At 31.7% G+C, this 123,750-nt stretch overlaps 5 protein-coding genes and 3 long non-coding RNA genes across 9 annotated transcripts; 7 read left to right on the top strand and 1 right to left on the bottom strand.

The window, feature by feature from the left end:
* Positions 1–3,676: 3,676 nt before the first annotated feature.
* Positions 3,677–122,188, top strand: LOC136974134 (ATP-binding cassette sub-family C member 4-like). Its single transcript, XM_067268935.1, has 17 exons — positions 3,677–3,767; positions 57,430–57,543; positions 80,821–80,901; positions 82,915–83,106; positions 85,423–85,517; positions 86,634–86,720; positions 86,783–86,879; positions 87,536–87,727; positions 98,601–98,751; positions 99,767–100,000; positions 100,071–100,171; positions 105,183–105,380; positions 105,458–105,613; positions 117,947–118,036; positions 118,145–118,317; positions 121,841–121,946; positions 122,012–122,188. Exons 2-17 carry the CDS (start codon positions 57,514–57,516, stop codon positions 122,186–122,188), a joined length of 2,160 nt encoding a protein of 719 aa, XP_067125036.1. The 5' UTR covers positions 3,677–3,767; positions 57,430–57,513.
* On the top strand, positions 9,023–9,516 carry LOC136974133 (uncharacterized). Its single transcript, XR_010880607.1, has 3 exons — positions 9,023–9,141; positions 9,285–9,359; positions 9,444–9,516. It is a non-coding gene; the product is annotated as an uncharacterized lncRNA (long non-coding RNA).
* LOC136974132 (uncharacterized) lies at positions 9,511–10,304 on the top strand. Its single transcript, XR_010880606.1, has 3 exons — positions 9,511–9,572; positions 9,716–9,789; positions 9,865–10,304. It is a non-coding gene; the product is annotated as an uncharacterized lncRNA (long non-coding RNA).
* Positions 15,440–17,101, top strand: LOC136974130 (piggyBac transposable element-derived protein 4-like). Its single transcript, XM_067268933.1, has one exon. It carries the CDS (start codon positions 15,440–15,442, stop codon positions 17,099–17,101), a length of 1,662 nt encoding a protein of 553 aa, XP_067125034.1.
* LOC136974131 (uncharacterized) lies at positions 24,587–25,583 on the top strand. 2 transcript variants are annotated; one of them, XR_010880605.1, is made up of 3 exons: positions 24,587–24,826; positions 24,907–25,419; positions 25,493–25,583. It is a non-coding gene; the product is annotated as an uncharacterized lncRNA (long non-coding RNA). The 2 variants fall into 2 exon arrangements; XR_010880604.1 differs by lacking the exon at positions 24,587–24,826 and having other exon boundaries at positions 24,838–25,419.
* Positions 26,082–27,386, bottom strand: LOC136974129 (uncharacterized protein F54H12.2-like). Its single transcript, XM_067268932.1, has one exon. The coding sequence runs from the start codon at positions 27,384–27,386 to the stop codon at positions 26,082–26,084; it is 1,305 nt and encodes a 434-aa protein (XP_067125033.1).
* Positions 40,180–40,566, top strand: LOC136974128 (ribonuclease H-like). Its single transcript, XM_067268931.1, has one exon. It carries the CDS (start codon positions 40,180–40,182, stop codon positions 40,564–40,566), a length of 387 nt encoding a protein of 128 aa, XP_067125032.1.
* On the top strand, positions 45,207–55,472 carry LOC136974127 (ATP-binding cassette sub-family C member 4-like). Its single transcript, XM_067268930.1, has 7 exons — positions 45,207–45,222; positions 47,828–47,940; positions 49,369–49,458; positions 52,329–52,492; positions 54,727–54,852; positions 55,120–55,369; positions 55,467–55,472. Exons 1-7 carry the CDS (start codon positions 45,207–45,209, stop codon positions 55,470–55,472), a joined length of 765 nt encoding a protein of 254 aa, XP_067125031.1.
* Positions 122,189–123,750: the final 1,562 nt, after the last annotated feature.

Genomic DNA, 123,750 nt, shown 5'->3' with positions numbered 1-123,750 from the left:
ATAAATAAATGTAATTATATTATATCAAAATTTTTAAAATATATTTTAAACTAATTTAATTGTATGTACTATAATATATAACTAATACAGATAGTGTTACACTTTTATTATGTTTTTAGTTAGCTTAATTAAATTAGTTGTTTTTAAAATAAATGACCTTATTGTTGTAAAATTTATTCTTAAAATTCGTTGACATATATTAATTTACGTTGAGGTGAGATAAGTTTATAAAAAAAACAAAAAAAATGTATATAATCAGAGTTTCATTTTATAAATTTAATATTTTTAATTAGAGGTTATCACTTAAATAAATATTATTTCAAAGAAATTATGGTTTAGTATGAACCGTATAGTAATTCAATGTTTAATGAGTTGGTTTGATCACACAGTATAAATTTGATTTGAAGAAAGACCATTTTGTAATACAGTCAAACCTGTTTTTATGCGGGGGATAGGGACCGCATTAAAAAAAACGCATTAAAAAAAATCTCACGAAACTTCACGAATGGCTGTAAATAATAGTTTTCGCAACACAATTAAAAAAATAATTTTTTTATGCGGTCAACAGGGACCGCATAAAAAAAGTCTCACATAGAAAATAACTCAAAACCGTACGAAATAGAATTTATTGACAACAGATGTCAGCACTTGACTGCATCGTCTGGTCTATCGTCTGTTTTACATATTTTTGTCCAGGTGGTGTTTTGTTGACTTAAAAAGTAAATTATTTCATTTTTCGCATATTCATGCAATAATATTACTATAATAAGTGCATATATGCTATAATAAGTTTATTTAGCTATAATAAGTCAACGTAAGACATGACGAATCGCAGGAGACTAGTCGCCAACTATACCGCACAAATTAAAAATTCGCATTAAAAAAATCGCACAAATAAAAATCGCACATAAAAAGAGCGCATAAAAACAGGTTTGACTGTATTATTATTATCATTATTGCTACTGTACAATTTGAGTAAAATTTTTGTAATATCTTTTACTTTCATTTCATTATAGTAACTTATATTGTAAATTTTAAAGACAAGTTTCATTTCAATTTAATTACAATATAAATTTTAAAAGTTATATTTTTATAGATTTCACATTAACAATTTGATAAAATGGATGAAATAATTGAACATAATCGTGATATTATATCAAAAATAGGAAAACGAGACAACATTTGGTACATCAATGAACATTCTATATGGTGAGTAAAAAATATTTATGTATGAAATCTTTTCGTTATTTTTTTATTAAATATAAAATAATACTAATTTTAATTTAAATTTATATAAAATTACAGAATGCGATGCTAATAGATTTTGAAGCATTTCAACTTATCGACTGTTGGCCATAAAAACATTACACTCTCCTATAGAAGTTGTAATAGATATATATATATGGATTCCGTTGAAAAGTATCAATTATCAGCATAAGATCAATGGCAAGTTAATTTTACGACTCCCCAAAAAAATTCCTGCAGTAACAGTTCCTGATATAGGAGTTATCCTTGACTTCGAAGCCATCACGATTCGAGACGAAAATCTTCCATACAACACCTTATGTAGGGAAATTGGGTTTGAAGCAAAACATACAATTTTGGGAAGATAGATTTTTATAATCAATTCATTACTTTTGACAATTTATCACCACGAGATAAAAAAAAAAATCTGTTGAATTTGGAAATTTCTTACATGAGCTGTATTTATCATATAAAAAACATAATGTCGGATGTTAGGAATTCATAGTAAGGTATATGAAATTTTATTTAATTTATATAAAAAGTACGATATAATTTACAAGGGAGGGTAAATTGAATTTAATTTTTTAAACTTAACCGAAGCAATATATAACATAAAAATTCCATCATTTGACATATAAAAGTTGGGAGTACCTAATCCTCAAAAATTGGCAAAAAGTGGACAGATAGAAACTTTTATTTTTAAATGGAACTACAATTATTTATATATCAAATTTCTTGGGTGTCTAAGATTGGATAATATTAAAAAGAAATGTTCTTTTTGCGGTATGGTATGTTACCAACATTTCTTAAACAAAAACCAGATATTTTCAAAATGAATACATTGTATAGGTATTTAATAAGTAAGAAATATAATTTAAATAATAATTATATTGAAATATTTCCATATTTTACTTTGTCTTATTGTTAAAATATTATTTTCAGTTGTGTTTTAATTTACTTGGATACTAGAACAAATTATAAAAATTATTATTGCAGAGTAATTTAATAATTTAATAATTAAAAAAAAATTATTAAACTTTGCCTGATTGTTAAAATATTATTTTAAGCTGTCATGGTTTAATTTACCGTTTATATTAGAACAAATTGTATGGATTGAGAAGTTTTCTAAATATTAAAATTATTTATAATTGTAATTTACTCAATAAAATTTCTGATCTGAAAATAATTTATAACCTAAAAAATTAATTTGAAAATTAAACACAAATTATTTGTAATCTTAATTTTGTGAACAAGATTTCCTTTGAAAAATTAATTGATTGGAATAAAGTCGCCGAATTTCAAATTCTTTCCGATAATTTTATTAGGCGATACATACATACGTTTGATATTAAAAAATTTTAAAATACCAACGATTAAAAACTATAACTTTACGCATATTAAAAGATTATCTAAACTGGAATTATGTTTCTCATTACCAAATACTTGACCAGCAATTTATTGACGACTTCCGAAATAAACTTTTTTGGTGTCACATTTTAAAATATTAAAAATTAAATCGAGAATTGTCGTCAGCAATCGCGAAAATTTATTTTTGCACTTACTTGCAGAAATATGTCATACTTTAGATAAACTGAAGAAAACAGTGGAAACACTTAAATGAACTGTAACGTAAAAACCTTTTCAAAATAATTTCACTGTTATATTATTTTGTGCCCCGAATATCAATCAAGAAAATTAATTTCAGTATTGATAATAAAACTATTACTCGACAAATTTTTGACCTGAAAATAATTTTATTAAAAAATTATTTGTGATCTGAAATAATTCTATTTGACAAATTTTTATAATAAATATCAATCCAGAAAATAGTTAATTTAAAAAACATAATTTCAAAAAATTAATTTCGGTATTGATAATAAAACTATTACTTGACAAGTTTTTATTTGTAATCTTAGTTTATTCGACAAATTTTTATCTTAAAAGTTATCAGTGCAACTTAATTTTATAATAATAAAATATTATTTCAAATTGTCATATTTTAAATTTACTCAAATATTAGTATAGCAAATATTCTCAACCGCAATATTTTTAAATTTAAGTGTAAATAAAAAGTAATTTTTCATTAGAAGTTTCAACACGATGAATTGTAAGTATGTATGCAATTGATATAGTAAAAAAGAAATTTAGCTACAACCTTCCAAAAATTAAAGCATTTTAATTTACTCAAGAAATTTTTATTAATTTAATTCAAATTTATAAAAACATTTAATAATTAATAGAGAAACTTTGCCTTATTCTTAAAATAAAAATTAATTTAATTCAACATTTTAATTGGAAAATTAATTTGTGATCAGTATGTGTCAAACCACTACTACTGATTACAACGATGAAACTAATGGTACAAGAAAATAATTGTAATCAACAATAATATATGATGTATTTATTTTTAGGTGGATTTTTCCATTAATATCAAAAGGAAGAAAGCGATTTTTAAAAGAGGAGGATTTATTAGAAACTTCAAAATATCATACTTCAGAGTATCTTGGGGATAAACTTCAAAAGTAAGTTATTAGGTTTAATAAAAATTAAAAAGAAAGAAATACTGGCTAAAATGAAATCTCGACTGCAATAACATTACATTTTACAAGATCTACACTGTAGCAGCAGAATTATGTAAGAATTTATGAATTATTGAACGAAAAATACAGAGAATGCAATTAATGTTTTACCTAAGTAATGCAAAGGCAGATTGAATTCATTCAGTTTGTTAAACAAAACGGTAGATATGATTATTTGCTTTTTATGTACTGTATATCAAAACACATTGGCCGCATTTCCTTATGCAGCGCTCGAGAAGCGCTTTACAATGAACGCACTGAAACTGGTTTCTAATTGGCCAACACTGTTCGTGACGTCATTTCGCTACACTCTCGCTGCATAAAGAAACGCGGCCATTTTTTTGTATAATAGGTTCGGATCTAGTTCATAATATACAACGAAATATTTTGAAAATCAGTTGTACAAGTACATATCTAGTTTGTCAGTTATATTATTATTATTATTATTATTATTATTATTATTTTATTATTATTTTTTGAATAAAGTTGGCCTAATTTTAAAATAATTTATTACACTGTTTTATTGGAAAAACAATAAAATATAAATTTGTGCAGAATTCCGAGTAGGCCAACATGCATTATATTGCATTACATTAACACCATGTTCACTAAAAGCAGAACTGTCAACTCTGAGCAATTTACAGGTCGGTAGTAGTTTTTATTGCCATAAATTAATGATACTTTTATAACAAAAATACAATTGTGTAAAAAAGTTTTTATTAGTAAACAGACACTCTGTTATATTTTTTTTAAAAACAGCCTTTATTGCAAGTTCATTATGAAGTTGTTCTAGCGTTTACATTATTGGAGCAACTGGATAGTGCAGGATTTAAACTGATATATTTTGACAGACATTTTCTGAAAAATTTGCAGGAATTTTGAACATGTCCAGATATGATCCTGGGTCCATATCCTATGTAAGCTGTTACCTTAAACATTCCTATATCAGGCTGTCTTTACAATTTTACAAATAGAAAATGGTAAAGTTTGAACATATTTCAGATCTTGTAAATGTTATATCTTTTAAAACATAGAAAACAAGTAAAATAAAGTATTTTAGAAATTTATATATTTTGATTTTTCAAAACTTTCAAGCAATGAATATGTGATAAGTAAAGTGAAAAATGCTGTAATATGTTTTCATTACATGGTTTATGTAATGAAAACATATTATACATGATACAACTTACAAAAACTTACACCCAAATTTTTCAAACCTGAAGTATTAATAATTAGATATTGAGTAATTTGGTATTAGAGTTAAGAGATAGCGCCTAACGCAGGAGTGGCCAAGATATGGACCGCGTAATGGGTTTATGCGGCACTCGATTAATTTTTCAATATTAACTACTTAACTTCCAATAATTAGTCGAATGGATGATTCGCGATACTTCTTTATTTTTAAAAAAAAAATGCATTGTAGAGATTTACAACTTTTGTATTCGTCTGTTATAAATTTACAGTATTTCAAGAACGAAAGACCCCACACTCACTGAAACTCATCTGCCATTCCACCATGTCACCCTGTTCATGCTGACATGTGATGCACAGCGCCGCCTGCCTGTCGACCTTTTATTTATTTTTTATTTTTTTGCTTGTACGTTTCTTGTATTGTAAAATGACATTGCGCATGCGTCAGGAGCTTCTGTTCGAACGAACTTGACATGCCGCCTGGGTCAGCATATTTGAATTTAACATGATTTCGTTGGGAACGTGAATAAATTTTTTTTTCCAATTCGGGTCAGGGGCAAAAACTGTTGTCTACCCCTGGCGTAACGTCTATCTAAATTAATAATTATAATAATTTAATAAGAAAAAAGTAAATAATTTAGAACAGGCTGGAAGAAAAGAACTAGTCCAAAGCGGAATTTAACCGGCAACCTTTTTTTTTTCTTCCAGACTGTTCTAAATTATTTACATTTTTATTATTAAATTATTAAAATTATTAATTTAGGTAAGAAATGGCGCCTAACGTCTATCTTTAATATCAAATTACTTAACGTTTGATTATTAATAATAGCAGAATAATAGCTTGATTAATTACGGCGATCATTTGGTTTAGTATCAACTCGTCGGGCTTCAGAATGTTTATTATATTCATGTAGAGTTTTACGTTTAGGAAAGACAAGCTTAGGCTAAACACCCTTTCACTATTTACTACTGGTATAAACGAAATTAGGAAAAGTGTTTCTATTTCCGCAGTGTAAATAGTATTACTGTGATCAATATATCAAATATAATTGAGCAGAGCTTTTCATAAAAAAGAAAGTGTTTTGTGTATTTGAAAATTCAGTCAACTGCCCAACCATTAAACATGATTTTATGCAAATACGTAAAACTCTACAAGACAGATATTGTGACTAAACCGGAATTTTGAAATTCTATATATGGACTGAGATGGTCGACATTCAAAATTTGCCATGTAAAGTCTATGGGCCGATTGAGGTTTTAAGTTAAATGCAATTGCTAGAACATTAAACACGAATTTCTGCAAACACAGTCTGTTCTGAAATGACAAAACTACTGTGAAATAATGACATGAAAAATAAGAATAAGCCACTGTAGACCAAATTTCCGTGCAGATACCACGTGTTTTAATATCACTACTAGACGAATATAGATATTCGTAATTAAGAAGAGTCAAGGAGAGAATCATTTGGCTTGGCTAACAAGCACATGATCTGGACAGATAAATGGTGTAAGCTTGACGATCCGGGACTTGAAAACCCAGTCCTCGGCACCCGTGTAAGGTTGTTGTCTTTTAGGGGGAATCAGTTAATCCTGCGTCAGGATGAACCTAAAGAAAATTCGCATGTGGGCTGTGGTGAAGGAGGCAAATGATGACATGATGACAACTGTCTTACAAAGGAAAAAGCCGTCTATTTGGTAATATTTATACTTACGTCGATTTTTGACAGTTCCCGATCTCTGTATTCCTTTGGAGTGACAAGAAGTTCGGCTTCGGTCGTAGCCTCAGGGCGGACGAGGTGAGATCGTTGGAGAGATGCGGATGATCGCGGAGATGCTGTGGTATTGTAAGTTGTCGGCGGCGACACAACACAATATAGAGGGCACGATATTGAGCTTAATCCAGAGGAAGACTGTCTTTTGACCTTGATATTCTGATTTTTATAGTTTTTCTCCCGCTATCTTATTTCAGATTGGTCCTTTGCTCGATTCCTTACTTCCCGATTGGTCTCACCTTTGTTTCTAGGTGAAAACTGAGACGAACTCGGGTTACGAGAAAGGTCCGATTTGAGGAATCTATTCGACACTTTTTCGTTGACTATACCTGGAGATTGTTGATAGAACTACAAGACTTGGGCTCATAATTTAGCCCGTTGTTTTTGATTTCTGACATTTTGGAACTTCAACGGTCACACGCGATATTTTTCTGTCTATCAATTCTTTCCCCTTTCCCGAAATCTTCAAACTAGGTCGACTGTTTATGAGTGTTTGAGTCACAGCTCTATCTGTTTATGAGCTTGCGACAGCAGGGCTTGTAAAATTTGCTCATGATATTAACAAACATAACTAACTCTGCCCGTTCTGACCTGATCGCCTTCCTATCCCTGGTCTTCTGGTTCCTGCTTGTGTTCTCACTGCAACAATTGAATCTTCAAATTCTGGATTCTTATCAACATCCCAGACATTTTGTTGATTTGTTCTCTGATCTTCATTCTGCACATATTTTTATTGTTTTAATCTACTTATATGTATGGTACTTATATGTACTTATTGTGTTGGACTAATGCAAATGATTCAGTCAAATCAGAGTTAACATTTAACAAAAAAAGTTTATTTCTACGTCTAATCCATTCGAAAACAGGAAAGAAAGTGAGAGCGGGAAAGTGGACAAGTGTTTACATAAAGGTCATAAGTTATATCACCCGCCTGACACCTGACAGAGGTTCACATACTTAGGGAAAGGAAGTGCAGGGTGACAACAAATTCCACGAAACTTGCTACAAATAATTGCTACATATTGTAACAGACTTATACCTGTTAAGCATTTTTTTTACTTTCAATTTGTATATTGTTACTACTATTATATGTGTATTCTATGTACTGCATCCTGAAATTGTACTGCCAACATTGTTCATTATGTATTATCAAATCCAACATGTAACTCCTGTATTTTACTGTATCTCAACTAGTATTATTGCTTACAATATCGTCGGGTTACTTTGTTGATCTCTCGTTATTGTACTCGGTGTCTTCACAAAAATTTTCTGTCACGAGATTATATTGCTCTGTAGTATGTAAATATCCCACGGTAACGTCATTATACATATTTTATAATAACGTTCTACTATTTTATTTTTGTAACTTGATACTTTGACTACATTTTTAATGAATATGTTGCTGATGCCCCATAGCCCTCACGGATCCTATGGTTACTTTCTTTCCCTTTCTTCTATCTCATTTTATTTCCCCTTCCCCTAGCTTCTCCATTCTTTATATCTTCTTTCAATTTCTCCTAAACTGGCTATACTACTGTGCGGCCCTAATCACTTTCCCAACACAAAATATCTGTTTATGAGGCTAGTGTCAGAGTTCTATCTTTCTCCACCGACATTCCATTTGATCCGTTACATCATTTGTTTTCACGTTGCGTTTGTTTGACAATCTAGTTTTTCTTTTCTTTTCTCTCCTCTCTTTAACATAGCTAACATGATCTTTAGTCCCTCTCGACAATAGCGTGTGAGTAGTATAGATTCGATGCAAACTGGGGTATAAAATTAAATTAATATAGATTTTAATGTAAATGAATGATACAAACTGGGTTATAAAAATAAAGAGGATTACACTCTGAAGTCAAATTGCAGTTCATTTTAACGTTATTATATTGTAAAAATTATCAAATACGTAATTATGAATTTAATCTGTCAATTTCTCTGAAAAAAGTTCTTTATATTAAACAAAAAAGGACTTGTAAGTCCTAATGCGGTGTAAAGCCTGACGGGACTTCTAAGTCCCATAATTTAAAAATTATTATACATTTTTCTATATACACACTAGCACTCTCTATTGTACACTTCATGTTGTGAAATAACTATTGTAGAGATTAAAAATCGTCTCCCTCCATTAATAAAATTTAATTTGTTAGAATTTAATGTAAAGTAATGATAAAATCGAATTATTTAAAAAAAAAAATAAATAAATAAATAAAATATACTAGCACCCTCTGTCATAGAGTTTGTACCCTGAACTAAGTTGTGTAAACCTGTTGCTTTTCTTTGTCTGTGTGTGTTAGTAGACAGGTGCTGGATTTGAATACTGAGAATTATTTTTTGTCACAAAGTTGGGAAATAATGTAAGTTATTGTGATATATATTTAATCTGTAGATAATATACGATCTAGTATTAGTATTTGTAATAATTTAAAAACATATGATTAGTATTTTTAACAAAACGTGAGGGGTGAACTTTGTTTCTTTGTTCTATTCAAACTTGAAGCGATTTCTTTACCGATGTGCTCAGATGCCCTTGTAAGAAGAACAGAAGTAAAATCCTCCGCTCTTTTTTTAAGACGTAAGTTTTTACTAATGATGTTAGAAATATCAGAATATATTTCTAGATAATACAATTGACTCTTTTTTTAAAAAATTATACTAGCCTTTTCAGTCATAGAGTTTGTACCCTGAACTAAGTTGTGTAAACCTGTTGCTTTTCTTTGTGTAATAGTAGACAGGTGCTGGATTTGAATACTGAGAATTATTTTTTGTCACAAAGTTGGGAAATATTGTAAGTTATTGTGATATATATTTAATCTGTAGATAATATACAATCTAGTATTAGTATTTGTAATAATTTAAAAACATATGATTAGTATTTTTAACAAAACGTGAGGGGTGAACTCTGTTTCTTTGTTCTATTCAAACTTGAAGCGATTTCTTTACCGATGTGGTCAGATGCCCTTGTAAGAAGAACAGAAGTAAAATTCTCTGCTCTTTTTTAAGATGTAAGTTTTTACAATTGACTCTTTTTAAGATTTAATAATTTTTTTATTTTTAAAAAATCTAATATAATATTACAGATTTTCTTCTTCTTCATCGAATTTATTTAACCGATCCATTATGTCATCAACGATGTTGCTAATATCTTGAAGTATATAGACTAACAAACTATGAGAATTTTCGGCAATATATTTATGATCTAGTTTCTGATATTTTATAATGTAACACCAGAAAAGATGATATTTGAAATCGTGAATGAAATCTTCGTTCAGTATTTGATAGCGAGAAACTAAATCCCAGTGGAGATAATCTTTTAATTCCCTCAGTGTATCTGTTTTTAATCGTTGATATTTTAAAACTATTCTCATATTTAATTTATCAATATATTTCTTAACAAAATTATCAGAAAGAAGCTGAAATTTTGCTATTTTATCCCAATTAAGATATTTTGAAAAATTATCCATGAATTCTTCATCTAATACTTGATGTTCAGAAATTAAATTCCAGTTTGCATGTTTAATATGTTTTTTGATGAATGTAGTAGTGAATATATAATTTTTCCATATTAATTCCCAGTTTAAACTATCTGCAAATTCAGAAATGAAGTCTCGACTTAAATCAGTTTTTTGGCTTATAATTTCCCAGTTAACAAAGTTTTTAAAACGTCTGATGTTATTTTCATCCATGGGTAAACTCGAGAATTTTTTCCATTCCAGTGAAGTGATGTATGTGTACTCTATAAAAAAAACTCGGTATTAGGATAAAGTTTTTATTTTTTTTTACATAAACATATTATTGGTTACAACATTTTTAAAAAAGTACAGTAATGATTATTACAGTTGATTATTACTACAATTAACACAACCACATTTTATAAAATTCTTATTACATAACAGTATTGTTATCTGGTTAGTTAGTATAAAAAATTTACAATAGTATTTCTTATTCTCCGGTAATTTAAATAATCCGGCTTTATTCACAGCTTGTTTTAAACAAAGATATGTTTTACTCGAAACACCTTGTATTAAAGAAGTTTTTGAATTTCGTTTCCTCTTGTATAATAATATATAACCGTATTGAGGGTATGATGATATCAGAAAATCTGGAAGAATTTAAATATAAAAATTATAATGCCCAAACGATGTCACATCTGTACCATTATCAGAAATAAATTTTTTATCATAAAATGGTGAGAGTGATATTTTATTCTGAAGATATGTTGTCACGACATGATTTTTACTTTTAATTCCAAACTGCTGATTTCTCAATAGTTGACTATTAAATAAAACTTCTTTATATTTTTCATGGTTAAAGGTTTTAACAACGGATTTTTTAACCCCTTAAGCCCATAACCCGAGATATCTCGGGCTGCGCGTGCAACTGCGCGGTCCATAACTCGAGATATCTCGGGCAAGTATTAAATAATCGTTTGTAAACGTCCTATGCCTGATATATTACGGAAAAAGCTTATTTTGTATTCTATTGGATGTTTTCTATGACATCAGCAAAGTTTGAAATTATACATCGAATAGAAGATTTTGTTATTGACCAATTTTTTGGTCCCCTCCTATAGAAACATCACAAATCACCGATATTCTCGTGATGTATTTATGTGCATACGGTAACTGATGCACATCTGTGTAGAAACCTATCTTCCCCTGAAGCTTACTTGGGAAAATCCCGCTAGCTTTCACAAACAGCTGTTCTCAAGGACATTTAGCTATGTACACAAAATAGCGGCGCGCGTCACGTGATCCGTTTCAATTTTTTTTTCTGTGAAAGATAATTCGTCTCTGAATAATATGTAATAAAGGAAATAAAGTTTTTTGCTAAACTTTTTTAGAAATGTATTTCATAAATTGGTGTATTATTAATTTTTTTAATATTTTTGGGTGTTTTTCCTGTAAAACACAAAAAAACATAATGTGAGGTTATACTTAGCATATAATATAAGTAATAAGAAGAAACTAGTCTAAAAACTATTAAAAAATCACGAAATACATTCGAGTAGTTACAGTAACTCGTTCAGACTCGTGTAGAAAAACCTACTCCCCTTCAGGCAATCTTGGGAACATCCCGCGAAAGTTTACAATCAGCTGTTCTCAAGGTCATCCAGCTGTGTATCTATATGTGAAGCTAGCAAGAAGCCTGTGTCAAGTGTCTTCTTGCCAGTTTTGTTTTATAAGAAAAATAACAAGTTTCTAAATAATACATAATAAAATAAATAAAGTTTTAAACTAAAATTTTTTAGAAAATCATTTCGTAAAATCGTGTATTATAAATTATTCTGATTTTTTGTGAGATTTTTCTGTAAAGCTTGTATGTCAGCATATAAAGCTAGAAACGAATATTTATAGAATAAATATTATTGTGATATAAGAAATTGTTTGTATTTGTGTAAAAATACACATAATAAAGCTTTTATAATAAAAGTTCTTTGGAACACCTGCCAGCAATTATGGAGGAAATCAAAATAACACGCTTGTCTAGCCTAATTTTTTCTTATCTTCCTATATCGATTGTTCTGTACAGATTGTTGAATATTTTCTTGCAGTTAGTATTTTTATACTTTATTTTCATCTAAACACATTTGATGTAATTTTATCCATATATACAAATTTACAATAATATTTACATGTTTCATTTTCGAAAAAATCATAAAATAAAAATAAATCAATAGATTTTATTTATTTATTTTATTATTTAGATATTACTTTACATTTATAATGTAAAGTAATATGTTCTCTTTTGTAATAAACGAACTGCGCCCTTGTATAGCCTCATGGTGTAAAATATCATTGTTTACAATATACTATTTCTCTCTTCATGACAAACTCCAGGGGGTAGTGCGGCTCAAGCAATGTAGGACAGAAAAAAACCTTTCTCTGGTAATAAGCTAGTGAAAAATATTCATATACAGAGTTTTTATAAAAACTCTGTGTTCTTTTATCAAAAATACAATGTTTTGCAGGAAAAGCACTTTTACGGGTGCAAGTATTGTTTCAAATGTGCTATCTCGTTTCAAATTCGCGCTACATTCAGTCTTTTTTTCTTTTCTAGCAAAATCATATTACAGTTTACTGTAGTTTTGTATTTTGTTTATCACGAATTTAAAATTATAATAATAAAATTTTAAAGTTTCAAAAAAAAAAAAACTGTATTTATTTATAGAAAATCGCTATAATATCGTAAATTCATTACTCACGCACGTGTTCTTTGAAAACCACAGCTTTCTAGCTTCAGCAAGTGAGAAGTTATTGTCATTTTTCACACTACTTCTATAATTACTCTCCTAGGAGGGGAGTGGATGAGTCATCAGAGCGTCGAAGTCAACACAAGTTTTCTTAGCGATAATGTATAAGAAGCATTATTTTTATAATATTTCGACGATTTTTAAATAATCGACTATACTATGCAAATTTGCATGCGATTGTTTACATATTTTCTCATATTATGTAATAGCAAGAAAAAATGTTCACTTTCCCAAATAATTTATAACTTCACAGTTCTAAAATAATGTTTACTCACCTAAATACTCTCTAAGAACAATAAATTAGCTAATTAGAGCTAAAAACGATAGAAACAAGCAATTTTATAGCGATTGTTTAGATATTTCAAAGACTAGCCTGAGAGGGATGGCACTTAGTGGAAATTTGAGCTCCACTGTTTTCACTGGTGGCTGATTCGTTGATCTAATTTCCACATAGACAGAAAGTAACCAACTACAGTGTAAAAGAAGTTGACTATCGATTTTATCAGCCAATAATCTGCCTCCTCATCTCTAATTGCTTTACAATGGGAGAGGACGGTATTTCGCGAAATATTTATGGTCCGGAGGTGGTGACAAAACATTTATTGGTTGAGACAGTCAAAAGACACATACAAGAAAGCAAATGAGAAACTTAGATTGCTACAGACTTGATTACAGTTTGTACAAAACTCCTCCTTCCTATGTTATATCTATAGAACAACCTTCTTTTGTTTATTGGATAAAACAAACCGTCGTTCACATGCTTGTTGAGCTGTATTAGGTAGATTATAGCTAATTGACTATCCTTCGACAAATAAGCTTCGATTCGGGTTTGTGGGGTGGGAATTTTCAAGCAAAAAGCCATGCCTTCTCAGAGAGACTTTGTCAGCTATAAACATATGCAAACAATCATAAATCATTACTCTCATTTATTTTTACCCGAGTTTATTAAATTTATATGTATATTCATACTATTTTACGTTTATAAACGTTTTTTCAGAATCATCCAGCCACAAGTTTTTCTAAAAAACAAAGTGATTCCGGTTTATTGTGGTACTTCCGTAATACATAAAAAAATAATACATGTATAGTCGTTCATATAATAAGGTAATAATCGCTTATTATAGTGCTCTGTTATTATAATAGTATAAATAACATAAACAAAATCATATATACACCATCCATGCACAAATGTGTGTTGACCTACTTTTACAACTTCAACCGCCCCCCCAAACTAGTTGCGTTGTAAACTATAAGCTATATTGTATCGCTACGTCAGTTTAGAAAGCTGCATGATTTTTTTGAGAAAATATACCTGTCTACGTAACATAACAGATTGATCGAATGTTTATACAAAAAAGTTTTTTGATTTTTTCAAGTCTTGAATTTTATAAATTTTTGTAAACATATATATATTGTAGTCAGCAATCATAAACGGTGATATGTTATTCGTATTTCTGTAAAATTATTTACGTATAAAAGCATTTAGAAAGAACTTCCAAACACCTGCAAGTAATTATCAATTCTCAGATGAAGAAGTTGTAATAAGCATTTGCTAAATGGAAATGTGTAATGTACTGTAAGTACAAAAGTTTCCGATAACGGGTGTAGCGCTGCCTGTGGCGATATCTTTGGTCTTAGTTCTAAAGATGCAGTTAGGCCCCATCAGGGTTCTCAAATGAATTTATGACTTTTTTGATTTTTTCAAATCTTGAATTTTATAAATTTTTGTAAATATATATATGTTTTAGTCAACAATCATAAATGGTGATAAGTTATTCATATTTCTGTAAAATATTTTACACATATAAGTATTTAGAAAGAACTTCTAAACACCTTCATGTAATTATCAATTCTCAGAACTTGTAATAAAAATTTGCCAAATGGAAATGTGTATTGTACTGTAAGTACAAAAGCTTCCGATACTGGTGTTCTCAAATGTTACAGTTTATGACTGCAATAAATGTCAGGTGTTTATTCCTAGAATTTCGGTGTCTCTGTTCTTCTTTCGAATGCTTCGAGAAATTCTCACTAGTGTTCTTGCTCTTCAGTAGACACGACACGTTATCATTTTGTTCTAGTGCGATCTTACTTGTTAGAATAACTAGCTCTATAAAATTCATCCTGTTATTTTCAAGTAAGTTTATAAGAAATATAATATTCCTGGAAAATAATAATAATTACTATTTTATTTCGCGTTCGATATATATAACGGGTTTTAGATCATTTTTTTTCCTTTTGCTACAGTTGGAAATTCACTACTTTCTGTTTTGAATACACATATTTCGCTATTGTATCAAGTAAGTTTATAAGAAATATAATATTCCTGGAAAATAATAATAATTACTATTTTATTTCGCGTTCGATATATATAACGGGTTTTAGATCATTTTTTTATTGTCAGCATGTCAGATTCGGAATTTGACATCGAAGAACTGTCAATGTCTGAGAGTGAATCAGACAGCTGCATCAGCATTGATGAAGATGGATTATCAGATCACAGTGAAGATGGATCAGATCACAGCGACGATGGAGTCGACACCTCTATAAGAAAATGGGTGGAAATAAACAAGGATGATCCTCCACCACCTCCTCCGCGATTTCCTTTTCGGGGAAGTTCAGGATGCAATTTCACCCTTGCGGATTATTTTGACCCTTTAGCGTACTTTCTATTATTTTTTAATTTGGAATTAATAAACATGATTGTAACCGAAACGAACAACTTCGCATTGCAACAGGCACGGTCATCAAGGGATCAGTGGGAGCCAGTGACAGTCGAAGAAATATATATATTTCTAACGATTAGTATATTGCAAGGACTGTTGTACAAACCCAGTGAGAAAATGTACTGGTCCAGGAATAAACTTATAGAAACCCCAATTTTCGGTAAACTAATGAAAAGAACAAGATACGAGGAAATAAAAAAAAATTTACATTTTGAAAACAATACCAATTTTAATCCCGAAACACACGATAATCCAAAACTTTGGAAGATTTGGCCGATAATAAATAATTTAAATTCAAAATTTTCCCAATATTATACCCCGCAACAAAATATCAGCATCGACGAGAGCCTCCTATTATTCAAAGGCCGTCTTTCCTGGAAGCAGTACATTCCTCAGAAACGGTCTCGTTACGGTGTCAAATTTTTTATGTTATGTGAATCGGAAACTGGATATTTGCACAACTTTCTAATTTATACAGGAAAAGGCACTTGCCTAAATAAAAAATACGGGCATTTTTTATTTACGTCACAAGTTGTGCTATCATTACTGGACCCGTTGTTAGACAAGGGATATTGTCTAACTACGGATAATTATTATACTTCCCCACAATTAGCAGATTATCTAATAACGCGCAAAACAGATTGTTGTGGAACACTACGAACAACAAGAAAAGATGTACCGAAAATATTACACAAAAAAAAATTAAAAAAAGGAGAGACTGTGGCAATGCAGAGAGGTAAAGTGCTGATACAAAAATGGCATGACAGGAGAACAGTCACTTTCCTCTCTACTTTCCACAGTGCTACAATGGTAAGTACAGAAACGCGTACCGGTAATGTACTAATGAAGCCACAAGTTGTTGTTCACTACAACAAAACTATGGGAGGTGTTGACCTTTTAGATCAGCATCTCCATGATTATACTGTGGCAAGAAAAAGAGGGAAGAAGTATTACAAAAAAATATTTTTCCAGTTACTAGACATTTCACTTTATAATGCCTATGTGTTATATAAAAAAAATGGTGGACAGAAACCAAACATGCTATTTCGACTGACTCTAATAGAACGACTGATAACCACATACCACACCGTAACGATGGCCAGTAAACATGGTCGGACGAGAACTGCAGGTCCGTTAAGACTTACGGAAAAACATTTCCCGGACTTTATTCCGCCGACCGACAAAAAAGTAGCTCCCACTAGATGTTGTGTTGTCTGTTGTAAAAAGAACAAGGACGGAAAAAAAATTAGACGAGAAACAAGATATCAATGTGAACAATGTCAGGTGGCCATGTGTCCGGCCCCTTGTTTTAAGATTTATCACACAAAAGAAAATTTTTAATATTATTTCCAACTTAAGTGTAATTTGTATTGGTGTAAATTGCTTATTTATATTATTTTTATATTCTGATTTGTATGCTTTTTTTATCATTATACTTTTTTATATTTTTATCTCTTTATTTTGATATTTTTCATTTTTATTTTTTTGTGATTATAGCTATGTACTATACAATATGTAAAGTATAGTATATTATGTATATTTGTAAATATTTTTTTTTCATTGTAAATATATTTTTTTTTCATTGTAAATATTTTATTTTTTCATTTATGTTACTTATAACTTTACTTTTATTTCATTAAATTTATTTTCATTTTATGTTGTATTATGTTTCATTTCTTAAATTATTTTTAAACGCTAAGCGACGCTAACTACAAATGGCAGCTTTCCAGCACGACACGGGAGTCATGCAGACAAGCCAACATTGCAGGCTCCTGTACCCCTGTAAAGTTGGCTATCCAAAGGGAAAGATGCCATTTAGGAACCAACTTTGGTGCATTCACAAAAATTAAAAAAATATTTGTTTTTCAATTAAAATGAAGTGTTTTTTTAAATATTTAACAACAAAATGATTTTCCGAATGACATGCCAGTTGGAAGACACGTAGGTAACGGGTTAATTCCTTTAGCTGTTTTTTTATTTTGATTATCAAAAATATATGAATACATTTTTGGTTTTAATGAACAAAATTCTATTATAGGTTTAGATGATGTCTCATCTTTAAAATATCCTAGTTTATTTTTCTTCCTTACATTAAATAGTTTGTATGTAGTTGGATAGTTGCTAAAATCGAAAATATCCGGAAATAATTTAAAGTCCCCATATATGTTATCTGTATAGATTTGAAGTGTTAGCGAATCGGTATCAGTATATAATAAATTCACATTTTCACCATATTTATTTTTAAATATTTTATAAAATGTTTGATACATATGCAATTTACTCAATTCTAATACACAAAACCCTATATAAATTGGTTTATCCAAACATAAGTTAATTTTTTATATCTTAAAAATTGTGAGATTATCATTAATAATTTTGAAATTTTCGAGAGATATCTGGAATAAATATTTCCGACATTGATTTTCAGTCGTAGCTGTTTTTAAATTTAAGCGTTTCCTCACATTTTGACAGGTCTTCCCAAAAAACCTGTTATTCATTAATTTAAAAAAAGATTTATCGAAATCATTTGTCGATTCCTGACGTTTTTGTTATTAAAAAGTACATATTTTTTAAGCCATAGCTCTTGGTTAAATCCGAGCACTCGATGAATTTTAGTTAATATTAACCCCTCTTCTAAATAAAATTTTAAATTTCTATAATGAATTACATAATTTTGTTTATCAAAAAGAGTCGAAATTAATTTCTTATTATTATTATTATATTTTAAATTTAATTTAGTTAATATTGATTTTTGATAATTTGATAATAAATCATAAGGAATAATGAGGTGTTCTGGAGCTAGCGGTAAGTCATTATGACACTGGTGAATATTTGGGAGGATATTTTAAATCAACTTCTAAAATATAGCCTATATCATTTATATCAGGGATATTACGAACGTCTAAAGCATTTATCTCATCCTCAGATAACTATCTGAAATTATTTACAGGTAAATAAGAACTCATTACAAATCCATAGAGATTATTAGCATCTATCGAAATGATATAGTTATGTGGTTGATTTTTATCATAGGTTTTTGGAATTAGAGGGTTATTAGCTTTAGCAAACCGTTTTCCGCAGAGACATAGCCCCCCTCTCATCCCCCCTTCGATAAAAAGATACATATTAATATCCCTAAATAATTCCAGCTTGATTTTTGTCATTTTTAACCCACAATTCCAAGTTAGGTCTGGAGCTGTTATGAAATATACTGGATCTAAATTATAATACTTTAAACTTAATTTTCTAAAATTTTGGAATATATCAGCTAATAATAAAGTGTCAACATATTGATATAATTTTAAATAATCTTTAAAATTTTTACAATGAAATTTTTCCCAAACTAATTTTGCATGCTGGTAATCATCATCACTAATATTTTCTCCAGATAATTCATTATAAAAATATTTTTTGGGTGGTAAACATCTCTCGTATAAAATATCTTCGTTTTTAAAATAAGAATAGGGAAAAATTCCTTTTCTTTTTAACAAATTTTTATTTTTGTTGTTATAGAAAAATTGATTAAAAATAGGAAAATTATAATTTGCATTTTTTAAATTTTCTGTTAATCTATCTAGTGAGGATTATTTAAAAATTGATAACTATCAATAAATTTAAAATGATCTAGAGTAAATGTCGTGAATTTTTCTGAATTTACAGGAATAATCTGAATTCTCGAAAATTGTTTGGAGGGGATATTTTTGAAAATCAGATGAGAGTCATAACCTGTAAAATTATGTAGTATAATGGGAATAAATTTTTTGAATCTATAATTCAAATTGCAGTGATTGTGGGACATTCCCCGGAAAATTCCTGTTAGGTGATCGTGGTCTCTTACTCTGATATCATCATTATTAAACCCCTTCTCACATATATGACACCGATGTTCATAATTATCGGGAATAGTATCTATATTCATTTCTACATAAGTATTTATTTTATCTAATAAAATATTTAATTGATTCTGAATATCAAATAAAAAATGCTTAATAGGATCTTTACCACAATAAAAATTACAATATAATAAAGTATCATCATTTTCAATAATAACAATAGAATAACATATAGGTTTATGAATCTGAATAGTTTTAGTAAAACTAGAATTTAGATTTACAGCATCTACGTGAACTTCCTCTAGAATTGATTCAAAATCTGCAAAAATCACCACAGGATGATATAATTGCTTTTCATAATTACTAAATTTAGCAATCGCCTTTTCTCCAGTCGGAGTAGAAACTTTTTGATATTTATAATTAGAGCATAATTTTATGTGCTCGTTTAAGGTATGGCTTCTCTGGAAGCCTATTAGACAGCGGGGACAGAATTTTCTAATCCCTGATTTTTCAGACAATAGTCTGTTAAAGTTTCTAATTAGAAAATAATGGGATTTATATAATAACAAATTAATTTCTTTTTCAAATTGATATTTACTTATATAAATAGGGTAAATTATTTCTTTTTCGTATCCAAATACTTGAATTTTCAAACAATTATTTTTTTCGAATGAGGGGATATTTTTAATATTTACTGGAAATTTTAGAGTATTTGTATTTAAATATTTCAAAAATTTCCTATACGAATAAATTGAATTTTTGTTATTAGTATTTGGATACAAACTAGCAATTATACAGTATAAAAAACAGTAATTATCACTACATTTAATATTCAACAAACAATGCTTATTTGATAGACGTTTGGGTAGGATGATCTTTCCGCAACCTCCATTCTCAGCCTTATAAATTCCTAAATGAATATCCACAAATATAATTTCTTTAATAATCCACCCAGACCCATTTTTAATAAACTGATCAATGAAGTTTAAAATTGTGTCGAAAGCATTTGTTAACCTTTCATTGATCATATATTGAGATAAAATATGTTCTACCCGACTGGAGAAAAATATGTCTTGAGTAATAATCTCATTCTCCAAATATTTTATAAATCTTATCTTTAAATTTAATAAAAATTTCATTCTCGAAATTAAATCATTATTAGTTAAAATACTATAAATAGTACCTCTAATATTTTCAAGTAAAATACTCGGATCGCTATAATTAGAGATAAATGCTCTATAACTTCTCACATAACCTTTGAACGCTGTTTTTCTTAATGCAAATGTGAAAGCCATATTACCATAGAATAAATTTTATACACTTAAAATATAATATTATATACTTAACATAGTATTAATTGAACACTGTTGTTCTTAATGCAAATGTGAAAGCCATATTACTATAGAATAAATTTTATACACTTAAAATATAATATTATATACTTAACATAGTATTAATTGAACACTGTTGTTCTTAATGCAAATGTGAAAGCCATATTACTATAGAATAAATTTTATACACTTAAAATATAATATTATATACTTAACATAGTATTAATTGAACACTGTTGTTCTTAATGCAAATGTGAAAGCCATATTACTATAGAATAAATTTTATACACTTAAAATATAATATTATATACTTAACATAGTATTAATTGAACACTGTTGTTCTTAACCCTCCGTGAGTCGCACGGGTCTTACAGACCCGGCGCGAACTTTAGTTAAAATTTTTTAATATTGAATATTTTCCAAAAAATCTGAAAAATTAATATTCTTCTAACTTTCTAACCCGATTACCATGCTGTTAAATTTTTTTGAATAGCAACGCTCATTTTTGAGAAAAAAAATACTTTGGGTCTGTCAGACCCATGCGACTCATGATGGGGGTAAAAAAAGACCGTTTAATTTGTCGCCGTTGCCGATAGCGAGTGTCGCAATAACTTTATCGCGTTTAAGTTGTCGCGCAGTGTTTATTAAATCCTATCATATCGTTATTTATTTGTATATTTATATTTTTGTTTTTTTTGTTATAATATTGTTTTTAAAAGTAATGTCTAATTAATTTTTTATTATTTTAATTATTCTTTATTCTTATCATATAATTTTTATTTATCACTTTTATAATTAATTTATGATTATTCCTCGTTTATTAGGCGATGCAAGTTGGCTTTTTTTCACTTTTACTAACTAATCAGAAACTTGTGAAAACAGTCTAGCTATAAAATTCCGGGAAATATCCTGCCTTCTCGGAAATGATCTTGAAAATCGAATTTACACAATCGCTATAAATTCTTTTGTTTTAATCGCGTTATAAGTTATAAATTGCTAATTAAATGTTCGACAGTGTTCAGATAAATAAACATTAAAAAATAAGATATATGGAAAATAATTACAAATACGCGACAATCATATCGCATAGCTATAATTATTCTATAATCTAATAATCCGGATTAATCTGATAAAAATATTTTTAATTATAATCTGCTTTTATTATTTATTCATTCTTTATCGCGGCACAACAAAACAAACCTAAAAAGTTAGCCCGATCTACATAACAAGTAATTATGAATGAAATCGCTGCGTTTGATCGCGTAGCGACTGCTTTGTCGCGCGATACACAAAGCGCGACAAAAAAACTCAAAACTAAATTATGATAATAGAAATTGTGAAAATTATAAAATTTTTGATAATTGCATTTTGATAACATTCGGATATTGATATGGATGCCTTTTTAAAGTTTTATTACGTGAATATTTTATATTATAAAAAAAACAAATTACAGAATCGAGAACATGTCATAAATTGCCGAATTTTTGATGGTCCTCTCATTATTATTTCGATTGATTCATTTCGTGCAGAGAAAACATTTATATCTAAACTATCAACAAAGAATTTTGATAGATTGAATAATATTTTGGCCGATGTCAATTTTTGAATTAGGTGATCGAGTTAAGCCTAACACACGACTATATCACATTAAAAATTAAAAATAAAATTCATGTGTAAAAATCTAACAAGACTATCTGTTAAATCTTGAAGAAGACATTCTAATGAGTAAAACAAAATAAAACAGTTGTCAATTAGTCGATTTGAAACCCAGAAAAAAGCATTTTTTAATAGAGCCATAAAACAATTAATATTTATTGACTCTCGCGATAGGGGGTAACGCGAGGTCTATTATAAAAATTTTTAGCAGTAGTACTGAATTTCTACTTACTTCACACGAATGAGTGATCTTTCTTCCCCATTTGCAAACAAACCCGATAATTATCGGTGAAACATCAGATAACTTACAGCGATTTGAAATTTGATATGTTTATTATTTTGTGTTTTTTTCATCAAATTACGTAAAAATAAATATTGAAAAGACAATTTTGTCAATACAAAAGTAATTTATACTACTAAATAGAAAACAAAGCGTAGAATTTAATGGAAAAATTGTAGTTTTACTACGCGAAAAAAAAAATTTATTAATTTCAAAATAAAAATGGTGGGTCTGACAGACCCATGCGACCTAAGTAAGAGAACGATTCCTAGCGACTCACTCAGGGTTAATAAATTTTATATACTAAAAATCGTTATACACTTAAAACATAGTATTAAAACTAGAACTTTAAATTTTACTGTACTCATCTAAATGTTCTTGTATGGCGTTAAATGCTTGTTTATACTTCTTGAAGTCAGTCACCTTGATATTATATTTGTTGGGAGGGTATGACCCTCTGGATTTGCTTAGACACACATAAAAATTTGCCTTAAACTCCTGTATCTCGATTCTCTCCGAATCACTAATTTTAACTTTAAAGTCAGGAATTTTTAGTTGCTTACTTTTCTCCTTGGTTAAATCCAAGTCAAATCTCTGTTTTTTTTCAGTAGTCTCCCCAGTTTTTGTTTTTGACGCTCTCTTCTTAGTACTCTTCTTTTCGAAATCAAAGTCAAATTCTAGAATTAGTTTATAAAAATATATAATTTAAATTAAGATGGGTAATATTATTACTAAAATAGAATTACATACCTCCGTCTGATGACATTTTTTCTTTAGCACTAGAAGAATTAGCGAGTAGAAGAATCAGTGGGTGAAGAATTGATGAGTAAAGTTTTTAGGAAAAATTGCTCCCTTTTTATCCTCCGTTAGTGACCTACAATCGTGTTTGAGGTGACGCTTGCAAGTAAATTAGGGCAAATCCGTCTTTGAAGGTAACGGTTGAAACTAAATTAGGACATATCTGTCTTCGAAGGTAACGCTTCGGTATGAGGAAGTGTCATCGACCCTAGGTCACAGGGAGTGTTTGTGTGTTTTCCTGGTTAGGTTATTAACCTTCAAGAGTTGCAGTCATCAAGTTTAAAACAAACTATCTATCCTAAACTTACAAACTTTTTTAATAATCTCCCTATTGTTATACTAACCACTAACACGATGACAACAAAAACCTTCTGAGAGTATAATATAATATTTTTAAATATGACATGGAAAATAATGAGGAAAGTTGCTTTGAGGTGAGTGAGAAGAGTGCAGTTGCAGCATATAGAACCATGATTAGATGACAAAAAGACGGAGGAACTAGAACCCCTCATAAAAACACATCAAGGAATTAAATCATTTCAGCATAGTATCTTCATGAGAACAAAAGTGTCGACGGCACCATTCATCATCTCATTTAAACTCTATTATTTAATATAGCTTTGCCTAGTGATACCAGTATTCATTTTACTTACTGAGTGTAGTCCAACAATCTATTCGTGTGTTTTAGTTTTATGTTTATTACACATGATTTTACAAATTATTTTTTAATGGTATGAATTGTAACTTGTGGTATTCTATATTTAAATTACTACTTTTAAAAAAGATGTAATCACACGCCGTAATACGATACTGCTTAATCAGAATTTTACTCCGCCACAGACAGATACTTTATTTTTAAATACATTTTAAAATTTTTGTATTGATGATATCATATAAACTAAAGCTAAAATCATAAATCACCAGTATATTAAGCTGGATGAGAAAATCCTCTAGCTATTCTCACAGGTCAACCTGAATGCGGAAGTTTTTATCAGGGTCGTCAAGTTGATGGGTGAGGGAGAAATCCCCTACCCCTAGGTAAGAAACATGGAAGTAATCTTTTTCTATAAATACTCGACCGACATTCACTAGCTTTTAGAGAAAAATCAGGGTAGCAACCAGCGGAGAAACATGAGTATCAACGAGTGGAGTCAGGCAAAAATGGATAGTAAGTTTTTTTTAAAAAATATGTTTAGTAGTAGTCCTAGCTATAATAATCTATATATAAAATTAATTTTACTATTTTAGATAAGCCCGGGGTTATACTAGATTGCCAGGGATTCAGATTTAAAAATGAAGCATGTTTACACCCATACAACGGATATTTAATACGACAGATGGGGTATACAGGTTTTAATTCGGAGGATTTTGGAGTTATTAATTTTTTCCACCCCGAAATACGGTGGGATAAATTAACTTTATCCGATAAAAAAACTGTTAGATTCTGTAATAGATTACATAAATTATATTTATCGTATAAGCCTGAAAATGATGAATGGATTCATCATGATGATATTGTTTTTACTTTTAAAAATTTATTTCAAAAATATGGATTTATTTTTTTTAAAGGGGGGGAAATAGAAAAACTTTTAATTCGTAGAGCAAATGATATCTGTAATACCGCCATTAAATCGCTAGATGTGGAAAAATTCGGAGTTCCAAAATCTTCCGAAATTAAAATACTGTGTCCCTATCATTGGGATTTCCAACACCATTGCGGCTTGTGTAATGTCTTTTCATATAAGCATTATATGAAAACAGGTAAAAATATATTATTTTGTTTTAAATATTACCTCATTTTGAAAATATTAAATATATTTTTACTTTTACATAGAATTATCGGATGTATTCTGAAAACCCTTCCTGCATTGAAGAAAAACATGAATGTAAATTTTGTAAATAAAAACACAATTTTATATTTTAAATAGATTTTTTTATTGAATTACAACATTGATTATTAGTTGTTACAATCGGTTTTGACAAATGAAAATTATTTTTAACAAACTTTTTAACAAATTCATCGTTATAAAATTTATCCGTTACATGTAATTCTGATAAACATAGATTTCTATTAATTTTATATAAAAAATATAAGCAAAAATAACCGCAGTTTAAGGAAAACAAACTTTGGTGAATAATATTATTCCAACAATATTTTTTTGAATTTCGTTTTATAAATCTGATGATATTTGCTTTCCTCGGTTTTAATCCATAACTGTCGTAATAAATGCAAGAATTTTTATCTTTCGTAAAAAATACTGATACCCAATGGCTTCCTCGCTTATTTCTTTCATCTAAATTAATTATAAATGATTGCTTATTACCAACTCGAAACGGGAGATCGTCTGATGCAAACACTCCCCCAAAATTTCTTTTTATTTTCGGATCGCTCGCTGCTAATCTCCATAAAGTAACGGTATTCATTAATAATCGGTGAATACAGTTCGTGAATGATCAATTTCTAAAGTATTATTATATTCCAACAAACAAATAACATTTACCGTTTCTTGTATCGCCTTTGAGAACTTTAGTTCAATAGCAATGTTTCCCAGCTGGTTCACGCTTATATGACCCTCAGATCCTGATTTATCAGGGGTGAGGTCAAAACAATATAGAGCATAGCCATCTTTATATTCATCATAAGATATATTTGTAGATCTGTGATGGTGAATACATCCAGTATCTTCAAATAAGGAGATAAAATTTCTTGCATAAATTTTATTGCTATAGTCCGGACAGTATGGTTTAGCGGGAACCATCTGATTGTCTTTTGATAAACATATATAATTTAAATTATAATTTTTAAAATTAAAAGGATTACGCTTTACATTTCCGTTAAATGCTGAGTTGGAAACTAATCCCAGAGTTATTCTGTAGGGTAGCTGACCTATAACTACATTCGAAATACTTGTAGACTGAATTCCACTCGTTAAAGTAAAAACTTTAACATCAGTTCTACGAAATGGCATTTTTATTATACCGGTTTGTAAGGCTTTTTCTATCCCAATTTGAACTGATGAACTGACATCTACTTTATTAATTTTCAACGATGCATTTTTAATAATGATTTTATACTCATCGTTATTTGCCATTAGTGCAAAATTTTCTTTAGATCTCTCCAATTTCACCCTCAGGTCCACATTGTTTATTAAAAGCTTTGGCTGATTTGCTAAATCGATATGAAGCCGCCCCATTAAATCTATTATTCTACTTTCTTTGCTAATGTTAAATCTTTTAACTAATCCATGGTTAGTGTTATTTTCATCTAAGGGATTTATCGAATCCATTTGTCCTGCAGTATCTTTAAAAAATAATGCGGTTGTTAAAAAAGTTTCTTGCATTTCTTTCGAATTAAATAGTAAGGCCTCTAATATACTTTTATATGGGTAATTAACATGAGCGCTAATCTGTTTATCATTTAAAAACATCGTACACTGTGAAAACATACTATTTAAAAAATAATTAACAGGTGTGACTTTGTCTTCAGAACTTAGATTCGATCCATCCTTCTTTAGAATTTTTGCTTGAATGCATAAATAAATTGAATGTAGATCCATATAATGCTCACCCGATCCTGATATCAGAAACTCAATAGGTGCTCTGCTATCCGATATGGTGGCTACTGGATGAGCAATAACTTCGTAAGTATTCTCAATTGCTAGTTGAGTCGAAACAGTATTAAATAGGTCCAATTCTGATTTGAGACAACCACACGAATGAGGATCCATTTCTAATCAGCAAAAATATCGTTAAGTTTTCGCTTCTTCTTCTTCTTTTGTGACTGAATTAATCTTTTTCCTCGTTTTCTTTTTATACCTGATCCTGTCTGGACTTTTTTAAGTATATCTTGCTTAATTTCAGATCCCACATCTTTAAAACGAGACTTTGTAGATTCTTTAAACGACTTCCCTCCAATTACATCCGATCCTACATTTGATGCAAATTTTAAAGCCTTGCTACCCAGATACTTCCCCACTTTAGAAATTAGGGGAATAGATTTTCGAAACAGATTCGTGAAAAATCCATATCCCCTCTGTATTTGCGGTCCAGCGAAATAATTCCCTCTTCCAAATTGTTGTGTAAAAGGAAAATCGTGTTTCCATATCGTTCCTCCTGCCTGATTGCAGTAATAATTTATACAATCCTTAGGATCGAGCTTCATTTTCTACTTCTCAAAGACGAACTAACGTTAATAAATAAAATATAACGATATTTATATCTGTTTAAAAGATAAAACTAATAATGTTTTTCCCCCAAAAAAGATGATTTCTTTCCCGTTAGCAGTTCGCAGCTCAATTTCAATTGTATCAATATAATTACGGGTTAATGGAAAGTATAGAGGGGACTGGTAAACTCTAACTATTTGATCGGTCTTCTCCCCCATCACAGGTATAACCCTTAAAAGAGGAGCAGATATATCTCCAACACGATGAGAAGCAACAATATTTGAATAAATAAAAATTTCTGAAATTCCTGCAGACAATTCGATTGGATAGTCGCTCACATATTCACCCTCAGAAAATTTGTGTGTTTTAAACCCTAACAAATCTTTTAATTCGTTTCCAAATTCAATCGTTATATTTTTAGGAACTTTTAAAATGATTTTGTTATTAGGTAGTAATGCTAATTTAGTATATTTAAAAATCCCTAAAAATTTTTCTGCAGATGAATAAAGTCCAATAGGAATAAAAATTTTTTCCTCTACATCAATTTCCTCGACAACTTTTTTATTTCTTTCTATTAAAAGTATAAATTGATCTTTATAAAATTTAGAATTTGATATATATTCCCCTGACTCCGCTCGCAATATTAAATTTGAAGTGCCTTGTTTAAATATAATTTCTTTCAGCGGAAAATTTAATAAATAAAGTAATTTGTGAGCATTTTTTTTCGTAATATGCAGCTCAAATCCTTCTTTCAAATTTATTTTTATGTCTTTATAATTCTTGTCTAAAACGAATTCTGCCGTGTTAGACCCTGTTAATGAAACTATATTCTTGTTTATCCAATCGAAAAGAGTCTCTCCTTCATTTTCTTTAGCTGTAGTTAATGGAATCACATATGTTTTATCTTCTATTTTTTCTCTCCTAATCTTATGTCTAGTAATAGTATAATCATTATTATGATTAGATATATTAAACCAATTTCTAGGAATAATAACTTCTGTCAAACCAACCACCCATTTTCCATGTAAATCAATAGGCGGACTCATTTTCACGGTGAAATGAGATTGGTTATTTTCAGGGAATAACTTCATGCTGGCATTGCTTGTCAGAGTCACAAAAAAGTCTGATTGCATCATTTTGTTACCTTCTGTAATTCTTCTGTATAAAATCGTCCTTCCAAAATCTCGTTATTTAAATCCTTTAATATATATGTTGGAGGATGAGATGGAAAACGATCATGAATAATAAATATTTCCTTAGTCCAACCGGGTAGGTATCCTCGACTAAATGTTTTACGTATTTTCGAAATTCGAACAAACTCACCAATATTAAATTTAAACGTATTTCCTCCTTTTATACCATACAACTTTTCGAAAATCATGCTATGATGTAGGGGGGTAACTTCCGATGGAGACATGCCAATACTTCTATGAAAACTATTATTATAACTTTTCACAATATCTGATAATTTATCGATATATTTATAAGAATTACGATAAGTAAATAATCTATATATTTTATTCCGCAAAGTTTTATTTAATCTTTCCACAACTGCTGCTTTTGTATCTGAATGAGTTGAATAATGATTAATTTTAAATTTTTTAAAAAGATTTTTTACTAATCTATTATAAAATTCTTTTCCTTTATCAGTTTGTAAATTTTTCGGAACGTTTCTTTTTTTAAAAATGGTTTGAAAAGCATTAAAAACTGACTGAGGTTTTTTATCTTTTATAGCTACGACATAGCAATACTTAGTAAATACATCGATTACAGTTAGTAAATATTTTATTCCATTATTAAATCTAGAAAATTGTTTTAATACAATTAAATCAGCTTGCCATAAGTCGTTAGGATAAAAACTTTTAGTTTTTCTTCGCGAATATTTAATTCGTACAGGTTTATGAAGTGTATAAGTTAATTGAGAAGACAACCATTTTTTAACATCAGATCGCGGTAAATTCGATTCTTTAACTAATTTACTCACACCACCAAAAGATGCTGGAGATTTCGGATTATAGTATATCGATTTCAAAAGTTTTTCCATTCAAAATTTTTCTTCCTCTTCCTCTTAGATTTTTTCGGTTGATGAAATAGCGATGGAGAGAAAATTTCTTCTGGAGTTTCCAGTGATTTCGGTTGATATTGTATTTTTTCAGGTAATGTTGTCAAACCTTTGTTTCCAATCCACTCTTGTGGAAGGTTTATTTTCTTTAAAATAGTCCAAAATTCGTTAAAACCAACAGGAGGTGATACCGTTTTCCTATTTCGCATAACATACGAAACGAGGTCTACCATATGACTTCCGATAATGGGTTTCCCTTCAATTGTTAATTCACCTTTAGAATTCCATCCATAATGATTTCGATCAAGCTTAGCAATTAAATGTGGTATATATTTTTGATATAATTGAGGTACTGATAAAGTTATTTGTTTAATAAATCCATCGTCGTGATCAGCTTTTTCTTTTAGTCGAGATTCTGTTTCTTCTGTTTGGTTAGACACAACAGATACTCTAACAGGTTCTTTAGGAGTGTGAACGGTTTTCTGATATCTCGAAATCAATTGACTTAATAGCTTGACTTTACTGTCATCAGGTAAATTTGTACTCTCAAGTAATTCCTCGATATTAGAACCAATTCTTATTTCAGGCTTTTGATAACTCATCAGTAATTCGGGAGGAACTAGGGCCATCTGCTTCGCCATTAAATTCTTTTTCCTATTACTTTACCAATTAATCCTCCTGCCATAGACAATAATGGAGCCAGTAGAAGAGGAAGGAATCCACCGGATTGATTAACCAAAATTTTTTTCTTGGTATTTAAAGGAATGTGTTTTTCACTTAATTTCCTGATAATTTTTTTATATTTTCCTAATTTACGAACATCAGCAGGTATATTTCCTCTCCGCAAATTATCACATATTTCGCACAAAACTTTAATCTGATTTGGAGTAGCTTCTTTCAATATTGCTTTTCGTTGAGAAGGAGTAGTCTTCGCTAAAAAAGCCAGCATATGATAATTTTTCTTTACGTTCTTCATTTTATAGGCAAGTATATCCAGAAAATACCTTGTTTGTCAGGAAAACAGGAATCTCTCACAGAAAATTTCTTATCCGTTGTAGGATGAAAATCCAATAACAAATAACCAAATTCCTTTTCTGTTGCTTTTTTATATGCATCCATGAAAAAATTAAATTTTCCTGCAAAAGCCTGACGACCCAAGCAATTCACCTGACTTTCATCACGATTATTTTTAAATAAAATCAAGTAATGAGTATTTAAACTTATATCTCTCATAATCTTATTTTTCGGAAACAAATTTTGCATTATTAAAATCACACTTACATTACAATGATGAGATTCTGTTGTAAACAAAAATGCTGTTTTTGGAGACAACTCATGCATCAAATCATCGATTATTATCAAATCCCATCCTTCAACAGATTCTGGTAACCCATACATAAATGTGATATCGCTTTCTTCTTGAAAAAACGGTAGATATACAGAGTAACACCACAAAATCTTCTTCAGAGAATTTTCATAAATTTTGTTGTGAATAATTTTTCTTACTAATGTGGTTTTTCCCGATTGGGAAGGACCCACAATTACACAAGTACTAGGATGTTTGAAATACATATTAATCAACCTTGTCAACCTTGGGGAATTTAGAAAATTTATAATATTTCATTCCTGGACTTATCTCTTTAAACATCAGTAAAGTTTTCTTATCATTTTCTAAACATATTTCTCTCATGTCTTCTGCACACCGTTCAAACGAACCATATAATCCATTACATACCTCATTAATTTCCCCATCCTCATCGACAATTATAAAACCATATTTTCCTTGTCCTTTCCAAATATCTTTGACTTTAAAATAACGAAGGATAAATGGAAAATTATCAGGAACATCGAACGAGAAATTTTTAGCTGCAGAAACACATGCGTCCAAGCTCTTATATAAGCACTTAGAGGCTGAATAATTTTTAGAGTCGCCGTAAGTAAGTACGAAACCATACATCCCCATGATCCTGGTTTAAATATAAAACTAGTTCCCTCTTTTTAAAAAAGTAATTTATATAAAAATACTGACCAATCATATTTACTTTTAAAAAACCTAACAACCAATCGCATGTTTTTAATTAACTGCAATTTGACTTCAGAGTGTAATCCTCTTTATTTTTATAACCCAGTTTGTATCATTCATTTACATTAAAATCTATATTAATTTAATTTTATACCCCAGTTTGCATCGAATCTATACTACTCGTGTGCTCTTTTATTTAATTCGAAATTAAATTTTAGTTTGAACCGTTTTGGAATTTCACAATGGCAACAAGTTATATGGAGTGATGAAAAGAAATTTAACATAAACGGGCTAGATAACTATAATTATTGAGATAATATTTTAAAAAATGAATTAATCCACTAAAGGCGACAGTAAGACTGTGGGTGTATTATGCTGTGGTAGGCATTTCGGTGGAGTGCTATGTCAAACCTAGCTTTTAACTCTGATCGAATTAATGCTGTGCGTTATCAGCAAGTTTAAGATGTGCACCTAATACCATTTGTAAAAAGGATTGCAGGACGTTTTTACTAATTTTAGCAACATAATGCACCCACTTGTAATAAAAACTAACTTTAGAGTAGTTTACGGCAAATCGTGTGTATTTTATGGACTGGCTTCCATTTTCTCCTGACCTTAATCCTATAGAAAACGTTTCGTATCTTGTTAAAGAGAGTTCAACGCACGTAACTATAACAGTAATATCCCGAAAAATAATATATTTTCTAAATAATAAAGACAAACTTTTAATATGATTTTGAAATCATAATCTTTAGGCAGTGGCGTAGCGTGAATGTCAGCGCCCGGGGCGGAGGGAAAATTTCGCCGCCCCTTATTTAGGTATTAATTATTATTTATTGTGAAATTTTACCGCCCCCTTAAAGTGCCGCCGGGGCGGGCCGACACTGCCGCCCCGATATGCTACGCCACTGTCTTCAGGTTCAACACAGTCAAACATTTACATGGAAATTTGAACATTGCTTTAAAAACGTACGGAACAATTATTTCATTGGAGGAAAAATGCTGACGTTAGTAATGACTAAAGCATATACTTTTTAAGCATAAGATATTACCTTATAGGTGTACTTCAAAAATAGATTTCCATTGTCTGATAAATATTTCGTCATTCCCTGCGATTTATGGTGGTGTTCCGAAAATTAGCTTGGTATATTTTGAGTTTTCTACATGTTTCAGGTTGTTCCAGTTTCTACTTGGCTATATTAGACTTGTTTTATTAAATTGTACAATTATACTAACTCCGCCATGCAATCTCTAGAGATAACATGCCAGGCCCAAGCCTGGAAACAGGAGAAGAGTTGGTGAGATGAGTGTCGATGCGCTAACTATAAAACAACAACACGAATGAAATCTGATGTCAATACAAGCAAAAGATATAAGATGCCGACTCGGACGTCTCCCGTGTAAACAAGGTCTGCGACACCAACTGAGCAATCGGAGTTGGGTCGAAAAATTGGCTACCGAAAGAAAGGAAAGAAAGCTTCACCTAGCAACACGTGTCCTTAAAGTAAAAACTTGAAATGTTAGAACGTTATGGTCACTTGGAAAACTAGAGCTTCTTCGGAAGGAAATGGAGAGATATCAATGCCACATATTAGACTTAGCAGAGATGAGTTGGATAGCATCAGGAGAACTGAATGGTGGTGAAATAATCTGGTCGGGAAATGATACAAGGCGTGAAACCGGTGTTGTATTTCTGCTTAGTAAAAGAGCACGAGCAGCATTATATTATATCAATATTATATTATATTATACAATCCAGTTAATTCAAGATGATTAGTATAATAAGCTATATGTACTGTATATCGAATGCACAGAGGCTTAATGATACTTCTACTTCTCTATCTCTTCTAGGTGTATTACATGCTATTGTCCCACAGACTACCGAACAGGTAGCTTCCCTATGCTTTGGTGAATCATTCTTGAAACCAAATATACACTCTTGTAACTCTCTTTGTGCTCTTCGAGCGAAAAGAGAGTGTCTCATTAACTGCCAACTTTTACAAAAAAAAGCCGTAATGTTAGTATCTGCTGCCTTGTAGTTCTGTCTTTCCTGAAACCTGCCTGTTCATCTGCTAAGTTTTCTTCCATCAAAATATCATTATTATTTTATTTATTATTATTATTTTTTTAAAAATATAAATTTATAACAAATATAAAATATAATAAATTATAAATACAGTAGACGAAAACAGTAGTTAGTAGAGGGTAGGTGCAGATCAACAGGACAGAGTACTGTAAAGTATACAAAGTACAGTAAGGATAGGAGAAAGGTTACTTGTCCTGTTTGGTCTATATTTGTTGAAGCTTTCTATGATGCAACGTTTGAAAAATTTTAAGATCGTCTTCGTTCTGTGTGAGTTCACTTAGTGCCACGGGCCAGGTAATCAATTTGTTTGTGAAGTGTGTAATGAGTTGGGTCAAGGGTAAAAAAGAGCACAATTATATATTATGTGTTCTACAGTGTCGGGTACATTATCTCCACAGTTACAGTTCGGTTTACTTATAATTTTGAATCTAGTTAGATAATTATTATTAAATTTTCTATGTTCTGTAAGTATTTGTGTTAGCCGAAAATCGTAGGTAATGATTTTACAGTTGTCTCTTCTTTCTAATTTCGGGAAGAACTTGTGTGTAATCTGTCTTTTATTATCTTCATGCCAACGAGTTTGCCAAGCCCTGATTGACCAATGCTGGAGATGTAAACGAGCGAATGCCACAGGTATGTACTGTACGTCACTGTATTTAATTGTGTCATTTATATAAGCGGTTGTGGCAAGCAAGTCTGCAAATATACAATTTAAGATTGATGATTCACTGTCAGGTGTTTCGTGGGCTCCTGCTTCAATTGACTCTGCAGATAAACTTTGGACTTAATGGTGTTAACTTACATTACGTTGGAATACTGATCAATTGAGGATCACAAAATCGTTTTCATCATTGAAATCAGAGCAACGGTTCAGGAGAATTAGCGATTTTGGCCGTGGCGGTCTTTACTGCCTTCACGGAGGTCTCGTGAGTCTTTTGCTTTGACTTAAACCTGTTGCTTATTTATTTATTTTTCTAGTTTTCCTAGTTTTATAGTTCTATTTATTTACTCTAGAATTGCTTTTCTCATGTCTACTTCCATTTTGTTAAAATTGGAGAAGTTTTAGCGCTTTTAATCGATAAATTATCTTTCTCTCTTGACCGTTATAACAGTTTTGTAACGGTCGTTTTGATTTTCAATTCGCTTGGTAAAGAGAATTATGTTGTTTACTAGGCATAATTAGAAGGTTTTCAATTTTCTTTTCTTTTAGTTTTATTTTATGACTTTTTCTCGTAATAATGCAATTCGCATAGGTTCAATTCATTTTAACATGTTTAACTTCTTAAGCGATCACGATCGAGAAGACTCAATGACCCTAGTCGCTAGTTTGTAAGTTGTTACTCAGTTTGTTTCTGTCTCCGCCGCCTTGATTTTATTCTGAGCACTCAAGTGAGGATTTTCGTTTTCTCGGCCACTCAAACTCGTTTTCTTCGATCATCCGACTCATTTCCGGTTCCAGGTCGCTGAGCCGGGGTTTATTTATTATTTATAATGGGACACTCAGGCCTCTTGGGCAGGCAGCGATCGGGTGTTCCTTTGCCAAGATCGTTGGTTTACTGCTCCCAAATTATCTTGGGGCTGTGTGGCTTCTATTAACCACAAAATACGACTGCGGTTCTGTCGTAAAGCGAGTCGATCGACTACTACGGCGTGGAGTCCAACTCTTTATTCAAGCGGTCTTAGTTGGAGATCGATCACACTAGTCCTCTTTAGGCTTCGGCTTTCGACTTTTTACTTTTATATTCAGGCGTTTTATTGTTTTATTCTTGGACAAATCGTGTTGTTTCCGGGCACCCGAGGATCTCTAGGGTGCTTCTCGTGTCACTGGTTGGCCATTCGCGGGTCTGACAAGAACATTTTAGTTAGGGAAGGGTACTTGATTCCTGAACCATTTGGGCATACTACAGACAGGAAGAAGCCACTGTGACTTTGAACTGTGTTTTATGGAATCAACGATACAGAAAATAAACATGGCACATGCAACCGTCCCGATAGAAAATCTAGAAGAGACTATTTTAAAGGAAGCAGGACAGAGAATGGGTCGAATTCTCGATTTATGTCCTGAACTCACCATCTCTTCCATCAAAAAAAGAGAAGAAAGAAGAGAAATTCGAGAAAACGTTACAAAGCTATTCGGAGCACTGAACCAGATGATCGGAATCATCAAAGAGCTCAGAAATAGCAAAAGCACACAACAGGACAAAACGGAGATGATCACGACGTACGCCGAGATTTTAAAACAAGGAGCAAAACCAAGTAATAATACTAGAACAATTAGTAAAACAATAAACAAGAAAATAAACAGCGAGGGAATGGGAGGCAATCACGCACTCCTTCTGTATCCAACACAAAAAGAAGACGGAACACAGCCTGACATGGGAAAGATAACAGAAGAAGTGATGAACAAAGTACAACCACACAAGCTGAGGATAAGCGTTAAGTCAATTAAGAAGATAGGAGGAAACGGGGTGTGCGTGAGAGTGGGCAGTGAAGATGATGGAGTAAAATTGAAAGAAGCAATAGATGGAATTCGAGAAGTAAACGAACACATAAAGTGCAAACTCTCAACAGGGAGAAGACCTAGATTAATATTGTTAAACATCCCGAACACTGTAGAAGATGAAGAAATAGTGGAAATGCTGTATGAACAAAACGACAGCTGCAACTCGATCTCAAAAGAAGAATTCCTAGCAAACACTAAAATCAATACTACATTTAATAAAGGACGAATCAAACCAAACTGCAGACATGTAGTGATTTCCGTTTTACCAAAAATAAGAGGCACCCTGATAGCACAAAAATATGTCGCAATATCCTGGGCAAACGTTAGAATTGATGACTTCATTCCGATAACACGTTGCTACAGGTGTTGTGGCTATAATCATCTTGCCAAAGATTGTGAGGATGGCCAAAAATGCTCGCACTGCTCAAAAGGACATAAATACAGAGATTGTAAGAAAATGGATAAACCCCCAACATGTGCGAACTGTAGAAAAGCGAATAAAGAACTTCACGAAGGTAAAAGATGTTCAACCGAGCATAATGCGCTAAGTGGAGAATGTCCAGTGACACAGAAAGTAAAAACACAAGTAATCAACAGAATCGACTATGGACTGTAAACTGATAAACGAGCACACTCAGTATTATCTGCGAAACACAGATGACATTAGCATTGACACACAGGAAATCAAGAAAAATAATAACCACTCAGTGGACACTAACAGGCAAACCGAACAGAGACAAGGAGCCAACGATCTATACCGCACAACCATAAAAATTTTACAGATAAATGCACAGAAAAGTAAATCTGCTTGTTCTCTAATAACACAAACTGCAAATGAGCTGAACGTAGATCTAATAGCCATACAAGAACCATATACAATTAATAACAACATAGTGCGATTTGGAAACTGGAGAATTTTACAGACCCACAATAAAACAAGACCCAAAAGTGGTATAATAATTAGAAATGAGAACATCGAACTTGCAATGATTCCGCAATTATCTAACGAAATCTTGCATACTACTGCAGTAATATATCAAAAACCACAGATTTACATAATAAACGCTTATCTCTCCCCGGATAAGGACGATGACACCTGTGTCAATGAACTAGAGGAAATTATAAGGAAAATTGACTACAATAATATAATAATAATGGGGGATATAAATGCTAAATCGCATATTTGGTTCAACCCCCGAGAGGACAGAAGAGGAAGAATGATCTCTGATATCATGGACGAACACAAGCTGATTTCTGTCAATATGACCACTATACCTACCTTTTACACTGCCTACGCTAAAGGCTGTAACGATATAGTTTTCACCACGGATGAACTGGAGCATAAAATACTAAACTGCGAAACTCTCATGCGGCCCTCGGGAAGTGACCATCGCTATCTCCTAACTGAAATAAACAACTTTCATATTGGCACAAAGACCATTGGGAAAAAACCACGAAGAACAACAAACTGGGATCTTTTTAAAGAAATATTTGCCAGCAAGTGGAGACAATTTCAATTCCAACAGATAAACACAAGTATAGACATGGACAATTATGTGACACATATCACCGAAGCACTACAAACAGCTGAGATACAATCAACCAGAATCAAAATTATCAACACCAAGAAAACACCATGGTGGACCAACGACTTAGAGACACAGAAGAAACAAGTCCGAAGACTAAGGAGAAAAATGGTAAGAAACAGTAACGAGGACAGGCAGCAACAACTAAAGAACGAATATAGACAGGCATTAAAGAGATTTAAAAGACTAATAAACAAGACACGATCTAAGAGTTGGCAGGAGTTTTGTGAAAAGAGTCATACAGAAGACCCCTGGGACGTTCCCTTCCAAGTGGCTTTCCGGGGAAGGAAGAAAACGCATGTACCGGACATTACCAACGAGAATTTTGATCAAAACAACTTTGATATCACTCAGAATATAAAGACAATATTAGACTACCACTTCCCCAGCGACAACCTGGATACTGATACAGACATTCACAGGAAATCAGAATCGATCACAATAGCTGTCAAACCAATACAAATGACATTCCCTTTTCTTTTAGGGAAGTCCAGAAGGCTATATACACACTAAAGAATAATAATTCACCAGGATTGGATGGAATTTCAGCAGAAATGATGAAGGCTGCATGCACAGAAGTCCCAATTGCCTTCGTCCTCCTTTATAACAATTGTCTCAAAATAGGCTACTTCCCTAACAATTGGAAGATAGCAAACGTTAAATTTATTCCAAAAACAAAAAACGCAAACAGCCCTGAGCAATTCAGACCCATCAGTTTATTACCAGTACTTGGGAAAATTTTGGATGGGCTAATAATAAACAGAATTTATTACCACCTCCAGAAAAATGACAAACTTAACGAACAGCAGTTTGGCTTTAGACAAGGACGGTCAACAATCCAAGCCGCCGTCCGGGTAAAAGATTTTATAACAAATGCGTGGGAGAAGGAAGAACACGCCATGATAATTTCCATTAATTTTAAAAAAGCATTCGACTACTTGTGGTGGCCGAGCGTATTTAGACGGCTTAACAAGACAGAATGCCCTGCAAACATGAAAGAAATACTTAGGAATTATTTACGTAACAGAAAAGCAGGCTACTTTTCTAATAACATTAACATTATAAAGCAGGTTACCAGAGGATGCCCACAGGGCTCGAGAAGTGGACCAGGCCTCTGGAACCTGGCATTCGACAGTCTGTTAGAAGAATACGACCGAACAGCAAGAGCAAAAATACAGGCTTTTGCGGATGATGTCGTTCTAATGATAGCGAACAAGAATTGCAACAGGCTAGCAGAGGAAGGAAACAGAGCCCTGGAGAAGATAAACAAGTGGAGTCAAACACATAAACTGGAAATAAATTATAAAAATGTGAGCTCATGGTGTGTTCAAAAAAATTAGGAAGAGGACAACTTAAAAAAACAAATTGGCATATATATCAACGGAAACAGAATCAAAAATGTGAACGAGATGAGATACCTGGGCATCATTTTCGACAGGGCGCTCAGCTGGAAAGAACACATAAATAAAATCCACCAAAGAATGCTTGAGAAAAGCAACACACTCATGCAAATTTCTAGAAATGTCTGGGGCTTGAACCACCGGTCAGGAAGATTGATATACAGAGCGGCGATCGAGCCTGCAATCCTCTATGGAGTACAGGTGTGGGGCGAATCGGCAAACAAAGTTGAAACGAAAAGAAAACTACGATCAATACAAAGGAAATTCATGATAAACCTTTGTAAGGCCTACAGAACGGCCCAAACGGATGCATTGTTGGTTCTAGCAAATATCTTACCAATAGATCTCAGGATCAAACAACTCGTATGAGAATGGTCCCTAATAAAGGAAGACGTTAACAGCTGAAACAGCAAAGAAATAGAAGACAAAATCAAGAAGGGAAAATTGCCATCGGACATTGGTGAACTCATTCAAAAAATAAAGGAAAATCAACTGGAAAAAGCAACGAAAAACATGGACACAATTAGACATCCAGAGGAGAGATCAGTTATAAAGCAGACATAGAACAAACACATAACAACCAGGAAGAACAAGGGAAAATTTTTACGGATGGATCAAAGAACGTAGAAGGCTCCAGAGCCGGAGTAGTTATATATGACCCAAAAATTTTTAAAACATATCAGGCGAGTTTAAAAATGGCTAAACATTGCACAATAACTCAAGCGGAGCTCTGGGCAGTCTTCAAGGCTTTGCAACACGTAGACAATAAACTCCAGAGTTTTAAGGGACGAATAAAGGTTTACACAGATAGCAGAGTCGTAATCCACACACTGAGGAATCAAAACGGAAGGACACAACTGGCCAACGAACTTATTGAACTGGCCCAGAAATTAGGCAAAATTAAAATAATAAAATTCCAGTGGATTCCTGGACACAAGGGAAACGAGGGGAATGAGATGGCGGATAAGTTGGCAAAGAGAGCTGCATTAAAAAATCTTCCAACCACATATAAAAGAATACCGCTCAATATTATCAAAAACAAAATCAAAGAAATATTCGAACAACAATGGCAGGAAGAGTAAGAACACTCCACAACTGGAAGAACCCTAGACAGATTCATACCAACAACCAACAATAAACAAACATACAGACATCTGAGACCCAACTATGAGGTCATACAGAGTCTGCTAGGACATGGAAATTTCAACGCATATCTTTTCCGCTTCGGCAAAAGAAAAAAAAAAAAACGATAAGTGCGACACCGATACCGACAAAATAGATGATGTCTCCTACTATCTCTACGAATGTAGCAAATATGAACACCAACGAGAGAAATTCCAAGGACAGTGTGTTATAGCTGGATGTAATTGGCCACCAAAAGAGAGTGAATTGACTCAAAACAGAACCCTATATAGGCATCTTTGCAATTTCATTAAAACAACCAGAAAGCTATCGTCACCAAAGGAAAGAAGAAGCGAAAACCATCGAAAATGAACAGTAGACTGACACTGACATCTCAAGAAGAGACTGGCAGACATTCGGAATAGCATCTGGATCAATACAACAAAATTGATATTGTGTAAATAATGTAAATACTATCAAATGTTAAGCTTAAATTGTTTAAATGTTTACCTTGATAATCGCGTTGTTGGCAAAGTAGCCACAATTGTAAATTTTATGATTTTTGTATTCTAATTTTGCTATTTTGTTTTTTTAAATATCGCCGGGTTTAGGCGACTCTGTGATCCCCTCTGACTTCACCTTCTATCCTTCCCTTTACTCTCCGACTTTTATTCTTCGCTCCTTTCATTTCTTTAGGGCTAAGTCTGTCAGCAAGACAGACAGCTCTCTTAAACTTTACTCTAAATAAATAAAAAAAAGCAAGTCGGCAAGCTCATTGCCGCCACAACCTGAATGGCTTTTTATCCAAGAGATTTGTGTGTTGTGTTTGGTGTAACTTGCTTTGAAGAGTAGGTGAGTGTTGTAGTATAGTTTACTGCTAATTTTAGGTGTACTCAAAATTTCAATTGATACGTTTGAGTCTATACATATGAGTGTATTGTTATATTTATATTTTAGAATGTATCTTAGTGCGTGATTGACGGCTAGTATTTCTGCCTGTGCAGTGATGTTCTAGCTTAAATGTTGAAGTACTTTATTATCCTTGATGTGAAAGAAACCAGCTCCCACAACATTTTTTGATTTGGAGCAATCCGATGGAGCGTTTGTTAGAAGTGTATTTGACTACTGTACTGCTTGAGCATGTGTGTATGACAGGTGAGGGAGGACGCGGAAATTGGCTGGATAATTTATTTCATAATGTTTTGTATTTATGACTAATCTGCTTGTTTTTATTGTGTTGTTTAATTCTATTTTACTTTTTATGAGTATGTCTATAGGAATTTTATTGGCTATTACCAACGTTGACTCTCTTGAAATTGTTCTGTATCCTTTTATCATTTTAATGCAGATTTTTCTTTGGAATTTTAATAATTTTCACAAAGATAGTTGCTATTTAGCGCATGACCCAACACCTGGCATGCGTATGTTAGTTATGGGAGGAGGACACCTTCATAGATAGTGTGTAATGTGTTTAGATCCAAACCCCGACGTAAGGTAGCGATTCTGTGTAGCATTAACAGCATTCGCTCAGCTTTTTGTATTTTTGTATCTATATGTTCTTTCCAAGTGAGTTTTGAGTCAAGAGTCCAACCCAACTATTTAATACTTTCATGAAATTTTAAATATTTACCTTGTAGTCTTAACGTAGGTTTTTTGTGCTTACCTGTTTGTGTATTAGCATTAACTTAGTTTTATCCGTATTAAATGTAATTTTGCACTCTTCCCCCTGTTTCAATTTTATGAAGGATTGATATTTCTTTGTTTTCTCTTAATGTTATCAGCAACAACTGTTACGAGGGAGTCGTCAGCAAAGCAAAACAGTAGGCAATGTGCTAGTAGTTTGATATCAAATATTGTGTTCATTAGGATGTTTCAAAAGCCTGGCCCACAGACAGAGCCCTGGGGGCAGCCCAGGGAGACATTCCTGGTATAAATGTTCTTGTTGTGTATTAGGGTTATGCATCTGTTTTTAAAGTAACTAACTAACTGTTAGATCATATAAATTTTCTGGGCAGTTATATCTGCGTGATGTGTGAAGTATCTTAGGAATCCAGGCACGATCAAACGCAGCAGAGAAATCAAGATATCAAGAGATATTATTAAACAGTAATCTTTGTTATCTTGACTATTTTTTATTACAGTATTTTGGTAACTGCAGATAGAGCGTCTACAGTACTACTTTGTGGGGTAAAACCAAATTGTTTTCTATTAAGTATGTTATTTTTGTGAAAATGATAATTAATTCCGTTTATTAGTAATTTTTCCAAAATTTTTCCTATAAGTGGTAGGAGACTGATCGGCCTGAAGTTTTTGGGATCACTGAGAGTTTGGGTGCCAGGTTTTGGAATTAATTTGCATATTGCCATCTTCCAGGTATTTGGAAAGCTAGCTTGATTTAGACAGCTATAGTAGATATATTGTGCAAGATATCGGGAGTTATTTGAAATATATGCCTTACTATCTCTGGAAGAAGCCTGTCGTGCCTGGGTGCCTTTTTGTTTTGAAGTGTTTTTATTACATTTTGAACCTCATGTATCTGAAACAGGGAGTCATTTTCCTTGAGATATGACTGATTAATGCAGAGACGAATTGTGCTATGATTGCTATTGTCTGCGTTTTGCTCGTCCTTGGGATAAACGTAGTCAAGTATTGTTTTTACTTCATCCTCACTAGTCATACATTTATTTCCAATTTTATCCTTTAATAATACAGTCTGTTGGTTGATATTGCTTTGGTGTTTTAGAAATGTATATACTCTGCCTTATGAGTTTTGATTTTCTACATCAGTACAGAATTCTTTCCAAGAGTGTGCTTTGGATCGTTTGATTAATTTTTGGTATTTATTTCTTAACTGGGTATATGCTTGTCTTAGTATCTCTCGTTGGGATTGTTGTTTGTAGCGTTGGTATTTTCGCCTCGCGTTATTTAAGTCTTCTCTGTAGGTTCGCTAGTCTACCAGGGAACTGACTGTTTATGTCTGGAGTACATAGAGATATTTTTATCAAGCAATGTATGATTTTCTTCGTGTATTCTTCGACTATTTCGTTAATGGGTAGGTCTAATTGTAAATTATATCGAATGCTTTGTGCTTCATTATTATAAGTTATCTCAATTTGCCTTATGTATATTATATTTTTTTGTTATTGCTGTATTCCTTTGATGTTGTTTTCCTGTGAGAGGATTAAAATGTAATATATCTATATCTTGATAGTGTTTCTGTTAGCAGTGTTGGTCAATCTGTAATATGCTGTCCGATGTTCCCAGTGGTTAGTGTGAGATCGATATGGCTAGAACCCTGGTGGTTATAAAAAGTAGGTGGGCCTTTAGTGTTTTATAGTGTAATGTTGTTCAGTATGACATTGAGAAGTGCAACGACACGGCTGTTCCCAACCCCGTTCCACCAGGCTGTAGACCTGCAGGTTGAGTCTATTTCTATTAGTGATGGGTAGTTTGTTTTTGTTAAAAGGTATTTTATGTTTGGAATCTGCTCGTTAACATTGCCACTTGATAGGAAATAGGTGGAGTTTATTAGTAATTTCGAATTATTAATTTCCAAATAAACTGAGGTCATTATCTCATTGGTGAGCTCTTCAATTAAAGTAGCCCGTAGTTCAGGGTTGGTCTTATCCATATTGTATGCTTTTTGAATTATTGCTATATTTATACTGTTTTCTGTGATATATTTTACCAGGTGGTCCCTAGCACTAGACCCTCTATCCAAGTTAATTTGTATAAAGTTAATGGAGTTTTTTTTAAATATTCGCATACTCTTGCTATAGCTACCTCACACTGGTATTTAAAGACAAGACACTTGCGATTTCTGGCTCCGTGATTAGTATTAACTTTATCTTGCTCTCTTTGGCATTAACATTTTAAGTTGCAAAAGCAAGAAGAAAGCAGAAAAACAACTATTCCTGCTTTATGAACTTTCAGAAGGCATTCGACAGCATAGACCAAAAAGCCACCTTGGTAGTGCTAAAATCTTATAGAGTAGAACATAAACTAATAAACCTGCTAGGTGATGTTTATGATAATGAAGAAGCAGCTATGAGATTGCGCGGAAAGCTAGAAAACTGGTTCAAACCAAAAATTGGTACCAGACAGGGAGATGCTATATCCCGAACTATCTTTATAAGTTTCTTAGATAGAGTCATGGTTCAGATGACGCAAGAAATGCAAAGAACATCAGTTCACGGTGTAAAATTCAATAACCTGGGATTTGCAGATGACATAGTTATCATTAAAGAAAGTGAAGAACATTAGAGAAAACATTACATCTGCTTAATGAAGAAGGAACAAGATATGGACTGACTATCAATAGCGAAAAAACTAAGAAAATGATATTTGCTAATAACAACATGACAAGAAATATCCGTGTAGATGGGAAAGAAATTGAAAATGTAGAGAGGTTTACATATTTAGAAAGCATATTAACGTGTAATCTGGTTTGCAAAAAAGAAGAAAAAATTAGAATAGCCGAGACAAAAACAAATTTGAAAGTATTGGAAAAAATCCGGAAAAGTAAAGCAATTAGTTTTCAGACAAAATTAAAGGTATTGAACACCTGCATTTTTTCCTGCGCCCTGTATGCCTGTGAGACATGGTAATAGCTAAAGGTATGGAAAGGAAAATATTAGCATTTGAAAGACACTCTTACAAAAAGATCTTACAAATAGGATGGATGCAGAAATTCACAAACGAAGAACTTTATACTATGATATATATGAAAAATAAATCTCTTACAAAAAATTATACAACGAAAATATCAACTGTTTGGACACATCACAAGAATGAATGAAAACAGAAAAATTAAGACTTTAGTTTATGGTATTATGGATGGATCTAACAAAAGAGGCAGACCATATAGAGAATGAATTGATGACTTGAAGAAGTGGTGTGAAGCAAATGTACAGGAATTAAGAAAATCGACAATGGATAGAGAGAATTGGAAGAAAATAGTGGAAAAAGTGTCAAACACCAATGGTCAATGAGCGCAGCGTTAATGATGATGATGATGATGACGACAATTATATTGTTTTCCAATGCAACTGTCACTAACGCTGTTTGAAAGGCTCTTTTACATAGAATAACGAATTTCTTGAATACGCTTGTAAAGAGATGGAGCCGTTGCGCTCATGTAAACCCAACTCATGTTAATTCTGTTGTATATCCACAGTGTAGTGATATTGAACCTGCTCCCCTCCAAACTGCGGACTTTTAGTCTCATATTCAATCCCTTCACAAGCTGTTATAAAAATAATAAACAGAGGTAGACAAAGGGTTTTAAAAAGAAGAAGGTAGCTAAACAAGAGTAGACAAAGAGCCAAAAAGACGGAGAGAAAAAAAACGGGTAAAACGAGACATAGAGACAGGGAAAAATGTGGTAAAAGGAGAGTGTAATTAGAGGAGGGAGGACGGTAGAGTTAATGAACAGAGGTGAAGTCGTGGAGTTCGAAAGTGGACAAGAAAGGATAAAAAGAGTCTCGTTACTGCATAGGATTGAGTTTCTACCGTTTATGATCAAGTGTGATTAAAGTGTTTTTTTTTTCCTTTTTGTTAAGATATTTGACTATTTTAATTCGGTACGACGAACCGGCAGGAGGGAATCCGTGAATTCAGGCTACATTCTCTACACACAGAATTGTATTCTATCATGTAGTCATGTATTCTATCCACAGATTTTCATCCATGATGTATTCTATACACCATAGATGAATTCTGTATGTTGATGTGGTCCTTGGCATTTCGTAATAAAGAAAATACAGTTGAGTTTTTCGTGTAAGAGATGCTAAGTTCGCTTGCTCTTTTCTTTGTAAATTTTAGAATTATATTGGTTTTGCCTGTTGACTTTGTGGATTCGTCCTTTTTTAGACTTGTATCTAGATTGATATTTAAGGATGACAATGTGGATGAGGTCTGAAGGATACCTATGTTTTTATGATATGCGTGCAATGTAGTTTAGTTCGATCTCTCTGTCGTGGTTGTTGGTAAAGTGAGTCAAAAAGCTATCATTCGCCCCGAAAGCCCTTTATATCATAGCGTTAGCGACATCTGCATCCAAGAACGATATAATGGGACTTTTCAATGAAACTAGTCTAATATATCTAAGTAGGAACTGGACCAACCTGAAACATCTAGAGCAACTTGAAATATAGAAAGATAATTTCGGAACACCACCATAAATCACAGGAACGTCAAAACATTCTTTAAAGATTCACGCTCTATTTTGAAGTAAACCTATAAATTAATTTCTTATCCTTAAAAATAATATCTGGTTTCGTCATTATAGGCGTCGGCTATTTTTCTCTAATAATTCGATAGTATTAAAAGAACTGTATGCAACTTATATATCTACAAAAATTGGAAAATAGTCATTGAAATAGTGTTTTATTTGTGAAGTTTTATTGCAATTTATTTTCAGAGAATGGAACAAAGAATTACAAAAGAAAAATTCAAACATACTGAAAGCTGTATTACGATTTCTTGGATGGAAATTTTCAATTGTATTTATATATGCACTTATTCAGGTAATATGACAAATGATTTTATATAATTTGTACTAATTTGAAACCGTGCCGTTGTAAGTTTTTGTTTTGTAAGCACGATATAGTTTAGTTAGACGAACACTAGGCATTATTTCATCAATTTATTTGTTCTTCTTAGTTGATACGCGTTTTTATACGTTTCGAGCCTTACAACGCCCCTCTTCAGTCAGCTAATTTTGAAATGTACATAAATTCTATATAACATCGAACCGTTTAAATAATACATATAATTTACAAACATACCTTCAATTCCGTAATTTATGTTAGCGGAATTTAATTTCTCTTCTGTTGTTTGCCTTTCTGAGACAACTTTAATTAATGTATTTACAAATGAGTTAACGTAGCATCTTAAAATGGGAGTATGCATCAGTATAACTCCTTCGTATTTCAGGTAACGTGTAAAAACGTGTATCAACTAAGAAAAACAAATAAACGCATAAAATAATGCATACTGTTCGTGTAACTGCACTATATTGTGGTTATGAAACAAAAATGATTTCAAATAGGTTAAGCGTGTGTTAGAATAGTCGAAATAACTGATATTTATGTATATTTTGTATATTTATGCAGGACATAGTTGTAGTTGCTGGCCAATCATACTTGCTGGGATTAATAATACACTGTTTTGACAACAGATTGGAATGGAATAAATACAATATATATGTATCCCTTGTAGGATTTTTTGCTGTAACTGCGGTTTATATGTTTACATATAATGCTGGTGTATTTATGACAGAAATATATGGAATGAAATTAAAGGTAGCTTTTTGCACTGTTATATATAGAAAGGTGAGTAAGAATTATTATGTGTTATTAAAATAGTGTTACATTTATATTCTTTATTTGGTCTTGATTACTAGCATTTATTTTTCGGCTATTCTTTGTGCATGCTATTGATTGGATTTGGCCATGTGCATTATCTGTCATTATGCAACACTACTTCCATAGTTAACGGAGACGTACGTACAAACAATTACAGTAGTAAAAACGAGACAATGGACTTTTCACACCTCATTGCTGAAATACATTTTTTTTATTTCTTTACAACAGTCAACGGTAGTGAAAAAACTTCTAAATATCACTTTAATGTATTTATGTTATAGCATTTTAGTTAAAATAAAAAATTTATTTTCAATATAATAAACACACCAACAATCCTGAAAAGCTTTGGTTCTGAATAATTCCAAATATATATACAGTAAAATCTCGGTAATTCAACGATTCACCTGTACACACTGGTTTATTCTGAGGTATTACCGCTACTGTTGCCAAATCGTACAAGCTTCCTATTAGTACGAACCGCAGTTGTACTAAATTTGAATACCTTGAACGCTCAAGTTCGGTCAGATAGATTGTTAGGTTAATTATGTTAGGCTGCTCAAAAATGGTTTACTCTCTTATAATAAAATACGGTTTCTATATAAAAATAGATTCATTTGAAACTTTCTGTTAAAAATAGTGTCTTTTTACCTAAAATTTTACCGTCTGTTCAATTTCCCACTAAACTCAGTCAGAATACTTGATCTTTGTAGCAGTGATCAGCAGGTACAAAAATGCGCTGTAGTTTTGAACTGTAGACGAACTTGCGTTTGCTGCATCATAATCATGTATTTCTACGATATTAAATTAGGATGTTATCTCGGAAATCTAATCGTCCGGTAAACTCTAATCTAACAATATTCTGGTTTTAAATGCGACGAATTATAAAAATTGTTCTGTGCTGCACTTCGATAAAAAATGAGAAATCATCAATGTTTAAACACACGTATTTTTCTTGTATAAGTATGTTTACAAGGCAGCTTTTATTTCATTTATAAATTGTTTCAAATGCATCACTTTCACAAGTGAATGCTCTGATTGAATACAACTTTGTATTTTTCGTGCTACATCGATGATAAACTCGTCTCCAACTGTAAGTGTCCAATAGTACTAGTTATCTAAATGACAAAAAAATTAATATTTGTTATTTATATTATATAAATAAGATTTTTTATATTTTGCTATAATTTGTATAAATTTACATTAATATAAATTTAATATATATTTAAGGTGTAAATAATTACACTTTATAAAAAAATTTTAAAAGTTGAATTTATTTCTTTCTTGAGAAACCTTAAACATTAAAATAAAAAGACCTATTTAAATTAATTTTTTATTAAAACTTATATAAAAACTGTTTAAAAGTTATACTATTTTATATAAAACTTTTCTATGCAGGCAATTAGGCTAAGTCCTTCGTCTCTTGAAAAATCGAATGTAGGACAAATGGTAAATCTTCTAGCAAATGATGTCAGCAAATTTTTAGGTGTAAGTTGAAGAAAATCTTCTATAAAATTATAATATACAATTAATATTTTTATGTGTCGTTAATACGACGATAAAAATGTGTTCTAAACGTTGTTCAATTAGAGGTTAATATACAATTTTCAATGTTTCGGTATTAAAATTAAAGTTTTTATTTTAAATTTGTTCTGGTAGATAACAGAAATTAAAATAACAATTGTAACAAAGTCGATATAGAAAAGTATTGTAGAAGTTCGTTACTCCGGCACTTATAACACCAGTATGGTTTGGAACTATCCATACATATACTGTACATTCATACATAACCTCAGTCTGATAATCCGTAAACGGTGAGAAGCAGGCAAAAGGAGACTGCAGTCTTACATACCATGTATCCCCTAACTTTCTCTTCACTCTTTTTGCTTCAGACACACTCCTGCCTCTTCTAGCACACTTTCTTACATTCACTTTCTTACGTTGTCTCAAATACTCAGCTACTTGTTTTCAAAAAACTTTCTTCGTCTTTCTTTACTGCTGTTTCCAACTACTTTTCCTATGTTTATTCTTATCAACAGTTCTTCTCCTTTCATTTTGTCAACATAGCCGATCCATCGTAGGGCCAATTTCTCCACTTTTTCAACCGCACTCTGTTTAGCAGTACACTTCTCCTGTACTTAATTATTTCTCACACAGTATCTACATGTTTGTCACACACTCCTCTCTAATACATCATCTCAGATGCAGTCATGCATCCTTTTTGACATTTCTTACGGTTAATTAGTAAGATTATATATATTTTGCTATAATTTGTATAAATTTACATTAATATAAATTTAATATATATTTAAGGTGTAAATAATTACACTTTATAAAAAAATTTTAAAAGTTGAATTTATTTCTTTCTTGAGAAACCTTAAACATTAAAATAAAAAAACCTGTTTAAATTAATTTTTTATTAAAACTTATATAAAAACTGTTTAAAAGTTATACTATTTTATATAAAACTTTTCTATGCAGGGAATTAGGCTAAGCAATTAGGGATGGTAGCAAAACTTGGTTATGCTACCATCCCTAAGCACAGGAACCATACCATTCCTATATAGAGCTTTACTTGCCTTTTCGAACATCCTCTTATCCCTCGCAAATCTACTTATTGCCTCCACCACGTGAGCTCCAACATTCAGTTTTCTGGTGATTTTACTATCTATCCTTTGAATGTATATTTGAGAAGCATGGTAGATAGTATATAGGGGGTGATGACCAGGCACCTCAAAGGTATTACCTAGTTTAGAAAAGAAGTGGGGAATTGAGGAATGAGAGTAAGGATGGAGAGGAGTATGAGAAAGAAAGGGAAAAAGAAAGGGAAGAGGACGAAGTGGGAAGTCGTGGGTTCCCGCATCGCATTTTTTACTAATTATAAATAGTTACAAGTGCAGATACAGTTACAGACAAGTACATGATACATATACAAAGCCGATAAAATGATTACAATTTTTCGGGTAAAATTAAAACAGTAACCAATGATTTGAACAGTAATAAATGCATATTCCATATGAGAACATGAAAAACACAGCGTATAGTAATGCGAGGAGCATCCGAAGCCCGAGTATTACATATTAGACATAGCGCAATATAATAGTGATACAATCAGTGACAAATTTGCATAAAATTAAACGTTAAAAAATCCTGATGACAAAGAAATTGATGCGCGTGTACAGTTACAAATCGCGCTAGTAGATAAAACAGAATCTTAAATATAACTAGCGAATACAGTTGATTGCAACAAAAGTCCTGATGGATGATATAGAACTTTTGGTCGGATTTATTGCTCCCCTTTGAGTAAATGATGACAGCGTGGCTACCGCTCGTTCCCTCTCTGTTAAGCTTCTTATCAAGGGTCTGCTTGATAACTATAGTGGTGACGCTCGGTCATATGTTGCTTTTATTCATCACGGTAGCGTAGGACATTTTTTTTCAAATTCTCAATCACTAGGCTTAGAATCGGACCACAGTTACGTGCGGATTTCCCGCACGAACCCGAAGATCTGGCCAACACACCTGTAACTGAGACAATGTCTCTGATTTCTATCCTTTCCCAGCGTTTTCGGGTTTGAACGGTAGGACTCCGGTAAGAGGTACAAAATCCTGCCTAAATGAGTGCTGGCGTCTATGAGAATACTTTCCTCGAGTCATACGACGACAACGATCGGATCGGGACATAGGTTACCCTCCACGAGATCCGGATCGGTATATATCTTAAGTGTTTTGTTGTTTATGGCATTGTAAAGGAAACGCTGTTAATTTAATTCCACATTTTCTTCACCACAGCTGCAAAAATCTCATACATTAATCTTTGAAAAATTAAGATTATTATCAGTTCTTTGAATATTGTTTGATAAAACAATAACTATTTCAGGGTAGAATAAGAAGTCGGTGAACAGTTGAGTGTGTAGTAAATGATAATATCTGTAATTTTCAAAATATTTACACATAAAATCGCGAGCTTCTCAACCAATAGCATCGAATAGGTAGGCACTGTGTAATCTTCACAAGGATAAACCAGTGTATGTAACAATTCGAAAGAATGCGGTAGCATGCCCAGATATAACATGTACTGTACAGCAATTTCTATTACATTGAGAACACACAATGTTCTGCAATTTGCAAAAATACAAAACACTGGTAAACCATCACTTTCATAATCTGGCATCCAGTGCTTCTATAGCGGCCATATTAACGAAATTTTCTATAGTATAAAGAGAATAGATCATGAAAACTTAATATGTCCATCTTATATTTTATAATTTCCAAAATAAATCAATTAAATTTTATATTAGTTATAATCAAATTGATAGATATTTGATACATATGTAGCATTTATATTTTTATTACAGACTCTCTACGGTATGCCCCATTTAGTTACAAATCCTTTCCTCATCATTACAACCATAGCGATATTGTGGCAATATTACGGATGGACTATTCTAGTAGGATACTCGGCGATATTTTTCTTCATACCTATACAATTGGCTTTGGGTAAACTATATTCGAAACTGAGGTAATTATTTATTTAAATTATTCAATTGAAATATATCTATAAATAAAATAAAACATAATTTATTATTTAGTAACAGTTAATCGCTCGCGTACATGTGACGCATGCAATTTTCCTATGGATTTTACTTAGAAAATTAGTCGTAGGGAGACTTAAAAATTGCAGCGTTTATTTATTTTTTTAAAAATGAGATTATACAAAAGTAAATATAATAAACGCATTTTCTTTCATCTATGAATAAACCATGCAATAAAATTTTAAGACTACAGTAGAGACTCGTTAATCGGAACCCCGGTAATCGGAACGATTTTCAGTCGGACTGTGTCGTGCTGAATCGAACGTTTTTGATACGAAATTTACTTTTAAAGTATAAGTTTCATATTTTTATATTCTTCAATATATTTATTTTGTTTGTACAAAATAAAACAATAATTTTTAACAATACGATAGCCTCGATTATTATTATAAAAATTTTCGTTAGGCTTAAAATCGACGAAAATTCAACACGAAGCGACACGCAACGGAGAAAAATTTGAACATCGGACAGGTTAATGTATTTTTTCGTACATAATCGGTAATCGGAACAAATCACTAATCTGAACAACCCCAGTCTCCAATTGATTCCGATTTTCGGTTCTCTACTGTACTTGCTATTTGTATTCTTTTGTGTTATAAATACGTGTTATTATCGTTCTAATTGTAGTATTTAAATTTCATTTAATGAAAAATCTTTACTGACAGTTTTATGACTTGATGACAATTACATATAAAAAATTACAGAAGAAAAGTAAAACCGAACGTAAAAAATTTTAAAAGCACTTCTTTAATGTTGCGTGTTTTTCATTGAAATTATCTACATACGTGACGGCTACGTTATGAAAACTTTTGGACCACGCAATTATGAAAGGTATTGTGTTTGAAACTTTCGCAATTACAGTCGATTAAGTATTGATCATGGGAACTGGTCCCGACTTGAGTGACTACGAGAGGGGTCAAATTAATGTTCTGCTTATTGCTAGCTGACCGCATCATGCTATAGCGAATGGAATTCAGAAGACAAAGACTGCCATTACTCACGTTTGCTATTTAATGGAATATGTTTAAGGGAACACTAATCCCATGTCTCCTAAAGTGTTTGGTTTCTCTCACAAAGCGAATAATCGGCAGTGATCGGATCCATGAGCTTTCGACAGATTAAAGCTGAATTAGGGCTCAAATGACATTCAACAACTGTCCTTCGATGTTCTTAAGAAACAGAGCACCTATAATATGCTAAAAGAAAACGCACACTATATTTGTCATCAAGGTAGATGGAGCAACATTTGGAGTTTAACGGATGGCAAATGGCCTGAGCTGAAAAATGATCGTCGATGATCTTTAGTGATGAAAAGAAATCCAAGCTTGATGGACCCGATAGATATCAACGATACTGGAGCGACACACTAGGAAAGAAATGGAAACGTACTTGATCCGGCAACTTAGTGATAGATCCATGATCGTTTGAGTTGCAATTTTATGGTGCGGAAAATCTATCATGATGGCTGATGGTTGCATGAAGTCTACGGAGTACCAGCAAATGCTTCGAGAGTGATTTCTTCCAGTCGCAGTATATAGAAACGTAAAAAAAGGTATTTCAACAAGATTATACGTCTGTTTACTTGGCTAGGAGCTTCCTAAAATGGTTTGTAGTTCACAATTTTGACGTTATTCCGTTGCCACTAAAAAGTCCTTATCTTTGTTCTCCGGTCACAGCTCTCCAGGATAGTATATGATGTTTGCTGGGAATTTCAAGAGCGCAGTTCACTCGGGATCGCCATCAGTTTGCTCGGTTCAAAAGCTCATTTTTTCAATGCGAAATATTTCAATCCATTTTATATAAAGAAATAAAACTATGCATTAAAATGCAATTTTTTAATGAAAATAATTAGAAAAAATGACTAAAAAGATCATCGAAAAGTTATTTACTTGTCATTTCATATTTAAAAATGTTTTCAGCGAACATTAGTAACCACTTATTAATTTGATTGTAATATTATTGCATTATAACAAGTAGATCAGAATCATTCACTTCACCACTGTTGATAATAATTATTCTGTATCACTAGATATATTTTTGCAACACGTAATTTTAAAATTTTACTTTATATTTACTGATAAAATATAATTATCAACTAAATGTTTATTAAATAATTTTATATATTTTTCATTTATATTTATAACATAATTTATTATGGTAGATTACAAGCAGCAATATTGAGAGATGAAAGATTGAACCTGTTGAACGAAATGATTGCTGATATGAGATTGATTAAAATGTACACCTGGGAATTGCCATATTCTGCATTACTTAAAAAAATCAGAATGTAAGTGGAATCAACTACAGTAAAACCTGTCTAAAGGCGAACAGGAGTGAAAAAAATTTAGCTAAAGAAAAAACTTGCAGAGTGAAGTGTTTTTCTATACTAAAATAAATTGTAAAAAATGGAAACCTGTTTAGTCAATAGGAAGAGAATTCGACGTGGTTCCAATTTAAACAGATTTTACTGCAGTTCTGTCATGCTAATTTGAATTTTTTAATAAATACTTTTAAATTTGTTAAGTTTATTTTAATTAAATGTTTGTATTTGCAGGAAGGAAATGAAAAAAGTTCGAATGTTTTTATATGCAAATAATATGACGACAACGTTAGCTTATCCTATATCAAAATTATTTACTTCCCTTGCATATCTCGCATTTTTTTTTAATGGAGGACAGTTAAATGCCGAAATTGTATTTGTCACTATGACTGTTTCTGTGTACATCTTTCTCAGCACTCTTACCATGTTTTCACTAGCAATAAATTTTTTTGCAGAAATTTTAGTTTCACTGAAGCGTCTTCAGGTAATGTGTTCTTTTTAGATATTCTTATTACAATATAAATGTAGAAACTCTTATAGAATGTTAATACTTAATCTAAAAAATTATTATTGTAAATTAGAATTAGAAGTACTGGAACCTGCCTATTACAAAACCCGAATATAAAGAAAATTACCCTGTTAATTAGACTTTAGCTGCGATTTAAATAAGTTGTAGACCTATAAATTCCCACTGTCTATCTGTTGTCTGTCCTTCTGCAATTTTGAGAAACGAGTTAGACAGATTAACGACGAGAATAGATACGGAAAGCGTATGGGAAGCCGGCCCTGAATAACTATACATTAACCTCTATTGCAAACCAATTTCCAATGCAATTTAATTCAAATATTTTCCCCTAAAAGATTGATGAGTTGAATGTCTCTATTGTTAAAGAAATAGTATGATGTACAGAATTGAGTCCACTACTAATTTGAGTGGAGAGCACGTATTTTAAATTAAATGAATTAAAATTATGATTGACAATTACAATTCGGCATTGTGACGATGTTACAATAAATTATTGCTGCTTATTATCTATTTATTATCTTATTTATTGCTGCTTTATTATGTATTTTTCCATCCATGTACAACAAAACGCCAAAGAGACAGCTCGAGTCCAATACTAATTAATTATGAATGAAATTTCTGCATTTATTACCAGAGTTGTTTTGTCACATACAATGTTTCCATTCGAAAGGTATACTGATAAAACTATGAAAATTACTTTTGACATTAAAACATATGAAAATTGTAAAATTTTTGTTTTTTATCATGCAGTATCCTACGGTTATCGTAACCATGGCCTATATTTAATAATAATATTAGTATTGTTTTTTAAATTATACGTGATGCTTTTACCTTGCACATTCGTCATGTAAATAGTCAAATGTTTGATCGTCCACTCATTATTTATTCTATTTTTCCAATTTCTATCTAGAAGACAATCTTGTTTAAACATTCAGCTAAACATTTTTCTAAATGTTTCGAGCAATGTGTATTGTTAAATTTTAAATATTTAAGTTTGAAACAGTGCGGCTAAATCGCAAAATTTGTATAATGTAATTATAGCAATCACTCTGACAAAACAACCTGTTAGATTTTAAGGAAAACATAGTTTTGAGTATAAAAAAATACAACGAAAATAAAATTGAACCGAATTCTAACCAAAAAGATAGCTTATATAAACAAGGTTATAAAACAATTAGTAATTTATTGACTTTAACAACCATGGCCGAGGAGTAAAATATTCGATGTTTTAATGTTTTGAACTGGTTTGTTCATTGTTCTATGAGTTCGTTTGGATTATATCCGATAACACAATATTCGAATATCTTGTACAAATTGTATCACCTTAAAAAAGTATTTATCTTTAAAAAGTTAATAACAAATTTCACCTTTCAACATCATACCGATTTAGCTTCATTTATTCAAGAAAAATAATGTTAAGTGCATCACTTAAATTACAATTTTTTGGAAGAGAACCTTCTGGTTTAGATTGTAGACTTCTGGAAAACAACAATAATATTTTCGGATCATGAACTTTTAGACTTTTGATTGGAATTTTTCTGAATTTATTTACAATTAGTTTGTATTAATTTTGATTAAACTTAAGAAAAACACAATTCTCATATATGTCATTAAAGGGATTTTACAAAATGCGAATGCAACTGTATGGCATTTATTTAAAAAATTTTGTGTTCAAAATGGGGAACATATTTGACACCATATTATTTCAGTTAGCATGACTTATAACAAATTAACGTTTTTTCTCGAGTCCTAAACGATAATGTTATTCGAGTCTTATATAAAACTGATAACTATCAGATTTATATAGGACTCTGTATATAGGAAGCACCTGTTTTTAAAATAACTTGACTCATATCCATCGTAAGTTTTATCATATCCATGATGAGGTGAGCAGATGATTACATAAAGGGATAGACAATTCCTGGACAGATCGCCTTTTGTATAATTTTTATTCTGTTAGACTGGAGTCAATTTTTTGTTTTCCAATGTCATTAAATGTTTTTCAAATTTGAATTTAGGCTTTCCTGCTTCTTCAAGAAAAAGACAACAATGCCTCAAAAATTGAAGAAGAAAGAGGAAGACTAACCGAATGTGGAATATGGATGGATAATGTCACAGCTGTATGGAAAAAAGTAAGACATAGCTTCATTTTAATTAACTGTACATCAGTGGCGTGCCGTGACATTTGATGATAGGGAAGCTGTGTTTCTGTAAGAAGCCGACTTCCAGGGGCAGCCAGTTAATTGCGCGTCAGTGATGGTCTAGGGCAGCGGTTTTTAACCTTTTTATACTCGCAGCCCACCAAATATTTCATAATTTTTTGTGATCCTCATTTTTTAAATAATTATTTATATTTGATAATTTATGTATAATAAATTGATTTTTTTATTATTGATTTACATTTATTTGTTTATAAAATAAATGTAAATCATAACTTTATTATTTTATTCTCTATTTAAATAACATTCAAACTTCACAATTAAACATAAAAACTCATTTATTTTTAACAAAAAATAAAATAAACAATTAAAAATTCATAGAAAAAACAAAAAATATTCGAAAATAATTTAACGAGATTTCTTGTGATTTTGTAATTCCTTGAACTTCTATTCTTACGAACCCATATTTGATATAATCACGATCGTATTTTCTAATTTTAATGTTACTTAATTTTATACCTTTAGTTTAGGACTTGTGTTTTTTTTCTGTTGCGTTTTTCACTGTATCATCGTCGGGAACATTCACTAGTATTTTTTTCAGTATATTTTCTTTTTGAAGGTCTCGGTCCGTGATTACTTACACGAAAAAAAATTTCTAATGTTCCTTTCTGTTTTTTGCTCATTTTTGTGGGTTAATTATAAATAATTAAAACTAAACACACAATATAAGAAAGAAATGCACTATTATTAGATCCATAGCCGATGCTAAAACTAAACTAAAACACCCACAACTTGTCGTAAAGATTTTGCATAACTTTTGCAAAAAATATTTAAATTTTCTAACCCTACTACTAAGCCTACTATTTTTGCATAATTATTTTTAAAATTCCAATCATTAATAGTTTCTTAGAATTACTTTGGAATAAAAGAAGTAAATACTGCGGTGTAAGTAAATATTTTCATTTATTTCTTCTGTACTAACAAAGTGGTATGTAGGAAAAAATAAAAAACAAAAAAAAAAAACTAAATAGGAAAACTTTATTTTTTTTATTTCACTTTTCAATACGATATTCGGTTATACATCAATTTTCTTTTTATTATATTCCGAAGGAAATTTTGCATAATTTGGCGGCTCCCCGGCAATCTTCTTATGGACCCCCAGGGGCCGCGGCCCCCCTGTTAAGAATCACTGGGGTCCATTCGTATTCATTTGTTCGATAAGCCAGTAAAAACTGTAGACTTCTCTAAATGTATTTTAATATCACAATTACATTCTGAATCGCTAGCCACGATATAAGGGCTAAAAATTAAAAATAAATTATAAAAACTTACTCGGTGAAATAAAATTGCGATGGATATACATACCTGGTACAATATATTGTTCAATTGTATTAATATACTTTTAAAAAAATTATAATTAAAATATAGCTTTGTAAAGAAACGTACATAAAAATAACAAAAAATATTCTTTACTTTTTAAATTTTAAAACAATCCATTTAGTCAAATAGCTCGATACGAGTAGCTGATGGATGGTCCAGGTAGGTGTGTCAGTGTGTGCGTGTGCCAAATTCCGAGGGTGTCAATACCGGTCAGTAGTAGGAAAATGAGAGTTCTGCCCTCAAAATTTAAATTTTTAAAATTAAATGAATTTAATCAAAATCAATACTAAAATTCATTGAATTTAAACAAAAATTTAATCAAATTCATTGAATTTAAATTCTTTTAAATTTAATGAATTTTAACAAAATCAATAAAGGTAAACAAAATTAAATCTCATTAATTTATTTTATAAAAAGAAAATATAAAAAAAGTCAAACAAACTCAATAATATGAGCTTTATATTTATTCCCACAATCTCTCATACCCCATATACAAATTTAAAATTATACATCTCTTTTAAATCTTCATTCTGTAATTTTTTATTAAAACGATCAGAAAGAAAAACTTGAAATTCATCCAATTCTCTATCCCTAAGAACTACTAAATTTTTCTCACCAAAGCGAGTGGATATTGTTTTAATATATTCAATTGGATATTCGTAATCAATTTCCAATTCATATAATTTCTTTGTTGGAATATTTTGAAGTTTTCCAATATTGTTTAGTTTCTTCAATGACTCCATTTATATAGGAAAAAATTAATCAGTATAATTTATAAATATTGAGATAGTATATTTTAAAATGTTTTGTAAGAAATTCTCAACATCATCTACTTCCTCATGGGATGGATTTTTTTCTATAGTTTTAACTGTAATTATATCTGTTATATTGAATGGAATAGTTTCATTTATGACTAAATAAGTTTCTTTTTTCTCTTTTTTAAAAGAAAATGCTAATTTTCCATTGATAAATATACCCACAGATAAACAAGATATTGTTAAATTACATGTGAAATAAATCTTACTAATGAAACCATTAGATTCTAACACATATTTTCTATCATAATTATTTATATCACTATCATCAATATGAAGATCACCTAAGGTTAAATAAAATTCTTTATTATCAGCTGGTTTAGGTAAATACAGAAAACCTCTTAAAATGAAAGAATGGTTAATTTTGAAATAATCTTCGAGATATGATTTTGTAACTGCATCCGTGTCATTAATTGGATTTTTTAAATTAGTTATTTTTTTATTTTTTGCATCAAACGCATCCTCATTATTTTTTGTTAAAGTATTATTCTCCAAATATCTTTTATTCACAACATTTTTGTCTTCCACTGGATCATCAACATTTCCAATTCTTTTATTTTTTGCATTGAATGCACCGTTATACATTTTCAGACATCTACTATCCAATGTCTGAAGTTTTTTACTCGTTTCTGTTATGAAATTATTAATGTTTAAATTTAATTCATCAATATTTTTTTCTGAATTAGTTTTATCCGTTATGTGATCTTCCTCTAATATTTTTAATTTATTAGCATTTTCTTTAGCAAAAAATTGAAAATCATTATTTAGTTCATTGATTATTTTTAATTTATTATCAATATATTCCTTAGTTGCAGCATCGTTTTTTTCTGTTGAATGTTCGCAATATTTTAAGATCTTATTTTGCATATCATAATTTCCAAGATACGTTAATTTGAAACCATTACCTGAAGGACCAGGAGGACCTTCTTTTACTTAATCATAATAATGACCAAAAGGAAACCACGCCATTTAATTACTTTAAAGTTTTAATAGTTTTAAAAGTCCTGTTGTACATATTCATAATTCCTTCTCTTTGCTCAACTAAAACGAAATAAAATTTATATGGTTTAGCAGGTGTTTCTCTCAATTGCCAAAAGAATTCAACTTTCAAATTATCTACATTATTATAAGAGGGGTGATTAGAAACATCGAAATGAATTATTGGATACAGTCTTCCATAGTTTGTATAACTTACTAAACAACCAGACTCTGTGTTAGTAGTATTTAATCCTCCCACTAAGAAATCAAAATAATATCTTGAATAATCTAATTCCCCCGGTTTAAAGCTAACATTATAATCTTCTGTTGGATATTTATCATTATTAATTCTTAACCAACATCTCATCATATCTAAGTTATCAAATATCATATTATTTTGATTCTGATCGTTTTCTTTTTCTTGATATTGTGGGATTACAAAAATATTTCTGATTTCATCTGTGGTTGTATTTACAATTATTGTTCCACTAGAACCATTTTGAACATTACTTTTAATTAATCTAACAGAACACCAATTAATTTCTATATCAGATGAGGGATTTAGAGATACACTATTAAAATTAACTTGAGGTTCTGGGTATAGTTTAATATGTGGTAACTAAAGTGAAATATCAGATATTATAACTTTATAATTCGGATTGATAACATCGGTATAGATCATATCATTATTTGAATTTCTCCAGAACACAAATCTAACATCAATGTTTGATATTATTTTCCTAAAGTCATTGAAAAATCCAAACATCTGTTTAATTGGTATCCACAGTTTGATCTTCTTACTGTTTTTAGTTAATATCCATCTTTCTGTAAATCCTTCGTTATAATTTGCATTTTTCTTTAATCCTTTTAGAAAGGTATCCATTTTTTCTTTAGTTCCGAGAGATTGATCATCAGGTCCATCAAATATCAAACTTGCTTATCTGGTGATTCTGAGGTGTCAATGAAAACAGCATATTGGTTGCTTCGGAAGTAGAATAATCTTTTGTAAAGTTTATAAGACGGTTAATGTGATGAACTAAAGAGGGTAATTCAATTTCTTCAATTAGTGTTTTACCAATGTGTAATTCAGATCTCGAGAATAAATTTCCAGTATTTACCAAAGTTACGTTATCACTACTAATCGAAGAACCATCCTGTTTTTTAATTTTTGTTCTGGGCAGATATATCCACTGGAATATAAAATCATATCATTTACATCTTTAATATTAAATTCATATTTCGCTGATTCCTTTTCATCAACAGTGACTTTATCTTCTCTATACTGTTTGTACTCAAAACTTTCGATTTCATTGTTAAAATAATTAGGAAGAGTTAAATCCCAAATTTTTTCCATTTATTAGTTTAAAAATTTCTTAAATCCTGTTCCATATGAACTTTGTTTAGTTAAAATTTTCCTTACTCTATCTCCCACAGTTGGAGATTTTTTAGATAAAATACTCTCAAGTTTATTTTTTACAAACTGCTTTGTCTTATCCTCAACCACAGATTTTGCTTGGCTGTCTATTATTTTTAATAACTTCTTACCAGCTGTTTAAATTGCATCGATAAATATATTTCCACCATAATATTATTTACTTCGAACTAACAGTCTGTGTTTATTATAATTCATTTATTTAGTCTAAAATTAAATGAAAAACAACTCTCTGTTTATTAAGGTCAATTAAATTATCATCCTGATCGGTTATCCACATTCGAATTCTATAAATATAATGATTTCTATTAATGTCAGCAAATATGGGATTAATCTCTTCAATTTTTATCAAACTTCCAGGTGGATGAGAGGGTGTGAAAGAATAAAGAATATCACTCGTGAAATCGTTGTACTCTACTCCACTGATTACATCGCAATGAATGTGAATATCATCGATTCCTTTTGAAATATTTGCTATGTATTTTCTTTTCTGTTCTTCATCTTCATATATCTTTGGTTCGAAACCTAATATCGTGGAGTTTTCCTTTACTCAGATCAATTTTATATCCAGGTTCTAAATGAATTATAAATCTCGTTGTTGCAAAATGAATTCCAAACTTTATAGGAGGTATTCCAAAGAATTTTACTAAAAAGTTATTTAGTTCGCGAAGAGTGTAATTTCCATTCTCTATCGTTACATCATACCACTTTGTTTTATCAAAATATCTAAAGGTATTGTTATTAAATTTTTCATCGATATTATGCCAAGAAACCCACATAGACATTGATTTCAGAGCTGATATTGAATTACTTACAGGTATTGGAGTTTTAAACTCGATTGTAAAGTCTTCTGATTTATCAGCATTTTTCGAATCTAAGACTATTAGTTTCATTTATATAAAACAAAATTCTCATTAAACTCGCTCGGTTCTTGTGTAAATGAGTATAGAACTTCAATGGGAGATTTACCTTTATTTCTTTCTACTATATATTTCATGCAATAGTAACCACATCTAACAGATGTAGGATTCTGAAGAAAACTAGAGTTATATCTTATTTCTTTTTTAGATGTTTTTAAATATTTTATGATTTCTTTCGGAATTATCTCTCTTTTCAATCTTACATTTTTTAACTTATATTCTCCAAAAGGATCAATGAATTCAACGAAGGGATATTTGGGGTCATTATAATAACAAACCCAGTGTGTGCCATTTCCAGTTGAAATATCTAAATTAATTATACCGTTTTCAAATTTTCTAATTGTTTTCGGTAATAGATCAACCGTAAACACACCTCTAAAACCTTTTTCATTTTTTATATTATCATTTATCGTCTCATTGGATATTCCCAATTCTGAATTACTCCTTTCCCTAGTTTGAAATTTGGCCATATTGGACTAAAGGGCCTTTTGGAAGAAGGAGACCGCCTTTTTTTATTATATCCTGATCCAGTTACTTTATCTAAAGCTTTTTTGACTCCCCATCCTGCTGCACCTGATAAGGCCCCTGTAGCTAAAGTTGTTAAAATTGGAATTAAAAATGGTAAGAAACCTCCATTCTTTTTTAATTGTGTTCTACTTATTTTTATTCTCTTTCCTTCATTAATATTTTTTATTTGAGTTTTTGTTAAAAACATATCATGATTAGGAGGTTTAGATTTATCTATTTGTAAATTTATTTCTTCATCATTCTTAAAGGCTGATTTCAATTTATTCTTTTGAGATTCACTGAGATAGATTCTGGTCTTAATATAATTACTCATTTAATTAGATAAAAATTTAGAATAATATTCTTTCACTGTATCAGCTGTTATTTCTCCTGAATTTAATAATAAATCTAGAATTTCAACAATTTTATTATATACTTTCTTATTTCCTCCTAACAGCTTATCAGTTAATTTTTCTAATTCACTAACTAATCTTTCTCCACTAATTTTAAATGATTGTGAAGCAGACTTTAAAACTTTTAATTTTTCTCTATAAAGTTTAAATAAATGTAAATCAAACTGATACAAATTTAACTCCTCTTCTAATGCTTTTCTTTGAAAATCATCTATAGGTTTCTTTAATTTTCTATTCACTTTTGCTTCAAATGAACCTAATGATTTCGTTCTTCTTTCAGCTTTTTCGAGCATTTCTTCTATTTCGTTAGGTTTATTAACTAATTCTGAAGGAAGAATAAAACTATTTTGCTTTAAATAGGAAATATCTAATCCTTCATCTAAGTTTTCAGCAGTATATCTATACTTATTTTTTGGTGTGGATTCGACTAAAGTTGATTCTGCATCAGGAAGTTGAGGAAATGATGAATCAATAGTAGAAGAAATTGTTATATTATGAATAGCATCTTCAATAGCTTTTAAATCTTGTCTAACATCTTCTATAGGAACCTCTAATTTCTCTGTAACTGGCTTATGAAACTCTGAAAGACTTTCTTCATATCTTGTTTTACCTAATAATTGTTCTTTATTCTTCTTTCTTAGTGCTCTATTCTGCTTAGCTAAAGTAAGTAACGTTTTCTTTGTATTCTAATCCATTTACAGTCAAACCTGTTTTTATGCGGGGGATAGGGACCACATTAAAAAAAACGCATTAAAAAAAATCTTACGAAACTTCTCGAATGGCTGTAAATAATAGTTTTCGCAACACAATTAAAAAAATAATTTTTTTATGCGGTCAACAGGGACCGCATAAAAAAAGTCTCACATAGAAAATAACTCAAAACCGTACGAAATAGAATTTATTGACAACAGATGTCAGCACTTGACTGCATCGTCTGGTCTATCGTCTGTTTTACATATTTTTGTCCAGGTGGTGTTTTGTTGACTTAAAAAGTAAATTATTTCATTTTTCGCATATTCATGCAATAATATTACTATAATAAGTGCATTTATGCTATAATAAGTTTATTTAGCTATAATAAGTCAACGTGAGACATGACGAATCGCACGAGAATAGTCGCCAACTATACCGCACAAATTAAAAATTCGCATTAAAAAAATCGCACAAATAAAAATCGCACATAAAAAGAGCGCATAAAAACAGGTTTGACTGTACTATGCTAAAAAATTTAGCTCAAGCAATTAGCTTAAGCTGAAATAGCATTTAGCTCAAGCTGAAATTTTTAAACATATAAATCAGTGGTTTCCAACCGGTGTTCCGCGGAACACTGGTGTTCCGTAAGCATCTCCCAAGTGTTCCGCAGATTTAGTCGCAAATCGGAAAGTGTCAATTGTATTCGAGCTGCCGAATATCAAAAAGTTAAAATCATAAAATTTTCTTAAACTTAAATATATATGTACGACTCGTACTTATGGAGTGTACTACTGTTTCGAATAAGATAAAGGCAATGATAAAAACTGAATGAAATATGTAAAAAACATCAGGCACAAGTTTTCCATTAAAGTTATTTAGGTATATTTTTTCCTGTCTTAGAATTGGCGTTAATAATATGAGTAGAGATTTTGAATTATAACTGCTCAATTCTAATAAAATACTGATGACAAGCTTATGTATTTCATATTAACTTAAGTAAGTGTTCCGCTAAAGAAAATTGCTCAAAAAAGTGTTCCGCATCCTAGAAAAGATTGGGAACCACTGATATAAATGATTAAGATAAAAGATTATACAGAACCAGATGAATACGAAGATCCTAATCAGAATTCATTATTACCTAATCATCCATACAGACTCTTAATCGTTGGTCCGTTAGGATGTGGAAAAACAAATCTCTTATTAAATCTAATTTATGATCAGCTTAGTTTCGATGCTTTATACGTATGTGCAAAAGATATTAATGAACCAAAATATGAAAAATTACAAGAGAATTTTACTCAATTTAATGATGTTGAAGAGGAAGATATTATGAATTTGAAAAGTAAAGAGAAATATAAACTACTTAAATTGTTTCATAAATTTAAAAAAAAAACATTATTTACTAATAACATAGATGATATGATTGACGTTGATAGTTTAGATCCATCGATAAAAAATCTGATTATTTTTGATGATTGTATTACTGAAAAAGATCAATATAAAATTGTAGATTTCTTTATTAGAGGAAGGAAGAAAAATGCTTCAATTATTTACGTATCTCAATCCTATTATTCAACACCAATTAACATAAGAAGAAACTGTAATTATATTATTTTCTTCAAGATTCAAGATAGAAAAATTAAACAGTTAATTAGAGAAATAGATGGATCATTTTGTAAAGATTTATATAGTAAAGCTACTAAAAAACCATACGATTTCTTTATGCTAGATCTCAAGTACCCAAATATAAAGTATCGACGTAATTTTACTCCTTTATAAATGGAAGAATACTTAGAAAAGAAAATATATGTTTACAGAAAGAGTTATAACGATTATCATATAATTAGTGTATCATTAACAGTTGGAAAATTTGTATTTAGTGCTTCAGGTCTATCCGCGTTTGTTATAGTTCCATTAGCAGTATTAAGCTTGGGAGCCGGAATAATTGACGTTATAGATAAATCATTAAAACTATTGGAAAGAAAGGAGAAATACAAGCAAGCATTTAAATTTTATAAACAGCTATTAAATCTTTTCAAAGCTGGAAGTATATCAGAATCTGACGTGTGTTTGAGAGAAGAACAGTTTATTAAAAATATGAAATATTTTCCGTTAGAGAAATATATAAAAAAAGCACAACTGAATGGATATAAATTTTTAAATAAATAAATGAGAAAGAAACAAATTAAAGGTGGAGATATTGTAGGATGGTTACAAAATAAAGTGAATCCACCTGAAATGCATATACCTGGATACCAATATTGTGGTCCCTTTACAAAACTACAAAAAAGATTAGAAAGAGGTGATCCTGGAATAAATATAGTAGATAAAATTTGTAAAAAACATGATATTGCTTATAGTAAATCAAAAAATACAGCTGATAGACATATAGCAGAACAAGAAATGTTAAATGAATTAGATCTTATTGATAACCCATCGAATGCCTTTTTCCACTTGGAGAAAAACAAGCAAGATCTGTTATAAAACCAATCATTAGTGCAAAGAAGAGATTCGGTCTTGGAATTTCTCCCAATATAAATAGTATCTATTGTTTAAAGTGTAAAAAGAAAACAAAAACAAATAATATTATAAAGTCAAGAACAAAAAAAATAAATCTATAGCGAAAGGAACGTGTGCCGTTTGTGGTACTAAAAAAGCTGTTTTTTTATGAGTTCGATCAAGGATGTTTATTATAATCCTGAAACTGGTTACTGTGGAATAAATGAATTACAAAGAAAGACTGGTTTACCAAGTAAAGTTATTAAAGAATTTTCACATCAACAGGATGAATATACTAAACATAAACCAATTATAAGAAAATTTAATAGAAGAAGAACTTACGTTTCTCACATTGATGATCAATGGCAAGCAGATTTAGTAGATATGCAGAAATTCAAAAGATATAATGATAATACAAATTATATATTAACTGTTATTGATATATTTAGTAAATACGCTTGGGCTATTCCAATTAAAAAGAAAACGGGTGAAGAAATATCCAAAGCATTTGCTAAAATATTTAAGGAAAGAAAACCAGAGAAGTTACAAACGGATAAAGGAACGGAGTTTATCAATAAAGTGACATAACTGTTGTTCAAAGATAATAATATACATTGGTTAACTACAGAAAATATAAAAATAAAATGCTCAGTAGTCGAAAGATTTAATAGAACTCTAAAGACAAAAATGTGGAAATATTTTACTGCTAACAACACTAAAAAATGGATAGATGTTTTAGATAAATTAATTAAAAATTATAACAACTCTTATCATAGATCAATAAAAATGACTCCTGTAGAAGCGAGTATAGAAGATAATGAATCGAAAGTTTATGAAAATTTGTTTAAAAATATATATATATCTGAATCTCCTAAATATAAAGTAGGTGACACATATATAGACATATATTTTATTTGAACACATTGTGTACAATGTATCTGGGTGCCACAACAAGTATAACCCAGTACAAACTCAAAACAATGAAACAAATTACAGATACAGTTGTTTAATTAACGCGTGACAAATGGAGTAAAGGAGGTTAGATACTAGAATAAAATTAGTTTGTAACAAAATATACAAAATGCAAAAGATTAGTTATATAGAAATAGTTACATAGAAATTGTTACAATAACAAAAAGTATTGAGGGAAACTAAACACAAATGATTTAATACATAAATACGCATGCAGAAATTCAAACACAGTCACAGAGTGAATCTCAGGTAAAATAAAAATAACATTCACAGTAGAATAGATATGTATACAATGTAGGTACAAATATACAGGCACTAAAAGTATTCGTGAAGACAAGTACAGACACCAAAAACACGCAGGGACACCAATTACAGAGTCGAGGAATGTGGACAGAATGGGAACTAATTGTAGACACTTACAGTAGTCCTTACAAAATAATTATTAATAAGTGTCATGAAGGCTTCATATGTATCTTTGTTGTCGAAGATTTTATCGCAGTCAATTGGCCATGTGCCACAATGTGCCTCGATGGTTGTCTTCAGTTGAAATCTTTCCAACTCCAACATGGGGCAGTCATAGATGTAATGTTGACTGCCATCCATTACCCCACAAATGGAGCAGTTGGGGTTAGGCTTGTTGATGAATCTTTTCAAGTATGAGTGGAAACTTCCATGGTTGGTCAGGAATTGGCTGATACGCTGGCCGGGCCTATACCAGCGAGAGTTAAGGAAATGCTCGATGTTAGGAATGAAGTTATGCATGGTGGGGTGGTTATAAGTATCCCAATCCTGCTGCCAGGATATAATCAGGTCCTTCCAGAGGATAGTCTTGATAGTTTTAATGGTCAGCTGATTGTAGGTGATAGGAAGATTACCATTTTCCCCTGCGGTTCTTGCCAGGGCATCTGCCCTTTCATTTCCGGGCGTACCCTGGTGTGCACGTGTCCAGAGTATGTGATAGGAATTGCTAGAATTATCAATAGTATCGTGAATTATGGTAGAGATGAGATGGTGAGATCTCTTCTTAAGTAGAGCGATGGACGATGCACTATCTGAGATGATGTCGATGCTCCTGTGCGTGAAGTTAGAGTCTGCCCAGGCGACTGCCATCTGGATGGCGATCATTTCTGCCTGTAAGACAGTACAGTCTGTCCCCAGCCTGTACTGCCCCGAGGCAATTTCATTATTGTTATGGTAGGCAACGTACCCACTGCCAACACTAGTGGTATTCTTGGACCCATCTGTGAAAATCTCAATGTCTGTGAAGTCAGACGGCAGAAAGTTGAGATTGTGGGGAGAAGAAGGATGTTTAGTATGGGCGAAATGTACGGCGCATTCGAGGTCTTGATGATAAATAGTGTTGCCGGTAGATTGTATGTTGTAGCCCCACCTAAGATGCCATATCTTTTCCTGTAGACTAATGCATTTGTCAATTGGAGCCTTTTTGGAAAGAACATGAAGAGCGGTATTGGATGTTGTTCTGTAGGCCCGAGAGATGTGGATAAGAGCGCTTCTTTGTGCTGTAATGAGCTTCCGTTTGATGTGTACCTTGCGGACAGCCCATCCCCAGCTGCCGCAAGCATAGGTGATAATAGGGACAAAGATATGGTTGTATATAATTTCCATTGCATCAGAAGCTAGGCCCCATCTTCTTCTTGCAAAGCCGGCAAAAGTATTAAAGATCCGGCCAGTTCTCTCCGCTATCTATTCCGTGTGGGCAGTCCATAAGAGCCTGTGGTCGAGCACCACACCCAGATACCTGATATTCTTTTTAACAGTTACAGTATGGCCCCCCATTTTAATGGTGGGGACTCTCAAATATAGGTTGCGGTGTCCAGGTTTGTTAAAAACTATGCATCTAGTCTTCTGCACGTTGAAGTTTAGTTTATGTTCCTTACCCCACGTTAAAATATTATCCAGAATGCAAGTTCCGTTTTTCTCAATGTCTGCCCTAGAGCGGCATCCGAGGAGCACCATGGCATCATCTGCATATGCAGTTGTGTTGTGTTGCCCAAAATTCTGCACCAAAAAGTCATTGAAGATGATATCCCAAAGTATTGAGCCACATACAGAACCCTGAGGGCAGCCGCGAACAACGCTGCGGCTGATAGTGTGCCCTCCACACTGTAACATGGCTGATCTGTCACAAAGGTAATCTTTTAGAATCTTGTAAATGTTTGCAGGACAATTCATATTCCTAAGATTCTGTAATATCAATGGCCACCATGCACTGTCAAACGCCTTTGCAATGTCCAGGCTGATGGCCAGGACATAATTATGATTGTCCAGGAGATGATTGACATTGCTGACGACTTCGTTAATGGCGTCGGCTGTAGATTTTTGGGGGCGGAAGCCAAATTGGGAGCGATGGAGGATGGAGTTGTGCTCCAGGTGCCACAGAAGTCTGTTGTTTATCAGCCGCTCCAGGACCTTGCCGAGGACAGGCAGTAGGGATATGGGTCTGCTCTTGTCAGGATTGCCTGGCTTCGGGACAGGGACAATTCTTGCCAGCTTCCAGGTACCAGGGAAAATGCCGTGCCGGAGACAGACATTGTACAGATGGATGAGTTTGGTCGGGATGAGACTTCAGATAATTTTTGCGATCTCTGGTGTAATGTCATCATGTCTTGGAGATTTCCTATTTCTGAGGCTGGAGAAGGCATTGTCAATCTCATGTGGCATGAAGTCAGGATCGTTATCTGTATTGATGGGGGTGTCGTTGCTTTGGCGAATCTGGATATGGTTTGCAGAGTCTTGCTCTAGTGGATCCTCCAAGCAAAAACTGTCCATTTTTTTGTTCAAGACATGAAAGAAGTCCTCCCCAGAGGTGTTGGAATAAAGAATTTGTGACATTTTTAATTTACCTGTGCAAAATTTGGTAATGAAGCCCCATGGATTTCTGGAGGCAGTGGTGCAAAACTTCTTCCAGGACACCTGTTTTGCATTTTTTATTTCGGTTTTGTAATGATAGAGATGATCAAGGTACTGTTGCTTGTAATTGGACCGCTGGGGTTCGGAGTGGCATTTTTGGTAGGTCTTCCTTAGGCAGATGTGTTCCCTTCGTAAAATTGTCAGTTCAGGTGTCCACCATGGGACAGGCTTGCGTTTATTGGTATACCTTGGTATAAACTTTTTGCAGGCAGTTTCTATGATGTTAATATTGTGCTCAATGCGACTGCAGGCTATATTGGGATCATCATGATCACAATCAGAAAGGTTATAGTCAAGGAAAGAACGTAGATCAGTCTAGTTGGCAAGATTTAAATTATATTTAGAACGAGGATCATTGTTGATAAGGGAGGTGGTACCAATTTCAAAAGAGATGATAGCATGGTTGTCTATTGAGTCATCCAATACTTTCCAGTTGGTGATTGAAGGATAACAACTAGCAGAACAGGCTGTTACATCAATCCAGCTGTGACCCTGGCTTGATGTGAAGGTAGGTCGGGAATGGGGATTATTGAGGATGAGCAGACCATTACGGGCAAAAAAATCTTCGAGTAGGCGGCCACGGCGGTCCAAGCGTTCACCTCCCCAAGCAGGGGAGTGAGCATTAGTATCTCCAGCGACTATAAAGTAAACATCATTAAAGGTATTCATGATGCACTGGATATTGTTGAGGAGAATGTCAAAATCTAGGTCCTTTGGAGAATAGTAATTAATAACAATATATCTGTGATTATTGACGATGATTTCTGTACAACAGATGTATTGAGTACTTAAGATCCCATGATGGAGGAGAGAGAGGTTATGATTGACAACGATGGACACAGCCCAGGGGTAGTCGGTGGTGCCCCTGAGCGGTGTACAGTTGGTAGGGAGACAAGCCGGTTTATTTTTTATACAATATGGCTCCTGTAAAGTAATGAAGTCGTAGTTGTGCGTGATACTATTGAGTATGGAAGTCGCGGCTATGCTTCTTCCAGCATTATACCGTAGAAAACTAAGTTTGTTATGATTTTGTCTGGCCATAATCAGTTTGTCGTATTATGTTGGACTTTATTTTTTGGAAAATGTGGCAGGAGCCATCTGGATCGTTGTGTTCGTGGTTGCCGACCTTCTCATGCTTGCAATTTATGCAGATAGGTTTTCTGTCTTTGTTTTCACACTCCCTAAAGGTGTGATCGCCAGCACAATGGCTGCAAGTTGTAGTGGATTGGCTACAGTTTCTAGTGAAATGGCCATATCTGCAGCAGCGGAAACACTGCAGGACAGGACAGAAGTCTGCAACCCTGCAGCGAGACCATTCCAAGCTGACTTTTCCATAGCATTAATAGTTGTTTTTCGAATTTGAGGTGTTACCTCAATTATCCAATTTGTGAAGGCATTTCCTTTATTCCCCATGGCGAATTTTACTTTGAAAACCTCTCTAAAATGTTTTTCTGTAGAAATTCCGGCTACGGTATCATTTTGTTTAAAGATGAGCTGCACAAGCTCATCACTGGTGATTTGAGCAGGCACAGAATAGAGTATGATGTTTGGTAGTCGTTTTCTTGGTTGTTTTATTAATATTTCAGGAATTTTTTCCTCTATATGTTTTTGTAATTTAAGAGCATCTGCTGCCTTTTTCAGTTCAACGGCCAGGCCACCGTTACCAATGTTTCTGATCCTCTCTATACCTATATTTAATTGTGACGGTTTAATCCTTTCATAAATAAGTTTTCTTAGGTTGTTGCAACTTTTGTCATTGTTATTTTGGTACAGAAGTAAGACTTCAGTGCTTAATGTAGAAGTTTTCGGGGGTTTTATATTATTAATCTGATTTATGGTCTTCCCAGATTGGAGGATAGCACTGTGTTACGTTAATGTCGCATGCTAGGATATCTATATTCTCAATTAATCTAATCGTTTGACAACATAACGACTTTATTGTCAACTATAAAGAATTCACCAGCTCTACATGAAAGGTAACAAGCACACCTCGTGGGTCAATGGTACAAAAGCGCCCTCTCAGTGCAGAGATGTGCCCGCCGCCCTCCTATAGCCAAATTATAGCCACGACACACTGTATGTCAGTGGTTTTTCAGTGGGAGTGGACTTAAAGTCTGTAATTACTCGTAATTGGTTTATTTCTCCAGAAATCTCCTTTAGTTGTCCTGTAGAGCTTCTTTGATTAAGCTTTTCGGAGATGTCTTCCACCTTCTTCTGGATCTCCTCGTTGCATTCTGTCAGGCCATCAATCTTGGTGATGATCTCTGCAAGTTTTTTACTGAGATCAGTAGAGTGGTAATCAGGTGTTAGTTTATTTCTGGGTGGCAGCAGGATGGGCAATGTTGGGGTCATGCTAGTAAGCAACGACTCGTTATGATTATGGGACTGGGGTCCCTTACATATGGGAGTTCCCAGGGATGGAGGGACACACATGTCGTTGGTTATCTCTATTTCCGTGGGTTGCATATCAGGAGCATTCCCTCCCAGAGGAGAGGATGCACGGGCTGGGTCTTCTATTGTAGTAGCAGTAGAGGTGAGATGTTTCACCGGTGGGCTGAGTTTGTTAATGGTGGATTCAGCGAAGTCTATAATCTTCTGGATCTGATCGGAGATGTATCTCACATGCTCTGCCGTGCCGAGATGTTTGTTGCGATTGTTTGCGCAGTAACCTTTAATCTCGTCGGCGATTTTATGTGCTTTGTCCAAAAACGTCGATAGCATGTTAGGGTCCATGGTGCACCAATAATGCACGCAGAAGTAAACACAAAATTCGTCAGTGATGCAGCGAGAATTATAACTACAAAATGAAATAATACGCGATCGCCAGCAAATAGTAGCTTGGCAACAACCGGCAAATTAAGAAACCGAATTAGGATCAAGTAGAAGAGTACGAAAAGACGCAATATAGAACAAATTCACTAATACAACGAAAAACTATAAATTTACATGCTTCCAACGATATACGGCTCGTTCAGAGAGACCCAAAAGCAGCGCTCTAAGGAGCGAGACAAGCGACCGAATTAGGGTCGGTTAGGGGAGAGCACACGACCACGTGGCGAAGACAAAGAACGCTGACCCTTTGTTAAAATCTGTCACGATTACTCGCGAGAGAAAGAAAAAGAAAACCAGAAGCCGAAAAATTAAAACAATATTAAGGGCAACATAATCAAATAGCACGCCAAAACCAGCGCTAATGGCCAAATAAAACAGCTGAAAAAGAGCGGTCAAAAGTTGCCAGTGACGGTCGCGGTTAATAAGTAACTAAAAGGCAAAAGTTGGCAATTAAGGTATCGAACACACCGAAATTAAGAGGCGAGAACAGCGGAATAAACATCAGAAACCGATGGCTCAAAATTCCCGCGAAAAAGCCGTCTGTTATACGGCCACGTGGTTGCGGCCGAGAAACTGCCGTAACTTTTGAAAGAATAATCGGAGAAAAAAAAACGTTAAACGGCGTTCAAAAGAGCTTGTTTAAAGCTTTAAAATGATATATAAAACACTCACCAACGTTGAGTTAATCCGGAAAAGGCGCAATCCGAATATGGAGCACAAACACACACTTCTAAACACGGTTGCGGTCGTACTATCAGCCAGTAGGTGACACAGTTACAATATCTATATATAAACAACCATTTAAGAAAGGTTATTTACCCTCCTTCACAGAGGAAATGTTTATAATATCAAAAGTGTCGAGCGGTCAAGGTTAGCAGCCTGCTGCCCTGGGGGACCCAGGATCGAATCCGGACGGGTCGAAAAATCCCCAGGAATTTTTCGGGGGGTAGTCCGTCCAGATATGTCGGTCCATGTCCCTCACCACCCGGCCGCCCCATTGTGGACCTGGCCGAACCCATAATGGGCTTGCTAGAAGAGGCCCTCTTAGTGCCCACTGGGCAAAAAGACTTACAAAAAAAAGGTGTTGAAGACAGATCCAATTACTTATCAAATTAAAGATTTAAATGATGAAGATATCAAAGGAACTCTTTATGAAAATGAGTTAGTGAAATATGATAAAAAGGATAGAGTTTATAAGATAGAAAAAATAATTAAAAAGAAAGGAAATAAATATTTAGTTAAGTGGTTAGGATATCCCGATTCATTTAATAGTTGGGTTGATAAGTCTGATATTTTTTCATATTAACGTCATTATTTTTTATAACATCTCTGATGACGTCATCGATGACGTCATCACTTACGTCACTAGTGCAAAACATTCCATCGTGCACCACATTTCATCCATCTCTGCCCCCATGTTTGCTATTCCCATACCAGAGAAATACAATCTTTCCAGATACTCTGGCTTTTACTGGGCGTCGTTACAGACAGGCATTCTTGGGAAAAGAGAGAGGAGTTTATTATGGATGGAAGGTTTAGATATTGCTGCAGCACCCACTGCTACGGTGATAGAACTACACTACACACCACCGTTTCCTGCCGGCTTAAGGGCCCATCCACCGACAGTCTGCGATAATGAATAGTATAGACACATCCAATATACTATACCAGTGTTTCCCAAAGTGTGGTACGCGTACCCCCAGGGGTACGGGAAGAATTTAGTGGGGGTACACGCTGCACCGTGCTTCGGCTGTTCCTGGTCAACAAGCAGTTTACTTTTTTCGATTACAAACATAGAAAAATAATAAAAAACTTCGTTACTCCTTAGCGGTTTCGCCGGGTGCTGTGATTCTGTGTATTTCTCCACCCTATGGCCAAGACAACAGTGTCCCACAAAAACCTCCAGTATCTACACATTAGATTGTTACAATGTGCACGTGTGTATTTTTAGCTTTTGTGCGATTTTTCTAACAGGAAAGGTTTGTTATGTGCTTTAGTATTAATAAAAAATTAAAAATGCCGAATAAACCAATTTTTCTGTAGCTAGTTACTACAACTAACAATTCTTAGCAGAGACTTACTTTGACAGTGCTTCTAGAAAGACGAAAATGAGACCTAAAGTCCATATCGCTATATCTAGGAACAATATTTTCCACATAGTCTTCTATTTTGGCTTTTTCAATTGCAGCAGCATATAAAAATGGAATATTCTCGTTATCTTTGGTTTTTGATTTAAAGTATATGCAATTTTTTTGACGAGGGGTACTCAGCATTAAGAAAATTATACAAAGGGTACACAGATGTCAAAAGTTTGGGAAACACTGTACTATACGAAGTGAACGGTATTTATACTAACCACTTTTTTGACATCAATATTGATGGTGTGGTTTGTTTTAGTGTCATTTCTCTATTCTTGTAATTTAAATATTTTAATCAAATTTGGTGTTTTGTTTAATTAGAATATGACCTAATAAATTACTAAGTAAAATGATAATTATTAAATAAACACTTAAGTTTTTTAAACACGCTATCATTTTTCTTAAGTTTTTTTTTTTCATTTTAAAACACGTCATTAGTAAATGACCTTGTATTAAACACGTACGTTCTTATCAATATTAAGACAATTTTTTTCTTCTTAAATGAAGCAGTGTAATCGTTGTAAAATAAATAAACCCTTCGAAGAATATAGTAAAGATAATAATTCTAAAGATGGATATTTTATATGGTGTAAACATTGTACTAGTGAATACTATAAAAATTATTATACTAAAACCAAAGACATAAAAAAAGAATTAATAGAATGTGAATGTGGTAAAAAAATTTTAAAACAAAACTTAGAAAAGCATTTGAAAAATGATATTCATAGAAGGCGATTAAATAAAATTAAAAAGTGTAGTAAATGTAAGGAAGAAAAATCTTTAGATGAATTTTACAAAAAGAAAAGTAATACCGATGGATATGGATATGTTTGTAAGACGTGTTTGAAAGCATGAAAATTATTGAATGTTTTTTCCCCTTATTAAATGGAGCAATCACGTACTGTTCGTGAATTGCATCAATATTGTAAAAATAAAAATAAAAATAATAAAAATAAAAATAAAAATAGTCTTTAATAAACCTATCTATGTGGGAATAAGTATATTAGATCTTTCAAAGTATTTGATGTATGATTTTCATTATAATATAAAGAAACCTAAATATGGTGATAACATAAAACTGTTATATCAAGACACTGATTCTTACATTTATGATATAAAAACTGATGATTTCTATCAGGATATGAAGGGAATGATTGATTACTTTGATACATCAGATTATCCTGAGAATAATAAATATGATATACCGAGAGTTAATAAGAAGGTGTTAGGTAAAATGAAAAATGAAAATAATGCAAAAATAATGAGAGAATTTGTTGGTTTAAGAGCAAAAATGTATGCTTTAAAAGTAGATGATCAGGTTTTGAAGAAATCAAAAGGAGTAAAAAAATGTGTTGTTGAAAATAGGATATCATTTGATGATTATAAAGACTGTTTGTTTAATAAAACAGAACATTCTAGAACAATGAATCTAATTAGAAGCAAGAAACATGAACTTTATTTAATAAAATTAAATAAGAAAGCGTTATCACCACATGATGATAAGAGATATATATTGGAGGATGGAATTAACACATTAGCATTAGGACATAAATTTTTTCTTATATAAATGGACTTAAGAATAAATAGAGCTATTGATTGGGATAATTTTTCAAAACTAGAGAATTTAACAGAAGATTTAATAAGAGAGTTTAAAGATGAAGTTAATTGGGATTTGATTTCAATATTTCAAAAGTTATCAGAACGTTTTATAAGAGAATTTAAAGATAGAGTTAATTGGGATTCAATATCACAAACACAAAAATTATCTGAATTTTTTATTAATGGATTTAAAGATAGAGTTAATTGGATAAAAATATCAGAACATCAAATTCTCTCTGAAAATTTTATAAAACAACATGCTGAAAAAGTTAATTGGCAACTCATTTCTATACATCAATCATTATCTTCGAAATTTATCATAGAATATGCAGATAAAGTAGATTGGGAATGCGATATCACGATTTCAAAATTTAGATAATGACTTTATTAGAAAAATGCTCTAAAATTAAATTTAAAATCACTTTTAAGATATCAAACCATATCGGAACAATTACTCGATGATTTAGATCGATTAAATGTATTAGACTGGAAAACAGTTGTTAAATATCAAGAATCATCCGAAGATTTTATTATAAAACATAAAAATAAAATTGATTGGTGTGATGTGATTTTAAAGTAAAGATTTTCCAACGAATTTATTGAAAATAATTATAAAAATATAGTTGTTTCATTGTTAGCAAGTATTTGTAGTAAATGAAGATTGAGGAATTGAGCAATTACATATATTGGAGTATTTTGATAAACCTCATATTGATTAATTTTTTTTTTCTTATATAAATGAAGAAACTAAACAAAATTCCAACAAAGAAATTAAATTATGATGATCTTAAGTTGGTAATAACTTCAAATGGTAAGTCATTTTATATTTATAAGAATAGATATATAATAAATTATGTTGATACACCTCATGGAAGATTTTTACATATTGAAAGATGAGTGTTTTTTTATATTGATAATTTTTTTTTTCTTATATAAATGGAGTCATTGAAGAAACTAAACAATATTGGAAAACTTCAAAATATTCCAACAAAGAAATTATATGAATTGGAAATTGATTACGAATATCCAATTGAATATATTAAAACAATATCCACTCGCTTTGGTGAGAAAAATTTAGTAGTTCTTAGGGATAGAGAATTGGATGAATTTCAAGTTTTTCTTTTTGATCGTTTTAATAAAAAATTACAGAATGAAGATTTAAAAGAGATGTATAATTTTAAATTTGTATATGGGGTATGAGAGATTGTGGGAATAAATATAAAGCTCATATTATTGAGTTTGTTTGACTTGTTTTATATTTTTTTTTTATAAAAAATAAATTAATAAAATTTAATTTTGTTTACATTTATTAATTTTGTTAAAATTCATTAAATTTAAAAGAATTTAAATTCAATGAATTTTAGTATTGATTTTGATTAAATTAATTTAATTTTAAAAATTTAAATTTTGGGGGCAGAACTCTCATTTTCCTACTACTCCGGTCAATGTCAAATGCCTCTTTTGTCGCATCACTAGTATATCTCAAAGGACGCCACAGGGCTGTTGTAAATTTTAAACGTTTCTCACCATAGCTGTAAAAATCTAACTATGTTAAACTTAATAGTCATTTGTTTTCTAACTAATTCGTTTTAATATCAAGTGTACACGGAAATCAGTTCCTCACTGTACTGAGCAAGTGATTGGTTCGGTCAAGCTTTTGTTTAAGTAAAATTCTGGCTCTTTCAACAGGGTTTTATTTATGTCTCCATTCCCTGATCTCTTAATTATTTAATTACTTCTTAAGTAGAAATAAGTCGAAACCAGTTACTTTGTACTTGAATATCTGTAGTCTTGGGAAAACATTGGAAAGACAAATTTTTATGACAACGGATACTTAGATCGTAAATTTAAGAAAAATAAATTCTAGAGCTTTTTTGTACCTTGTGCGTTTCATTTATTAAATTTGGTTGTAAATGATGATGCCAAAGTAACAGTTAATTTTTTAACATTGTACAAGAATTGTACACGTTTTATCTGCATCCACTTACAGATAGGACATACTTAATCGTAATATCACCGGTTTAACATTGAAATCCGTAAGTAATATAAGATGGGAGAGCGGAATAAAGGCGGAATAAATATATCAAATATTTTAATGAATTTTTTAAAACTCCTGTCAACTATACAGAACTATCATAAAAACATGGCAGTAACTTTCTATCGGTTGGTTTAAGTTATAAATCTAGTCTAGGGTGGGCAACCTTTTTTATAACGTGGGCCAGAATAAATTTTACGTTTTTTCCGCGGGCCGTAGTAGTTAATTGACGCCTTCTTGTGACTCGTAATTTTTTAAGTCTGCAAATATGAAATAAATAAATAAAAAGTTAATTACTACATTTATTTCTCTTGTCGTTTTCGAAAATTACAAAGAATTGAAAAAATAACTAATTAATAGTTATTTTTCCAATTTAATAATCTATTAAAGATCTCGCGGCCCAGATAGAAACTTTTCGTGAGCCGTAGCTGGCCCGCGGGCCGGGGATTGCCCGCCGTTGATCTAGTCTACTCGTGATTCACATAATCGGGAGAGGGTGGCCGAATATCTAGCAGGCGACTAACAGTCCAGAACCGGTCCGGGATATAAAATTAGATGCTTTATGCGTGTGTTGCTTCTACCAGCAAAACCGGGTGAGGTTAGTGCTCTATAAACTTCATCTGCCAATGCCTATATAATCAGGCTGATTGGAAACTGACCCCGTTTTGACATTCCTTTCGCCACTGAATTATTCGAATATACAATAGCAATCTTATTCTTTTTTTTCACATGTAGTATAGAAATTTGTAAAAGATACATAATGCAGTTATAATAAAATATTAATTTCAATTAATTCAAAGTACGTTAAAATATGAAAATTTATATTTTACGAAATACAAGGGAAGGTCATTGGAAGGTGGAAGCGGCGCTTCCATCGCTTCCAATGACGGCACGCCACTGCTGTACATTAATCTCATCGTTTCAATGCAGCATTAGAGTTGCATGGCGTCTCATAAACACCAGTTATTTTTTTTTCAAATTGTGAAATTATTGGTTGCTCAGCAGAAACTATAGTTACATCATTATTTTATGTATTTTTTACTACGTAAAATATTTGTGGGTTAAAGAAAATAACCTATATTGTATTTACTTTTTTCATTTTGAAGGAACCAACACTGAATGAGATTTCTTTAAACGTACAGCCTGGAGAATTACTAACTGTTATAGGTCCTGTTGGATCAGGAAAGGTAAATTTCTTGTTCTACAGTTCTATATTTTAATTTAATCATATGCTTTGTGATTTTAAGATTGTTTAGAATAATTAACAATAGTGAATTTAAAAAATCAAACACGTTTATCTATTTGTAAAGATATAAACTTTAAGCTTCTATATTTAGTTGTGTTGTTTAAATTAAAATGATAAATTTGTTCTATGATTTTTAACTGTGTATGTTACTTGATTGTTGCAGCGACAGAGGCACTTTTTGTCTACAGGATATCGCCTTTTTTTTCTCTGAAAAAAATAAATAATTTTATCAGTTTTCGATTTTAATTGATAATATATATATATATAAAATTGAAACACTGTTGTAAATTTTTGTGTATTATTTTTTTGTTTACCTAATTTGCCATGCATTCGAAAGGTTTACTAAAAGACTTTTTATGTAAACAATATACGAGGGCTGTTCGGAAAGTTCGTGGCTTTGCCTATATGCGGCGCTGCTTTCAATTTAATTTTTGGCGGGAATAATTCAGCCATCTTTGCTAAAGATACGATACGAATTTCCGCTTGATTTGTCGTAAAGTATTGCGACAAGAGCTTAGCAGATAGTCAGTGTGCAAATGCTTTGTCAATAATGGAGAAGATAGAGACTCGTGCGGTCATAAAATACCTGACGAAAAACAGGTTGATCCCATCTCAAATCAAAGCTGACATGGATGAAGTTTTGGGAGAGTCTGCTCTTTCGTATACCACTGTAAAAAAAAATAAACAACCTTTTTTAAATTTGGCAGAGGGTGTGGAAGATGACCCTCCCAGCAGACGGCCATTAACTGCTGTCACTAAAAAAAATATCGACAAAGTTCACGATTTGATGTTAGCAGATCGCCGTTTGAAAACGTGTGAGATAGCTGAGACAACAGGCATTTCTGTCGACCGGGTGCATCACATCCTAACCGAAAATTTGAGTATGACGAAGGTCTCAGTAAGGCGGGTGCCGCATCTGCTGACCGCCAAGCAAAAACGTGTTCGCACTTTGATGTCAAAGGAGTGTTTGGACTTCTATCAGAAAAACCCACAGGATTTCTTGCATCGGTTTGTGACTACTGACGAAACGTGGATCCACTATTACACTCCTGAAACAAAAGAACAGTCGAAACAATGGAAAACATCACAGTTCGCCACCACCAAAGAAGGCAAAGACAGATCCATCAGCGGGGAAAGTAATGGCCCGGTTTTTTGGGATGCTAAAGGAATCATCTTTATTGACTATCTAGAAAGAGTAAAAACCGTCAATGCTGTCTATTACTGTGAAGTTTTGGAAAAACTGAAGAAAAAATTAAAGAAAAGAGGCCACACTTGAAGAAGAAAAAGGTTTTGGTCCACCACAATAATGCACCTGCACATTCCGCCAGAATCACTAAACAAAAGATAAACGAAATTCGCTTCCGATTAGTTCCGCATCCACCGTACTCACCTGATTTGGCCCCAGTGACTTCCACCTTTTCCCAAACCTAAAAAAAATTTCAGCTGGAAAGAGATTCCACTCAAATGACGAAGTCATCTCTGAAGTGAACGAGTATTTTCCACACCTTGACAAATCGACCTATTGTGATGGCATAAAAAGCTAGAACATTGCTGGAATAAGTGCATTGCTAACAAAGGAGACTACATTGAAAAATAAAAAAAGTTTTAACATTACAGTATTTTGTTTTTTGTTCTATTTGAGGCCGCGAACTTTCCGAACAGCCCTCGTAAAAAGATATTGACTTGTAACAATCATTTTACACTTTTAACTGAATATAAGCCTATTTATACTTACATTTTGAAGTACTTGTTCATATGACATATCTCCTTTAAACGTAAATTTATATGTAAAAATTTCAACACAATAGTATGTTTTAATAATCTGTTTTAAAATTTTCTTTAAAATTAATCTCAATATTTAATACATATTTTTGAAATGCTTGTGTGTTTATATTACATATGCATAGTTTTCATATCAAATAATCAAACGATTTCGATTTATTCATTCCACCAGACTTCTCTATTGATGTCTATATTGGGAGAGATTCCGATAAGCTCTGGTAAAGTGACTGTTAAAGGAAAGATCGCTTATGCTTCTCAAGAAGCTTGGGTGTTCAACGAGACTATCAGAGAAAATATCTTGTTCGGAGAAGAATATCAAGAAGAGAAGTATAAAAAAGTCTTGCATATGACCGCTCTAGAAAAGGTAATGAACTATTTTTATCTACTTTTTAGCAACACTTTTAAACACTCATATCTTTCGAGAACCAATATCTGTTTTAAATATCAAGTCAATACACAATAACACTAAAGAAAAAGCATGATATTTGTTGAAACTTGATTATATACTGTACAAGGAGTAATCTATTATATTGCTTGCTGAATAGTGAAAGTAGAAATGACAAAAATTTTTGTCCATAGTTCGTAAAACACAGTGTTTAATAATTCAACATAAAAATATATCAGTAGTGTTATTGCTATTCCAGGAATAGACAATTTGTTCACTACTATACTAAGGATTCATTCATTATATCATTAACATAATTTATGTCATTTCCAAAAAATTTTCTGTATTCAAAAAATAAAGTTACAATTAAGTAAAAGATAATCAGAATGATTTTTTACAACTTCATACATATTTTCGCTATTTCATTTACAACTCATAATTATGTAGTGTTAATGTTTGTCTTTTATATACCTATTGTCTTTTCTATATACCTGTTTGTTCAGGTTCCAACAGGAGCAACGGGGTGGTTAAGGATGGGCCTGTCGTATATGATTCTTGATCGATTGCCTCTGAAAAATTTGTGAGATTGTTTTATCTCACATGAGTAAACTCATGCTATAACTTTATTCGCATTCAGCTATTTTTTTAATTCAACTTTTGTGTAAAGTATAATGTGTTCTACAGTCAAAGTAAAAAAATGCTTTAATAATACTAATAGTTCATGAATATTAAATGTTTTTTTACAATACTTTTAATAATGTTTTATTTAAGGAGATTTTGCAGATATTGAAAATATGCAATTTTTTTTCTAGTAACATAACCTTTCTTTATTCACTCTCTATTACTGATGGGATATAATTCCACACCATCTGTGGCATGTAATCTCACAGACCTAACAGAACGCAAAAAATGATACAATAAAACATCAAAAACCACAATGGGATCTTTTTTTCCTGCGTTTTGTCTTATATCTAACAATAGTAATTACTTATTGATATAGAAAAATGAATCGTTTGTTTTTGTAATGTAATATTATATGAAAAACGCTTAAGTTTCACATATGAACTTTGAACTGGCGATGAATTAGCTTTAGTTACACAGATCGACATCAGAATTGTGTTAAATTACAGAGGGTCTACCAGTGGCTAAGCGGTCTTCGTACGCTGAACACTGGGAGCTCGGTTGTGGGTTTGCGTTTCGCTCGGACGGGCTAGCCATGTGGAGTTTTCGGGTTTTCTTTACGTCTGTAACGCCTGAATGGAACCAGTTTCCCTTAAAAAGACCTCCCGGAAGGCATTCCCCTAAGCAGATCGTCCAAGTGTTGCGTTGCCGTAACTTAACAAACAAACATAAATTACAGAGAAAAGCGTGATCTTTTCAAGTCAGGATACACAAACTTCATTTACTCTCTCCACAATAGATTCAGTCCCATCCACACTGCTAACTGTTTTGTCGCTAAAGCAAACTTTCTCGGTTAGAAATTGGTCAAATGACAATGTTATTATTTTATTATACTTAGAAAATTGTTTGTTCTAACATTTGAGATATAATATTATTTGGAAAAATTCTGAAATTTTAATTTTAATTTATTATGCAGTATAATTAAAAAAATGCACATCGCTTGAATTATTATAAAATTTGTGCCTGAATATTTAACTATAAATATTTTCCATATGAGAAATAAAGCCGTTGAAGAAATAATGGATGATTCTCCAAAATTGACAATTATTTCCATGATATTGAATGGCAAATTAAAAGTTTAATAACCTAAAAATTTTAATAGAATCTACTAATGAACGTTCTGGTCCAAATTACAGAATGACACTGATATGTAATAAACAAAAATTTTGATGGCTGAAAAATTCAAAACAAACTAACTTTTTATCATGATAAAGAGGCGAGATACTTTAAATGGTCTACTTTAAATCAAATAACTTTATTTGAGTCCTTAAGGAAAAGCGCAGAATATATTAGACTCTTGCTAATCCGGCTATCCCTTGCAGAAAGGAATGCCACATCAGTGAAAGTGCCAGACTTCTGAGAGATAAAATTCATCAGTTTGAGTCTGTATTATATTTAATGTTACATTTTAACTGTCTCTATTAAACATATATTAAAAAACAAATAATAGACGTGTTTATATAGAGTAAAGAAAATATAATAATGATGCATATTGATTTATATTTCGTAATGTTTACTTTTATATGTCTAATAGTCATGTTTAATTTAAATAAATTTGTCAATGAATGTTATTTACAATATATTTAATTTATATTTTTACTTTTACTAATTTAGGATATAAGCTTATTTCCTAAAGGCGATCTGACTATTGTAGGAGAAAGAGGAGTGATAATGAGTGGTGGACAAAAGGGAAGAATTAATCTAGCAAGGTAAGATATCTGTTACTCTGTATTTCTTTGAGTTTAATGATAGGAGTAAGATATAAATGAGTAACAGACGTTAAACTATAATCATATGTTGCATTTTAATAAAATTTCAGTAATACTGTTATATATATTGCTTCTCAATATAATCATCATCTATAGACAATTAACATTTAAAAAAATAAACGTTAGATTGTTTCTATACACAAAAATGATTTATTTTTAAATAATTCAATTTGTCTGAGATTCGTGAGTTATTTTCGATCTTTTTAAAATACTTCAAATTTAATCAAAAGTTTGTGATTCATTTTTTAACAATAATAATATTTTCATCATTTTTAATTTATTGAATTTAATTAAACAATATAATCTTTTAAAGGCCTTTGACTTGCTTATCCTTTGAAGAAATTCTTTCTAAAAGTTCAATCTAACAAATTTATTAATGTAAATCAATAAAAAATTTATAACTGATTTCTATACTAAAAATTTTTTTCATCATTTTCAATCCAACATATTTACTAAAATTCTTAAATTGATGAACATATTATGACGCATTTCTGAAAAAAAGTAGTTTTCAGTAATTTTTAATTTGAAAAATTCACGCAAATATGTTAATTACGAAAAAATTCTTAAATAAGTTTTAACGTGAAAAATTTTCTCTATATTTTATTTCACTCAATTTATTAAAACTATTGAATCTGGTAAAGTTTCTGATTCATTTGTCATCAGTAGTACTTATTTTTAAGTTTCAATTTAAGAAACTGAAATATGAAATACCACTGAAATACTTTTGCGATCGACGATCGGCGTCAGATCGGCGATGCCCACGTCAGGACTGACACCGCTGTGTTTTAGAGAACACAAAAATCGCGAGTTCGAATCGCTCTCGCGATTTCTGTGTTCGCGATTAAAAAAGTAAAAATATAAAAATGAAAGTCGTTTTATTGAACGTTTGCCATACTTTTTCTCTGTTATCTGTAACAGCGGGGAAAGTAAAAATAAGTAACCAGGAAGACAACATTCTTTAAAACTAATTGTACGTTTTGATCTTCTGCTTGGAAATGCATCATTTGTTTTACTGTAAAATCATTTTTTCATGATATATTTATATATATATTCTAGAGCACTATATGTAGATGCAGATATATTCCTCCTCGATGATCCACTAAGTGCTGTCGATGTTCCTGTAGGAAAACATATCTTCGAAAAGTAAATATTTAAATGTTATTTATGGTATATTTGAATATGCTTCAATTTTATATTTATTTCAGATGCATAATGGAATATTTGAAAGAAAAGATTTGCATCTTAGTTACACATCAAGTGCAATTTTTGAACTCTGCAAGTAAAGTGTTAGTGTTATGCAAGGTGAATATACTAATTGTTTATTTGTATTGTTTCTTTTATTATTGTCTTAATTAAAAACTACATAGTGTCTTATTTACCGCACATCAACTTTAACATTATTAAGTTCATAATATCAAAAAAAATAATAATAATAAAATTAATTGGATCTTTTAATTAAACTACCACAAATATATACACTTTACATTGGGAAATTTCGATAATGTCGAAACTGATACCTGTATCTATACTTTTTTGGTATCAGTTTATCCTTAACTATATGGTAAATACATGGATATATGTATGTCCAATATATAAGCTATCTGCCAATTAATATTATTCTGGGAAAAAAGTATTTGAAAGAATATCCTCATAAATCTTAGATGTTGAAAATGTGGAGAACTCGTCCAGATCAAGTCGGTTATCAAGTGTTGTTTAGTGATTTGTATCTATTGAGACACTGGCAAGTTCCAGAACTGTTATATTTTCCTTCCAGATACTGCAGAAAATAAAGTATAGTGATTGACACTAGTTAAAGAATTCACTGAAAGAATTGTTAATATAATAACCTATTAGTTTTCAAAGACAAATTTTTATTTCTATGTACTTTTTTATACTAATGATTTTATACATTAATTACATGAATTCAATTGTATTTATATATATTATTAATTATTTAGGGTAAATGTGAATACATTGGAAATTACAATGAAATGGAAACTGTAAAAACGGTTATAGGAATTTCGTCAGAGGAAGGAGCTGCTGAAAATTGCATGGAATTAGAAACTGCACTTTTCAGCGATGACGAACTAATTGAAAATACTGACGCCGACGTGTCTGATAACAGTAAAGATTGTAACGACATTAACGCAGTAAGTGATTAAGTGATTGGTTAATTTCTGAGCATTAAAAATGGCATTTTCCTTTTTTTTTCTACAACTATGATTACATCATCATTTTCTGCATTTTGTATACTATCTAACAATATCAAACACTTTTGAATTGAAACAACAGTTATGGGAAGGAAAACGTTTTCATTCCTTTAGCTGTTATATCACAACACTGGAAAGTATTGTAATGTCTCAGATTTTTACTTTTTTATTACATTTCCGACTGTTTTAATGTAACGTGGGTTACATTCCTGGCTGTATTGATATTGTATTCGGGTCATATTATACCTTCCGGATTATTAGAAAAATGTTTTGACACCTCTGAATCTAAAATAGTCAATAAACTAATACATGGAATGAGTGGTGTGTTTCATTTAATATCTCAGAGTGGGTAAAGGTTAAGAAATAAAATTTGGCATTGTAACTTGTATATAAGGGAGATTGATGCTATTAAATTTTGGTGATTAAATGTGAAGAAGGTGGGGAGATAGAGCTCGTGATATTTATCACATCGGAGAGGGATCGGACTAAATGAAGATTTTACTGATTACTAACATTTACATTTTTTTATGAAAGTTATCCTCTACACTTAAAATTAATCGTTTTGCCATATTACAATAATTAATAATCTAAACACGTTCTATAAAAAAATTTCATAACAGATGTCACCACACACAATTCTATCTATACTAATATATAAAGCGAGAATGTTTGTTCGTTTGCTAGAGATAAGCTTGGAATCTACAGAACCGAATAGTTTTTTCTTAATTGGAAATGTTCTTCTTTTTACATGAACGTATTTCTATTTTGTTTTAAATAGGAAAATGCACAAAAACATTGTTTTTACCGTGGCATTTGTTTGGCATGATAGTTTGTGAAGCCCCTTCACTACAAGCTGGGTTTTGTAAATCTTATATTTTCGGATTCGGTTTTCATGCGTGCAGTTTAGAAACTTTTGTATATGCTTTGCTTATATTGCTTGGTTGTTAGTTTCTTATGACAATAGTGTTATGTTATTTGAGACATATAACTATAAGGAGAGAGAATTCCCTTCGATCTTCTGTCTCTTGACGTACGGCTCAAATTATTTCAAATGTACAGTATGTTCATCTCCACACTCAACTCGTTTGGTATATACAATTTATTCGCAGAAATACAGTTTATCACTACACCAATCTGTATCGATTCACACACTAACAACCAAGGGTAAACTGGAATAATCGGAACTCCTAATGTCTGGTCATCCTTTCACTTGTTTACTGGTTTAATTGCTTCTGTTTTCATGCTGTTTTTACAATTGCCCAACCGTATCTAGATTTAGTTTATCAAACAACAAGATTACTTTCTTTTTCTCTCGAACTATTATTTTACAATGAGCAAATTTACTTCCTTATATGAAAATAAACTTTTGTATTTAGGCCTATAGCATTTTTACGCGTTTACTGTTTTATTTTTAATCATACCGTTATTTCAAAATAAGAATTAGTCTTATATTGCCAGATATCTACCTACATAAATAGTGTAATTTCGATTCCTTTTTAGATGTATGCATCTGGGAGTGAGCGCGATTAATGATAAATGTTTAAAAGAAAGTCGCAATTGCCACGAAATACATTCGTGTCAAGAGGCCATTGAATGACTTAATTTCCGATGTACCATAATTTGGACGACCATAAATCTCGGAATCCTCACTTCTCACCGATTTATTCCTGTATCTGAAAGCTGTCAAACCTTTTGAGCAACCTGAACAAATTTTACATAGTTATTGGCTATAACAGGCCTTGCCAATCTGCGGCCCGTCACGTTAAGTTGTGCGGCCCGCTAAGCGATATTATATATTTATTGAAACTTTTGATTCCCGTTATGTGTATACCAAAACAATTAAATAAATGAAAATTTGCATGTGTCATTGTTATATTGCGCAAGTGCGAGTACAAACTCTTGGTATAACAATAAAATCTTATTCATTTTATATTTGTTTTACTCTTTTAAAAGCATGTTTGCCTAAATTGTGGCCCACCGTAATGTTACGCGTGATCAAAGTGGCCCGCGAAACAATTTGGGTTGGCCAGGCTTGGTCTATAATATACTAAAACGTGTATTGTAAGAATGCACGTTTTGAAATATTATAAACAATGAAAAATTTAATTCACATTGAATAATAATCGATTTTTCTAATTTCATCCTTTCTAACTTGCGAAAATGCTATGAGTGATTTCCACGAAATTTTGCATAGAGTTATTCAAAATCTTGTTCTGTTCAAAACCACTTTTGTGCAAAATCTCAGACAACTTCTGGTTACAACCAGCGTGCTGCCTGCAAACTGCAGTCGGTGCTTAACATGCCAGCAAAGAAGATGACAGCCACTATGAGATTCGCAAGAGCTCAATTTTGCGTTGGCAATTTTTAATTTAATTTATATGTGGATGAACGTATTCTGAATAAATTATAATTTGAACAGGACATTAATAAAATATTTTAATATTGTCTTATATTTCCGCGTGACATCACAAAATTTGTTTACCTTTTAAAGTGTACACTTAGAATTGATTTCGTTATTTATAACTCTTGCGAAAATGAAAAGATTTCCATCTTTTAATTTTTTCATAGTCAACGTCCACAGTTTCTCTTTGTTACCCTAGAGGAAACATGCTATACCCTATAATATAACAAGTCAACACCATCTCTCCGTTCTCAAACCACTCTGGACATTCTGTGCTAGTTTACTATATATTATTTTTAAAATTAAATCTTTCAACAGCCGAAAAAATTATGCAATTCGTTGCTGGACTTTTTTGTTTATTTTAATATAGTTTGATCCAAAAACGCAAAAATTTTCAACTTGCTATAATATATCTACAGTTTCAAGATTGATATTAAGTTTTTGTGTAATTTCAGAGGCAAGTGTATCTTTTAACGATACAATGTCATTCCTTGTAATTTTATATAATTATTTTTTGTGTTTTAGATCAAATTACATTAAAATAAACCCAAAAAAACGCATTTTTGTCAATTTCAACTATTCTATATTTCTAGATAGTAGACAAAATTTGTGAAATTGCGGATATAATCATTCACGAGCTACAGATAATTTCACCATTTTAGAAAAAACATTGGCATCTGTGAGGCAACTCGCAAAATGCATTAATATCACGGGACTGATTAAGGGTTAACAATAGCAAGCAATCTGCAAAGATTTAAGAAAGAGTATTTATTTATCAGATATTGGCATTCCCGGTTTATTACTTACAGAAGTATGGTTGATAAAATGTTGAATAAAAAATTATACTTTGAGTATCTTTTACTTTTAAATTTCGTAATAAAATACTTTGTAACGAATTCAAGCATAACTCAATGACTACTCGTATAATGTTGATTTTTTTCCTTTTTTTTTGCTGCAGGAAAATGAAGATAATAAAATACATCCCGATGATGAAGGAGTTGGAACAGTAGGACTTTCAGTTTATAAAGAATTTTTCAATGCTGGAAAGGGTTTCTTCTTTAAGACTGTTCTATTAGTTATACTCATTGTAACACAAGCTATTACAAGTGGCAGTGACTTTTGGCTAGTCAAATGGTATGTTATTTTTATGAGTAAAGTGAAATATAACATGGAAATAGATGTGTTTTTATATATATTGTTTAATGAATTACGAATAACATTATTTACATCATTGATGAACAATTTTCACAATTTGGAAGTGGATGTATTCAATTCTTCTATCTCTAAATGTTTTGATGTACAATATTGATACTCTGATATTCCGAATAAAATTATCAAGAAAAATAACACAAAATATTTAAAAAGAATTCAAGAGAATTCATTTCATGTATAAATTTTAAATAGATAAATTTACTTTTTAATTTAAATTTAAAAGTTAAAGTCTGAACTTTACTGAGCACCTCACATTTTTATCATCAAAGAATTTTAGATATTCCTTTCTGAAGAACATCAAAAAGAGTCGCATGTTAGTTATAATGTTTCATCAAGATATTGAGTGTGCTGTAAGAATAGTACTGAAAGATACGTGACTTACGTAATATCTTGTTTCATTCTGAACCTTTTGTACTAATAGATTTTACCATTTGTTCATAGCAGAGTCACAAAATATCAGTATGTATAATGTCGCCCAATGATTCCAGTTAAATTTAAGCGGCAGCAGTGTCAGTCACAGCATAAAGGATAGCAATGATGTTTAAATTTATACGTACTATAATAAGTTATGAAAATGTTGCTTGAATTTGCAATGAATGTATTATATATAAACAGATGTATTGCCACTTATCCGTTTGATATATCTAAATATTATCTATAGGTATTGTGTTTATATAATGTATTCAAGCAGTTTTTATGTATTTCTGTTCAATATACAAATATTGTAAATTCCAAGAATTTACTTCTTATTTCATGTGTAATTTTCAGGTTGTATAAGAAAAGAACATATGGACAAAGTTCAGTGAAACTGGAAAATATTACGTTTAATAAAACAATTTTTAACAATAGTGAAGAAGAAAACTTTTATTATAGTGAAGCATACAACATATATGTTTACTTTGGAATGATATGTGCAGTATTTCTCACGATGATACTGTCTGGAATATTATTGATTGAAATGTTTACAGCTGTATCTTTGAAGCTGCACAACAATATGTTTCAATGTATCATTCGAACGCCAATATCATTTTTGGATAACAATCCCGTTGGTATGTATAATATATTTATTTAATTCATTCTTAACTTAAAGATTTAATAATGATATTTGAGAAGAGACGTTTTCGATATTAAGCTAAAATTAGTTACAGTGACACCTCGGTTTTTGTCGATAATCCGTCGAAAACAATCGTGAAATCCGAAACCAATGAAGACCGAGGCAATTATTTCCATATAAATCAATGTAAATCCAATTAATTCGTTCTAGACACTCCAAAATACATTGTATTTATGATGGTCGCATCATAAACGCATACAACTACTATTACATGACAATTACGTCACACTTTACCACGGGGCGATATAGGCTAGAAGGTCATGTTCAACTAGATTCAACAAGACAAGACATTACCCCGCGTGTCGAGCTGAACAGTTCCATTGCTTTTATGTTAATGCTAATTATGCATAATCTTAATGCTTTTATCTTTATGCTAATTAGTCTTTTATGTTAATTTCTTACTGCTTTTAGTATTTAGCGCTATATTAATTCTCTGTAAAATGTGTTTTTGATATGTATTTTGGAGTGTCTAGAACGAATTAATTGGAATTACATTGATTTATATGGAAATAATTGCCTCGATTTTCGTCGGTTTCGGATTTCACCGATTGTTTTCGGACGGATAGTCGACGGAAACCGAAGTATTACTGTATATCAAATAGCCGATGACAGAATTTCACAGTTTACGTGCAGTGTGCAAGTTTAATCGTGGTGGAAATTAACTGCCTGGAAGCATGACCTGAAATTCAATGTAAAACGAGAAATTATTTATTGTGACATTGTCACAATACAGGGCTGTAATTTTTAATCATATTTTTCATTTATTCGTTTTAAAAAATATGCTCGCCACCTCAAATTGATAGTTGCTTGTCCCCTGTACATTTTATTTTTCTTTTAACAATAGAGTCGTGATGGTCATCTAACTAATACCTTTCAGGGAAAAATCATAGAATTCAAATAACATGAATTGTGAGTTGAATTGGAAGTTATTGTAAAGTTAATCTGTATTTACAGCACTTTCGATTTGCAGATCTGGTCTAACTGTTCATTTGTTTAAATCTGTTTTCGAGATTAAAGAAAGATACGACAGAGGTAATTTATAGGTTTACAATTTTGTAAATTGCAGCCCAATTAAAAGATTTTTATAATGCAGCAAAAATCTAAAATAATAAAAAAAACCAACTTTTGGTAAGGAAATGTCACTAAGTGATGTGGAGAATTGAAAGTTTTAAAAAGCTAAAGTAAGTCTATTTTGAAAAACTTTGTATTATATGTAATTATAACATGTAAAGTTTCGAAATTGTGACCAATTATAATGAGAATATAACTCAAAATATTTTCTACGTTTGTTTTAAAAAGTATATATTAAATATAGTAGAAATATAATTTTTACACTTATGCAATACATTATTTATTTCAAAGGGTTATCAAACACATAAAATTATTAATACCTTACATGTCTACTAATATGCATTCCGGCCTCTTTGTGTTAATGGCCCTGATCAGTTGAGTAAACATCTTTTAAATATAAGGGAAACAACTTTCAAAAAGTATCACTAAAACATTAACAGAATTGTAAAAACCAAACAAGTAGAATAACAACTAGAATGTTTAGCTGTCTACAGCTTTACATAGTAAAGTTTTCTAATATACTATAGGAGGGGTGACCAGACATTTTGCTGTAAGATCCCTAGTTACCTACCTGAAAATATTGGGTGCCGCATCTAAAATTCTTGATATAAAAATATGAAAAAAATTTCAGAATCATAATGTATTTATTTTGACAATTAAAGTAAGATGTTTATTACATTTTTTAAACTTATCTTTTGCTAGTTGAAAGTTTATGAATTTGTAATGTTAAAATTAATTTTTGATAATCGGGTTGATAATTAGAAATTCAACTTATTATTAACTAGCAGGTGGGCACGGCGTTGCTCGGGCAAAATTAACGATAGTGAAGATTAAGATTATTACATTGTAGTCAATCTTACCCGTTTTCGCAGAATGCAAGAATTGGAATTCCCTGTTTCCAGACTAATTAGAGAATTTTTAGATGGGTCTAAAAATATGTTCGATTTTCCGCAAAAACGAAAAAACTGCATCTGCGTCTTGTACGTCGCTTTTTCTTAACAATTCCATTGTTACGTAACACTTTTATTGTTGATGGAAGTGTTAAGCCTTATTCCTGTCCCTCTCTCCCGTGGGGAGGAATTTCGAAAAATCCCTTCTTGGTGTACGTTCTCCTGGTGTACCCTAACTGTGTACAAAATTTAAACTTTCAACTCTTAACCGTTTGGGCTCTGCGCTGATTTTTATTATTATTATCAACTTGTCTCGATTATATATATATATATAGATTCTTTTAGATGTTTGCTTGATTAACTGTAAACGGAACTTTGATTTTATTAATTTCATCGTTGTGTGACCGGAGAGTCGGGGTCTCTTTGACCTTTCGTCAGGATGTGACACCACCGAGTCGGTCGAGACTCGGAAATCGCGACGCAGAGTTTTTCGTCGCGCGAGCGGTCGCGCGTGAGCGGGTACTTTCGCGGTAGAGGTGGAGGTAGGAGAACCGAGGAAGTGAGTCACTCAAGACACCGGCTAAATAACAAGGCTAATTTTAATAAGGGAGTGTAACAAAAGTACAATAAGACGTATCGCTAATACGGATGTATTTTTAGATACGCGGAGAGAGAGAGTTTACAAACGATTCGCGAGTTGATAAATACCTTAGAGAGTCTTGGAGCCGGCGTCGGGTATTTTTGCGATGATACGATCTACGGAGAATCACGATTTGAAGGAACAGTTCACAAGATAATCCGCACTATGGTCTTGGTATAAATCCACAATCACGGCACTATGGTATTAATCCCGATGGTCTGGGTTCGGAAGAGGGCGGGAAGAGTCCGGATTATGGTTTCGATAACTAAACGACGACTGACGGATTCGTCATCGTTCGTTCGTTTTATTTTTTCACTCGGGTTTTTTCCATGAGGGTCGGGTGTCCAATACAGGAATTTCTTCGAAAAGTTTCTGACGGCATACGTTCCGAGGATGGGTCATCCTCAACGAGGAAGCAAGTTCGTGGGAAATAATTTTTTTATGGGTTTCCAACTGATCTTGTGATAAAAATGGTGGAGAAAAAAAATTCGGAGTTTTGATGGAACACTTTCGTCCTTTCGCCCGTCACAGTTGAGTACAATGATTCAAATGCATACCTCGATCCAAAATTTGATAGTAAACGATATGCTGAATTTTTTAAATTGTTTTAGTACACATTTCCGAAATTCTTTGTATGATTTTGCCGATTTATGTAACATTTGCAGACCGTAATCTTCTTGCATCTCAATTAATGTTAATTCTCTTAATACCGTTTCAGGAAGTAACCACTTTATTAATGTAAAACCATTGCTAATCACATCAATTTTAAATGGGTTTAATAAAAACACAATTGAAGGTTTTAATTCTAGTAAATCTGCAAATCGCTTTTTAATTTTGTTTGATAGTAAATGATGGTTGCAAGAGGAATATCATTATCTGAAGCAGGTTTTTTTAAGCGACAAAAGCGATTGAATGTCTTTTCTATTATATCCTTTTGGAAAAGTTATATTTTTCTTTTAAAATTGAAAATGCTTTGACTTAATTCTGAAATATTGTTTTCCTTACCTTGCAGTGATAAATTCAAATTTTTTAAATGTTCATTTGCATTGGTGAAGAACATAAAGTCATTGATCCATTTTTTATCTTTTAATTGCGGATATGATTGCTTTTTTATATCTAGAAAGTCAATAATAGGTTTCAGCAATACTATAAACCTGTTCAATACATCGTACGTTGATAACCACCTAACTATGTAGTACAATACAGTAATAAATCATTTATTTGTTCATTTAAATCGAGTTCAGCAATGAAATTTCGAAACTGACGGTGCTTCTTTGCGTTGGTTCGAATAAAATTTTCGATTTTAATAAGCAGTGTAAACACGGAATTAAAATTAAAATGTTTGGAAATTATAAAGTGTAAAAGAAAAATGGAGAGTGTGCTAGCATCAAATTTTAAAAACATCAGGTGCTTCTTGGGTGCGCTAACTCTGAATTTTTAAAAAACGTGAGCTGACTGTGGCTCCGTGTATTACAAGACAGAAATTTTTAAAAACAACAAATATTTTTTTATTTATTATTTAAGCCACAATTAAGCTCTTGACTTGCCACATGCGGCTCACGAGTCACAGAATTAACTAAACCACATATTGTTTCAATAACATTGCTCTTATAAAACCTTATGTTATTATTTCTTCGTATTTAATCCAATGTCATTATGCCTAAAAGCTAGTTTATATAAAGCTTATATTAATTAAAGTTTTTATGATGTAAAAATAAACTTCCTGTACACAAATACGCTGTATCGATAAACACGTACACAGTACAATGTTTCTGGTATGAAAAAACATGAGCATTTCAGCCTCTGAAACATTAACCATACAGATATGCTGCGTTGTATTTCTATAAATAATAATGATAGTGGAATAAATACGTTTTACATAAGCGTTTAATTTAATTAATAATTTACATTTTGATATTTTGTAGGAAAAATTTTAAATCGGTTTTCCAAAGATGCGAACAACATGGATGATACATTACCTTTCTGGTTTATGGGTGTAATAAGAGTAAGTTTAGTTTAATTGTGTAAATAAATATATGAGTGTTCAAAATAACTATATAAAAGGGATCTACAGCTACTTACGTATATTTATAAATTAACAGACAAGCTGTTTTATTTGTAGAAATGTAACAGACTACAGGTAAAAGAAATAATAAATGCTACTTTTCAACGTACTCACAGCCAGTGTTTATGAAGTTATGACGGAAAGGTAGCCTTTTAACAAAACCCGAAATTTATTAAGTCTAAGATGCATAACGAGGCTTTTAGTAGAAAAATTTATTTCACATTTTAAGTACTTCAGCCGAGATGCATTTCCAACAAGTTCACTCGCTTGGCCAAGACAAATGAAACATCCAGATTCCATAAATGGTTTGACCTGGTTTGAATCATTTAAGTAAGTTCTCTATATTGAAGCTGAACGGTTCAAAAACAGAAAGGAATAACTCAGACCATCAAAAATATTGTTAACTAGAACATGCCACCAGATCTTCTCAGGTTTGATTACTGTCAACAAAACATTATAAGTAATTCGTCACAATTCGTTTATGGGTGCTTCCATTATCTTTGACCAGAACAAGAGTTGACAAATATTAACTATTATGAGGGGGTCTTCCCAATTTAAGACAAATTATCGAACTTGGAACTGAACGTTCTATTTTAAACAGCCTCTTAAAACATTTCTTCTGTATTTTTTCAATTTTTGACAAGAACTTCAATGTTCATACCGGAAATAAATAGGTCATCTTAGAATCAATAGAGGCATCAAAGAGTTTAAAAATACTATTCACGGAATTTAAGTACTTTTTTTTTGTAGAGTAAACAGATAGTTTGTCTTTTTCTGTGTATCTTTCTTTATTGTATAATTTCCAAATCTAAGGGGAGTAGAAAAGGCTCACAAAAAATTTCACTAACACTTCTCATAGTAAGCAGCACCCCCAAATGATATTTAATATTTCTTTTTATTTAAATATTATTTCTGTACAAAATTATGTTAACGAAATGGTGTTATTACACGAAAATTCAGCATAGGTTTCATAGATTATTATTCATTCATGATATATATTATATTCAACATTTCATTTTTTTTCACTTCTAACAGTCAAGCTCAAAATAATTTGATCTGCAAAAAATTTGAATAAACTGGCAGAACCTGAAAACTTTTGCTCTTGTCTACTTATTCTATAGAATTTACCATCGATGCATGACTAAATATATTGTCTAATTAGTGACAATGTTAAATGCAATAATACCAAATTTTTCATTTCATTAATTATATAGTTTGATTAATTAAGGGTTTATCATGCAAAAAGGTTATATGTATTATGCAATTACGTTGTCGTGATAATGTTGCATCCAAGTGCTAAAAGAAATAGTATAGTTACTTTTTTCGACGTAACATTAATTAATGTATAAATAATAATAAATAATATAATTTGTAGCTTACAGAAATGATAAATAAGCTTTCATTTATTCTTATATCTTAGGGAGTCTTTGTACTTGCTGGCATGTGTATACTTCAAGCGGTATTCTGTCCTTATCTACTCATATTAACAGCTGTCCTCTCCATATTATTGTATAGTTTGTGGACGATCTATACGCAAGTGGTAAAAAGCATAAAACAAATGGAAGGAAAATGTAAGTATATAGCATATACTCTACAATAGCGTATTGTACTTAAAAGCAAGTACAATTTGTCAACAGTAAACATTCATAACCGAAAGGAAATATACAGAAATACTTTCTTATGTAAGTGTATTGTATGAAAATTATTTAATATACAGTCAAACCTGTTTTTATGCGGGGGATAGGGACCGCATTAAAAAAGACGCATTAAAAAAAATAGCACGAAACTTCACGAATGGCTGTAAAAAATAGTTTTCGCAACACAATTAAAAAAAATATTTTTTATGCGGTCAACAGGGACCGCATAAAAAAGTCTCACATAGAAAATAACTCAAAACCGTACGAAATAGAATTTATTGACAACAGATGTCAGCACTTGACTGCATCGTCTGGTCTATCGTCTGTTTTACATATTTTTGTCCAGGTGGTGTTTTGTTAACTTAAAAAGTAAATTATTTCATTTTTCGCATATTCATGCAATAATATTAGTATAATAAGTGCATTTATGCTATAATAAGTTTATTTAGCTATAATAAGTCAACGTGAGACATGACAAATCGCACAAGACTAGTCGCCAACTATACCGCACAAATAAAAATCGCACAAAAAACCGCATAAATTAAAAATTCGCATTAAAAAATCGCACAAATAAAAATCGCACATAAAAAGAGTGCATAAAAACAGGTTTGACTGTATTTTAAATTCTTTATATATACGCCAATGGCTTCCCGTTTTAATAAAACAGATTGCTAATCAAAGGTATACATTGAACACTTATCTCTTACAAATGCATTGAATACAGGTTAGTGGCAACGAAATTCTGAAAGTAGAGTTTTAGAAACAGTCAACAATCTGTAAAAGGGGATAGAAGTCACGAAAATTTTCTTGTATAGTCACTTACTGGTGTGTCCCTTGTGTTATTTGTATTTTTCAGGAAAATTTATGAATATTAGTAACAAAGGGTAGTTATTATATTTTAGAAAGTCTTGCTTAAATAAGTGATTTATATCTCAAAAATTTCTTGCAGCGAGAAGTCCAGTATTTTCTCATCTCAGTGTATCTCTTTATGGACTGACAACGATTAGAGCATTTAAAGCCGAAAGTAAATTTAAATCTACATTTAATGAGTATCAGGATAAACACACTGCAACGTGGTTCGCCTATGTGGCTTTAAATCGATGGATTTTCATATACGGTCACATGGTCTGTTTCATAAATATAGTTATTACTGTTATTATATTCAGTGTTTCGATTGACTCGGGTGAGTAAATATATTTAATTGTCTCTAGTCAATAATAAAAGTAATATTGAATTTATAACTACAGCTTTAGTTAATGCGGGCAGTCAAATCGCACTTGTTATGAATTATGGAGTATTGTTTAATATGTATTTTCCAGCTTGTATTAGAATGTCGTCCGAACTGCAATTTCAGGTATTATATTAACATTTATATGTTATATAATATAATATATATATAGGACTATATACATAAACATAATATAACATTTGAATTACTTATCAGTGGTATCAGAACTTATTTGCTAACTGATAACTACGTCAAGCCAGATTTGTTTATCGGTAAATATTAAAATTTTCAAACAAGGTAAACACTTGCAAAGGATTATCTTCATATCAGAATACAGTCCACATTCCCTAACTATTCTATCCTATACGTTGTATGAAAATAAAAAAAAATATATAAAGTAATTTTTTTTATCTTTTCATATTTTAAATACTATTACGCAATTATAAAATGATAATTTCTTTTTAGGCAAGAGACGAGAAAATTTACATTCAGGCGTTAAACTATGTACTGTACGAATATCTCTATAATTACTAGCGCCATCGACGGAACTATTTTCGTCGAAAGCGCTAGTAATTATAGAGATATTCGTACATAGTTTTACGACTAAATGTTAATTTTCTCGTCTCTTGCCTATTCAATGATCGGCGTGAAGTCCACCATCGTTACAAATAATTTCTTTTCATATTCAGTAGTGGACTGTGTATTACTTGGACACATATTCTTTACTCACAAGTAAAAAAAATTTCTTTATTTTTGACCATTAACAGTGAATTTTTGATAAGAAATTGACACTAAATATTTCACAAAAAAGCTTAATTATGTTATGAAATTGGTAAAAATTATATTTTAAATATTCTTGAAACCGTGTTTTCTTATATGTTAAGCTTCAATCACAAGACCGTGTTATTTATTAAACACTTGGCATTTTTTCACTTCTATTTGTTGATCAACTAATAGAGGTGGAAAAATGCCAAGTGTTTAATAAATAACACGGTCTTGTGTTTGATGCTCAAAAATTATATTGACAACTTCTACTAAGTATTAAAGTTTCAACAAACATTTTTTACAAACAGTTAATTTCCATACAATTCCAAGTAAAAAATATTTTCAAACTGAAACCAACTTGAGATTGACAAATTTAACAAATAAAAGCTATATTAATCACTAAGCTCGGTGATATTTTTCAGTTTTCTTTCACCCACAATTTTGACTTCTTTATGACAAATTTGTAAGCACTCATTTTAATTAATTTCTTGTTTTTATTATAACGTCATTGAATCTATTTGGGAAATATTTGGAAAATCGTTATTATCGGTATGTATTGAAATAATTTCAGTTTTCTTGCTAAATATATTTGATATTATTTTACTTCATATACTGGCTATTTGTAATTCATAACTAAGTCATTTAATGTTTTATAAGAGTAGGCTGGATTTTGCCAGCTTAGTGTAAAATTCTTTCATTATTTAACCGAAGCATCTACTTCTTATTTAATTCTTCAGGCAGTATATCTTTATTTTTGAATTGTAAAGTTGATTGAAATTTATTTTCTTCTGCATGAAATCTTCTGTTTTTTTCAGTAATTTGTTTCATTTTATCAGAAAGATTTAACACACCGTTTTCGCTGTTTTCATTTGAAAATTTCTAAAGATTTATTATATTTTCCTACCCGTTGCTGCCTGTGTCTTTTTATTAAAAGAATCATCTTACAGATGCCAAGCTCCTATCTTGTCATTTACTAGATTGTCACATTGCATGAAAAATTACGATTACATTTTCGATTTTTGTATTTTCTTGTTTATCTAATAATGTAAAATACTGGTGTTTTGAAAAAATGAGTTCTGTATATTTATTTTAATATAAGTTGATTTCAAAACACTAATAACAGACATATGGAATTTCCACTCATTATAATCTATTTCAATTTCATCCTATTGATATGTAGTTCACTTTAAATTCTACAGGAAGGTGTTGTCTTTTACGGTCAGGGTAGTTAAGTTTTAGTCATTCTCTCTTGCGAAAATAATAGAACACTCAACACTGTCTTTTCTGAAAGTCAATATACTGCTGATTGTTTTATGACTGTAAATATTTGACCCACATTTTGAAGAGATGTGGGTGAAATGGCAATGAGATGTGTCTTTTGTTAAGGAAGAAATCGTTTTCCGTATGAAAAATGAAGCGATTAAAAACATTCATCTACTTCCAGGACATTATTCCAAAATTTTCCCTCAAAACGCTTTCATTTGTCTTAGGCTATTCATATGGGTTTCGTTTCTGCTTTAACACAATCATTGTTAATATTTATCTTTTCTCTCATAAAAATTCGCATATATTCGTAATATCTTTAGTTTTATATGTTGATTCTCATTTACGAAATGTTATAATTTTATTACCAGATAACGGTGTTATTTGCGAACTCTTTCTAAATTCATCCTAAGTAAACTTAACTTCACCTTATTATATATTTGTCAACATGGACATTAATCATTAACAGGACAATTATACTGGTGTTAAGCATTTATACAAGAATGAGGAAATCTTTTCAGAGAAAACAGACTCCTGTTAATTGTCCTGTTAATGATTAATGTCCATGTTGACAAATATATAATAAATAGAATAAGGACAGTAAGGCAATAATAATTAACTTCACCTTAACTGTTATACTCACAGTTAAGATGAAATTTTGAAGTTAAGATAAATTTGAAAGTCAATTTCAATTCATTGTTTCTTTTTACTTTGTCTTTATCATAAATTTTGCGCATTACAAAACAACCATTCTTTGCTACTATTTTATACTAGATGAAAGAACATTCTGACTCACAGTCAAAGAGAAAAAAAAAACACAACATTTCTCTTGAAATGTATATGTTAGGATCATTGAGCGAAAAAAACGACCACAACGCGTTGTAGTGATTAAGAAAAGCCATAACTCGTTTTGAACGTTAGTTGATGCAACAAAGATAGAAGGTGATACAATACACAGTAGTTTGTAACTTTAAAATACGGGTTTTAGCCTTGAAACATTTTTGTTCACAATTTTTAGTGCTGAAGAACATTAGTTTTCAAGTTTTCCTAGAAATTTAATTTTCATATTAAAAAAAAATTTCAAACAAAAATGTATGGAGAAATAATGCATTTATTTTTGTTTTGTTTTGCTTTAAGAGCTAAAGGTCAAACTGCGTGTTCTAGTAGATGACATAAAAATCAGCTGCTAAAGTTGAAAACCACTGTGCGACGGATTTATTATGGTTAAAAGTCACCACAAGTTTTGGATGTTATCTAATAACGAGATGAAGATAAGAAAATAAAACTTTTTATTTTATTATGATTTATTTATCTTCAATCATCTTATATAAGTAGGTAACAAAATTATTCAGCACGTACAGAAATGTAACTTGGTTACTTTTCAACATTTAATCATTCCTGAAAATCTGCTGCGGTGTTCGAGATGTCAACATTTTCAAACAACAAATTTACTAAAAACAATTACTTCGCCAGGAACTTTTATTAATTAATTAGTCTTTTTTTATGAAAATCAAGGATGTTGCAGAGTGATTTATTTTTACATGAAGTGTTACGTTGCTATTTCCAGTTGCATTTTATGATATTTGAGCGACGTTTGCACTTTTTATCGACACAGTATCTTTTACAGTGAGAAATTATAAACCATTTCTTACTTCCAGATGTTAACATGGATGCTGAGCGAAGTGTTATTGAAGTTGAGGGTACGTCTTGAATGTTAATAAAGTTACTCTCAGAAATTGTAAATTTATTACGAGCATAAAATTGTTTGGAATGTTTTAGTTATGGTGCCTGGTGTTTATAGAGGACGTGCAGCTCCCAGAAGACAATCAAGAAGACAAGGGTCTTGTTGATTGTCTTCTGGGAGCTGCACGTCCTCTATCAACACCAGGCACCATAACTAAAACATTCAAAACAATTTCATCCTGTCTGAGTAACCTAAACTAACTTAACCAGAACGCCTCGTGGTCAAATATCATGAAATATCACGACAAGAATTTCTGGTCGTTTTGAATTAGGCACTACGCGTGCTGGCCGTTTTTTTTCGCTCAATGAGCGTTCCTGAAGATACGTGAAGATAGCGAGCGCGAAATTTACGCATTCATAACAGTGCAAGAACACAAAGAGAATGAAACTGGAAGAATTTTTCTATTCTCTAACAGATGACGATCATATGTGCAGCTGTATCGTTATAAATTATAAAATTGAACAACTTTCAGTCACATCTAACTCTATATATACTGTTTTACCTGCTACAATATTTCAAAATACGATAACATTTTCAGGCTTCGTTTCATTAATTTCTATAGCTCTAAAATTTTTCTTATGTGTTTGAAATTTATCCACATCCTTTTTGTCAATTTCAATAATTGCATAATTGGGTTACAAAAAATTTTGGAAATTTGTTTTTAATTTTTTATTCATTCTTTGGTTCAAAATTATTACCATTATGTTCTAAAAATATAAATGAAGATCTTATACGATAAAAATATGTGAAACGAGCAGTTGAACAATGGAAATAGTCCTTACGTTCTTCAGGTTCTTTACGTTCTTTCAAAAGTATCAAAGTCGAATTCTTCCAAACTAACAACATAAGATCTTTACTAAGCTGTTATTTTATAATTAGTTTTAACATTTCATTGAAACATTAAATTTAAAAAATGTAGGGTTGTAAATACTAATAATAAATTAGCTAAAGTGGAATGTGGAAAAGAATTGATTATAACCTTACATTACATTAAAACATAAGCCGTTTTATATAATAATGTCGAGAAAAATGTTAATATTTAATGTAGTTCAACGAAAAAACAGTAAAACTCCCACTGTTGAAAATTTATAAATTAATTGGTATTCATACATATTATCGGTAAAATTCTAAATTACAAGTATTTAATGGTTAAATACAATAAAACGACAACCAAAAATAAATCATGTCTTTGTGCATTCTCATATAAAGATAACAATGTTTTCTAAATTGAAAATAATTATTTTCTGTATTTGAACTTTGTACAAATGTACTTCTGTACGTTTAATATAACTTTGCATAATATATATATATTTACTTTAATATGTTTCGTGTACTCTGTTCCTTTATACAAAGTCGATTTTTCAGATGAACTCTGTTAAACGTATACTGAATTATACCAAATTGAAATCAGAAGCATCATACGAAAGTTCTCTCGATAAACAGCCACCCTCAGATTGGCCACAAAAGGGAGAAATACATTTTGATAATGTTTCTTTACAATATTCTAAGGATAAAAATACTGTATTAAAGAACTTAACATTTCGTATTTACTCGGGAGAGAAGGTAAAGTATCTACAAATTCTAAAGATTGTTGCTAATAATTACTGTCTGAAATGATTTGTATTGTTTATGAGTTGCAGATAGGAATTGTCGGCAGAACAGGGGCAGGAAAAAGTTCTATAATTGCTTCGTTATTTCGCATGACAGAGCCGACAGGAACAATAACCATTGATGGAGTGGACATTAAAGATATCGGGCTTCGGGATCTACGTAGCAAAATATCCATCATTCCTCAAGTATGTAACAATTAATTTATTAAATATAATTTCTTATTCTACAATTTTCATATTCATTTATGGGGGCGCTCCGATCGTCATGGCGACTGGTGAGATTTTGATTGCACCTTGTTTCGTCGGAAAATATTTTACTCATTTTACTTTTTCTGTTTATGTCTCAACAATGTTTAATTTAAAATTGACTCAATTACTACTACTAATGTACGGTATCGAGCCGAACCCAGGTCCTCTTCAAAAAAGTCCAATGAAAAGAGGTAGACCACCAGCAAACCGAACTACGCAATCTTCTTTCAATACAAAATCAACTGAAAGTGAAAGCAACTTGATTACCGAATATACTCAACCACGAAGAGTAGAATCGACTACTCCAGTAAGTGAAAACTCTACCTTGAATCCTTCATGTGCAACTTTAAATATGGAACTATCGGACACTACAACTGCACTTCTTTGCACGAAGCTAGTCGATTTGATTACTTCTAGTAACAAAAAATTAGAAAATCAATTTTCTCTAATACGTAAAGAAATTATTACTATCTATAATGAAATTAGTGACTTTACTAGTCAACTTCAGACTATTAAAGATAGAAACGATAATCTTGAATCTGGAATTACAAAATTAAGAAAAGAGAATGAGTTGCTCCAGTTTAAGATTGATGCACTGCATAATATATTAAATAATAATAATTTTATAATATATGATTATTCGAAAACATTTGCTGACGGGAATGAAGAGGAAATATTGAATTTCTTGAATCATTTACTAAATATTTCATGCAAAATGGAAGAAGAAATTAAATCAATTCACAATATTCCTAAATAAAAAAGTTAATGTTACTCTTGGTGGCAAGATGGCGACGGGGAAATTTTTCCCTACATTCTAGACGGCGACGGGGAAAATCATTTTTCCCTCCGTTCGACGTAGAGGCCGCGTTTCCTGTAATCTCGAAACGGAGACGCGCGATTTCGCGTTTGTGACGTGAGAGAGAGAGAGGGAGCTCTTTGGAAATGTTGTGACATAATGTGTTGGTGCCGAAATCGTCGAAATATGCAAATTTCGTTTGCAGGGAGTGTAAAAGACAGTGGTGTGTTGCATGTTCGGTGTTGGTCTCGAATTTTCTTTTTTTTTACAATATCTGTTCTTTCCGAATTGTTAAAAAGGTAATTTATTTTTTACAAGTAAAAACAAAAAAATTGCGTTCTTTTCGCGCGTGTTTTGTTAGAATTGTGTTTTTAATTTTTAGTAAATTCGGTAATATGTATATTTTTTCTAGGCGGTTACTAATTTCGTGCACGTCATGGGCGACGTTGATTTGAGTTCGAAGGAATTCTGGGCCAAATGTACTACCAGGAAGTTTTATAAAATGATGGAAACAGATTATTCGGAATTGGGATTGAACCCGGCAATTGATAATGCATTCAAATTTGCGGTCAAATTAGGTATACAACAGATAGAGTCAACGTGTTCTACGTGCGATAAGACATGGAAATTATATTACAGAAGCGAAAGAAATGAATGTCTTCTTAGATGCAGTTCGCGTGCAGTTAAATATTCAGTGTACGAAGAAACTTTTAAAAGCAAATGTGGTCGTTTGTCCTGGAAATGTATCTTGTCATTCATATGGCACTACCTATGTCTAAAATGTGGTGCTACGATTTCGGCTTTAGCATCCGGGATATCTCGAAAAGCTAGTGTGGATTGGTCGAATCACATATGTGAGGTTAGCCGATTGGCGTGAAAGAATGCTACGGCGGTCGAGCGGACAAACTGTCTTGTGGGAGTGGACGGACTCACTGAGACGGATTACCATTAAAACCCGTTTAATAAACATAGAAATTTCTTTACAATTTGCTCTTGTTTGATGAGGTAGAACCACACAAAGCGCGAGAATAATTGTCCAAAAAAAAAGTTTGACAAAAGTTCGAACTTTTTTTTTTCGGACAATTATTCTCGCGCTTGTAGTTCGACGTGGACAGCGAAATATCCGTGGGCCTCGGGGCGTATGGCACGTCCTTCGGCTGCTTCTCTCCGGGCGAACCGACGATCCGGAGATAGCTAGAAGACAGCAATTGACGATGCTTCCTCCGGTCCGAAAGAGGTCCTTTTTTCCAACGTTTTGGGAGCACACACGACCAAGAGAGGAAACTCACGCATCCAAGCACCAAAAATGTCCTTGAAAACCGATGGTTTTATAATGTTTTTCCCCAAGTCGCCTCTCCATTAGTCTCTCATTGTCACCTGGTGCCAATTCGAAATCCGATGGAGGGCGCGGGAGAGGTCAACGTCGCTACTGAATATGATTCCTCTCTCGTCGCGTGTTTCTCGAATTCATTCCTTTCCATTGTTTTAAATATTTCAAAAAAAATAATAAATAAAAATACTTCCATTGTGCAATTTAGATCTTTAATTTCGTCCCTTTGCGTTTAAAGGGAGATTTTTAAGATCTTGTTAACATCTCTATTCGGACCTCCCAGTCGACCCCCGTTCGGGTCCTCACACACACGTCCGGTAATGATGATATCACTAAGTAAAATGACGAGCTTCGAAATCGGCGGGCTGAATAAGATCGTCGAGATCGACGAAACTGTCATTTGCAAGAGGAAGTACAAAAAAGGCAGGTTATTGAAATTGACGAAATGGGTTGTAGGAGGCATATGTGGACAGGATAAGAACTGTTTTATTTGTCAGGTAAACGACAGATCCGAACAAACTCTAAATTGATTAGTTTACAAATACGTCAATTCGGGAAGTTAGATAATAACCGACGAGTGGAAGGGGTACAACCACATTGACGACATCGAAGGCGTGGACGTAGAACACAGAACTGTAAATCACTCGAAAAACTTCGCCAATCCGAAGACAGGCGACCACACTCAAAATATAGAACGCTTATGGGGATACGTAAAAAATAAAAAACACCTGCCGAAGCATTACACAAGCGATTTGTCAGACTCATACATGTATCTGTTCATGTACAAGAAGTTCATGGACTGGCCTAAAAAAACTCCCGGAGAAAGATTTCACATTTTCATCGATCATCTGGCTATGATTTATCCCGGGACAGGTAAAAGTCCGAAATGGGTAGAACCCGAGACAGTTCCGTCTGCACCCGTTCAAAACGTCAATAAGAAGAATTCAAAGAAATCAAAGAAGCGTCGGGATAAGGAAACGTCAGCCACCGCGAGTAAAAAAAGAAATAAGAAGTCATCGACAGTAGCAGCCGATGCAAAACCAGCGGGGAAAATAAAAGATCTATAAGAAACGAAGATCAAAGTTTCAAAGTTGGGACGAAATGCAAAAAAGGGAAATAACAGACAATCACCGTGAGTAAAAAATTTTTTTCTATTAAAATAGGGTTTACAGTAGCTTATTATAGTATAGGAGTTTCTCGGTCGCGTTATGACAAAACAATGCTAAACGCGCAGTCTCCATAGAAGACGAAGATGGCGACCGAAACGCAACCGCCTCGTCGAACGCAGGGAAAAATAATTTTCCCCGTCGCCGTCTAGAATGTAGGGAAAAATTTCCCCGTAACTGTCTAGAATGTAGGGAAAAAATTTCCACCTCGCCATCTTACCACCAAGAGTAACATTAACCCTCAAAAATTAATATCTTATGCTTGACTTTAAAATCTGATCAATTGCGAAATCAAATTATGATCACCTTCAATAAACGAAAACAAAATAAATCATTGGAACCATGGTAAAATTTAAACATGTCTGTAGATTTGGTTGTTAATTCTCGTAAGAGAAGTAAAGCTTTATTACCTTACTACATTGATCTAAAAAAACGATATACACAGGTTAAATTACGAGACGATTTTCTCCTAATCAAACAGAAAAAAGGAACTTATAGTTTTTCAATAAATCAACTGGTATACGCAGAGAATGTTTTTAGACTATACGACTTGAATAATTCCGATAATCATCAACGTTCGATAATACTTAATAATGAAACTGATTATAATAAAAATCAAGAAAAATATTACCTAAACATAATAGATTGGAACTGTAATGGCTTATTGAAAAAAATTGATAGTATTGAATTTAGATATTTATTACATAATACTGATATAATGGGACTAACGGAAACCTGGTTGACTTCGTCACATGAAGGATTAAAAAATAAATACATTGAATATACTGATATATCAACCGTGGCGCATAAACCAGTTGGCCCTGGTCGTCTGTACGGTGGTTTAAGCTTACCCATTAAGAAAAATATAGGAATAATTAAAAATATACAGAAATTTGATAACTGTATAGCAGTCTCAATCCAAATTACCAATCCAGACTTATATTTTTTGGTAAACAGATTGATGGCCATTATACCAGTTTATATCCCTCCAGATCAGCATCAGATTTTAAATGACGTCTTTAAATTCATTGAACAATGGAAAATCATTACTCCTTATGTTATAATTATAGGCGATTTAAATGCGAGAATTGCAGAAAAAATGGATATGGAATATAAGTGACCCAATTTATTAATCCAAAACACTCGTAAATCAAAAAATAAAAAATATAACAACACAGGACTACAACCACTAAAATATATGGATCAATTACAACTTTATATACTGAATGGTAGAATTAAAAATGATTATCCGCCTGAATTTACTTGTCTGACTAACTCTGGCTGTTCAACAATAGATTTAATGATATGTTCAGAATTAATTACAGATTTATGTACACAGATTCAAGTATTAAATTATGACCTCTCTGACGATTATCCCATAAGAATGTCCATTCAAATTTCGAAAAGTCAACTATATAAAAGTGAACCAATATCGTATCAAATAACCAACTATAACTATCAACATTACCAACTTTCAATTAGTAACAGAATTAAATATTTATTGAACCATGCTCCAACGGAGGGAATAGAAAATATTTACAATTTCAACTAGTATTAAAAGAATTTATATAAATACGTAATTCAAAATATAATATATCACATAAATTTAATAAACCATGGTATGATACGGATTGTTACAAGCTTAATACTCAGAAGAACAAAGCTCTAAAACAATTTAGAATCAATTATTCTGATGAATCTTTTAACCATTATAAACAACTTAAAACATCATATTTCAATCTTCTAAAAGTAAAAAAATCAAATTATTTTAAAAACCTACAACAACGTATCCAAGCAGACAAGAATAATCTACTTTTCTGGTCAACACTTAAAAAATTGCGGAAAACTCGTCCAGAACATCAACCAGATATAGACTTTTCAACATGGTCTCAATATTTCAATAGCTTTCCGATTAATGAAAATATATCAAACAACTACCAAAAAACCCTAACGAATGAATTTTTTGATCCACCCATTACCTATGATGAACTGGAATACTCCATTGGGAAATTAAAACGAAAATCCATGCTGGGACCAGATTTAATTACTAATAAATTCATCAAACTCGTACCTCCGTCAGGAAAGCAACTACTACTTGAACTTTTTAATTATTTTTACGATTTCTGAACTTACCCGTCATCATGGAATTCCGCCTATCTACTTATGATCTATAAAAAAAAAGGAAATAGAATAGCACCTGAGAATTATCGACCCATCGCACTTTTATCGACTATGAGAAAATGTTTCACATCCATATTAGCAACACGTATTCAAAAATGGACTATAAACCAAAATCTAAATTCGAAATCCCAATTTGCTTTCATTAAATCTGAAGGAACCGAATCGGCTATATTCTTGTTAACTTCTCTAATTCAAATATAGGGGAGAGCGAGGCTAAAAGTTACCGGGGTAAGTTGTTCCGATTGAAATAGCTCCACAAGGAAAATATATATATATAATTAGTAAATATGTCATGAAATCGAACGTTTCTGCGCACCGACGGCAGCTATCTTAATCAGGCCAGTGACGTCCGCTACATTGGAAAGAGAGCCTGTACGTCGCTGATCCACATAAGTAAATATTTTCGTGTTTGATATTTTTGGTATATCTGGCGAATTTAAATAATTAGCGATTAGTTGTTTGGTATTTTTATTCAAAAATATATCGAGTATCTTGATATACTGCGCTAAAACTGTATATGTCTCGTAACCTAATCTAGTAGTTGCTGTTTTGAACCCATGTGTTATCGGGGCTAGATGTTTCCTTCTTTGGGGGCATGTTGTGACCTTGGAACAACTTGCCCCAGTTCATCTGTACCGGTAATGCAGTAAAAATAATATTTTTTTCCTTTCGCAGTATGCGGACTTATATTCAAAAACAACACAGGGTTCTGTACCTCAGGAGTTGATGCAAAGAGCTGCAGATGCAGTTATTAAAGATGGTTAAAAAATAAAAACTGTTGCCAGAAAATTAGATATTTGTCATATGACGTTATATAGATTTGTAAAGAAGTTGAAATCTGGAGTAGAAAACGCTGCGATTGGCTACAAAAAAGTAAGATTGGTCTTTATTGAAGAACAGGAAAACAAGTTAGCAGAGTATTTGTTAAATGTAAGCTTTGCTGACGAAAGACAAATCTTGGATCAGCCAGGGTCATCAGGAGTTGTAAATTTGCCTGCAACTTCTGGTGTTATACAAGAACTTGGAAAGAACTTTCTCCCCTTTTCTTTGAGTAAAAGTTATAAATGTTGAAACGTAAAAATGTTTTCTTTATAATAAATTTAAGAAAAACAACTAATTATTGATAAAATATTATTGATTAGTCTTTAAATACATACTTAGTTAAATAAATTATTGTTTTTTTTTACATATTATACCTTCCATAGATCTTGTAACAACTTGCCCCACCCTGTTAACAACTAGCCCCGAACTGGGGTAAGTTGTTACTTTCCGACTTTAGGTAGTGTATTATTAATTATAAAAAAACTTACAAAAAATCAACCCCGAAAACTGTATTTATAGCAAAGTTAGATATATTACTAAATTTTAATCTCTTAATACTTATGCTAGAATTATGTTTCCTTAACAAAATATAAGATTGATTAAAAAACGGAACTTGTAGCCCCGCTCTCCCCTACTTCAGGAAAAAACGAAGGAAAATTTTTGCCGCATTCATCGATATTACTAAGGCCTTTGATTCTATACACGTACTCTCTTTGGTTAAAAAACTAAAAATACTGGGGGCAGGTAATAAATTTGCAACTGCTATTATGAATCTTTTCTCCTCATATAAAATCAATATTATTTACGGAGATCGGCGATATCCTGAAATTACTATAAATCGAGGAATTCTACAAGGTGAGCCACTGTCTCCTTATCTGTTTAATTTTTATATTAATGATATCGATAAGCTATTTTTAAATGATTCAGAAGACATTTATACATACAGAAGAACATTTCATTACATTCTATACGCAGACGACCTGGTTCTATTGGCCCCAACCAAAGTTACTTTACAACATAAGCTTAATAAAATCAATGACTATCGGAATTCCATATCCTTGTCAATTAACATTGCTAAATCAAAAATAATTATTTTCAGAAACAATATCAAACTTACAAATCTAGAAAAATCTTATATAAATGATCAACCTTTAGAACTGATCAACAATATAAAATACTTAGGTACGATTTTCAACTGGAACGGTAAATTTCAGATGCACTTGAAATATCTCAATATAGAAATCAATCAACAAATTAATAATACTGTCTATTTAAGTGCTAGTTTAAAAATTACGAATTTAAAACTTCATATGAGACTGTTTAAATCAATAATAATGCCAGCTATTTTATATGCCAGTCCAATTTGGGCCATAGATATATTCTATGACTTGGAAAAATTTCACATCATATTTTTACGTAAACTATTTAAACTCGAAAGTACTGTCCCAGGATATGCAATATGTGCAGAAACCAACAGATGTCAACTTTTCCCTTTCTTTATGAAAACACGAATCAAATTCTATTACCGATTATTGAACACAACAGATGATAATATTAAATTTTTACTTCATATTATGAATACTCAAATGAATAACGACAATATCAACAAAATAACATAGAATTATATGTTTAATAAAGTTTTACAGTCATTTAGAGTTTTTTTTTTTTTCCTCTATTCGACAACTATACTGATAATTGGAAATATGCCTACACTATAATGATAGACTCAGCATTTTCTCATTCGATGATTGGTGATCAAAACGCAATACTTAATTCAACATACCACCCTTGGTATTTACATATTCTAAGCCTACCTGCTCATTCGAACATTATCACAATGGATACAACTTTAAATATTAAACGTTTATTACTTCAACTGAGACTCAACCATCACTCTTTAATTGTAAACAATTCATATATTTGACTTTTCAAGATCATGTTATTGGTGTAACTCTAATTCTTTTTCTGCACTTTACCTTTTCAGAGATTGTACTGCTTTGAAAAATTATCAACAAAAATTCCAAACCAGTCCTATTTTTTACAAATAATGAACTAAATTATAGATCCACACTGGGCAATTTAACAAAAATGAATATGTACAAAATTGTTAATTTTTTTACTCATATTATTAACGAATTGAATGTCCATTGTACGAAATGATTATATGTTTATATTGTCTATTTATCAATATTCATGCAACTAACTTAATGTTTGTACTTAATGTTTTTTTCTTGTACATTAACCAATTTTCCCCCCGTAACAAGGTCTCCTTACTATGAATAAAGATTATTATTATTATGAGTATTCAGCATTTAACAAAAATATGTTTTGTAAGACAAAATTTGTATTTAATTATAAAAAAAATATAAAGATAATTAAAAGTAAATATTCATTTACTGTAATTCATCTCTTTTGCTTCTTCTATAAAAAATGCAATTTTTTAAACATGATAAAATAGAATACTGTGAGAGAATCTGAACAAATACAACAAATTTTTCACGGGATGGTACATTCCACGTATGACAGAGTTGTCCCTTCCCATTATGGGCTTAGCAGCAACCATAATTGACTCTATAAAAATGCCCACATAGGGGGAATGATTTACAATAGTCTAGTAATTATAAAAAAATGCATGTCGATATAACAAAGAACAATAAATAATTAGTCTAAGAATTTTTTGATATGAAGGGAAATTTTATATATTGACACTACTAATTTTCGGAGAAGGTTGAGAATTCAAGACATTACGCAGGCCTTCGTTCTATTACGAGAACATTTTAAGTGTTTACTGTTTCCAATTGAATCAGATTAGAAATCGGAAAATGCAGAATTTCTTTTACGCCATTGTTAATACAATGACAATAAGATTATTGTAATTGGACATAACCTGTTGGCCGATTTCTTTTGCCGTTTCTCGTTTTAAATAATGAGCATTGGGACCAATGATATGCAAATGAATTTTCATTATTTTAATGTATTTATATGCCAATACAAATGCTGATTACGCTAGCCCGAGATGTTGATTTTATTCATATAAATTCTGGTATAAACTCAACTTTTATATAATATACCTTTTGGTTTACACAAGAAGATATAAATAGGATATCATATTTTCAATAAAAATTCTCGTATAAACTTGTGATCAAACTTCCAAATAAAGACGTTTTTGTTTGTACAACAAGTATAGGCATTGTGACTGAGTGTGCAAATAAAACAGAATAGTTTTCTGAAAATCTATATCACCTGTCACCATATTCCCAAATCTTATCTTCATATTACCACTGCCACTCAATTATATTAGTTATTTAGAACCCGGTAATTATCTGAGTGATAAATGATATGTAGTTTTTTAGAATTTATACCACGTGTTTTGTTAAAAAAACCATGCCTTATTGTAAGCCAAACACGAAACTTTTTGCAAGATAAAATCACTATATACTGATGTTACCGTAATAATATTTCATCAATATTAGGCTGTCATCGGAAAAAAATTACAGCCCAATATTGTTGAAATATAAAACTTTGCATTTTGCAGCAAATGCACTTATGCATTTTCGTATCATTAAGAAATTTTTTTTAATTCGAAGTTACATTTTCTTAAATTATATTTTAGGGTTTAATAAATATGATAATAATTTAGTGTTAAATCGTGAAAAGAACAGTATGAGAAAGTTTTGTTAGAATTTTAATTAAATTAGAGAATGCAAATTAAAGTGATCATTTCCAGAACATGTACAAAATATAAACAGTGATGTGCTTCACAAGAAAAAGGATTTTAATTAAATTTTGCATAATAAAAATTAGAATTTAGATATTTAGAAAAGAATATTTGGAAAAAATTTTTCTTTTGTGTAATATATTATTGTGAGAACCGAGGAGGAGAAGAGCGGCAAGCTTCTTTCTCCCTCTTACCGGTGCGGATCTACAGGGTCTGTCACAGCGTCACGGGATTGCGATTACGCGAGTGGAGGGGTTAGTGAGGTTGGGATAGTGCATCAGTCGTATTCAAGGAAGACAACAGGATTTAAAAATACACATATAACACTTATTTAATACTACGATAAAAGAGTTTACAAGATATGGCTAAATATGAATGTGTTAAACTATACAAAGTTATAAAGCGCGCGCTAATCGAAGTGACTAGTCGGCGCTCGACGCGACAGTACGACGCGGGTTATTCGTAACGTTATGAATCTAGCTAGAACTAGCTGAATCTAGCTTACAATTATTCCACCGAGAGAGAGAGAGAGAGAGAGGAGAGAGCTTTCAATTTAAATTAGTAACTCTGTTCACATATTTTATGCGTGGTGCGTGGAAACTCCCGGATCCGCGAAGGTCTTACGCCTTCGCGGATTTGGGAGTTCGTGGAGGCAGGTGGCTAGACGTGAGGCCGGAGGTGATCGTGGATAAATATGGCGGGACTGATCCTAAGTCTATGGCCGTCGAAGTCCGCAGTCAGCGCTCGACGTCTTCTGTGGACGGCTGCTGTATCGTATGGTCGCTGTCGATGTCCGCCGTTTTTGGCGCCGAGGCTGTCTGCCGTCGATGTCCGCCCCGAGGACTGCATTCAGCCCCTTTTTATATCCGATTTAACGGAAGCTGACTCACACATCAGGTGATGAAATGGGTCATAAGTTCGATTCGCGACTAATAATTGTTGATATAAACTAAATTGTATGTTCTGTCTTTTTAGACGTGTTAGCACTCCCAACACCGGATGGTGGGGTCGGAAGGTTAAGATCTATGTTGGGACTTATGAAATAATTGTTGTCCTTTAGTGAATCATCGATATGAGCAGGTGGGAATGTTTGGTTTGGACCTCCCAGCAAGGTGACCTTTTTTCTACTCTCGACCGAAGGATTGGTCTCTCTTATGCTAATTGGGTAATGAGGATGTTTCACGAAGCTGGATACGTATAATTGAAACTCAGATGCGAGGGGGAAAATTTTTCATGACGCTTGGAACGTCGTTTGTAAGAGGAGAAGGTCAGCTGTTTACTGCGTCGAAGTAAAGAGGGAAAACAAAGGATCACTCTCTTGGCCTCTCCTGACAGAAATCGGGAAAAGGAGAAATCAATTAACATATTAGTGAAAAACCCTAACTAGTGCGGGAAATCTCACATTATACACGTGTTTGAATTGTTCTACTCTGCATCAAATGGTTTAAAAAACTGCTTTACAGATAGGAAATTTTTATGAAAATTGTAATTGAAAATTCAAAATTGTAAATAGTGATCTCGATAAAGTTATATTTAAAAATGTACTTTTACAGTTAAACATTTATAAAAATTTATTATTACTAACGAAAAGTAATTAATCCGTGATCGATATTTACCTGTGTCATGAGAATTTTATCAATTACAATGAGAAATCCGTTAGTTTATTACTCTTTGTAAATAATAGCCGATAACTCGAAATTCTGATTAATAATCTGGCTTGCAAACATTTAATGAATCTAATGTTGTTTGAAATTGTAGATCGCTAAACACGGTGAATTTTAGAGCGATTAAAGAGCGTGCATAACAAGTCGAAAGGAAACGACAGCGTGCGCTGACACAAAATTAACAGCGCTGTCTGCAAAATTCGGATTTCACATGACGTATTGAAGGCTGAGAATAAAAACATTCAACCACTATCCTTTCTCCATAACTTGGCACAGTTCTGTTCCAAAAGCTGCACACTGCATTACAGAAAGAATAGTAAATTTAATTTGAAAATCATAAAAATCGACTAACTTCTTGACAAAATATCTTTATTTTCACTTGAACAGGTAAAAAAAATTTTTGTTTTGACTTTTGACTAAGATCGCCTTTTTTAGTTAGTTAGATACTTCATTAGTATAATAAGTCCGATTAATAAATAAGGTTCAAGTAGACAGTGTGTACACAAAAATGTAAAACAATATCGATTTAATTTTATATAAATACGATTTGTAAAGCAGAAGAGACTAATACACTACACGTATTTTTTCTTCAGGATCCGATGTTATTTACCGGTCCTCTTCGAAGAAACATCGATCCTTTCAATGAATATTCGGAGGAAAATCTGTGGCAAGCCATTGAAGAGGTTAGAAATAATTAATTATTTCAATTTGCTAACTGTTTTATTTCATTAACTCTTTCCAATTATTAAAATTTATTATCGTTTATGTATTAAAAAACTTTTCAATTATAGGTGCAGTTAAAAGAAGTTATTAGTAAATTACCTGGGGGATTGGATACACATTTATCAGAAGGAGGACGAAATTTCAGCGTTGGGGAAAGACAGTTAATTTGCCTTGCAAGGACGATTCTTCGTCAGAATAAAATTCTTGTCATGGACGAAGCTACGTCCAATATTGATAAAAGGTTAGAATAGATAGACTTTGAAATGTAAATTATTTTCAATGATTTGTGATACACAGAAAATTATATTTTATTTCGAAATTGTTACATATGTGCTAATCGCTTTGTGTTTCAGTTTGTAACTTATTGACTGAATATTATTTAATTAACTGTCAGTTTGTTTACTTGTAATAGTTTCTAAATTAAGTTATAAATCATAAATACTTTATCACGTTAGGCTTTAATATTTCTGAACGATATAATACTGTGGTATTTTTTATTGAAATTTGCAATAAATTATGCTAAGACAGATAAATTTGATACAGATGAGAGGGTCATAATGATTAGATTGATATTAATCCCATATTAGAAGAACTGATCTACTAAGTGATTAAAACTGCAATCTAAAAGTCTTAAATCGAAACGGAAGGACCACCAGCAATATTTTATGAGCAGTATATTGGGAACAAAATATGTTAGACTCAGTTTCTCACCATTTCGTCGTCCTCATTGTGGGTATGCTCGTACTCACGATGAACATGAAAAAAGCACTCTTGGTGTCTTTTGGTAAAGAGCACCAAACTGAAAAGTTGTTTTCGAATGTATAATCGATTTTTTGTGTGATATTGAGCATAAATGTAAATAAGCGAACTATTTATATTACATTAGTATTTTTCTATGTAAGGATAAACTTTTAAATGCATATAAAATGGTATACAAGGGAACTCCGATTTCTTTGTTTTCTGTATATAGTTCGGCATTCACACCATAAGGACTTAAGCTATTTGAAAAAAAAAGGAATATCATCATATCCTCCATATAACTGTGTGAAACGAAAAAAGAAACAATTAGTAAAATTGAATGGCTATTACCAAAGCCAACCACTGCCGCATGTTATCGGGCTAAATAACGGCTGTAATAATAAATTACCAAACAATTTGATTCTAGAGAGAGACGTTAAGTGCCATCTCTTAATAAATTTAATAATTATAATTTTAATTAAATGATTATTTTATATTTACTGTAAGAAAAGAATCGGCTCGGACCGTGACTCGAAACCTCAACTGCCGCATACCGTGCGGCTGTATTACCAAGTACGGCAGTCGCCGACAACGTATTGGAATTTCGTAAATTTCGTGTTTGAATGGCTATGTTTATTTATTTTTTTTCCTGAAAACTTGTACAAAAATTTACTTGTTTTCATTGTATTCATGACTTTTATCATCTCTGTTAAGCTTATTGACACCATCTAATCTTACAATTTCTTTATATGAAATATTCGGTACATTTTTACGTCCAAAATTAATAATGTTATAAGTATGTTGTCTTTCAAACCGTGTCTAATGAATTTGTTGGAGTACGAACTCAATCTTGAGTTCGTAGTCCAATTTTTTAAGTAATTCAATAATCTGGAAAATATATCGTATTAAAGTTTGAATTTCCTCATATAAACCGAAATGGTTCAGAAATTTTATATATTTACGTTTTAACCAACCTGTTGCCACTGATAACACGTTTCAAACATATCTAATCTTATTTCGTCCAGACTCCAAACAGAGATTCTGGAGCTTGACATGATAGCTGTTTGTACAGATTTAATATTCGAAACTGCGGGGTGATTTAGGAGTTATGTGTAACCAACTGCTGCATCTAACCCTGAATACAATTATTAAAGTGCAGCGAACCCCATGCAAAATATTTTCTTGGCAATGAATCAAGTTCGAAAATCAATGAAATTTTGCATAATAATAGGCGTAATACAATGACACAGCAGACGGAAGCCGAATTTTAAAATTTTATATAAAGTACTGCTGAAAATTTCTCTCCATATTAAGTCAATGGAAAGATGTGTGCTTCGTGACGCCCACCTTTTTAATGAGTTGTGTCTCAATAAAGTTAAACAATCGTTCCGATATTTTCTTAAACTTTACTGCATGATCACGGTGCATGTATCTGCACGATGACGATCATCGTGATGATGATCGTGATCGATCACGATGACGGTCATCGATCATGATCGTGCTGGAATAAAAAATGATAAATGTATCTGTGTTGAGGAGATTCTTTATTTTTTGTTTTAATCAGAAGTAGATTCCTTTCTGTCGTGATCTGACAGCAGATGGAATACGTGGATCCAACTACAGTCGAGTCCGCATAAATCGACACCCCAAGAGGAAGTGGAAATGTGTCGTGTTATCCGATGTGACGACAAAAGCGAAGTTGGAAAAATACCCACAAAACTACAATTAATAAAATACAGTAGTGCGTTACACAGTAGTATAGGCTTACAATACATTGTCCTCTATTTAGAATTACTCTGTAGATGAAAAACTGAAAAATTCGTTTAGTGTTGTTTGTTTTGAGCACTTAATTGTCTCGACTTTCTTTTTTAACGATCATGAATGCTTTGAAAACATCATCTTCGCAATTGTCAATTGTTCGCAAGTAACGTCTAAGGATTCTTAATGCCTCTGGCGTGAGAAAATGCAAAATTGGATTTCGGTGTGACGTTGATATAAATTGTATATTTTCTTTTTGTTTATCTGTTATTATTTTATACAAAAAAATACATAAAATGTTAAGGCATTTTTATTCATATGTATATATATATATATATATATTAATTATGTATTAATAAATAAATCGAGTCCCCGTCCTGAAAAAAAAAATGAGTTCGCATCACATGTGCAGAGTGAATTCATTTTTCAAAAGGGGTGTGGTACAGCAAAAGTATGTTGACTTATCCAGTGGTGACGAGTTAAACGGTGTCGAGTAAACCGGAGTTTTTTAACATTAATGCCTATGTAAGTCGGCCGGGACTTCAGAATATTGATTACTTAACCAATGGTGTCGAGTTATCCGGGTGTCGACTTACGCGGACTCGACTGTATATCCGCACTTATCCGTGTAATATAATGTTAGTATTAATATATCTGCTAATATAGGAAACACTACGTCTAACAACAGAAGTCTCTGTATTCATGTACAGTTCTACACCAGAGCTATGTCACAATTGCGTACAGTAAAATCCATTTCAGATGGCTTGAGAGAATGAGAATAGTATTATATATCTTGGTTTTTTTTGTTCGAGTTGTGATATTCTCTTGCTAGTTTCTTGGCAATCACAATATTGTCTATGTTCTTATCAGTAGCCAAGTAGTTGAAACCAATGAACGGTAGTAGTTGGTTAAAGGATTGTGCATTATACCAATTTTAAAATTTTACTTTGTATCTAACACCCAACTACAAATCAGTTTTCCATCGAAAGTCCTCCTAAGAAGAAATTTTTATGCTAATTACAAATGTATTACATTTCATTAGTTCAAATCAGTTTAACCGACTTTGTACTTTGTGTGTAAGGTTATACAAAGAAATTTCTTATAGCAAGTACCCATTATGCGTATGATACGTGCTTTCCATTTGCGTAAGAAATTCCTGATAGTGATACTTTGAAGTAATTTTCTTTCATGTTATTTGTTTGTTTTGTATTTTATGCTTATAGTAATATTTAAAATTGTAACACATTTTTTATTTATCTAATATCTAGCACTGATTCCTGCATACAAAAAATAATTCGAGAAAAATTCAAATCTTGTACAGTGTTGACAATAGCCCATAGATTACATACAATTATTGATTCGGATAAAGTTCTGGTAAGATTTTATTGCTTATAATGTAAAGCTAATATGTATTTTAATTACATATTTTAATTTTTTAGGTTTTAGATACAGGAAAATTACAAGAATTTGACACACCATATGCACTACTGACAAATGTAAATGGAACATTCTATAATTTGGTAAAGAACACAGGAGTAACTTCGATGAACGAGCTATACAAAATTGCTAAAAATAAATATTATTTTAAAGAATTTACCGAAAGAACAAAATTGTAAAACAGTGGATGTTCTTTGATTCACGTGTACTTATTGTTGAATTCGTGTTATATCACTAATTTAATATCCAGTACTCAGAAACAAGTGACATTTCCATTTGTGACGTAGAACACGGAATTTTTAAAATCTATACATTTGATAGCATTTGTTCTACTGCTAAATTTATCTACGTGAAATATTAGTCAAATGCAATAAGTAGATTTAATATTTATAACAAATTGGTTTTAAAAGCAAACTATTGTTAGATGATTTATTTTCCGAATAAATCACTGAATTTCAAAGATTTTAAGAATAGAAAATTGCAATATTTTGCTACGTTATTGTAATATTTTCCAGAATATATGTTAAAAAATTTCATCAATAAGACCTAAATTAAAAATGTATTTTTAGAAGTAAATGTGTATTCCAGTAAAAACAAATTTTATTGTAATCACGATAAATAAAATATTGTATATATTAGAATTTCTATTGTCTTTACTTCTGTAACTAGAATTCTATTGCTATCATTTCGTGAACAGGTAGATAATTGATAATTTTTTTTATTTTCGCGTGAGGCAACATGAAATTTCATGATTTGATATGAACTTAAAAATAACTACTATTTGGTGGAACAACAGTTTACAGAATAATACAGGTGTTCCGTATAAAACCGAATATTTAAATTGTAATGTTTATATAAAATAAAATTCAGTCGGTCGTAGAGAAACCGTGTTGTGCTAGATTGCTTATTCTAATTGTTAAACACAAGATCGTGTTATCAACTCAAACACTTGGCTTTTGACTCTACCTTTATTTAGTTGACACGGTAACTGATTTTACACGTTTCGGGCTTTTGCCCCTCATCAGTCAACAGTATTGCCCCCCCGAAAAAAATAAAATTGTCAAATGTTATTAAATAAAATCAGTCAAATAAACTCTCTAATCACTTAGAATTAACCATAAAACACAACGTTAAAATTTATTTATGTAAGGCTGCCTGTTTAATTATTCACCATCACTGTTTCATTACAATCATCACGAATAGATGAGTGAATGCCTATTTTGCATGTTACAATTGTATGTAAAATACGTCAGTTTCTTCATTCAGAACTCATAAACAACGGGAATATAAATAAAAATCGATAAACCTTAATCACATTTTTTATATATGTAATTTAAAATATATACTGTCCAAATCAAATTAGTAGTCTCTTGCCCCTGTACTTCATATTTTTCCTGCTGACAACAGAGTTGTGCCAGTCACCTATCTAACTCTTTAAGCGAAAATTTTTAAATTAAATTAACATAACTTCCCGTGCCATGTGTTGGTTTTGCACTGATTTTATACTGGCTCCACAGAGGCTGGATGACCGAGTGGTCAAAATGACAACAAACTGCTCCGGTAGACCCGTTTTACAGAGGAACAAGAAACCATACAAGTATTATATCAGAAATTAATAAGGGAGGAGAATTATTTTATATTAATTAGTAGCGATAGAATAAGAAGGTTTTTATTCAGTTAAAACTATAAGGCGTCTGTTTTTCTTCACAGCAATCATAAAATTATCTAAAAGTACTTTTTG

This window comes from Centruroides vittatus, unplaced genomic scaffold (genome assembly GCF_030686945.1).
Source record: "Centruroides vittatus isolate TY-2023 unplaced genomic scaffold, ASM3068694v2 contig_342, whole genome shotgun sequence".
Classification (NCBI taxonomy): Eukaryota; Metazoa; Arthropoda; class Arachnida; order Scorpiones; family Buthidae; genus Centruroides; species Centruroides vittatus.
The sequence above is the reverse complement of the archived record's forward strand: the minus strand, read 5'-3'. Positions and strand labels throughout refer to the sequence as shown.

Bases quoted from the DNA above. Each gene is read 5' to 3' on its own strand.
- LOC136974130 (XM_067268933.1), top strand. From the start codon at position 15,440: ATGTCAGATTCGGAATTTGACATCGAAGAACTGTCAATGTCTGAGAGT.
- LOC136974129 (XM_067268932.1), bottom strand. From the start codon at position 27,386: ATGGATCCTCATTCGTGTGGTTGTCTCAAATCAGAATTGGACCTATTT.
- LOC136974128 (XM_067268931.1), top strand. From the start codon at position 40,180: ATGGCTAAACATTGCACAATAACTCAAGCGGAGCTCTGGGCAGTCTTC.
- LOC136974127 (XM_067268930.1), top strand. The intron at 47,941-49,368 runs GTGAGTAAGAAT...TTTTCTATGCAG, and splicing joins GCACTGTTATATATAGAAAG to GCAATTAGGCTAAGTCCTTC. The intron at 52,493-54,726 runs GTAATTATTTAT...TTATTATGGTAG, and splicing joins AAACTATATTCGAAACTGAG to ATTACAAGCAGCAATATTGA.
- LOC136974134 (XM_067268935.1), top strand. From the start codon at position 57,514: ATGGATAATGTCACAGCTGTATGGAAAAAA. The intron at 98,752-99,766 runs GTAAGTATATAG...AATTTCTTGCAG, and splicing joins AAAACAAATGGAAGGAAAAT to CGAGAAGTCCAGTATTTTCT. The intron at 105,614-117,946 runs GTATGTAACAAT...TTTTTTCTTCAG, and splicing joins AAATATCCATCATTCCTCAA to GATCCGATGTTATTTACCGG.